This window comes from Danio aesculapii, chromosome 19 (assembly GCF_903798145.1).
Source record: "Danio aesculapii chromosome 19, fDanAes4.1, whole genome shotgun sequence".
Classification (NCBI taxonomy): domain Eukaryota; kingdom Metazoa; phylum Chordata; class Actinopteri; order Cypriniformes; family Danionidae; genus Danio; species Danio aesculapii.
The window spans coordinates 37,207,104-37,351,282 of record NC_079453.1 but is presented as its reverse complement, the minus strand read 5'-3'; the positions used below and the strand labels follow the sequence as shown (position 1 = coordinate 37,351,282).

The 144,179-nt window shown below is 36.7% G+C and overlaps 1 protein-coding gene across 2 annotated transcripts; it reads right to left on the bottom strand.

Moving 5' to 3' along the window:
* Positions 1-61,170: 61,170 nt before the first annotated feature.
* On the bottom strand, positions 61,171-131,562 carry angpt2b (angiopoietin 2b). Of its 2 annotated transcripts, none has more exons than XM_056480448.1 (9): positions 130,850-131,562; positions 109,237-109,383; positions 106,169-106,290; positions 93,892-94,124; positions 91,534-91,658; positions 82,082-82,183; positions 75,523-75,689; positions 65,068-65,198; positions 61,171-61,883 (listed from the first exon to the last, which is right to left on the bottom strand). In XM_056480448.1, the coding sequence occupies exons 1-9, from the start codon at positions 131,129-131,131 to the stop codon at positions 61,723-61,725; spliced, it is 1,470 nt and encodes a 489-aa protein (XP_056336423.1). In that variant the 5' UTR covers positions 131,132-131,562; the 3' UTR covers positions 61,171-61,722. The 2 variants fall into 2 exon arrangements, with proteins under 2 accessions (XP_056336423.1, XP_056336424.1); XM_056480449.1 differs by having other exon boundaries at positions 75,565-75,689.
* Positions 131,563-144,179: the final 12,617 nt, after the last annotated feature.

Genomic DNA, 144,179 nt, shown 5'->3' with positions numbered 1-144,179 from the left:
ATTTTTAAAACTGTGCATATTTTTAACAAAGAAAATACAGTAAAAATCGCTATGTAATTCATAACTGCTAGAATCACCACAACTGCATAGTGTCAGTACAATTATATACCAGAATGTTTCAGACATAGTCTTAATTTGAGGTTGTTAAATCTTGTTTATTTTGTGCATAGTGTATATAGTAGTATATATTAACTTATATCCTGTCACATTTGCCGCAAGTAGACATACAAAAACTGTGTGTGGGCTGCGTAATTACTGTGTAATGGCATTTGTGTGTGACTCGTCATTTTAGAAAGGCTTGAATAAACTCCACCACAAATACATCAAATAACCTTACTTGGTATTTTTGACTAACAAACTGAATCTCTGATTTATAAATGTCTGCCTCTGTCACTGACTGCTGTTTATCTGGTGTAATGTAAGAAAATTAGACACAAATGGTGGGCGGGGAAAATCAGCTTATTTGCATTTAAAGGCACAGGCTACAAAAACTGCTACACTTTCCTCTGACCCCAAAATGGGCACTTCAGCAGGGTATAATAAATGATCTGATGGATATTTTAAGCTGAAACTTTACAGACACATTCTAGAGATACCATAGACGTATATTATATTTTGCAAAAGGGGTAAAACAGGAGCCTAAAGCACGAATGTAATGTTTTAGATTTTTGAGTTATGGCCATTTTGCATACATTCAGTAAACAATGACAACTGCTTTTCAATCTTAGAGAATGAATGATGATTGAAAAAAATCTGTAACGTAGGCTACTTGTGACAGACCTCTGTCAGAAGAAATCTTGCCACCAAACTGGCTGTAAATTGCTGCATTATCAAGAACCCTTTTAGGCATTGCTTTTCCTGTTTACTGCAAAAGGAAACTAATCCTAAAACTCCTGTTGTCTGTTGTTCTGTTTCTCGAGGAGCAGCCCTACATGCAATGTATCAGTAATTCCTTACGCAGCATGGACTCACTATTGCAGACCACCACTTCCCAATTGTTGCTGAAATTTCTTACAGCCGAACAGAAACCAAAGCTGTTTTAGCAGAAGATTTCATCCACAAGCTCGTGAGATGCTCTTTCTGACCGCCTTCCCACATTTTTCACCACTTCAGACGTCAGAAAGACACACAAGGCTGATCAGGCACAATAAAACAGTAGATTGTTTATTTCTGTGGAGTTTTAATCTTGTCAAGACGCTTATATTGAACAGCTGCTGGGTTTACAGCAGTGTTTGTAATGTATGTAGAACAACGAGGTGTATTGCACCTGTATCTGTGGATCTACAGTGACCCCTGATGGTCGGGTGAAGCAGTCTTTGTGCAGGCAGCGCAGTGAAAGCAATCCTTGACCTACTTAGTGCCTCTCTGAGTTTCTTACTAATCTCAAAGAACTGTGTGCAGAACTAATGCAAATAGATCTGCTCAGAGTAAAGCAAAATTACATAGTGGAAAATGGCTACAGTAGAAAAAAACAATCCATAAAGATGCATGTGTACTGTATTTTATTTATTTATATAAAAACACATACACCAATACATACAAATAATCCATAATTATTATATGCACATTGATGGGAAATCTAAATGGGTTTGATGTCTTTATTCAGTGCACATTCTCCAATTTCATTTTAAAGTAGCAGGATTATTTTAGAGAAAACCGGGTGCTGTCGATCATAAGATTAAAAGATAAAGTAAGAGCATGAACGCATCCAAAGATCATTTAGATTTAAACTAATCTCATATTTTGATCCAATTTTAAAGCATCTTATTAAGATTTTAACCTACAGACGTGTGCTCTCCTGCGTAGTGCAAAATTCAGCTGTCTGTGCATCTCTAATGCTGCACCCACTAGATCATGAAGAAAATAATTTCATCCCTTGTAAAGGCTTTTGGTCTTTGCAGGGCTCACTAAAAATGAAAGCCTGTGCTTGTGCAGGCTATTTAATTGTATGCTTGTGTATTGTTTGTCTTTGTAACAATATAAAGTAGTTTTCTTTCTCTGTTGAATTGCTATTTTAGGTCATGGGCAACAAACTCAGCATCTGACAGTGAAATGCAGGTCAAAGCCTGTGGATCTGTTAAATATAAAAAAGATTTGAGGGAGTTTAGGCAACTCTATACACCCCCATATCTAAAGAAAACAAAGAGTGCCCACATAGCAACATTTTTTGGCCCAAATCTGGCCGATACAATTAGCTTTTGCTTGGCCCACATGCCGCAGTGAATTACAGTACATGACTGGACCAAGTCAGGCTTCCATATAAGGGCCAAACATGGACCATATCTGGGCCTAGTCTCAGTCAGGTTAATAACCCATAACTCTGCCTGATCTGGGCCAGCTATGGAACATGTTTGGTCATTGTCATTATTTGGTGCGTCACGACTGCATTGAAGTTGATAAACTCATGAAGCATTGCGCTTTAGGCACGTTAATAATGATAATGATTTGTAATGGTTAATAATAATCAAATTTGTAAAATAATAATTTGGGTAATAAATTATATGTAATGTAGGTTAAATTCGGTTATTTTGCAACATACAGGAAACAATAGAATAATAAATCTTGATTGTTTCCTGGATTAAAATGAAGGCATTAGAAGATGCAAACAGGAAGATGGAAAAGAAAAAATGATTTCTTTTCTCAAAAAATAATTTAAATGTATTTTAAATGTGGGTCAAGATAGGCCAAACTTACGTGACCCACATATCAAATATTAACATCTGAGCCAAATACTACATTTGTCATCTGGCCAAAGTATTGTGTGCCACCTTACAGATGGAGCCACATTTGTCAAACCTGGGCCATGTTTGGCCAGCTTTATGCCAAATCTGGGCCAAAATTCGTTGCTAACTGGGTGGGACACCACAATGAGTGGGAAATAGTCTTCAAGGCAGGATCATTATTTTTAACAGTGTGCTACTTCAAACATTGGTGCTTTTTAACCTTTTTCACTGTAAAGCCATGTTAACAAAAGAGGTTCTTGTAAGAATCAGAGAATCACAGAGTCTTGGGGATCCTGATAATCTGCAAAGAGAGAAACTACTTAAAGGGATAGTTCACCCAAATATATAACGTCTCAACCTATTATTCACCCCTGCCTTGTTTTAAACCTGTACAAGTTTCTTTCCTCTGTTAAACAGAAATGAAGATGTTTTGAAGAAAGTTGGAAACAGGAAGCATCATAGTGGTGCAGTGGGTAGCATGATTGCCTCACAGCAAGAAGCTGGGTCAGTTGGCATTTCTTTGTGGAGTTTGCATGTTCTCCCCGTGTTGGTGTGGGTTTCCTCCAGATGCTCCGGTTTCCCCCACAGTCCAAAGACATGGTATAGGTGAATTGGGTAAGCTAAATTGTCAGTGGTGTATGTGTGAATGAGTGTGTATGGATGTTTCCCAGTGATGAGTTGCAGCTGGAAGGGCATCCGCTGCGTAAAACCTATGCTGGATAAGTTGGTGGTTCATTCCGTTGCGGCAAACCCAGATAAATAAAGGGACTGAGCCGAAAAGAAATAGAATGAATGAATAAATGGAAACCGGAAACCATTAGCTTCCATAGTATTTGTTTTTCCTACTATAGATGTCAATAGTTACAGGTTTTCAAATTTCTTCAAAATACATTATTTTCTGTTTGGCAGAAGAAAGAAACTTGTAAAGGTTTGGGACCACTTAAGGGTGAGTAAATTGTCATTTTTGGTGAACTTTTCCTTTAGTAATGAAGTTTGCACTGCACGTTCAGGGTTTTTTTTATTTATGTTTGTAATATTATTCAGAAAGTCATGATTCACACTCCATAAATAATTACTTTGTATACTTATGTATTATATATAGTATGAGGACAATATATAACTTCAGCAGTAGCAAGACATTTTATAGATTTCGGACATGACGTTAAACAACTAGAATGTATAGGAATTCAGGAAGCATTTGAGTCACATAGAGGAGGAAATCTGAATAAAAGATTATTACAAAGAGAAGCGTTCTGGATTCATAATTAAAATCACTTACACCAAGAGGAATTAATGAGGAGTTGGAGCTTTCTGTTATTCTTTAATGTTTTATTGTTTATCTAATATTTTGAATCATTGATTTTGAGTATGTAATGATATAAACAATGAGATGAAAATGTATTTTGACTGTCGGAATTTCATTGCATTGACGTACACATGAATAAGTGAATGATGGTAGTTGATATGTTATTTTCCTGCACTTTTAAAGATGAAGAAAAATATTTCTTGTGTGAATATTTATAGTATATTGAAATAAAAATAAGATTGTTTTTAGCTATTGATCATTTAACTAATGACGTAGTTTGATTGACTGTGGGATAAAAAGGGTGGAGTGAGAGGATTGTGTCGTCCGCTGAGGAAGGCATTGTGCTGAAATGTTTGTGTTTTGTATCCCGTAAGATTGTAAAATAAAGCTATACAAAGTAAATATTTAATGAGTGCGAATCATGACCTTCTGAATTTTCCCTTTGAAAAATTTATTTTTATATTATTTTTAAACAAACAAAAGACTAAACCATCCCATAATGTAATCATATTGCTCATCTAAAGAATAATAATACAGGGTTTTAATGAATGAACAACTTAATAATAAAGTGAACAGAATTAATAACAATGCTGAATGGTTAAATGTATATTATATGGAAAAAACACTCTAACTTGTCAGTTATTTTTGTGAATTTGCTTAATATATAAATAATCTATGAACTGATGCTTCATATGAGAGAAGTGACCATTTAAAATGAACCAATTTAATAGAATACCTTAGACTTTCCTATTCAACATAGACTATAAAATGGTAGAGAGGACTATTAGGATGAACCGATTCACTAGAATAGCTCCAAATTTCCCATTTTACATGGGCTATGAGAGAGAGGACCGTTCCGGATGAGCTAGTTCACCAAAATGATTGTATTTCCTACTCTTCAAATGAGAGCTTGCGGAGAACTTTTCAAAGACATGACACAAGACTGTTTATGCATGACGACTAACTTAAACTTTTCAAGTAGAGGTCACATTTTTATTTACAGTGTACTTTAGTTTGAGAGTAGACACACTAAGTTTCACCAATTTTAGTTAGGGGAAGCCTATTGGGGGAACCAAATGCAAAGTAGGGTCAAATCCAGGACAATAGGAACAACTATGGGCAATCCGTGCTATTGCATGATCTAAAATAACAGTGCCATTGTGTTGACTTCTCAACCCCAATAATATGTATCATTACAAGTTTTCATAGGTGATTTAGTCCTCCTTTTTGCAATTTCATAACTTGCAATATATGTCTACATTCTATCTCCCTTATCACAACACACACACACTACAGAAACACAGATTCGAGCACACAACCCTCCATTGCCTAATTGATTATTTTATTAAAGGGATAGTATACCCAAACATAAAAACGTATTCACACTCAAGTGGTTCCAAACCTGTTTTGATTTCCTTTCTTGGGTTGAACGAGATGATAGTTTGAAGAATGTAGGAAACCATTACCCATTGACTTCCATAGGAAAAACAAACACTATGGAAATCAATGAATTTAGGTTTATATGATTTTTCAAAATACCTTCTTTTGTATTCAACACAAAAAAAGAACCTCGAATCAAGTTTGTGACAGGTAAACTGTGCCATCAGGCACAGGACATGATGTCAGATTGATGATGAACCCCAACGTAGTAGGGACATTGAATTTTGATTGGAAATGAAAATCTGTTTGATGCCAGAACCCAATTCAAGGCTGACATCAAATGTTCAACATCCAACCTAAAATCAACCAAATATCAAAAGTATAATGATGTTACAGCTTGACGTTGTGTGGAGGTTACCAGACGCTGGCTTTTGGTTGCCATACCTGACGAATAAATGTCAATATTTGACATCAATATGATGCTGGTTTAAGATGTTGGCTCAATGTTTGAGTTTTGTCACTTTCTAACACAACCTTAAATCAACCAAATGTCATTCAAGGTTTTAATATTATTGGATTTTTCATAAGTTTTAGTTTTTATTTCGTTTTGACTTTTTGTTTTTTTTAAATTCAGTTAGTTTGAATTAGTTTTTAGAGGAAGATTTACTAGTTTTTATTAGTTTCTATATTTTGAAATTGCTTAGTTTTAATTTAGGTTTTATTAGTTTCAGTATTAGTTTTAGTTTTTTGTTTTTTTTTTAAATAAGGATATTTGTTAGGTGCAAGATTTAAAAGCATCAGAATAAATATTGTATAATAAAAACTCAACCAAAGATAATTTTGAAACATGTATTCAGAGGACACATGACCACTATCATGTACCACTATCATCTACCCATGCCATCTACCATACCTCAAATTCAAATACAACAGCCCATATGATAGCAGCTTCAAGTAAAATATGTGTGCGTGGCTGCTTCTGAGGTTAGATACAGTAGTAATGGAAAGTAAAGATCTTTAACGCGAACCGGATCTTTTGTGGCAATCCTCCTATTTTAGGACTAAACATACCAAAAATATGTAGTCAGCAATCATATTTTCAGTCAGTTAAAACATCACCATAATTTGAAAGTTTCTTACAATTACGTTTTGCAACCCAACTGAAGCATGATTTACTTATTTAAATTCCATTACCACTTTCTGATATGAAATAAACTTACGTTTTGCCAGAACCTCTCATTTAAGCCAAATAGCACAAATGTGTTTAATTAATAGTTTCAAGTGTCTGTTCGGGTTGTATTTAATGTTGTCACCATGCTGCTGTCATGTCTAGCCATTGCTGTCATGTTATAGCCATTGAGCAACAGCAAGGATGACTGGAGGAGGACCAACTTGATCTGGCCAATAGCAGCAGGATAACAGACTGATGTGCTGTATGGGTCAAACACCAGCAGCGCAAATTAAATACAGTAGATTTACTTCTAAAAGGCTTACAGTAGGTTTATGTATTAAATACATTGACAAAGACAAAAACGAAGGAGGTTTTTGCTGTAACTTTAGTTAGTTTCAGTTAGTTTTGTATGTAAACAATACAGTTTCAGTTCAATTTTTTTTTTAAAGAAAACTCGTTTTATTTTTATTTCAGTTAACGAAAATTATTTAAAATTCTAGTTTTCATTTTTTCATTCGTTTTCGTTAACTATAATCATCTTAATGTCAACGTCATTTGACGTCTTTATTGGATGTCAAAATAACATTGTCCTTAGACACTGGCTAGACATTGAATTTTTTTCACTTGATGTCATGACCTAAATCTAACCTAATATTAACTTCTTATGACATCGCGTGCCTGCTGGGAATGATGAAGGGTGAGTAAACTATGAGAGAATTCTGAGTTTTGGGTGAACTGTCAAAAATAAACTACAAGAGTGGAATTTGTTTCTGATTTTTAGTTATAGTTCCATAACTGAATTCCTAGAACTACTCCAATAAAACCCTAAAAATGACCCTCAAACTCTTAATTTAAGCACTGTTTTGGATACCATAAACAAAATTAAAACTGCACAGCTAGACAATTCAATTATCTTTGAGAACAACTTGCAAACTGCATATGCTGTAGGATGGACAGTTTGCTAAAAAGAAATTTCACACTACGTGACATTTTAGTGAACTGGTTCATTCGAAACAGTCATTTGTGACTCAAACCTTCCATTTTATGGGCTATGAAAGAGAGGACCGTTTCAGATGACCTGCTTCCCTAAAATGACTTAGACTTCCCTACAGTACAATGCATAAGAGAGAGAACCACTGAGTGAGCACATTTGATTATTCCTTCAACTTAGAAATAAAGTAGTTAAAGTATTTTACCGTTAGTCACAATACACCACTACTCACTGACTAGCATGATGAAAAAGCTACACTTTTACTGAACAACTATTACTGACATTACAGTATGTAGTTAAGATTAGTAAATTGCTCCACAACAATGGCTCACGGCAAGATAAAGCCTACGTTTTCTCAACCACGTCACACTACAACAGGCACTTTTCCCATTCAGACTACCCGAGGGCACTGCGTGGGGCTCTGGTTCATTTTCTACACTTATATAATGTAAGGTTTTGTGGGGATGATTTTTCATCCACAAAGCAAGTCTACCGTAACGTCCACCTAAGCTCCATGGTTCCCAGCAATCGAACAGTTCCCCTTAGCCCATATAAAGTCTCAGTCTGTTAATTTCCTCAAGGACCCAGTACCTCAGTCCAGGGTTTAACCTTTCTGAGCGTCCCCTTGCCCTTCTCTTGGCAACAGCACTCTTTTGACTTTAAACTCGGTTGGCCGTGTGCTCTTATAAGAGGATGTGTTACCCAGACTGCACTTCAGCTTCAGTAGAGAGTCCGGTCTGCAATTTTCTTTCCTCTCATACTCACTACATGGTGGATAATCATTTACATTTCTGAGATGAGAAAGTATATATATATTTTTAGATCATTGATATACATACACTGGCCACTTTATTAGGTACACCTGTCCGACTGCTAGAACTGATAGAAAGGCAACAGTTCCACAAATAACCACACAATACAACCGAGATATGCAAAACATATTGAACCTTGAGGCAGATAGAGGCCACTCCTGTCAGCTAAGAACAGGAAACTGAGGCTACAATTCACGCTGGCTAAAATGGACAAAAGAAGATTGGAAAAACGTTGCCTGGTCTGATGAGTCTCGATTCTGCTGCGACATTCGGATAGTAAGGTCAGAATTTAGAGTCAACAACATGAAAGCATGGATCCATCCTGTCTTGTATCAATGGTTCAGGCTGGTGGTGGTGTAATGGTGTCTGGGATATTTTCTTGGCACACTTTGATCCCATTAGTATCAATTCAGCATTGTGTCAATGCCACAGCCTACCTGAGTAGTGTTGCTGACCATGTCCATCCCTTTATGACCACAGTGTACCCATCTTCTGATGGCTACTTCCAGCAGGATAACGCGCAATTTCATGAAGTGCAAATCATGTCAGGCTGGTTTCTTGAACATGACAATGAGTTCACTGTACTCATATGGCCCCCACAGTCACCAGATCTCAATCCAATTGAGCACCTTTGGGATGTGGTGTAACGGGAGATTCGCATCATGGATGTGCAGATAACAAATCTGCAGCAACTGCGTGATGCTATCATGTCAATAAGGACAGGAATCTCTGAAGAATATTTCCAATACCTTGTCGAATTTCTGCCATGAAGGATTAATGCAGTTCTTAATGCAAAAGTGGGTCCAACCCGATATTAGTAAGGTGTGCCTAATAAAGTGGCCGGTGAGTGTAGTTATAGTTTAATTTCAATTAAAGGGATAGTTTACCTCAAAATAAAACTAAGGTCATAATCTACACACCTTTCACTTGGTTAAAAACTATTTGTGTTTTTCTGTTGAACACAAAAGAAGATATTTAGAAAAATGCTAGTAGCTGCCCCCAGTTGACTTTTATGGTCTTTTTTTCCCATTCATAATGGTTTAAAACCACACAAGGGAGAATAAATGAGGTAATTTTATTTTTTAGGTGAACTATCCCTTTAATGCAGCCTATACATTAGCCATATTATTTACATTGGGCAGATATTATAAATCTTTACCATAGCTAAATGGGAAAGTCTTGACAGTTAAAAGACTACAGACAGGTAATGTATTTAAGGGTGCTTTCACACCTAGACTTTTGTTTTGGAACCTGCATGCCCGTTTCCCCAGTTAGCGCAGTTCGTTTGGCATATGTGAATCCAGCGATCGTGCTCTGATCCATGCCAAAACAATCGGTCTTGTTTTAGATATTTTGGTTTGTTTAGAAACTGTGTGAACGCAAACCGCACCAAGAACAAAGAGCAACGTTCTAACAATTTTAATCCCTGTTTCGGAACAAAAAATTCGATCCACAGGAGTGAAACACCCTAAGACTCACTAAGGTTATACCAAAAGTACAGTTAAATGGAGAAATCATTTTAAAATGTTGATATGCTGCTCAAGGAATATGTTGAAAACTGTTACAGTATGTTGTTTCCTTGTTGTTGTGGAAACAGTAATGCGGTACATTACTGGATCGACGTCCAGCGTTCCCCAGCCCCAGGCATCTAGACTGCAGGTCTGCACAAGAAGTCTGGCTAGAGGAGAAATGGTCTTGCCCAACTGAGCCTGGTCTCTCAAGGTTTTTCCCTTCACTTTCGACAATTGATGAAGTTTTGTTCCTCGCCACTGTAGCCGCTGGCTTGCTTGGTTTGGGACTTGTGGAGCTGCGCATCAATGGATTTGCTATTAAGTGTTTGGACTTTCAGCAGTGAAAATTAAACGAAACTGAACTGAACTAAACTGAACTTCAACTATGAAAATTGGACTGACAAAGTTTCAATTGACTAGAACTACTATATTAAGCTGCTTTGACACAATCTGCATTGTAAAAGCGCTATAGAATTAAAAATGAATTCAATTTAATACATTACCAATTAAAAGTACCAATAATTTTTTTTACCTTTTTCCCCAAGCACAAAATTTCACTGAAAATATGTCAGTGAAGATATTTATACTGTAAAAGATTTTATTTTAAATAAATGCTTTTTATTTTGAACTTGATGTTCATCAAATAATGTCAAATGGATTACAGTTGCCACAAAACTATGATAGAAAAAAAAAATCAACATTAGTTATAATAAAAACAGTGATTAACGATTAATTGAACATCAGTAACAACTGATAATAATAAAGCAGCAAATCAGGATTTAAGGATGATTTCTGAAGAATCGTGACACTGAAAACTCAAGTAATTGCTAAGTAATTAGTACTACAGTAAGTAATACTACTTAGTTTATCATATTTTTGACCAAATAACTGCAGCCCCAAAACAAAAAGGGGCTCAAAATATTATAATATTTTTCAGAACTTAATCCTTTGACCTGTAGTATATTTCAAAGTGTAATTTATTTCTGCGAGCAGAATTTCAGCAATATATTCAATACCACACAATGCTTTAGAAATCATTTAAAAGCTGAATTGGTGTTTGAAAAGCATTTATCTTCGCATCTATCAAAAAGAAATAGTTTACAATAAAGTATTTACCTCATCATCGGTGTTGAAAACAGTTTGACGCTTAATTATTTTTAATTCAATGTTCTCTGATGAAAGAAGAGAAATCTTTGTAACACTTTACAATAACAGTGCATGAATAATGATGTATTAATATGCAAACTAAGCATTAATTTATTATGAATTAATGTTGAGTTAGGTACGAGCTAATTATGAAATAACTTTAACTACAACCAACAACATGATTCACAAGAGTTCGTGTGTGAATAACGGCTACCTTAATTACTTGTTATTACATGTTGTTAATTAATATTAATTAACATTTAAGTTTAAGCTAAATGTAACCGACATGAACTCATGAGCTGTTAATGTATACTTATGTTTTGACTAGGCCCACACGGAATCTGCGCACAGAAATACAGATTTCCAGCCCATCATTACGTCTATTCATTTAGTTGTGTGTATATGTGTGTAAATTTATATTTATTCAGTTTTTAAAGTAATTTCAGTAATAGTGTTGACTAATATGAAAATGTTAATATGGTTTATTTACAATACAGTTTAAGTCATATTTTTTGTCTTGATATATGGTAGGTATATTATATGAGAGACTTGCTTTGTTTACCAAATAAAGGGATTTAATAGGATTTACATTGTAAAGATTAAATAAAATTAAAAATGTATTATTTTTATTTAACATACTAAGTTTTTAGTTATGATACTCCCAAAATTATTCCACACAAATCTGCAGATTTTTTACAATAATGTCAGCAGATTCTGTCTGGCTCTAGTCATGACTTTACTTGAAGGAGCACATCATCAACTCATCCTTAACTACTCATGAGCTCCTGTGTTTAAACTTGTTCATGTTAATGTCGACAGAACATTTTTCTATTGTTATTCGGTGTAAAAGCACTAGATGGACGTACATAAGGAGTTCATGAGTAGTTAAGAGTGGGTTAATGATGATGTGCCCCTCCAAGTAAAATCATGATATAATTATACATTTACATGATGGTTAAATAAAGCATAAACTAATGTGATAATTAATACATTAACAAACAATCATGTACTAACAAGTAATTAAGGCAGCCGTTATGGGTCACTCATGTGACTCGTGTTGTAGTTAATGTTACTTCATGATTAAAGCATGTATTAACTTAGTTTACATATTTCCACCTCATTATTCATGTACTGTTATTGTAAAGTGTTACTGAAATTTTTTGTGAATGTCTTACTGTCACTTTTAATCATTTCAATTCATCCATACTAAATAGAATTATTAATTTATTACAAATATAAATAAATAAAAACTGAATGGTAATGTGAGGCCACAAACTAAAAGTGACTTTGCTTCATTTAATAACTTATAAATGCGAGTCAGCACAAACTGGTAATCACAAAGGTTGCACCTCATGGTTGTTATAAAAACATAACCATTTCGTAATTACGGTTACCTTGACATCCCCCTTTTCGAGAGCAGATAAGGGGCAGCGCGTAATCCTATCTTTCACACCAGAGCTGAAACTATCATCAGTCACTTGTGTATTTCTCAGAGTGGATCAGACCTCCGGGGCTCTTAAAGAAGAAAGAGATGCTTTAAGGGTGCAGTCACTCTGCATTGCCTGACACCAGACTGATATATTCCCAGCTGCGCGGGCTCTCTGTCAGCAACAGCTAATGGAATCAACATGGGTGACGGATATACCAAGGAAAATAAGTTGTCAAAGAGACCTGGGCCTTTCATCAATGAGTCTGCTATGGTTGATGCCGCCGTGACCCTCCTGAAGTTTCACAGAAGGTTTATCATCTGTAGCCTGAAATTGCGGTTCAAGTGGTTTTGACGCAAGGGATAGGGCAGGACGGTTTGTGAAGGTCACCAGGATGGATGCTGGAAAACCCCTCCCATGTTTTCAGACCTCGACTTGCTCAATGGATGTATTAATGGTTGGAGTGGAATAATGAATGCCTCTTTATCATACAGACCAAGTAATGATACTGGTGTAGCAGCATTTTCTTGTGAACTGCCTCTTACACATTTGGGAGTTTGTTGATGTTAAAAAATAAGGAAATCATATTTTATTTTATTGTACAGTGGCCAAGAGAGCTATAATTTAAGATAATACATGCAATTACAAAAAAATACCATCAAATTAAGAAAAGGTCTTCATCGGTTTGACAGCAAACATGTTGCAAATTCTCACAATGCAAACACATTAAGAAAACGCATTGTAATTTCTCACAACACAAAAAATATGTTTCAAGGGGACCCAAAAAAGTGACAGACCCAGCTTTTTAGGTTATGGGCTGTTTCTTAATTCCAAGAATGCTCAGAATGGACTTGTGTTTATGTGGAGAGCGGTTTTGCCAAGTTACCTCAGAAAAAGGAACTCGGGAGACCGGAAGAACAGAGAACGCGTCCAGTGAGAAATGAGATGCTGGGTTCTTTTTGATGGTCACATGACCTTAACACGTTTTAAATTGTTACGAACCCCAGTTTATAATACTCGTCCAGGGAGGGGTCAGCAACATAAGGACACGCAACTCAAGAAGTACCATTATCTATTTATTTGGAGAAAAAAAATATGTGTCTTTTGGCTTCTCAGCAGCGGCGGCACAAGACACGCGCAGAATTCTCAAACCTTCATCGGGACAACAAGATACAGTACACAGAGATTCTTAGCAAGATTCATGCTTGCAACAGAGCAAAAAAATAGGAGGATCAGCCAGACACGTGCTGGAAACAAAGAGCCACACAGATGCACACTCAGCTTCTGCTTGTAAAGACGGCAATCTGAATTAGCCGCAGATGCAAGGCGGAGTTAGCCTCAAAGAAAAAAGAAATACCAATTAATATCAAAATCACTCCCAAATGACAACAACAACAACAACAACAACAACAATAATAATAATAATAAATTATAGACCGTAACAAAATAAACACCCTCAATGCGTTTATGCCTTTATTAAGATTTTCATGGTAATGTTCACTTTCACAGTGTCATTTAGGGTAACTTCTGAGACAAGTTTCATCATTGAACTTAAATAATAAATCTATATAAAATACTGCGCTTCCTACCTCTTTTATTCAGCCACAATGACTTCTGGGACTTCTCAAGCGAATATTGGACTTAAGTCTACATCGATGCGTCCAACAGCACATCTGGGAACTTTCACGTGTCCTTCATTCTTGAGTTTTGGAACTGAACTTTGGCAGTTGATAATGACGCTACACAAGAACACGAGAACGCAAGATCACTGAAGAACGCATATAAGGAAACAGCCATGGTTATTTACGCTAATTCTATACAAAAGAATAGTGTAATCAGGATATTAAAATAATAAAATAATAAAATATAAAAAATAAACTTTCAAAGATCATCCACAACTTCACTGAGCAAAAGTCACGGCTTCATAAGCAAATCCCCTTGAAACATTTTGTTGTGTTCTGTGCTACTTGCAAGTGTTGTGAGAAAATGCGTGCAGTTTCTAAATTTGTTTGCATTGTGAGAATTTGTGAAAAATGACCCTTTCTGACGGATGATGTAACACTGAAGACTGCAATAACGATAGTGAAAATGCAAATTCACTGTAATGTTTCAGTATCTGTTTTTATTACATATGATTGGCTAGCAAAATGTCAACTAAAAACATTCTGAACCAGCTTGTTGTTTTACAACTGATGACTACAACTGATTAAAATTGATGACAAGTGTATAAAAAGTAAAAGTTTACAAGTGTATAAAAGCAAAAATCTATGTGACTCATCCCAGAATCGTGTGAACATGTAAAGCATTTACCATTACATTTTCTGGAATGAAATACACCAAATATTTGATTCTGTAACTAATATATGTATATAAAAAAATCATATCTAATTAGCATTTTCTCTACAACTTGCACAAATTTAGCAAATACATTCTTTATAAGCCTCCTATTGAAAAACAACTGACGACAATGGTTGCTTGAGGGTCGTAGCTTTAGACTGATGTATAGTTTGTCAAGGCTACTCGTGTTCTTTTAAATCAATGACAGAGTTGACAATAATAGAGCTGACATTTTCCACCATTTTAAACTTAAAATGCTAATCTCAAACCAGATACCATGTGTCATGTCTAAAACAGAATTGAGTATTTGTTTATTTTTGTTTTTAAAAAGTGAATGAGAAATTCACTTAAATAAATCACAATAATAAAGCTGACAAATAATTCATCGACTATTGGTGTATCCTAAACATTTTGTACAAATGAATGAGAAAAGAATAATGACATGCCTCAATGCCTTTTAAAATTTTCCCACCAGAGGAAATAACATCACTTTGAGCAGGATGCATTTTCCGTCAGTACTTTAAAGATTGTTATGCCTTTTTAATAACCGTTATCGAAAGTATAGGGACAGACAAAATGTTTTTTTTTTTTTTTTATATTATTGAAAATAATAATATAATAATAATTATAATCATCATCATCATTATCATCATCATCATCATCATAAAAATAATAATACAGAAAATGTATGTTCATGCACTTGTTTAATTCTTCAATAGGGACTTCAGAAGCCAGAGAAGGTCAAAATTGGGTATGGTTGGAGTGTTTATTTTCAAGACAAAACATACCTAAATACCCATACAAACATTACTTTTCAGATATAACTTAACAATGTGCTATTAATCAAAACTGCTCCATTAAAGTTTTTGTTTTTTTTAAAAAATAGCTTTGTCTTGGAAATGCAAAAATGTACCCATGATTCAATTGTAGAATCACCAATATATTGCCACTCTCAAACTTGTGTTGTGTACACTAGTCATTAAAAAGCATTTTCAGTTTCTGGATCACAAGACATTCATTTAATACTGCAGTCTGCTTTTTTCATCCCTCAAAATCCCCATTAACATCCTTACTAGGAGATCTTATAAAGCAAGGAAATAGGATATCACAGTGAACATTATAAAATCCATCAATACTTTTAAACATAGAGAAATGATAGACATTCTTCCGTTAAAGTAATCTCTTTTACATTTTGTGTGGGTAGAGACGTATTTTTAAAAAAGGATATGAAATGCATGTTAATGCAGAGTGTATGAGAGTCCTGCTTAAAATGTACTGCATGGAAAATGTGAAGCGTAATACAGTAAGGTCTTATGAAGCAAAATGATCAGTCTGTGCAAGAAATAAATAGCAATATTTTCAACATTACATTATGTCAGTGTTTCCCAACCCGGTTCCTGAAGGCAACACAAACAGTACATATTTTGGATGTCTCCCTTATCTAACCCATTAACTTCAGGTTTTGGAGTTTCTTCTTACAGTATGTTCTGATGAGTGGATTCAGGTGTGTTTGATTGGGAAGAGGTTGAAAATGTGAACTGTTGATGTGCCTTCAGAAACAGGGTTGGAGAAACACTGCATTATGTGACAAGAAGCTTGTGCTCCAGCCAGCAGCTAGCTCTCCGCTAGCTCTCTCTATAAATATAAGGAATTATTAATAATGTCATTATTATTGTAAACATGCTCAGGACAATTTGATGAGGCTGTAGATTAAAAGTAATTTTATAATTACTGTAATGTACATTTTCATGCACAGATAAATCATTTTGCTTCTTAAGTGTCATAAGGAGCCACAAATATTAATTTTGTCTGTATATTTTATTCTGGTAGCCATTGACTTGCATTTAATTAAAATCACAAAAGGACCATGTAGTATTATTTTTTTTTAAAAGTAATAAGTTACAAGGCAACTCGCCGTTAGAAAATACAATCATCTTCACCTACATCATCTTTGTATCAGCACTCCTCAAAAACGTTCTCCTCATCCCTTTGAGCAATCTCTGTCAAACTTTCTTCAGCATAGAAAACTTTTTAGATGATACATTTTCTTTGTTTTCTTTTTGCAAACCAGCAAAAGTTGCCTAGATTGAACCTTTTAGCATATAAAGCTACACTGTAAAACCCAAAAAAGTTAAGAACTTAAATGATTTGTTGCAATCAGTTTCCTCAAATGGTTTAAGTTCAAAAACTAATCCAAATGAGTACTGTGAACTTAATCCATTTGAGTAAACAAAGAAATTTGAGCACATTAAAACCCAATAAATGAAGAGAACTCAAACCAAGAGTACTGTATACTCAATAAGTTAAGGCAACTTAAACCGTTTGAGGAAACCGATTTCTACAAACAGTTTGAGTTCTATATTTGTACTGTGAACTTACTCCATTTAAGTTGAAGTAATGAGGTTTTTAATTAACTCATTACCTTCAACACAGAGTTCAAAACTCTTTTTAAATAAGTAGAATTAACTTTCAGTAAATTGAGTTACCCACACTCTTTTCATTTGATAAAGTTGACTGGTGGGTTTTAGTGTGTCGATCACTAAGGCCCAATCCCGATTCTATTTTTGTACCCCTACCCCTTTCCCTTCCCCTTGGCCCTTACAACCGAGGGTTACGGGGAAGGGCTTTAAAATTTACCCCTAAGAATTGGGACAACACTACAGCACCACTACCCCTTGGCGTGCATGCGCAAAACAAAGGGTAGGAGTAAGGGGAAGGGCTAAGGGGTAGAATTGGGATTGGGCCTTTAATGATTGGCAGAACTGAGCCAGTAAGTGTGTACAAACAGCAATAAAACAACAACTAGTTCCACAGATGAATAAACGTCACCATATATCGAAAGTCGCATGCACCCATTGGCCAAATTCTCCATCAGTTAAACTAGAAACTAAACCACTGGCTAAAAGTGGCTCGTACTGTAGGTAGCATAGGCATAGCGAAATATAACTATAACTATAAAACTGTGTTGCGAAGATGCCATTTTTGCACGCAAGTAACATAGTAAACAATGTAAACAATAGGTCTCCAGAAAAAATGATGATGTAAACGTGAATAACCGTCCGTAAGTCAACTATTTCGTGTCATTGGACTAAATGTGCTTTATGACATGTTGTTCTATTCACCATTACCTTTCAAAATAAAATAAACTGTGATGTACAGCAATGAATGTGTGTGCCTTGTTATTGTTATGATAAATGTATGTACTCCACTGTGAACTCTCGAAGCCGCCTTTTCACTGCACACGACATTCGGACACGACTGTCAGAATACGCCCCCTTGTGGCAGTCGCACATAACTTTCAGTTTTGTCGTGCACCATGAGAGAGACGCTTTTAATATAGACTTTTTTTTCCTGATTAAAAAAAAAAATGAAAAAAAAAACAACCATTTCTCATCTCATGTGCATGGACCTACTTGGACAACACTGAAAAACATCTGGTCGGCCAATTGAATATGGCCGAGTCGCATGAGTTCATATATTTAAAATAATGCACATCTGAAATTTGGTCCGAATTTTCCACAAACAAAGATGATCGGAACTCCACGCAGCTCCCAGACTACTCTCCATTGGAAACGAATGACTTCCAATCTGTCGCTTGTTGTTTGTCGTGTGCAGTGGAAAGGCTGCTTTACACAAATTCAGCAAATACATCCTTTATAAGATTTCCAACTAGCTACAATCGATGCTTGGTGTGCACGATCACATTGCCACCCTTTATTTAGTCATGTGGCATTAAACGTTGATGGAAAACGCAAGCAAAAAGTGGTGTGAACGGGCTTTCATACTGATGTATTGATGTATGATCTTTTTGGTGCAATCTTTTCGTAAACACTGACATGTTCAAAAACAGCACCCCAGTGCGCCCCTCATCCTGTTGCTGGCTAATAGATACAGTATACTGAAGAAAAAAAATTAGTCATCTACCTCCTGAAAAATCTGAAGGTAACCGCAAACTATTTTTGGGGTAAAATATGTCATGTAAAATTGTGTGATGCAGCTGATTCTGCCTTCTCAAGACATCACTGGCAACACAGATACTGAATCTAGTATATAAAAAAAAGCATATCAGGAACTGAAGAGTGGTTTTCAAGCACTATTTGAGGATCTCAGACAATTTATACAATACATTTTGGAGTAAATAGAGGGAAATGCAAACCAGAGACCGCATTTAAGTTTCACAAATTGCACTTGAATTTCAGCCTGTTTGGACTCTTTTTTTCCCCCTCATTTTAGAGACAGCTTGCCAATTGCACAAGTCAAATCAACAACTCTGGCCTGGCTCGATGCGAGTGGGAATCTGTGCCCCTTTTTAGAGTGCAGATTAGAAAAATCAATATTCTCATCCCTCTTGACATTTTTATTAACTTCATATCTTGCAGATTCTCAGATCCCGAGATTATCATGCACAGCAATCATGACCCGAAAATGTAATGGGAACATAAAAATCATACGAGATCTCTAAATTTCAGTCAGGAATGCGGCTAAATGACCTTCCGATTCAAATACATCATGTGCAGCTCATTTTATTTCATTCTGCCTGGGAAGGGAGAGAGAGAGGGATGGAGATTTATTAAAAGCAAAAAGATTTGTGTAAATGCATTTAGTGTTGCCATTTAATAAGGGCTGTTTTGAGTATTGCATTACATAAACATAACACGTTTCTTTGTTTATCATATTAATAAAAGACAATGTATTACATTAAATTTGAACAATGGGAGTGGATCCGAATTCACTTTAAATAAACATCTGCTAGGTGAATAAATGTAAATTAAATCTAGCTTTGTCGCCTCACAGCAAGAAGGTCGCTGGCTTGAGTCCTGGCTGAACCAGTTGGCATTTCTGCATGGAGTTTGCGTGTTCTTCCCGTGTTGGTATGGGTTTTATCCAGGTGCTCCGGGTTTCGCCCATAGTCCAAAGACATGCACGATAGGTGAATTGGATTAACTAAATTTGGCCGTAGTCTATGAGTGTGTGTGAATGTGAGAAAGTATGGGTGTTTCCCAGTAATTAGTTGCGGCTGGAAGGGCATCCGCTGCATAAAACATCAATTGAATTTAGGGGGGCACCCCTAAATTATTAGCCCCCTGGTTCATTTTTTCCCTAATTTGTTTAACAGAGAGAAAAAATTTTTAATACATTTCTAAACATAAGATTTTTAGTAACTCATTTCTTATAACTGATTTATTTTATCTTTGCCATGATGACAGTAAATAATATTTGACTAGATATTTTTCAAGACACTTCTATACAGCTTAAAGTGACATTTAAAGGCTTAACTAGATTAATTAGGTTAATTGGGCAGGTCAGGGTAATTAGGCAAGTTATTGTAAACGATGGTTTGTTCTGTAGACTATCGAACGGGCAAATAGTTTTGACCTTAAAATGGTTTTTAAAAAAATTTAAAACTACTTTTATTCTAGCAAAATAAAAAATAACTAAAATAAAACTTTCTCCAGAAGAACAAATATTACCAGACATACTTTGAAAATGTCCTTGCTCTGTTAAACATCATTTGGGAAACAAAAAAAAAAAAAAAAAAAAAAAAAAAAAAAAAAAAAAAAAAAAAAATCAAAGGGGGCTAATAATTCTGACTCCACCTGTATGCTGGAATAGCTGGCTGTTCATTTCACTGTGTGACCCCTGATAAATAAGGGACTAAGCTGAAGGAAAATTAATGAATGACAACGTATTACCTTAAAATTGAACAATTGGAGTGGCTCCGAAATCACTTTGAATAACCATCTGCCAGGTGAAAAAATGTAAATGAAATCTGCAACCGATTTAAACAAAAAAATAATAATAGTAAATAAATCACAATAAGGCTTATTATTAACTGTTTGTAACCTTTTGATTTTATTTAATTAGTCTTTTTTATGTTGTCCGACTCCTTGGAATCAATCTAAATTGGTTTAAATGGAATACTTTTAATTTAATCAGTTAAAAGAGATGAATATAATATAAATATATCTAGCTGTAGAAAAAGCCTGATTCAATTGGGTAAATGGCAACACTTTATTTTGACGGTCCATTTGAGTATTAGTAGACTGTCTGCTTAATATCTGTTGATACTGCTCCTTCAACAGACATTTAACACACTATAAGAAACATTGCAAGTACATGTCAACTTACCCCAACTTAGTCATGTCAACTTAGTGCCCTAACCCCAACAGTCTACCTATAATCTAATGAGAATTAGTTGGCAATGTAACTTACATTCAACAAACGGACCATCAAATAAAAGTGTGACCGAAGCATTTAAAACACATTGGATTTATTTATATTACTACATACAGTAAATATTGTTTTTATTTATTTATTTATAGAAATATATATATATATATATATATATATATATATATATATATATATATATATATATATATATATATATATATATATATATATATATATATATATATATATATATATATATATATATATTTATTTATAGCTATATCAATCACAAAGTTTATTAGTTCAATTATGTTAAAAGTATGAAATCCAAATAAATGGAAATTTTATATGCAATCAGAATACATTAATCTTATATGTTACTGTAGGCCTAAATATAGATATATTTGCAGAATAGTGCAGAATAGTTCTACCAGAAAGACCAGGAAGATAAAAATGATATTGAATTACATTTATTTGATGAGGATTATTTGACAAAAGTATAATATATCAAAACATAGGATTTCTTTGGCGGAGGCCTCGTCTGTAGCTTGAATTTGAAGCTTTTAGATCCAGCTATGACTGCCGATACATACATACAAAACGTAAATTATACATTTTGTTAACATTATTTAAAACAGCACAATTTATGTTTAAAGCTAGGAATAAACTACTTCCAAAATGCATACAAAAGTTTTTTGAAGACAAGGGGGATATATTCTGAGAGAAGAACAAAATTTTAGGAGGCTGAAAACAAGAACAACTTTAAAAAGTTAGTGTATGTCTGTCTGTGGTGTAATACTATGGAACAGTCTAGATGACTCTCAAACAATGTCAGGATAATAATCAATTTAAAAAGTTGTAAAAATATATGTTATTAAGGGAATATAAGGATGAAGGTGATTGAAAAAGTATAAAAAGAGAAAGGTATAAAGAAATTAATTAATGGCTATTTGCAGTACTATGTTTTTTTTTCCTCTGGGTTTATGTTACAAAATGTAAATGTACAAATGGAATCAAACATATGATTTTCAAAGATGCCAAAAGGATAAAATATGTTTCATGTAAAAAGAAGAGATAAGTAAAAGAAGAAATAAGTTTAAGTAATAGACGAATGATGTATGTGGTACTGGGGTGGGAAAATAATAAGCTTGTGCGTCATCCCACTCCATTTTCGACCATGTTGAAATGTATATTTTGTTAATGATATTTTATGTATGATATTTCTGTTCGAAAATAAATCAAATCAAAATCTAATCAACATACAATCATATTTAGGAAAAAAATAACCCAGTATTTTCAGCCTGATCTGTTGAGAAAACATTTTTCAGTTTTTTTTTATGTTTGGTCAGTTTAGTGGTCAATTTGTCAATTTTCATGTTTCAAAAAGCGTGGCACCCAACCCGCCCTCAAACCCAACCATCATTGGGGGATAAGCAGATCGTAATAAATTGTACAAATGAGATTGTACGAATTTATATGAATTATCCACTAAATCAAAAAGTTATGAATTGCTGTGAGATTGTGTAGGTATTTTTTGTATCAACTACCTTGCATTGCACTAGATTGCATTGTATAAGTTAGGCCCAATCCCAATTTAATTATTTTAACCCTACCCCTTTTAAATTTTAAATTTACCCCTAAGAAATGGGACACCACTACAACACCTGCACATGTCATCGTCATCTCTTGCTTCATATGAGATTGACGACCACGACTGCTGTCGTTACTCCAATTGTTTTTTTTATTGGTGTTCATCTTCAGGAAATCAGTGAAGGCATATATTATGTTATCATAATGATATAATGTGGCAATAAGATCGTAACTGTACTGTGTATTTACACCGTGGCCATATTCATCTAAGTACAAGAAAACATTAACGTTATACCAGACACTGTAAAAAGGGAATTCCCAGCCACTGGACTTCAAGTCGAGGGTATTCAAGTGTTATCGAGTGTCGGATGTGACAGTATGTTGTAGGACTACTATACAGGAGTTATTATTATGGATTATAGATAGCGAAATGTATCTTTTTTTTACGTTTTTTTTTTTTACATGAAGGTAAAACACAAATGTCATCATAAATGTATTAAAACATATGCTCGTTTGTTGTAAAAAATTATAATAATGACAAAAAAAATTATAAATTGGGCATCTCCTGACTTCCTTGTGCAGCAATGTTGCTGTTGTAGCTGGTGTATTCTGAGAAATTTTCTTATCCTTTGGTTTCGAGTGTGGTCCTGAAAAATCTCAGCTTCTCAAAGATCTATAGCAGGCTATATAGCCCTTCCCCTTAGCCCTACGTCTTCAAACTAAAGAGAATTAGGTAAGGGAAAAGGCTAAGGGGAAGAATTGGGATTGGGCTTTAATCATTTGCTCTGAATAATATTCAGACCTGTACTGAAGTAGTCTATATTTCAATATTTTCACTTAATAAAGTAATTATGTATTTTTAGCAGAGTGAAAATGTTTGTTTATTCATTTGAGATCACCTTTATGCATAGTTAGACAATTTGTTAAAAGTGTGACAAGGTCTGAACACAAGTAGTGGTTTAGCCTTAATTGGTAACTTTTACAGAAAAACATAAGTATTAGATTTTGAAAGCTGTAGTAATTAATCGGAACGTGTCTCTAGGTAAACAGGTGTTACAAGATTTACACTGTTATATTTACATTGATTTAATGAGTGCTTGGTCAGGACCTCTAGATGTCACTTTTTAGTGTAATGAATACAAATTTTGCATCATATTTCAGTTTGCAGGCTTCCCCAATACTTTTAATGAGAAACTTTTATCATGAGCACACAGCCGTGAAGAGCATGGAAAAATCTACCATAAGATCTACCATCAATTCTATGTAAGGGTGTAATACTCTCATCGTGACAAGTTGTAGTGTGATTTTCAGTTTTATTGGTAAAATTATTTAATTGAAATATTTATTTAGCTATACATGAGCAAAAATATGCCAAAGTCCTATCTTTGATTTGAGTGAGAAACAAATACAAAAGGCAATGATGTAAAGTTCAAGTCAGACACATTAAAAACAGTTTACTCTATTTTTGTAAATGTTTGTGCTTAGCATAACACTGAATTAGCCACACATTTTTTAACCTCTCTGCTTTAGTTAAAAATACTTAAGTAAAAATACAGTACAATACATTTCATATTATAAACTTTAAGATAACAGAGGTTACTAAACACAGGTTACTTTTCTTTTAGTACATGTCATTTTAAATAGAAAATGATCTCCAGATTTCATAAAACAGCAAGTTGCTACACCTGACAACAAAAACAAAAAATGATAAAACGATGTAAACCAGCCTGATCACATGAGAAAACTTAAGTATTTTACGGTTTGTCAGTTTGTGGCTAATTCGTACAAATTCATACTGTAGTCGTATGAAAATGGACGATTTTTAAAAAGAATTCGTGGCACCCAACCCTGCGCCTAAACCCAACCGTCCTTGGGTGATGAGCAAATCGTACTAAGTTGTATGAATTAGATGGTATGAATTCATACGAATTAGTCACTAAAAAGTTACAAATTGCCGTGAGATTTGTTGTGTAAACACGTATGGAAAAGTGAAAAAAACACAACATGCCACAGTTTTCTGCACACAAGTATCAGCAATTATTTTAAATCATTTTAAATAATTAAATAATTTTTTAAAATCTCATTTTGTTTCTTTACAGTGGCTCGGAGGAAAAAATATAAACAATTCCAAATAAAATCCACTTAATTCAAGACATTTGTTTTTGTTGTTTATCCACAGAATATTGTTTTCAGTGTATTTAGCACCATGCACTTGTGATTGAATCAACAAAAACACTGCACCCAGAGTCAACATGTATACATGGAGTCTCTTTGACCATAACTTAAAACCTCTGATTAGAAAGAAATCTGCAGAAAGTGAGCTCTCTAATATGTTGTAACCAGTTTTTCTCTCTTCGTGCCATGTTTTCACAGGCAGCAAGCATTTACTTTGTGGGTTTGGCAGAACAAGACGTGTGCCTATGTGAGCAGAATATGAAATTTTCATCCAACATGAGTTCCCAAAGGCCTCAGTCTGCATCTGTACTGGTTGAATCACAGTTCAGCAGGTAAACACCACAAGTTGCTATGAAAATTCACAGATCATCATTTAAAACTTGTCAAATTTGTCTTTAATTGGGTGTGAGCAAAAACATCCCATTTTTGTGTGTTTCCATTTTTACCTCAGAAGTTGATGAGACTTATTTCAGCATGAACTTCCAACTGAAACAGAATATTGAGTAGGGGGCGGGGCTTTCTTTTTGCACATCATTCTCATAGCAAAATGATAAAGGGTGTGGTTAAGAATATTGTGGCTGAAGCCGGCAAATAATCAGAAGTTTCACTGAAGATTACCAAAACATTTTTGTTGTTGTTGCTGTTCGTTTTCAGAGAATTGGCTTTCTATACTGCTGAATATTCTATTTCTGTTAGAAGTACATTAACATACTGAAAAGTCTTAGCAAATTCTAGTACACGCTGGCTTTAAATAATTTTTATTCCGACACTGGAAGATAATTTTACTTAAGCAAAATTAATAAGCACTTAATTAGTATGCCTCCTGAAAATAAGACTAAATATCTAATATATCTTCTTGCAGTATGAAAACGTACAATTGTGATTAAAGTTTTTCATATATTTCATTAATAAAAATAAAATACTTAGTAAAGCGTTTTTGCAGTGTGCATGGATTAATTGAAACCTAAATAACTTGTACTTTAAAAAGGGAGAGGAGACCGAAATAAATGACTGATTACTTGACATCAAGACATCAAAATTTGGTTCCTAAACAGTAAAATCATGATTCTTCAGCTTGTTTTTAGGGGTTAATATGCATGCTCACTCCAGGGGTGCAAGATCAGGACCAGTGTTGCCAATTGGGCTACACTGTAAAAAATCCTGGTTGCCTTACATTTTTAAGCTGAATCAACTTTGACTTTAAAAAGTTTGCGTAACTTATAAAATTAAGAACATGATTAACTTAGTTTAATAAGTAACTATGAACTAATAACATATGCTGTCAGGACTAATTGGTCATATAATTTTTTTCAGTGTACTTTCCATCTGTGTCCGCTAGATTTTTTATTCCAAGGCTGTTTTTCTATACCATTCAATTTCTTTTTCCAATATTGAAATTCTCATATGTTTTGTTTAGGGACTGGGCATGTTTTGGGACTTTTGACTTGTTTTTGAATGACCATTGGAATAGTTTTGGGCTATTTTCGATCGGTCATTGGGTTACATTTGTTGTGAAAACCTGGCAACCCCAATCGCAATACCAACTTCCTTTATGGCTGTTTATAAAGGATGGCAAACAATGCTATTACCATAAGAATCAATACCTTTTGTGTTACACATTATCATCCTCTGAATAATGTCGCATCCAATCACACTTTTCTTCTGAAGTAATTTACATCTTATTCCTTACAGCAAATATTCTCTCAAAAATCACAGCAAGCTCTTTGTTTTCAAGTCTGTGGGCATTCAAGTGGTTCTGTCATGTGATTTGCGTTTGAATGGTGGAGGTGGAAATTCAGTCAGGACTGAACCTCATCACATTCGTTTAATACAGATTACAAAACTAGAGAACAATTGTTTTCATGTGTAGTTGGTTCATTTAAGAGTAGAGATCTTTATATAAGGTGGTGGAGCCATGACCTAATGGTTAGAGAGTAAAACTTGGGTTCGAGTCCTGGCACCAGCAGGGATTGTAGTTGGGGAAAGTGAATAAATATCCACCTCAATAAGACAACTGATGTGATTCCCTTGAGCAAGGCATCAAACCCCCAACTGCTCCCTGGGCAGCCCACTGCTGTGTTCATGTAAGTCGCTTTGGATAAAAGCGTCTGCTAAATGCATAAATGTAAATACTGTATACCTCATGTCTGTAAAGCTAGTATTTGCTTGGATTCCAACTCATTTGTCGACACTAAAAAATTTACAACAGAAGCTGCAGGAACTGTTATCTGTACACGGGTCTGCACCAATCCCATCCCTCTGAGATCATCAGTCTATAGCGACCAATGAATGGCTCCTTTATTAGAAGACGTGGCTTCGCTAAAGCAACTATAATGACTGTTACACTTTTACCCATTCAAAACTACAGTAAATGAGTGACAAGTATTGTGTTTTCTATGTTTGGTTGTTCTTTATGTCTTTAACATTTCCTGGGTTGACAGATGCACCGTGGCTCTAATTACAGCACAACAGTCAGATTTCCATGGTGCATCCCCTTTAAGTTTATAACAAGCATCATTAGGAATTCATATTCACTGTATGTACACCTGCGCACTTGTCCCTTTTCGTTTAGGTAAATGGAGACATGATCGTCTCTTGAGAAGTGCACCTCAGCAGAAGTGCCTATGCTTAAGGGGTCTGTCCTACTGTTTAGAGGAGCATTTCAGGAGGCATAACTAATGTCCTTGAACATATTGCTGCTATGGCTGGTTATTCTCATCTCCAGCTAATGAGCTCTGCTGAAATCACAATTACCGTCACAGTGAATGAATTAATAAATGAATGGGTTGCACCCTGCTGGTGAGCTCTTATGTCTGTCATTACATTCCCAGATTTCTCCAAGTCCTCTTCTTCATATCAATCTGACATCTGTTCAGAAGAGGCTAAAATCCACTTAAAAATATAAACATTTAATTTGTTTTGTTTTTTTTTCCATAGCTTGTACATATTATGTAACTATCATAGTTGTTACATTAAAAGGTATGATCCCTAAGCTACTGTCAATAACCCATATAGTTACTTCAATAACACAGCACTGTATGTACAGCAGTGTACAATACACTGTATGTTAATACACATACGGTAAAATAAAGTTACTATTAGCTACTAAAACTATAAAATAAGCAATATCACACTTGTAGCAGCCACATCGCACTGCTATGGGTATGATAATGTATTTATACAACAGTTCGATGGCATAATCCTGTATATAAAAATTTAAATCAAACACGGAGAGTCTCAAAATCCTTTTGTAACAGGAACTACTTTCTTCCGCCATTCTGTAGCTGACGTCAGAACAGCAGAAACCGTTGCTACTTCACCAACATTATTTTAGGGGTAGCAATTAAATGATTCTCTGGCGTACTGCCTAAAGTGATGACAAAACAGGTGATTTTGCTGACATTTTAAGATTATAAGTCTGAACAGGCTGAAATACCATTAGTCTACAGAGATTTTCCAGTATTTCTCTGTTGCAATTGGGAGATCACAATAATTAACCCCGAAAAAAGCCAAAGCAATGCAATCACTACCAGATTACTGTTGTGTTTGTGTTAAGGAAAATGGCTAAACACATTCAGGCATTTCGTCTTTCTTTCCGTTTACTGAACTAGTCCGCAGTAACGAAAACAGGAGACTCATTAGAAACCACAAAGTAACTCAAAGAAAGTCACTCTTTGGTTATACAAAGAGTGGCCAACACAAAATACACACATTCCTAATATGAGAGTCCCATCTCACACTCAACACACTACAACTACTATGGTATAAATACAGCACTACAATATACAAAAGAGAGAGATCGACTTAGAAAGTCACTTACCAGTTTTATAATACAGGGATATGATTAAGAAAATACATAAAGATCACAAGTGCACAAGAGAGAGCAGACAAATGCAATATTTGGCAGCAACTGAACTTGGGATTTTTTTTCAGCTAAAAATCTGTATTTTTTAACAGTACTTGCTGTTTTCATTTGACATCAGAAACAACCTCACAAACGCTGTAATTACTGTGACTTAAAAAATAAAATAAAATAAAACAAAGTAGCAAAGAACTGACTCTTTCTGGCCTGCAGTGATGGACATTTAGCTGTAATTTGAAGGTCAGCTCCCAGCAGGCATTTCACTAGCACACATCCAAGATATGCAATTATACACCTCCCCTAACTCGCACTTGGTTTGTCCAAAAAGTGCCACAACAAGTCAAGCTTTAATAAACTGCCTCCCTAAATTCAGAAGAATTCACTTTGAAATACTGGCTTGTTTGTTACATGACAGACAAACTATAAATTAGCATTTCTTTAGACCGATATCCATCAAAAATCAATTCAGATGACGCTCTTCGGGTCAGAGCCAGACACGCTTTGCTAAACAGATGCACTTTCCGGAGTGTTTGAGTGAAAAACAACCACTTGCAGCTTTCAATCACTGCATTTGACTTTCATGGATTTTAACAGAGATGCAGAAAAGGGTTTGGTGAGAAGCAGGCCCAGAGGTCTGGAGCTATATCTAAACACCCCTGAAGTCCAAACATATTTAAGTTGCATTTTTTTTTCTTCTCACAACATAAATCGTGAGAGTCTTGGCTTCTTTCGTTGGTCCTTAGGGGTCTGGGAGTCTTTATATTGGAACCTTAATAAACAACTTACACCAGGTCTATATATCCTGGCAAGAACTGTTTTACCCTGTATGGCATTATAAACATTTGTTACCATGAATCTGCATTTTTTTTTTCATCCAGTAATGAAATCTAGCAGTTTTTTTCTATGCAGGCAGCACAAGTCATTGAGTCACTTGAAGCCGCAAATACAAGATGAGCCTGCATCTCTTGCTGAAACTCAATCTGACACCAGTCCATTGTGTTGACACATCAGTTTTGGAGAGAGGTAAACATTTTCTAGGGAAAAAAAAGTGTGATGATACAATTCCACATTTTCTCTTTGGTTGATTTTCATGATGATTATGGTGGTTGATTTGAAATCGCACAATTTATAACATGAATTTGTCCTGTATTCATAAGCAAGAAGACAAAGGTGATGAAGTATCCATTTTCAAAACCGAAGATGAAAATCCACAACAAGAAACATGCATCTCAGTGTGCTGGGATTAAAAAAACAACAACAGAAAGACTGAAGATACATTTACATATTTTGGTAACACTTTAGTTTACATCACAATTCATACTATTAACTACTGGCTTATTACCTGCCTATTATTAAGATATTATATGTTGTTTATAGTTAAAAAGCATGATGTTATTCTGCATCTCTAATCCTACCTAAAACCTAAACTTAACTACTACCTTACTAACTATTAATAAACAGTTAATTAGTAGTTTATAAAGCTAGTAGTGTTAGTTAATAGTTTGTTATTACAGTGAATTTTAGTCATATTACAAAACACAAGCGATAGACATTATTAGCACAGTGTACAGTAAGAGTATATTTTGTTTGATTTGATTTATTTCGAACAAAAAAAAAAATCATACACAAAGAAAATCTTTCAACAATATACATTTAATCATGATTGAAATGGAGCAGGATGAACCGCAAGCTTATTAATTTCCCCACCACATTACCACATACATCATTCATCTATTACTTCAAATTATTTCTTCTTTTACTGATCTTATTCCATTGAGACGTACATAAGCTTTACATGATACATATTTCAGCCTTTTGGAATCTTTGACATATTGTATGGTTTATTCACCATTTATAAATTGACATATCATAACATAGACCCAAATTTTTTTTAATAAAATAAATAGTATTGCAAATAGCCATAAACTTAAATCATTGTGTTCTTTTTCAAATCGCCTTTATTCATCAACATATTTCTTCAATAATATATTTGTATATTTCTATACATTTTCCATATTTTTACAATGACCTTTATTAATCATTATATTCCTTTAACAGTATATATTTATACAACTTTTTAAATTGATTAATATCCTGACATTGTTTGAGAATCTGTTCCAGACTGTTCCATAATTTTACACCACATGGACATACACATTTTTTTTTAAATGCTGTCCTTGTTTTCAACATCCTAAGATTTTGTTCTTCTCTCAGATTATATCCCCCTTGTCTTTCTTCAAAAAAAACTTGTATGCATTTTGGAAGTAATTTATTCCTAACTTTAAACATAAATTGTGCCGTTTTAAATTTAACCAAATCAGTAAATCATTAAAAAAAAAAAAAAAAAAAAAAAGTTTCACAGAAGAAAAAGCCATACTGAAAGAACACAAGAGTGAGTAAATGACAGATTTTTCATTTTTAAAATTAGAAATTGTCATGGAAACTAACTAAAATAGTTTGTATGAAGTAACTTCAGTGTTTCAAAAAGTAAACATTATTAAAACTATGTACAGTTAATAAAATGTGTAGAATTCCTGTGAAATTGTAATGCTTTTTCAATATTTTTGACAATAGTACATACAATTTTAAAAGTTATTTAGCAAGATACAAGCATTCAGTTTAAAAGTTCAATTTTCAAGGCTTAATTATAGGCTCACTACACTGTTAAAAAAAAAAAAAAAAAAAAAAAAAAAAAAAAAAAAAAAACTTTTGATTAAACTCAAAAAATGTGAAAGTTTGTTAACTTAAAGTTAAGTCAACTTTGTTTTTTTTTTTTTATTACAGTGTAGGCAAGTCATGGAAAACCATGGTTTGTTCTTTAGCCAATCAAAAAAAATACATTTATAATATTAGGGTTCTCACTCTTTGATGAACAGCAGATTAAAGTACTTTTTAAAGCATCATTAATTTTAAAACACCATTGTAATTTACATCACCAGCATATGTATGGGCATGAAAGTCCTTACTATACTTATCACACTAACATTATAAGGTAAATATTAAGTGTAAGAGTAATGATGATTTGAAGGTGTCATTTAAAAAAAGAATTATAACATTTGAAACAGTCATGTTGAAAAGAACTTTGTTGAATTCAATACTGGGAATATACAAATGTGGTAACACCCGAAGAATGTAAAATAAAAACTGTATGAAGTAATTATTTGATGAGTGCGAATCTTGACCATTTTGCACAGTAGTATTGACAAGATTAACACACCTAAAAAGTTTTTTTTAACTGCAAACGATCACGGCAAACTTCATTACGTTCTAAAATATTGATTAAATGGGAATTTTGTGTCTTAGTTCTTGTATTCAAATTTAAAGATTTTAAATTAAGAATTTATCGGGGTTTTTTTATATCTTTTATTCGGTTTTTGACAGCAGCTCAGTACAGAACACCATAAACAAATTTAATTTCTAAATTTAATTTGAGTACGTTTAAGGACCCATGTTTGTTTTTCCAGGCCTTAACTTCATATGTCTGAAATCGAAGTACTTTGAATTTACTGTTTTATATTTCTTAAAGGGGTGTAGGAATGAAAATTATCATATGCATTTGTTTATATTGCAAAACGTGGTTTCACCAAGAAAGCCTATACAGATTCCAAAGGCAGACACTGACAAGATCAGGGCCTGGTTAAGATGTGTTTGGACTTTGGTGGGTTTTACGATGGGGTCACATGTTGATTGGTCAATTTGTATGTCTCAGTATTTGGTCACATGGTCAAGAAAGATTAAAAAAAAAAGGTGGTAAACTTTGCTCTGGTTTCTTTTCCTGCTCTGCTTCTCTCTTGCTCAGGTGTCTATACTCTCTGGCTCTTCTTTGTCTCTCTCTCCCTCCCTCTCTCTCAGGTAACTTTATTTTACATTTAAGCTGTGTGCAATTAATGTCAAGTTTATATCATATGGTCATAGAATTTTATTGTCATTACAATTTCATTTGTGAATTCCTTTTGATTTAACATCAACACTTAATTGCTCCATATTGTAATACAGCACAATCACATAATAAAACTCTATTAATAAATAATATTATAATAAAACTATTTTTCACCATCATACTGATAATGTTTTTATTCATTCGGCAAAACTACAGTTTGAACCGCTGTAGTTAAAAACCCATTCTTTACAGGGGATAATAATATTGACCTTAGTGCTTTTTTTTCAGCTAAACAAATAGATAATACAGTTATGCAGAAGAAAATAGAAAAGGAAATACTGTGAGAAATTACAAAAAGTATAACAGCTGTAAACTCACTAATAAACTTTGAATATCATGCATGGAGGAAGACACTTGGTTTAAAGCGGGACTCTTGAATGAGAAAGTTCTGCAAATGTGAAACGGCTGAGCGGATCCTGGAGGAGTGTCATTTACTCCCTCTCTCTGCACAGCTGCTGCATGCTAGTGCAAATTAAAAATGCTCATAGGCATATTTTATCATGCTACTCCTCACCTAAAATTAGCCGGGGTCAAATACAGTTCCTCTCGTTTGCCTCTTCAAAGTTAAGGCTCGTCTGACCGTGGAAAAATTCCATCTTCATTCATCCTGAAGTTCTTTAAGCTCATGAGAGACCGTAAGCGTCGCTAAAGGAGCCAGCAGAGCAGATGTGGAGCCCACCTGCTACATAAACACTCTTTCTGTTTCATTTGCTTCTTTCCTTCTTTATCATATTCCTGCTGTTTCTCAGTCTCTATTTGAGGATTTGGACTTGGAGCAGGTAATGCATGCCAGAGGTCTTTACACAGACACACACACACACAGAGACACACACACACACACTTCTAACATGAAGTGAGGCAGTCATGTGGAGGACATTATGACATCTGGTACTTAAGTGAAGAACTGACATGGCAGCAAAAGTCTTTTGATGATGACTAAGCTTGGATACTTAACTCTCCATTAGGAAATCTAGTAGGTCTTTTTTTAAAATCTAAATGTACAGCTTGTACTTTTCTATATGACTTACTGAGCATATACGTCATGTTCATATATACAAATACATGTTTTATGGTTAAACTAAATTTAGACTGACGACACTGTAAAATATATATATATATAAATTTTTTATTTTTTTTTTACAGTGTCGTCAGTCTAAATATATATATATATATATATATATATATATATATATATATATATATATATATATATATATATATATATATATATATATATATATATATATATATATATATTTATATATATATATATATATATTTATATATATATATATAGATGTGTGTGCGTGCGTGTGTGTGCGTGCGTGCGTGTGTGTGTGTGTGTGTGTGTGTGTGTGTGTGTTAATTAACAGTTTCTGATTCACTAGTGTTTATTGTTTATTCATGGTTATAAATTGCATTATGGGATCTTGATCTCTGCTCTGTCGATTTTCGATGTTGAAAATGTTACTCTACAGTTGAACAAATTAGCCCCTTTCACACAGTGATACCGGTAAATTTCGGTAACAACTTTACCGGTAAATAAAATTTTTTTAAAAAGCGCTGTTCACACAGGCACGGTCATTTCGTTTTTTTTCCAGAAAGGACCATTCAAACATCCATTCCAAAATACAGGTAAGTTCTGACATCATTAACCAGAAATGGCCTATAAATGGCTGCGCTTGTATTTGTAAACATTTGACTACATTCCAAACTCTGTAGATGGATAAGCATTGTGAACAACTTCGATAAAAACTTATGAAGGAACACTTTCAAGATGTACATATGTGTGTGTGCTGGCACTCACCGGCTGCTACACGTGCACACAGGTAAACAAACAGCGGTTTTTCACAAGCATTTTTACTTTAATTTTTTACACAGTTGGCATTAAGAGAGAACATAGAAACGTTATCTGACTAACATCTAGCAGCTAAATGTGTCTGCAAAAATATTCAATAGCTTTTTTTTTCATAAACAGTGAATGCATCTGAATGTTCTGATTCGCTGAAGTAGACATCTCACGTCAGCACGTTCTAAGCGTGAACGTGCTCTTTCCATCAGTTTTCCTTCTGCATTCACACAGCGCAGCATTCCAGCAAATAACCGGTAATGTTACAACTTCTTTCCAGAAAATTATTAAAAAGAATTTACCGGTATTTTCAAAAAGGGTCTCTTTTTAATCTCTTTTTCCCTCGGTTGTTTACGCATACATATGACGTATAACATTAGTTAACATATGAAACATCATGTAGGTAATATAATTTCACAAAATATATAAAGCAAATGCTGTATTAAATAACAATAACTATACATCTCAATACAAATAATAAAACATTAAAGAAAAAAATTACAAATCTCTTAGAGCTCTCCTAATGGCTCTCACAGCAAGCAATTTGAGAATGTGAGGTTTCCCCATGCCTGAGAGGTGTTTAAAAAATGGCCACTGAGTAACATGACTTGCCTTAAAGGGACTTTGTTCGCATGCAGTCCTGGGAAAACTTGTATTTTTAAATAAATTAAAAAAATTAAGCTAAAAAATAAATGTAACATTTTAAAATCCATAAAAGGGCCACTTTAAGAATATGGAAATAGTATCTGTATTATAATAGTCGCTTAGGCTCTTAACTCAGTGATTTATTTAACTTTATTAAGTTGGGTCATTTATTACAACCTGACTGGCTGAGTGGAATGTTTCTGGCTTCCTTTTACAAAACTACGTAGTTTATAATGAATCATATCTCCAGCCAAAATTTACTTCTTCCGACCATCTGCTCAGGAATTCTGGAGTTTCACATGACAGAAAAGAAGCACTTTTTTAAGCCCTGGTGAAAAATATCCCTTTATAGCGCTTTGTAGCACAAACAGATTCTTCATCATGTTCCACAATCTTTAAATAAAACATTTTTAAGAAGAAGAATTGGTTGTCATGTTAGTTGCTCTGCTACGAATAATACGTGATAAACAGGCTCTGCTGCTTTTAAATAAACGGTACAAGCTCAAAGATAGGAAATCATTCTTCTGTGAAATGTTGATTAGTTGAAAAGTCATATAAAAAGCTTGAAATAACAGATTGTGTATTGGATTTGTTGCTTATGAGAACACCAGGGCTTTGAAGATGAACGCTGAAATTCAGCATGACTTATGAAATTAGTCGAGATGCATCTGGATGAGAATTAAACATAAGAGGTTTAAATAAAATATAATACTTTGGTTCTTGACTAAGTCTTAAAAGTGTAACGAAAACGGCAACATAACTTGGTTTTGAAGTTTTTCTCAGGAGGGGTGGGGAGGGGGAAATATGCTGCTACAATCTAAAAGTTTTCAACCCTTCACTAAAACAATCAATCTACAAACATAAGATTTTTTGAAGATCATCTAAATCAACCTCTTTTCAATGTTGCAGTTAAGGCATAACTTTACACAATGTTAATTCTGGTGGTTGGAAGATCCGGTGTCAGAAAAGAGTCTAATCAGTATGAATCATAGAATTTCCTTCATATTAAAATTTTGATTTTGAAAAGTTGGCGTGGCCCCAAACTCCTCCCTTCATTGGGTGATGAGAAAATCATACAAGAATGTACAAATGAGATCATACAAAGTAATATGAAATGGCCACTAAATCAAAAAGTTATGAATTTTGTGAGATTGCTTTGGAATATTGTGTAGAATCTGACATTTGTTATAACCTGTGTTCTTTAAATTAAATCAATTTCATATTCTATTGTTTTATTTTTGTTTTCATATTATTTGTTTTGCATTGATAAATTTCAAATGATGGTAACATAATCACTTATAAATCTTAGTTATTCATTTAGCCATTCATTAATTTGATTGATATTTTTAATTCATTCATGTTTAGCATTTTTTATATGAATCATTTATTGATTTGATTTCTTTATTTTATATATTTCTTATTACTTGCTCTGCTTTTAGTGCTTTTTCCATTGTTTAGTTTTATTTTGATGGGGTTTCATGAAATGTTCCTCTCCCCTGATATGAGATATGAGGGTATGTCTCTAATTTAAGGACTTGTGGTCTGGAGACTGTGATCTAACAATTGTATGTCCACACACTCATCATTAGAAAATTTCAGATGCAGTGATAGGGGCAGTTCATATGGACCTTAAAATAATGAATGAATTTGAATTGTGTTATTTGAATTATTAACAATTGCAATTTAATAAAACAGAATATTATGTCAATAAAAAAAATGCTTTGAATTTGAATTTCTTAACTTGATTTTGAATTTCTGGTAACACTTCATAATAACTACACACTGCGAATCATCTATTAAGCATTATGCAAGATGTATTAATTGTCATTTATAAGGAATTTATAAAGCATAAATAGTCCTCACTTTAGATTAGGTTACAAAACTGGATAAAGTTTTGTTATTAAAGCATTTATTAACATATTAACTATTAATATATGCCTAAATAATAAGATATATAAATGTTGATTTGAATAGTTTATTAATCATTGACTATTGCATACTATTTCAATCTCTAAAAGCAGCAGCTTCTCTCAAATAACTGGTTTATAAATAATGCAATGGTTAATTTAGTAATGAAAAACAATAAAGTATGAAAATACAATAATTAAGCATAGTATAGATGCGCTTTAAAGTCAAGAATACAGCATTTATATCTGCCGTTATTAACTGCTAACTAACATATGTTAGAGTAAATGCTTAGGGATTTAATTATTTGCTAATGCCAAAGTGTTAACGAATTTCTTAACTTGAATATTGAACATCTGTATTTTTACAAACCCGATATCTGCAGTCTATGAGTTGAGAACAGAAACTGAAATCTGAAGTTTGAAAATGCGTCTACAAAAGTACTTAAATTCGGACTTACATTTAGTTGTCTTAAAATTTCAGATGTTCAAAATTAAAAGTTAAGAAATTCAAATTCAAAACATTTTAAGGCATATAATATTATGTTATTAAAATACAATTGTTAATAGTTCAAATGAACAATTCAAATTCAGATTGTTTTGGCATATTTTAAGCTCCATACGTTCACATATTGCGTCTTTTGCGTGCACAAGTTTGTTATCTCCAATGGAGGCACATGGCTCGTGCACACACATTGGGAGTGATTTGCTAACATTTTCCAGGGGCACCAAGTTAAAAACATCTCAATTCAGAATGCCGTAAGCACACTGTGAGTCACGTGACAAGAACTAACCAATCAGCTTCATAGTTGTATGGAATATATACATTTTGGTAGACTAATTACTTCAGACAAACACAGAACACCCAAACACTGCGGTGCTTTTTAATTTTCTCTATAAATAAAACTTGTATCAGAGTTACAGCAATGTTTTGTTTGTCGTCCTGAGAGAATGGTTGATAATCACCTAGCAACGACAACAGAGCACGAGCACAAAGTGTGTTGAAAATAGTAAAGGAAGCATTAATCTTGGACTTTCCAAGCACTTTTGGACACAATATCTGAACGACCCATTTTATGACCCTGTGTCACCTCGTGTGTGGATATTGTCAAAGTGAATTGTTACTTTTTCTGCTGTACCATTTCTGACGAGTTTGTCATGCATGATATCATACTTCAAATAGACCTACTGTACATGGCAGCTTGTTTAACCGAACACACCTGACAAAGCCAAGCATCAATATGAGCATCAACAATTACCATGCAAGGTCTCAAATAAGAAAAAGAAAATGTACAAGCTTTTATGACAGCAAAAAACTGCACCTTGTATGCACACATTTAATTAGATACATTTACCTCACGTATATGTTAAAGCGGAGTCAAAACAAGCCTTACAAAGCTACAGGGAACATTGTTTTATTACATTATGAAGTCTATGGTTACAAGAAGACACTAACAGTTTTTAGAGACACAGCTGGCAGCTTTATTCACAAGTGTGAAATGTGTTTTACCAGAAAACCTTTGAGGATGTAGTAGAAAAAGCTAAATATCATAAAGGGGAATGAAATGTTTGCCAAGCATTTGCCCTCAATTTACTGCCAAAGACTTGCAACATGACCTGATCAAAGGAAGAAAGACATTTCAATCCAGCATTGGGAGGAAAAAAACACTAGACAAGCATGGCCTTCATGTTGCTGAACAGTGCTCCTGACCATGAAGGCCAACTTGAGCATGCTAAATTTAAATTGGAAAGACCTGTGAAGCTCTGGGAAAATGTTTTATGAGTTGATGTGACAAAACTGGAGCTTTTCAGACCTGTGGTGGGCCTAAAAAAGGTGAGACTTATGAGCTGAATAACAGCATCTCCAAAGCCAAACGAGAAGGTCTTGTTCTAGACAGGGGCTGACTTAGGGATTTGGGGGCCCTAAGCAATTCTGGTTATGGGGCCCTAGCATTACAACTCAAAACTTTCCCTTTCTCTATAGATCTTTTTTCCCCATGTAGATTTTTTTCTGTTTTTTCTCTTTTTGTAAATAAACTGCATGTGGAAACTTTATCTTCTTAATGTGAAATTAAATGCAATAAATTCACAAATAAAAAAAACAAGTTCACAAACCATGTACAGTAAGTATATTTGTGATCAGATTTTAATGTTTGCATGTGCAGTACGGATGGAATGTTCCTCTATTCATGAGGGCCTCTGGTGTTGAAGTAATAACGTTGAAATCTTAATTGTTACAGACAGATTTTACAACATATAATATAGGCTTCTTGGCATTGATTGGGTCCCTAAGCGGCTGCTTTCTTCGCTTATTGGTCAAGTCCCAACCTGGTTCTAGGGATGCACTGCTGTATCAGGAGATCTGAACTCTATGAAGGTCATCATAGATTTTTTGAAGTATTGGGAAATATTAAAGATTGTGATGCATAGACTAAGAATTGATGATCCATGGACTTCTCAACAAGACAAATCACATAAAAAATAAATAAATAAAAAATTATATATATATATATATATATATATATATATATATATATATATATATATATATATATATATATAGACCGACCGACCGACCGACCGACCGACCGACCGACCGACCGACAGATAGATAGATGGACAGAAAAGACAGACAGATAGATAGACAGACAGACAGACAGACAGACAGACAGACAGACAGACCGACAGACCGACAGACCGACAGACAGACAGACAGACAGACCGACAGACAGACAGACCGACAGACCGACAGACCGACAGACCGACAGACCGACAGACAGACAGACAGACAGACAGACAGACAGACAGACAGACAGACAGACAGACAGACAGACAGACAGACAGACAGACAGACAGACAGACAGACAGACAGACAGACAGACAGACAGACAGACAGACAAGACAGACAGACAGACAGACAGACAGACAGACAGACCGACCGACCGACCGACCGACCGACCGACCGACCGACCGACCGACCGACCGACCGACCGACCCGACCGACCGACCGACCGACCCGACCGACCGACCGACGACAGACAGACAGACAGACAGACAGATATATATATATATATATATATATATATATATATATATATATATATATATATATCCAAATATTCTGTGGCCTGGTTCAGGGATCATTCTGAAACATGTATATTTAAAAAAGCTTGATGGACCTTGAAGTGGAGATGTGAAAATGTGAATACCCAAAATCATCTGAAAGATTTTCAAGTGAGGAATGAGCCAAGCTTGTAAGTGCTAAGAGGCAACATTTATTTGAAATTAGAAAGGAAAAAAGGTTTTGTAAAAGGTTCTCAGAATTTAGCTTTTGGGGGTTGAATCTTTTTTATTTATTTATTTAAAAGACAATCTGAATCTAGTTACTTTTGTTTTAGTTCTTTTTCATCCACTTCATAATCGTGCAAACTTATGACTGGTTTATAATAGTTTTTTGTAAGATATTTTTCATAAAATTTTGTTCGTGGCAACAAATTGTCTTGCAAATCAAGGGGATTGAATAATTTATTTCAATTTTAAAAAGTGTTTTTTTTTTTCTTTTATTAAACAGTGGCTTTTTTGTGAAATGTTGGCTCCATATTTAAATAAATTAATTTATAATTACAAACAAACAAGTAGCCTTTAGCAAGGTACAGTTTCTTACAAAGTGAAGAACAGTGTTACTTAGGAGAGAAAAATGCATCACAAACACACAACCATCCAAATAAATAAAAATAAATAAATAAATAAAATAAATAAAAATGTAAAAAAATTTTTAAAAAAAATCAAATAATTAAATAAAAATAAAAGTTAAATTTTTAAACCTGCCATTTACACACTATTCTCCACTTTGTAAGAAATAAATGTCTTATATTAAAGGTGCAGTAAGTGCATTTCAGAAACATTTCTTGTTGTGCTTAAAGTAATGATTAAAGTAAATGATGTATGCCATTTGTGCATACACGTGCTGCGCGTTTATGAAAGAAAGAGAGAGAGAGAGAGAGAGAGAGAGAGAGAGAGAGAGAGAGAGAGAGAGAGAGGGGTAAAAACATGCTGAATCAAAACTTTTTTAAAATCCTGAATTATTATTGGAGTTAATTTTAATACTATTTTAGTCACACAAAGCTGATGTACATTGTGTTGTTATAAATGGGTTATATGCACAGAAGTGTTGTTCAGCCACTGAAATCTTCCGATGAAAGATTGATGTGACTATTTCAGTTTCCTGAGGGACATTTTACAGCATCGATAATGTAGAATTTTATTAAGTTTAACAACAAAACATCAGTAAAAACGCTGTTCCGCCTAGCCTGCTTTACTGAGGTGAAGTATTTGAGGTGAGGTTTTATATTCACAATAGCTCATTTTTGAACAATGACAACCTGTGACTCGCTCCCTGTATTGTTTCCATGCTACTCTGAATATTCGGTCAGAAATAGCATGCAAGTATGGCTTAGTAATGAGTGTAATTCCAGCAAGCCACCAACCAAGCTTTAGCTTTAGCTCAACACATGAGATAGGGTTCTGCAGTCATCTTTAAGGTGCATGCGCTTATGTTTTTAGGAGGCGTGGCTTTGGACGGCAGAGGAGGGACTGCGCTTCAGAGATTTATGCTAACAGGCTAGCATTGTCGCAGATCACCTAAACTCTGTTGGCTGCCATTTACTTCCTTATATCAGAGGTGTCCGAACTCGGTCCTGGATGGCTGGGGCCTCATGCATCAACGCTGCGTACGCACAAAAACTTTGCGTACACTAGATTTCATGCTCACGTTTGGATTTATTAACGATGAAATTAACGTGAGAATGTGCGTTGGTTCACGCCAACTTCAGGTCTGGCGTACGTGCATTACTTGTGTGTGTTTGTTTTATTTCCATTGGCGACTCCTAGAGGCAATTATGTTAATTTGCACACTACAAAGGATCTTTGAGCCGTGCAATGGCAGCTGTATGGAACGGGATCATCCGCATGTCTAGCAGATTTATAAGGTTTCCATACCATGCAGTTGACCAGCCAAACATTAAAGCACAATTTGCAGCGATCGCCGGTTTTCCTAATGTAATCGGAGCGATCGACTGCATGCACATTTCAATAAAGGCGCCATCTGAAGACGAATTTGGATGAATCAGAAACATTTCCATTCAATAAATGTGCAAATAATATGTGACGCTCAAATGCGCTTAACATAATACACACACACACTTATTAATGATTCCTACTTGTCTTCCTCGTGATGAAGAGTAGGCAAAATCTGATATATAGTGGGGGAAAAAAGAAGAATGAGTCCATCAGACGCTGGGTTCGAACCGAGTCCATGATCGAACGTCTCAAAACATGTTGCCATGCGCTTTACAAGCTACGCCACTCACGCTGCTATAGACACTATACAATTTTACACTGTTACATCAGACCTTTTCTTTTTAAATTCACTCACTCACAGTGCAATGTTCAGACCCAAGGGCGTTAACAGTGTCAGCTAAACTCTCCCACTCTATCTCTTTCTTTTGTTATTAATTCCGGAGGATAAACTTGCAAATAACACAGTTTTTCTCCAGTCTACCTCTGATAGGAGCACCTCCAATTCACATTCTGTTCAAAGTTTCTCTTTTTGCTTGCTTTTGCGTTTGGTTTCCCAAAGTAGAGTCATTAGCATATTCACACAGGGAAGGAGTCAGGGAGGGGTTATGCGCTCAGTTTCACGTTATTCTGGATGTACAAAGAGAATATGCGTGAGATTCCGTGTTTTATACATCTGAATTTTTTACTGCGTACACACATTTACAGCTTTGTGCGTACGCAATGTTTTAGTATGATTTCAACGCAAGTCTTCGTACATGAGGCCCCTGGTGTCTTGCTGACTTTAGCTCCAACTTGCTTCAACACACCTGCCGGGACGTTTCTAATACATCTAGTAAGAGCTTCATTAGCTGGTTCAGGTGTGTTTGATTAGGGTTAGAGCTGAACTCTCCAGGACTGAGTTTGGACACCCCTGTCCTATGTAAAATAGGTAGGTGAAAATAACTAGGTAACAGCACTGCTTAATAAAAATGCGCCTGCTCCAGCCATGGTACGGTAGCAAAGATCCTTGATTATTTTGCCAGAATGAGAGTATAGTTCCCAGCCATATCAGTCTAGAAAATAGCAACTTTACTTTTCCTGTCAGTCTTGGTACACAATGTATTTGCAGAGTGACTAAAGAGTAAAGCTTTAAATAGGAAAATTATCAAAATCTTATTTTATTATTATTATTATTTTAGTTGAGCAAGATGCTAATGGTCTAATCTGATTCAATGATTTTTACTAAATTAAGCTAAAAGTGCTTTAGCCATACCCTGAGATCAGCTGAATGACCTCAAAAATGATAAAAGTCAACTGTTTAAGTCTAGAATAGTTGTGAAATTAGCCTATTTTCTGATTCGCAAAATGAAGTGTGTTTACAGTACATTTCTGGCAACCCCAACTGACTCATTACTATGCATTTCACTGCTTTTCCGGTTGTTTGTAGTGCAGTCATTGCTTCACGGAGGCTTCAAAATGGCAAAGACAAGTACGGGTGATTTACGACCATTACATGCGTTTATTTTCTTATCCAGGCAATGTCCCATATGCTCCCAAAATAAATGTTATATCAGCTCCATCAGGACCCATTCTCATCAAATGCCCTTCTCCTGGCACCTCTTTGCCTGAAGCTTGTGAGTCTCATGCTCATTTCACCTGTTCACCAGATGATTCAGGACAAGAACATGCCAGCTTGGCTGTTTTATTCATGTTTTGCTGCTTTGGATTTACCACTGAATGAACAGAAGAGCATTTGTGTTTGCCAGCCATGGGTATATTGCAAAAACCGAAAATCTCTCCCAGAAACAACAAGCAAAATCAGGGATATGGGCATGTTTCAGCCTTTTTAAATCTTGCTACATCTTGTTTCATTTAGTAGGCTTTGTTTTGGAAAAATGTTAGTAGTTTGGATTGTAAAACTAATTTTCAATCCCTTTAAAGAACAACAATTTTTATGTGGTAATTGTACATTTACTAAATGGAGTCTTCCTTCATTATTGCATAATGATTCTCTCAACGTCATTTAAATCGAATTTGATTGAAGTATTTTTGCATAGCTTACCAGTGAGCTATTACTCCGTGTAGTAAATGCTAATCTGTCTGAATGCACATGCTGGAGGTTTACTAGAACCATTTTACTGGCAAAATGCACATCAAACATTTTTTTCGATCAATCGCCCAGCTCTGTATTTAATTGTTTTCTCTAAATCTTGAATAATAATAATAATAAAAAAAACATTGTCTTCATCTCAATCTCTATTGAATGTTTGCAAATGCAACTGAAACTGTAGAAATAAGCATTGTGCGTGAGATGTCATGGCACATTTGATGGCTGAAACTTGCAAGAAATTCATTCAGTCCAATTGATTCTTTTTAAACCATTCTGATGACATTTTCTGCACACTGCAGCTCATTGCCGAGACTGCTCCTCAGCCACTTTGCTCTCCTGTGCTGTTCTTGACCCTCCAATATATCCCTTCTCAATTCATTCCAATCCTTCAAGTGGAACAAGCACGGGGAGAGGAGAAGGTGCTGATAAACCTGGCAAAAACACCATTACCTTTCTGAGTCAGCTTCCTAGAATGACCTGGAGATGTGTGACAGTGTGAGGATCAGAGGGTCCATTTACTGTACTAGTGAAAGAAGCTGATGCAGTTTCCCTTTGTGTGAGTTTTGGTTTTGAAAGCCTGAGTACAGATCTCACAGCTCATTAAACTTGGCGTCTTAATACAGATTTTGTAGAGGTTAATTCAGAAAATGATACAAAAGTGTTGTTTTAATCACTGCCTGTGCTTAATTTGACACTGACACGCTGCATTGGTTTTTATAGTCCTCCTGATATGAAAATTATATATTTGTATCGCAATTATAATTTTGGCTGTAATTATAATTGTTAGTCTTAAGGTTATCTTTAAGCTATCATGGTCCAAGACAATTCATTGTTGGAAAAAATAAGCAATCAAAACGTGCATGGTCTTATTTTCTGCAAACATGGACCAATGTTGGGAGCGACACAGTGGTTCAGTGGTTAGCACTGTCACATTACAGCAAGAAGGTCACTGATTCGAGTACTGGCTGGGTCAGTTGGCATTTCTGTGTGAAGTTTGCATGTTCTCCCCTTGGGTTTCCTCTGAGTGCTCCAGTTTCCCCCACAGTCCAAAGACATGCGCTATAAGTGCATTTAATAAACTAAAATGTCCAAAGTGTATGCGTGTGAATGAGTGTGCATGGATGTTTCCCAGAACTGGGTTGCAGCTGGAAGGGCATCTGCTGTGTAAAACATATGCTGGATAAGTTGGCGATTCATTCCACTGTGGTGACCCCTGATAAATAAAGGGACTAACCAAAGGAATATGAATGAATGAAGGAATGGATCAATGTTTTTTTTTTTTATGGCATCACTAAACACTAAACACTCAAACGCTCTCTAGTATCTGAAGTTTTCCATCAGTCTATAATTTACATGCATACTGTACTGTATATGTATATACGGCCCAAGCTCTGTCCTGGAGGGCCGGTGACATGTAGATTTTAGCTCCAACTTGCTTCAACACACCTGCAAGGATGTTTCTAGAAAGTCTAGTAAGAGCTTGATTAGCTAGCCCATGTGTGTCTGATCTGAATTGGAACTAAACATTGCAGGACACCGGCCCTCCAGGGCTGAGTTTGGACACCCCTGGTCTAAATGGACAGTGATTTTACTTAAGACAAATAGTAAAAAATTTGCAAACACATTGCTTTAAACTTTCAATAATCCGCATATACAGCATGTGTAGCTCTGGGATCAGGAAGTACTCGGATAACATTATGCTGTTATTTTTTTATTTAATGTGTGTTTTTAAGATAAATTTATGTGTAGGGTATACAGTCCATTGTTAATTGCAGAGCTCCTTTTTAAAAAAAAAGAAAGAAAGAAAAAAAACAAGTTCTGAAGGAGATCAAACCTCAGCCAGGCAGTGGTGGAAAAATCATATAATAGTATAATCATATAATTAAGTTATAGTACCATTACTTACCCAAAAATATAGTGCAAGTAGAGTAAAAGCATCTGTTGTTAATATTACTCAAAGTATGAGTAAAAAGTAGACCTTTTAAAAGTACTCAAGAGTAGTGAGTAGCGAGTATTATGCTGGGAAAGGTTGATACATCAATTTGTGTATGTGAAAACACATTCTATAGTGCATTTATGACTGTTTAAGGTTATTTGGTGATTTCAGTCATCATACAGTAGACATTCACCATATTTTCAGTGGCATGAAGTCTAAACAGTTGCTTAGTTATTGTGTGTAACAATTTGGTGTCTTGAGGTTGTTTCTGTATGAGATTTCTATCTGTGATTTAATTGGATGGGAATCACAAACCTGATTATTCTACTTCTAGTACTCTTCTTCTACTTCTCTACTAGCGAATCACCATAGACAACATAAATAATAAAAGTAGTGCATACAGGTTGAAGGAAAATTTTGGAGTAAAAGTTCCAATACAGCACTAAAAATATGCTGAAGGGAAAGTAAAAGTACATATTTTTAAAACTACTTTGTAAACTACAATTTCTGAGAAAAACTACTCAATTACAGTCATTTGAGTATTTGGGACTTGTTACTTCACACCACTGCAGCCAGGCAATAAAAAGTAATGCAAAAGTAGCTCAAAAGTTACAGATTACCACAAAAATTACTAAGTAACTCAGCTAATTACTTTTTTGGGAAAGTAACTCAATATTTTTTGATCAGATCTTTCCCTAACACTGGTCATTGTGCCTGCTGCCGCCTTGATTATTACACCATAATGAGAGTATAATTCTTAGCCATATCGATAGTAACTTAGCAAATAGCAACTTTTAATTTTCAGGTGCTCTTGGTACACAATGTAAATTCAGAAGAGTCTTATGGAAACTGAAAATTGAGTGAGATGCTGATGTTCTTATACAATTCTGTGACTTATTCTAAGCTAAGCTAAAAGTGCTCTAGCCAGACCCAGAGATCGGCTGAATGAAGAATCAACTGTTTAACTCTAGGGGACTTTTAAAATGAGCCTATTTCCAAACAAGTGGAGTGATCCTTTAACTGAGAAAGAATATTTTTGCTGTTTTTTTTTATTTTATCAAATCTATGTATGTGTATATATATATATATATATATATATTTTTTTTTTTTTTTTTTTTTTTTTTTCTTTAAAAAATGCTAATGAGCTATAGCACCCTGGTCATTTCCAGAAGTGGGCGGAGTCTTCACAGGTTACTAGTATTGCACAATACTGGAATTCGGTACCAACCGATACAGAAGTTTTAAAAATGTCAATTTCCCGCTAACATTTAAACGCTACCGAGCATGTTCTTTAACAGCGATGATTTGCCATCATGTTCACGTGCTCAACAGAAATGACTGTAATTGGCCGTGAAGATCCTCAGTTCACCGAACTCACCTGTGTTTACTGAGTGTAACCCCAGATACAGGACACTGGAGCGTTTTAAAGCCAAGATTCAAGATTCATCATTCGTATGTCCGCTTACAGGCCAAACCAGCTGATCGATGTGACTTTAAAACACTCCAGTGTCCCTGTATCTGTGTTTACACTTAATAACCAGCGGTGAGTCCGGTGAACTGATGACCTTTACGGCCAATCACAGTCATTTCTGTGAACACATGTCAAATCAGCGCTATTTAAGAACGTGCTCAGTAGCATTCAAATGTTCACAGAAAATGAACGTTTTTAAAACTTCAGTATCCAGAATTCCAGTCAACCCTAGATTATACCCTGGTTATTTTGGGAACAAACAAATTGCAAAAACTTTTTCACAGTCTGCAAGCATGAGCACTGATATTATACAAAGGTCAATAGAGCAGAAACCGCATGACCCTGAGGACAATGTGCCTTTTGCGTGTCAGTACAACTGTTTCGGTCCATTTGAGAGAATTTTAAAAGGCCACAGCAAAACTTTGGAGAAAGAGCCTGAAATAGAATGATATCTCTGCTTTCATTTCTCCTCATTAAACACCCAAGGTCACTGAAAAGCACTGCTCGAGCCCCAAATGGTTGCATCAGTCAGGAAAACACACCGAGTGGCAAGAGAGCACCACAAGAGGCAGTGGTGGCTAGTGGACGTATTATAGTGTGTCGTTTCATTGTTGCGTTTGCACGTCCGATATCTGACTAGCTTTTTAAAATGTCAGGCCTGAAGGTGTTTGAATAAAACATCAGTCTGGCCGCTTGAGCTCATCTTCAGCTCAGCTTTCAGGGCCGTGGGCCATTTCCTAGCGGTGACCTCTATTCACATTAAGAGTCACTTAAAACACACCAACTCTTCAATGGCCCTCCCGAAGATCCATTTCACATTCTGATAAACAAGAAGACCTTGACCTGTGCCATACGTACCTACAAATGTGTTTATTCCAACAAGTTTATCCTCATATGCATCTGGTTAATGATAAACAGACTGCGTGCCTCTAAATATAGGATATTTTCTGTAATGATGAGTAATGATGGACAACATGGCGAATGTAGCCAAAGCTCATTACCTCTAAGGCAACTGTGCATGTTAGCGCAGCAGGAGCTCGCTGCTAATCACTGGCCGCGGTCTAACCCCTCTTTAGTGTTATGACAGTAATGGACGCATCTGATGGCATCTGTGCAGAGGTGAAGCGCATGCAATGTGGGATGATTCTTCAATGCTAAAGAGAATTTGAAGCTTATCGCTGGTCCTCAGCAGGCTTCATCATTAGATGCACCCGTCCAAAGCTTGTTAAAGTCAGCATGAAATGCAAGTTAAGATTGTCCTTTTTCCCTTATAGTGCTTTATTTTGTCCTTTGGGAATTGATTGTATTGTTGGAAGATGGACGATGCAAACAAAGTGGAAGAAGATTTGAATGACAGTTTGCACTCAGTTGTGAAGGATTACTGTCCACCAGAACTTCATAAGCAGGGGGGAGGGAATGTTATGGTATTTGTATAAAGCAGTGTTTCCCAACCCTGTTCCTAAAAGCACACCAACAGTACACATATCAAACACACCTGAATCAACTCATCCCAATATTAGAAATGACTGCAAAATCTGAAATGAATGGGTCAGATAAGGGAAACATCCACTATATGTACTGTTGGTGTGTCTTCAGGAACATGGTTGGGAAACACTGGTTTAAAGACTGAGGGCAAATAAATTTTTACAAAATAATTAAAAAAGCAGCAGTACATTGTTTATAACAAGAACTATATGCATATAAAATAAAGATTTTGATTTCATGCCGACTATTATGCAAAAATTCAATCAGCAAATCACATAGCAGTAACTGGGTGTTTCTAAATGTGGTCAAGACGATCTGCTGAAGTTCAAACCAATCATCAGAATTGGGAAGAAAGGAACAATAATTCAAGTGAAGTTGAGCCTGATCTGAGTATTTCAGAAACATACGGTATGTCCAGCCAGGAGTGCCGCTAGGGGGGTGGGGAAGCAAGGACAATTCAAAGCTGGGACGATTCAAAGAGTCCACTGCGTTTAGGCCCCCCTCCAAAGAAATTATTAGGGGCCCACCAGTAAGCCCCGTGCTTCAATTTCGTCCGTGAAATCGACGCAAATGCTTTCTTAGGACAAAGTCATACCAAAATTGGAAAACAGACATTTTTGTTTCCTACTAGTACCACTTGAGTATTGTTCAAAAACTACAGCCAATCTCCATCCATTTATTACCAATTCAATTCATCTTTTTCTCTAGTGCTTTTAAAATGTAGATTGTGTCAAAACTAATGACAAAAAGTCAAGATGACAAATATATTAGTTGCTTTAACTTATTTTAATAAGTTAATTGGTTTTCAACAAAGATTTCCAAGTTATACAAAGTTTAACTTCATATTTTTAGTCTGTTTGATTGATGCAAGTTGAGCTGACTAAAAAGGTTAATTTCATTCATTCATTCATTTTCTTTTCGGCTTAGTCCCTTTATTAATCTAGGGTTGCCACAACAGAATGAAGCACCAACGTATCCAGCATATATTTTACGCAGCGGATGCCCATTCAGCTGTAACCCATCACTGGGAAACATCCATACACAGATATACACTACGGCCAATTTAGCTTACTTAATTCTCCTATACCACATGTGTTTGGGCTGTGGGGAAACCAGAGCACCCGGAGGAAACCCACGCCAACACGGGGAGAACATTCAAACTCCACACAGAAATGAAAGGTTAATTTGATCCAACTTTTAAGAAAAAAAAGGCAGCAAGAATTTCTTTACAGTGAACATGGTCCAAAAACAGGGTCTAATCCAGTAATAGCAAAGTGTACCTAATAAAGTGGCCAGCAAGTTTAAACATGCTCTTTTCTAGAGTTGTCTAATGTTTTCTCTGCTTAAAATATTCTCATTAATGGGAACAATGTCACTCTGAAACCTTACATTAAGTGTATGCAGTGCAGAAAAGATCTGTCAAATATAAATCTCCAAATTCATGAGCTGGTTTCTCACAGTCACTTCTATTTCTGGCAACAAGCTTGGGTGGGTCGAATGAGCAATATATTTCTGAATCCGAAGTAAAACTTTGGAAATCTTCAACTTTTCATTTTAACATCAAAATGTGCATTTGTTCATTTACGCATGCGCTTGATCGCCAGCATCTTCACCAAAAAGACGAAATTCTCTTATTTTGCAGATGCCCAACTTTCTCTCTCCTGAAATTAAAACTTATAAATGTCAAGGTAATTAGCTCTAATAGAGCCTTCTGGATGAATACGTGCCGAGAGTCATGAGGAGAGCAAATACAGACATGGCTATTTGCAGTGCTTAAGGAAATAAAGGTTATTAAAAGCATTTCAAAATGAATTGTGATCATTGCTTTCCTGCACTGAAATTATAAATGGCAGCTCTGATGTGAAGCATTGTGTGCAAAACATCTGCTTTGGGACTTACTGTACTGTGCATTTCAATTACTGTGGTCTACAGGACCGCCTTATATTCCCCTCGCTCTACTACGCTCCTCGCAAAGTGCCTTATTTTTCAACTAAAACTTGAATCTAAATGCAATGTTCCCTTTTTCCTGACATTTTGATTGACAGTTGGTGATGTAGTGAATTTGAAGTTGACAAGCCCAAGGCTCTATGTACCCATTGAGTCGACAGTGCTACTTTCTTTTTCTCGTCTCTCAGCACACCGCAATGGAGACAATGAAGAATGTTAGAAGAAAACTAACTTTTAGTCCATAACACAGTTTCCTCTGCTTCTTTGCGTCTGCTTTTCTCTCTCTCTCTCTCTTCCTGCCTCTTCCTCACACACAGGAGGGAGCCAGTCAACAAGTAGCCAGAGGTCATACCAACAATTTTATTTGCTCTTCATGTTTGCTCCAAATACATATGCTACTGGAAGACGGGTGTTTAAAAAAAAAAAAAAAAAAAGAGCTTAATAAATAATTAAAGCTATTAACTCATGGCCTGCATTTCCCGCTGGAATCAAATATTTATTTTGTGCCCTGGGTCAAAACTGTGCCTTGCTTTAATAGATTCTGTCATGATTTTTTATGCTTTTGCCTAAGCTCTCTGTGAGGTGGAAGAAGAAAGAGGCACCTCAGCTGTCAGGGTTGAGCTGGAGAAGGTCTAATTAGAATAAAGTTTAAGGAAAGTGGGTTATTAAACACACTCTCACAGTGCTGCAATATTTACTTACATTACCAAATTTACAATACACACATTCGACTGCTAAGAAATTAGCAAAGCATGTATTATTCAAAAGTTTATTTTGCAGATTTGTGTGTAGTCAAATTAAAGACAAACACAACTTCTAATAGACTTTTCACATAATTTCATATTTTTTTTAAAGCACCAGGATTAATATTCTGCCTAATACTGAATGCAACATATTACTTTTATGCTATGGTAATCAGCAAATGGCAGATATAGCACCAGAATGGCAAATTAGTAGTTCTGACCACACTCCCATACGGGTCACGGCACCAACGAAATCCCTTTGTTCTGTTCAACACTCCTCCAATATTCACTCCCATCCAGAACATGGCACTTCTACTTAGGGGTGTGTAGATTAGTGTTCTGCAATTTCTAAACCTCACTCCCATCTGGGTCACGGCACCAACAAAATATCTTTGCTTTGTTCAACGCTCTTCCAATCTTCGCTTCCATCCGGAACATGGCACTTCTACTTAGAGATGTGTAGATAAGCATTCTGCACTTTCTAAACCTCATTCCCATCCGGGTCACGGCACCAATTAAATACCATTGTTCTGTTCAACCCTCTTCTAATCTTCACTCCCATCCAGAATATGGCACTTCTACTTAATAATGTGCACATGAGCATTCTGCACTTTCTAAACCTCACTCTCATCTGGATCACGACACCAATGAAATCCCTTTGTTCTGTTCATCGCTCCTCCAATCTTCACTTCTATCCAGAACATGGCACTTCTACTTAGGGATGTGCAAATTTGTGTTGCCACAATATTAGAATTCGATACCAATCAGTACTGAAATTTTAAAAATGTAAATTTTCCTGCCAACAACACTCCAGTGTTCCTGTATCTGTAGTTACACTCAGTAAACAGCAGTGAGTTTGGTGAACTGATGACATTCATGGCCACTCACAGTCATTTCTGTTGAGCATGTGAACACAACAGCAAATCAGCGGTTTAAGAATGTGCTCAAATGTTAGCAGAGAAATGGACATTTTTAAAATTTCAGTACTGAATTCCAGTATCATAACAACATTAGTGCAGAGCCAACAACAGTATAAGTATTATCTCTGTTTGCAAACAGTATCATCTATCATACATACTGCCTTTAATTCCCCAATTGGGTATTGGCCAGACAAGACCAATCCAAATATGTGCATACTTTTCAATGTCATTAAGCCACACAAAAAACAGCTAGGAAAATAAAGCATCACGGTGTTTCTGTGCATTATATTCCAATAGCTTAATGTTCCATAGCTAGATACAATCATTCAACTGTAGTGACCTCAAAATTTAAATAACATTAACAAAGTAAAAATCACAGTTCTGCTCTTTGAAGAAAGCAGGTCCAAGATAGCACAAACAAAAGTCATCACAGAATTTCAGGATAAGAGAAAATAGATATAAGTGTCATTTATAGCAAGGGTTAAAAGACAAAAACAATTGAGCTCAGTCCAAACAACCAACCAAGTAAATAACTGAACTTTATAACATCTGATGCAAAATATACTCAAAAATTCCCAAGCACTTTTAGTTTTCAGCCAAAAAATAAATCAATACAATTAAATAATACTGCAGTTTACAATAAGAGCATTTAGTGAGAAGCAACGCATAAACAACTTACATTAAGCTGAAGAACAAAGGATGTTTTGTTTCTCTTCTTCTTTTTCTTTTAATGGCTGTTCAATCCTTGGGAGTATTAAAGATGTTTCTCAAAACAGGGTTTGTGTCAAAAGCTGCATTGAGCACATGGTCAAGCCATACAAACACAACTACCAAACAGGCTTACTTCTGGCCTTGAAAAATAAGCCTTACTGAAGAGCAGCTCCCCCTGAAGGTCAGGAGTGAAATTACAGTCACAATGAAAAAAAAGGATTTGAAGGAAATTGAAGGAAACATTTCTCTTAGCTGCTGTTGATCAATATCTGGATTGGATATATTATGGAAAAAAGGTATGTACATCCGTAGTTCTAGTCATCCCACAACAAGCTAAATTTGAACTAGTGTGTCTGTCATGGGAGGTGAGCACGCTAACAATGATGCTGAAGACTACAGCCTCTAGTGTCAATTTGGCAGTACACCTTTGTGGGCCAAAGGATCCAAGTTCACTTGCACAGCTCCATTTAGCTGGCCTCCATTACACTCATTCCCCTAAACTCCCATCCAGGTCACGACACCAACGTAACCCATCTAGTTCTCATTGAGATTCAAAGCAGCGAGGGAGGTGGATACACTAACAAGGGCGCTAAGGACTATAGCCTAAGATAAAAAAAATGATTAAAAAAATATTTCACAATAATATTTGTGAGTGTCTTTAATCAAAGAAAAGCACTGTTGATAAGCAACAGAGATTTATTTCATGAATATTAGAAAGTTATCAGTGCCAAACAGAACGGATAATCTGTGATTCCTATTTTATATGTGAACAGATGCCTGATGATATCTGATGCTATCATAGTTTAGATGGTGATTTTATGTGCATCAGTAAATAATCTTGTCAATATGCACATTACAAACAGATTGTTTTGTTAGTTCTCTGTTTGAATGACACATCAAAATGCTGTTAAAGGGCACCTGTTATGCAAAATTCACTTTTTGTTGTTTGGGCATAAATGTGTTGGCAATGTGTATACACAGCCAACTTACAAAGATAAAGTACCACTACTTTTTGAAATGCCCATAAATAATAATTAGTGTCTCCTTATGAGCTGATTCGAGAATGTGCAATGTGTGATGTCACACTTGTACAGGCCACGCCGATGGCTGCTGACAAACACTGGCGTTTTGGTTTATACTGAACGAACTGAACGAGATGTACAAGTCCACACAGCTCTGTCCTGTTTGTGTGTGGTTAATTTATTGTTGCAAAAAGGCTGAATAAACTCTACAAAAACTAAATGTAGTTATCAAATAAGTCCAAATGGTCTGTTATTGTGCTTATCCTAACATGTTTAAACAACACTCAACTTTAAATAATGGAGGGTTAGAGGGGGAATAGCTAATTTGCATTTCAAGGTAAATACATTTACATTAAGTCATTTAGCAGACGCTTTTGTCCGAAGCGACTTATAATTGAGGCGCATCCATAGAAACAGCTGGTTTTTGCTCTGTCGCAAAAATTTATATTTTCAACAGGGTATAATAAATGATCTGTAGGGAATTTTGAGCTGAAACTTCTTATACACATTCTGGAGACACAGCAGACTTAAACTAATAAATTTAAAAATGGGCATAATAGGAGCCTATTAATGGTCCATTCCACTGAGTGGTATGGTACGGTGCGGGTCACCTTTATCAGGCTTGCGTTTCCACTGCCAAACGGGTACCAATGCTTCAGATATCATATGAGAAGCACTTCTCACAAAACAGAGGCCTTATACACATAAATACTTGTGTATAAATGTTCATTACTAACCTGTCTATGAACATGATTTGATTATAACTGCAGATCAATGATGCAATAATGCAAAATAGACGAATGTAACATCTGCAATTATATAAAATATACAAATAAATACAACATATTTGAACACATACAGAAAAACTATAAATTTAGTCCTTATTTTGCTTCGAAAACAACATGCAACATATAGCCCACAGTCAGTGTAAACCTCTCATCTGTATCTTTAATCTTCGCCAGCACATGTAACCTCTTGTTAGAAAGTAACTCCATCATTCAGAGTTCATAATAGTCTAAAAGGTGAGCTCAGGTCAATCACGACTTATTATTATATGTATATATGGCAGTGTTTCCTCAAGGATTTTTTTCCAGCTGTGGTGGCAAACTCTGTTGGGCCTTTTACACAGATCTACCAACTACCAAATGTTGTGAGCGCAGTATTAGAAGTCGAGAGGGGATTCGTGTAATACAAGCATGCAAATCTCTTTGCTTGCGCGCCAATTTCCTTTGTTCTGCACAAAACTTCTCGCACGCCCTCAAATATACGCTACTCAAGTGCAGATTATCTTGTGCGCTCTCAAATAAAGGCTGCTGAAGTGTGATTTAGTGCATTTATGTAGGTCTCCAACATTCATTAGATTTTCTAGGAATATTTATGAATTTCTCCAATAGACCTACAGAGCTGCAATAATGCATCCTGAAGTGAAACGAAAACCGTGTTCATCTTAACTGAAAGCTTCACCGTGTTTGCTAGCGTCACACATCACGCACCTGTCAATCAGTCAGTCAGTCAGTCACCATGTCACCTTAAAGGGTAAACAAATGTTGCACAACACTACTATGATTATAGAAAAGGTCACGCTGTTATAATTCACTTCCCTTTAACATGTTTTGGTGAGATTATATCCCGCTATTAAAAAAAAACAACAACAACTGAATGTTTTGAATGAGAAGTAATGTAGCAGTGGCGGTGTGAATTTTGGTGTGGCGCCCCACCATGGAAGAATGAATGTAGCGGAAACCATGTATGAAATGTATATAAAAATGTATATATATGCTTTCTTTGTTTTCATTGTCCTGGCTTGTACACAAGCTAGTGACGTATCTCTGTAAACCAATAGCTGTGCGTCTAGCTCTGTCTTTTGGTACTCTTTTGTTGTGGAAAGGGTACCCAAAATGTGGTACGGTACAGTTCGCGTTTAGATACCTTTTGACAGTAGAAATGACCATAAATGCGTACCAACCAGTACCGTACTACTTAGTGGAAACGGGCCATAAGAATCCCCCTGTTTAACAGATCTCGACCCCCCTAATTCGAACACTATGTGAAGGCATAACTCCTCCGCTTGCACCCTTACAGAAAGACCCGTCTTTTGAAATGACAACAGCAGAGTGCATTTGAGTTGGTACTCTTTTATATGTAAATATGCTGTTAGGAATAATAAGCACAAGTAAAATAAAACAGAATCAAGGTTGAACAAATGGAGTGGAAGATTTAACATTCAGATCATTAGGTGTTCTACTGAATAACTCAACAAATTAACATCAGAATCTAAAAGTCGAGATGAAAAACAGCCGAGAGAAATAAATAAATACCACATATTCTTCTTTTCTTTTTTTTTGCATATGCAGCATAAGACACCCCCGAAGCGGAGAAGGAAAGACCCTAGACTTTGAAGTGCTAATAGGTTAGATCATTACCCAGCCGCCGCTGACAGATGACTGGCTTCGCAGATGCATTTGCAACAGTATGTTCTCTGTGTTCCAGCAGCATTAACAAGTTCATTCTGGTGGTCTTCCAGCCTTTTTTGACACTCACTTGTTAGTGCACATATCATTAACAGATTTGAGATGCCTTATGAGCAAGTATCACACAAGTCCTTCATCAGCCTCCTTTTTTTCAGCCCTGCATTCAGCCATCTGTTTGAGACAACAGATTAAAAAAAGAGTCGCAATAGTTCTGACTGACATGCATAAGAAGTTGCGACAAAAACAGCATGATAAGAGAGAAAAAGGAGAGCCGAGTGGAGACAAACTCCCTATCAGCTCTGTAATTCAAATGCACAGCTTCTATTTGCTTCTAGAAACATGGGACGAGGTTGCTGTGTCTAGAGTGCCCCCTGCTGGCAGTAAGAAACAATTCATCTGCATCCTGGTTAGAGGGATGTAGCAACACACATGCTACATGCAAACAAAACCAAATGAAAGAGCCCAAAAGTCTTCGCTCTGCTGAAGCATCAGGATCACATCGTTCCCCAGATTCATTATGGCTCGTCCCTGACTTCACCTGTCTTCACATCCCGTCCTACCATGTGGAACCGAGGCTGGACAGAGATTTATGTGTGGAAAGTATGCACACCCTCCCTGCTGAGATTTTTTTTTTCTTCTCTTTCTCAAAGAGATGATAAATTCTTGAAGGTGCTCAAAGGCTCCACTGGTGCAGAACCCTCTGTCAATGTAGGGCATCTCATTTGCAAGCTGAACCAAGCCCATGTTATGATGGCATCAACAAATAATACACACTCCAGCTTCGTGCCTGTCCTCAAACGGGAGGAGCGAGCTGTCCAGATCTCTGCATAAAACCCAAATACGACGGAAACCCCCTGAAGATTAACCCTCATTTCACCAACTGCAATCTATCACTGCTACTACTCATGCTGCTGCTGCCGGACATACTGTATAATAAAGTTGTGCAGGTTGTTATGGCGCATTGGGAAACGTCTTCATCTACACATCCCTCACAGTATATTTCTGGCAAATCAATGCAGAATCTCCAACGGCAGGTACGTTTTCTGACTGGCTGGCCACGGATGAATGGGGTTGTAGACCAGAGCGTTAAATCACGACAGTAGTAGCATAGCTAAGTGCTGAGTGTGAACACAGGTCAGCAGGCCAGGAGAGCGAGCCTCTGAGAAGTGTTTTATAGTAACAGCAGGAAGGGACTTTATTGAATGATTCATCAAGCGATTGGCATAGAAGCGGGGCTAATATAGACTCTTAACACGCTGCATGGATGGTCAGCCGTCCATGGCAGCTTTAAACCAAACCTGCTGCTTTTGCAATTATGAAAATGGCAGAGTGCAAGCATAGACAGCTCACCGTTAATTACCTCATGGCGGATTCAGCGCTGTGTGTCCTGCTCCGGTTTACAGCACACACTGCTGAACCTTCAGAACGTCCCCGAAAACGAAGCATATTTTAGCTTGATTTGCGGCTGTTGGTTTGCAGTTTTGAATGCGATGTATAAGCAGGATGCTGAAAATCAATGGCAAGAAACATAATTTGTTAATAAAAACATTAAGATGTGAAAACAAACACAGAACATGTATTGTTAAGTAGTTTTTTTAAAATATGTCACTCTGGACTGTAAAACCAATCTTGTGCACTGTTGAGGTAACGCATTAGGTAACGCACATTATGGAATAATATTACTTTTCCAAAGTAACGAGTAAAATAACGCATTGCTTTTAAAACTAAGTAATATTATTTGAGTTACTTTTTAAAAAATGTAACGCAGGTGACTCTTTACTTTGCTTGATTGGCTTTTACAAAATATATTGTGGAATAAAAATGACTTTAGGTTGAATCCAACACAATCTCACTGCAATTCGTAACTTTTTAATTTAGTGGCTAATTCATATGAATTCATACGATCTAATTTGTACATTTTCGTGCGATTTGCTCATCCCCCTGTGACGGTTAGGTTTAGGGGTGGGGTTAGGTGCCACGCCTCCTTTTTAAAATCGTACAATTTCGTACGATTGAACTCGTACGAATTCATACGAATTAGCCACGAAACAGACAAAACGTAAAATACTTACGTTTTCTCGTGAGATCAGGCTGGTTGAATCACACACTCAATGAGAGAGCATGCTGCGAGGGAACAGACGGTCAGGTGGAGATAGACCAATTCAAGATTTTTAAACCAGTAAGTAGGTAAGGAAAAAGACTAATAATGGTACGAAAGTAGCATTTAATATTAATATCAGTCTTGGACATTATAAATAGGATAATAAAAGGATTATGAGTAGGCCTAAAATGAGTAACCAATGGGCCCTATCATACACTCAGCGCAAGACGTGTTTTCGCGACGTGTTGCTAATTTTCCCGTTTTCCACCACGTTGTTTAAATAGCAAATCCATTTGCGCCACTTTGTAGCCTCATGGGTGTTCTGGTCTGGTAAAGAGGTGTGTTAATCTGCATTATTGGCGCATTGCTATTTTGAGGAACTAAAATAGACTGCTCATAAGACCAGCTGAGAGCAGGTCTAAAGTCCAGCGCAGAGCGCAGAATGTACAGCAATTCAGAAATATTTTTCCAAATGAAAAAGAATTAAAGGAATAAAATATTACAAAAAAAAGTATTTTCTATTAATATAAAAACACTGCCTCCATGCCTTCTTCAACTCTGGGGCATTTTTCAGTTTATTCCTGACAACTTGCTTTTGTACAGTATAATGTTATTGTTATCATTAGTATTATTTATTATATGCATATTTATATTTGTTTTATTAAAAACAAGCTTAGATTTGTCCACCTGTCAGGGTTTGGACCATATGGGGCATGAGAATAGGACGTGTGTTTGGATAAAACTCAGTTTTTTGACCACACTTCATTACAACTGTTCATTTATTCGTTTGCTGGCAATTAGAACTGGGACACAACTGACTCTGAAAGGGAATGGGAGATGAGACTCTGACTGGTTTATTCTCGAAACACACCTATAACTCATTAACAGAATAAGCTCAACCCTGTTAGACCATGTGCCGTGGTGCAGAGCATATTTTCCAGTCCTTAAAATAGCAAAAGTGGATTCGGACACGTCCTTAATGCTTTTGCGCCTTACGCTTCAGACTTTGCGCCTATATCTTTAAAATAGAGCCTAACCTTTTGGCCATTTATATTTGCCTATTCACCTCCTCGTTGTGCGTCTCCCATTCCAGTATCGCTGGTTCGCCCCTGCTTGGATCGGTGGGGTTACAAGAGTCCAAGACAATCTGCAATCTATCGAATCTGCTATCTGCATTCTGTTGCATTTCCTGCAGCTCCCGGATGTAATGTCAAATTTTAACAGCCGAATTTGAGCTAAAAATTGCCTTTTGAATATTCTACTTTGTATTTTTCTAAACAGAACTGAATATTTTGGGGCGACGCAGTGCAGTAGGTAGTACAGTTCGATCCTCTGCTGGGTCAGTTGGCGTTTCTGTGTGGAGATTGCATGTTCTCCCCGCGTTTGTGTGGGTTTCCTCTGGGTGCTCCAGTTTCCCCCACAGTCCAATGACATGCGGTACAGGTGAATTGGATAGGCTAAATTGTCCGTAGTGTATGAGTGCGAATGAGAGTAAATGGATGTTTCCCAGAGATGGGTTTCAGATGGAAGGCTGCGTAAAACATGTGCTAGATAAGTTGGCGGTTCATTCCGCTGTGGCGACCCCCGATTAATAAAGGGACTAAGCCGAAAAGAAAATGAATGAATATTTTGGAAGTGAAATCTGGAAGTTGAATAGGAAGTATTGAATTTAAATATGAATTTGTGTTTTGGATTGAAATATTCACAGCTTTAACAAAAAGCCCCGGCAATTCAAGTCATTAAAATGCAAGCAGTTGTTAATTCAATGTATAATTCTTTTCAGTTAGTGCTGTTCGACAAGCTTTTTATTTCAATACTTTTGGCATTAATTTTGTTCCCTATCTTAATAACCATCATCTAGTCTAACACCCCAATCAATGACTCCTATGAACCAGTTCCTAATAGTGAATTAAAAACCTTCAACATATCTTGTGGAATCTCATTATAATGAAATTGGTATTGTATACTGTACTTACATTTTTCATATATATTGAAGTATTCTAGAAATTCCAAATTCAGCCACATACAGTCTGACTCTTGAATGAACTACTTAATGAATCACTTAAAAAATGACCTACCCAACTGAATCAGTCAATGAAACCATCAATGAATTGAATCGCTCAGTCAAATTTCTTTCTGTTCAACATATATTCTTTCAATTAAACACAAACATTTAATGATATTGATGAATATTTACAACACAGTTTGTAAAAAAAAAATAATGAAAATTATATATACAAACACATACTGAATACTAAAGGGTGAACAGAATGATGTGGGAAAGCCTGATTAGATGTCTCTTGTTTTATTACAAAATATATATTTTAGAAAGAAAGTTCTGCTTATAAAACACACATCTGTTTCAGTGTCTTGAGCACTTTTATAAGGGTTTTCTCTCATTATTTTTTTTCTAGTACTACAATACGAGAAGAAATCTCAGGAGATCCTACTGTAGGTTTCACTGCATGGAGAAGGGTTAGGGTTTCACCGCACACACACACACACACATCGAGCCCAAAACATCAAGTACAAATGTGAACACTGATCAGCCATTCCAGTTCATTGCATTTTACATTGGAAGAGCTTCGCTATAAGGGGAAATAAAACATTTATGGTGCAATTTGTGCCTGTTTCGCCAGACTAAACAAACAAAATGGAGACAGATTGAACGGCTACAATGGCATGGACACAAGCTGTCTGGTGCTCAAGTTGTCCATAATTTTCATTGATGGCACCGGCTTGTTTGGATGATCTGGCTGTCAGTAAAAGTCAAATGATACAGTTGTGAGAGTCTCTTCCTGCTTTTAGAAGTCCACAGGCCGGACCATCATAGTGGTCTTGGTTGCCATCCAACTTGGCCCTTTCCAGTAGTACCATTTTATACTGTTATAGCGTATCACGTTGGAGTTTCCAGAGTAATATATCCCGTTGAGATTGGACGGCCCGCAAGCTTCAAACCACCAGCCTACAGAAACAAGGAGCAAGCTATTTTATTTATTTGTTCATTTAATTAATTTTTTTTATTATTAAAGGGATAGCTTATCCAAAAATGTACATTCTGCCATCTTTTACTCACCATCCAATTTGTTCCAATCCAGTTTGAGATTCATTCTTCTGTTGAACACAAAAGTAGATATTTTAAAGAATGTTGAAATCCGGTAACCATTGATGTCCATAGTATTTGTTTTTCCTTCTGTGGATATCAATGGTTACAGGTTTCCAACATTCTTCAAAATATCTTCTTTTGTGTTTAACAGGAGAAAGAAACTCAAAGTGGTTTGCAACAAGTAGAGGGTAAGTAAACGATGACAGAATTTTCATTTTGGGGTGAAGTATTACTTTAATACCACAAAATGTCAAATAACAAAATTAACTTCCTTCGACAACAAAATAAAATAAAATAAAATAAAATAAAATAAAATAAATAAATAAAATAAAAATAAAATAAAATAAAATAAAATAAAATAAAATTAAATTAAATTAAATTAAATTAAATTAAATTAAATTGCAATGTTTAAAATAAATCACTCTTATTATCTTTTCAGATAATCAATTACACGAGCAACCAGATATTGCTGAACAAATGACTCCTTTAAATCGGTTCTTATTAGTAAATCAAAAGCATACTCTCTCATGAATCTAAAATGAATCTCATGTGATTCCTGAATGAATGACTTTTATGAACTGAAACTTTTTCATTAAACTAAAACAACATAAATCACATTGCCCTATTCTTAGAAATATGGCCCTTATGAATCAATTCCTCACAGTGAATCAAAAACACAGCACAAGCAATCTAGTCTGACTAGAATCAGGATCAGAATAATTGAATGGTTCATTTTAGTGAATCAAAAACAAACTAACAAAGTGACCAGTGATTTCTGCATACAGCAAACAACTTTTGCCAATAATTAAAAACATACAGCACAAGCATTGTAGCCTGATTCTCAAATGATTATTTATAAACTGGTTCTATTTAGTAAATCAAAAACTTGCAGAGCTACCAGTGTAATATGATGCACTTTTTAATCTAAGTTTAATTTATTTTATTTTATTTAATTTTATAAATATAATTTTTTTTATAGAAGTTTAATTTAAATGTACTCCTTTTAGAACTTCAAAAATGACATTTACTGTTTGTTCAAACTACTTATTTAAAATGAGCTGAAACAACACAATTCTTGAGGGTTTTTTAGGAAGAACTTAATTGTTTATGTCCAATCCACTTAAATTAGTTCAAACTAATACGTTAACTTAATTCCTTCATGTTTCGCCAACACAAATCGATTGTGTGGAATCCAGCATTTTTTTACAGTGTAAAGGCCCGTTCACACCAGAACGCTCTTTGCTCGCATTTTTCGTTGTCGTTTAATGCCTTGTGACTAAAAAAAGGGCGCCAATGTGATCGTGCACAACAACCCGCAAAACGCCAGGCATAAAAGCGTCATTTTTTCACCACTTGGAGGTGCTCAAGCACAAAATTGTCAATTAAAGAAGATGCTCAGAGGCGATTTAACCATGGAGCATGCTATCCATGCTTGTTCGAAGCGCCAGTAACTTTAACAAGCATGTCAACTTTCTCTCTTCTTCTTCTGTGTTACAAGTAGTGGTGGGCAAAGCGAGGCTTCATCTAACACTGAAACAGTCGAAGCAAATGTGTCGAAGCTTCGAAACCCGTCTCTACAGTGACACCTAGTGGTCATTTTTTATGTAACGCTCTGGAAGCTTCAGCAAAGATACAATTAAGCAAATTGAGGTATCAAACCCCATGTTGTAGAGTTAAGGCTTCAAGCGATTTAGTGAAGCGGAGAGTTCCAGACTAGCATGCCGAGATAATGGGTTCGAATCCAGAGTGATGAAGCTATATATATTAGTTTTTAAATGCTTTGTTTTTTTATCGTGTTTTGATTTAACATTGGTCTGACAGCCCATTGAACACTTTGTGAATAAATTTGTCTTGTTTTTGGTCATAAAAAAAATAACATTAATAAAATACATCAAGTCATAATTTTAAAGTATTTGTGCAGGACGGGATACGAACTTTGGCCATTTGCAGCACAAGCACAGTCCACTAGGCTATAAGATAGAGATTTTTTACTGTCAGTCAAAGCAGATTCACCAGGTCTCGAAACGCTTCTGAAATGACCTATGCTTTGAATCGCTTTTGTCACGTGACCTGGTGTTTCGAAACACTTTAGTCACGTGACCTGGGTGTTTTGGATCATGCTTTGGTGCAGTTTTTCGAAACACTTGCCGAGTGATTTTGCATACTCTTCTGCTCGACGCCAGTGAAAATCGCTTGGGCTTGAATGCGGAAAACCGTCTCTAAAAACACTGACGATAAACGCAAACGAAATGCATCCCGGTGTGTAAGAGCCCTAAAGTATTTTTTTTTCTTCCATTTACTCTCATCATCTGTTCTTTGCATAGTTTGATCTTTAGTTTCATAACAATTACAACACTGCACATAGGATTTGCATGCACATGCCCTGACTGCATGCATTACACCAGCTTTGAGACTTGATCATATGTTTTTACACAAGCTTCTACTGTTTTTTTTTTTTTGGTAAGCAGCACACAAGGGATGGATTCTGGGTTGTTTGTAAGGAACCTTTACCTGTTGGCGGTAAGGAGGGAGCTTGGTTCCAGCTCCTCTGATCTGTGGCTCTGCTTCACTTTAGTAAAGAGTGTCTAAAGTTTATTTTTAACAAGGTCCCTGATCAGGCCAACCTTATCCATCCGCCCAACACATTTCAGTTTGGCTTGTTTTGAGTTTCTGTCACAGTTTAATGCAGACTTTAGGTTACTATCAAAGGATAACTATATTGAACCCAACAAAAAACTTACTTGTGATCTCTAAGGGCAAAACAACAAAATGCTAAAAAAAGTATAATCCGACCCCTTCGAAACCTGTACTGAAACAGATTTTGGTTATATTTTGTTTGGATCAATGCCATTATTTAAGCCAAGTGAAGTCGAACTACTGTTTTATTTAAAAGGCAACAATACCTAGACTTGTTCAGTTGGCATGGAAATACTTAACATTATAATCCTATTGTAGTTTGTGTCTTGAGTGATGCTGGAAAATAGCTTGCAGTCAGATTATTAGAGAAAATGAGTAATGGATAATAGCAGATGAGATACGATACCTCCGGTGGCCATCTGAGCACACTTGCAGCTGCACTGGTCATTGTCTTGATCTTTAGTGCTGAATTGGGTCCCCGAGTGGGTAAGACTGCTAGTGCGTCCAGCTGTACCACTGAAACCCCTGGCATGGAGACTGGAGAGAGACAGACAAATACTGAATATTTCAACAAATGGATGGATACAGAATATATGATATACTGCAGGTGTTTTTTAACCCCCTAAATATGGCGATCCTCTTGTGACCCACTTAGTGTACATACAACCCCAAATCAGAAAAAGTTGGGGAGTATGGAAAATGCAAATAAAAAAAGAAAGTAGTGATTTCTAAATTTACTTTGACTTGCATTTCATTGCAGACAATACAACAAACATTATTTATGTGTTCCTCATGATTTTTATTGTTTATTTCAATTTTGGTTCATGCACATTTCAAAAAAAGTTGGGACAGGAGCAATTTAGAACTAGTAATCAGGTAAATGTCAGGAGATGTCAACAGGTGATTGTAATTATGATTTGTTATAAAAGCAGCATCTAAGAACAGATCAGGGTGTCCATGGGGTCATAAAAAGTATTAAAAGTTGATAAACCAATTATGAGAAAATGAAGGTCCTTAAAAGGTCTTAATGACGTTTTTACGAGGTCTTAAATTTTATTCAAGTGTTGGCCAAAGTTTTGAATCTAAAAAAGCTTAAATGTATTTATTTTCCTCCTAAAATTAACAACGGCGTGCTCGATCCGCGTGAGTGGTTTGGGCCGGGGCGCGTCCGGCCAAGCTTCTCCGTCCAGGTGATGTCACATAATTTGAGACAAACGCGGGAAGGTGATGTGTCGATCTCTACATGTAGCAAAACCATAGTGTATTGAAAGCATAAGAGCGAAACAGACAGCAAAAGGGGAAAATGTAAATTTTTGCGTACTTCTGGTTGGAGAAAGACGAGTTTAAACAGTGGCTGAAGCCGGTTGCTGAAAACAACCGCGTAATTTATTCTTTCAGGCTTTGTTTCTTCCGAGCGTATCTGAGTTCTGTTGCATGGTTGTGCTCCATTGATTTATTTAACTACAACTGTTAATTAACAACTGTTTATTAAGTTAAAGGTTTGATACTGATTAGAACTTGAAGTGGCGATGAGTTCTTAAAATATCTTTAAAGTCTTAAAAAGGTCAATTTCAGTTACCTTTAGGATTCCTGCAAATACCTTGGGTCTAGTCCTCGAAGAGCAAGATGGGCTGAGGATCGCTAGTTTGCTGACAAATACGTGAGAAAATGATTGAAATGTTCAAAAACAATGAAAGATAGGAAGACATTTGGATATTTTTTATTTGTGTTTTCCATACTCTGCCAACTTTTTCTGATTTGGGGTTGTAGATATAAAGGCAAGTATCTGTGCTATCATTAGAGTACGGGGAAAAAGTAAAAACTGATAAGTTTCTTGTGAACAAAATCAGCATATTTGAATGATTCCTAAAGGATCCCGTGACAGGGAAGACTTATTCACTGGAATAAATTACATTTTAAAATATGGTAAAGAAGAAAACAGCCATTTTAAATGGCAAGAAAGTTTCTTAATGTTCTTTTACAGAATTTTTTTTTTTTTTTTTGCCATAAAAAACCTTACTGAGCTCAGACTTAATAGATTTTATGCAAAATGCTTTTAAATGTGGAGGGATTATGAGAAAAGATTTCAGACAACTGACAAGTGTAGAATGAAACTTTTATAGTTTCGATTAATAATAATTATTATTATTGCACAAAACCTTTACCAGGTCCATTTTGAACCTCGCTATTCATACGCTGAAAAACAATCCACATTATAATTCACACTTTTTTGTCACATGACTGATGTGAAGTCCTGGAGGTCAAATTCTATAAAAATTCAAGAGACCTGTCAATCTTTCATTTGTTTTAATACATTGATATGTAAAATCTGGCCCCTACTAGCCATTATGAACACCTGCTGCAGGATTTCAGTTAATAAAACCTCATTGGATATGTACACATAGACAACACCTATATACACTTTGCCTTCAGAGCTGCCTTCATCCTTCGAGGCATAGATTCCACAAGGTACTGGAAATATTCCTCAGAGATTTTGGTCAATATTGACATGATAGCATCACACAGTTGCTGCTCTTTTGCTCTATTGGATTGAGTTCTGGTGACTGTGAAGGCCATTTGAGTACAATAAACTCATTGTCATGTTCAAGAAACCAGTCTGAGATGATTCAAGCTTTATGACATGGCGCGTAATCCTGCTGGGAGTAGCCATCAGAAGATGGGTAGACTGTGGTCATAAAGGGATGGACATGGTCAGCAACAATACTCAGGTAGGCTGTGGTGTTGACACAATGCTCAATTGGTACTAATGGGCCCAAAGTGTGACAAGAAAATATCCCCCACACCATTACACCACCACCAGCCTAAAAACATTGATACAAGGCAGGATGGATCCACGCTTTCATGTTTTTAATGCCAAATTTTGTCCCTACCATCCGAATGTCACAGCAGAAATTGAGACTCATCAGACCAGATAACGTTTTCCCAATCTTCTATTGTTCAATTTTGCTGAGCCTGTGCGAATTGTAGCCTCAAATTTGTGTTCTTAGCTGACAGAAGTGGCTTCCAGTGTGGTCTCAAGGTTAGACGTGTTGTGCGTTCAGAGATGCTCTTTGTGCATACCTCGGTTGTAACGAGTGGTTATTTGAGTTGCTTTTCTGTCAGCTCAAACTAGTCTAGTCATTCTCCTCTAACCTCTGGCATCAACAAGGCATTTGCACCCACAGAACTGCCACTCACTGGGTATTTTCTCTTTTTCAGCCCATTCTCTGTAAACCCTAGAGATGGTTGTGCATGAAAAACCCAGTAGATCAGCAGTTTCTGAAATACTCAGACCAGCCCATCTGGCACCAACAACAATGCCGCATTCAAAATCACTTAAATCCCTTTTCTTCCCCATTCTGATGCTCAGTTTGAACTGCAGCAGATCGTCTTGAACATGTCTACACGCCTAAATGCATTGAGTTGCTGCCATGTTATTGGCTGATTAGAAATTTGCATTAACGAGCCATTGGCAAGTGGCCGGTGAGTGTATTATATTATATTTTAACTGCATGTTAACTATGTTTACATATAATAACTTTTACTGATAAAGTTATTAGTAATTCTTAAGTTAAATACAATTATTTGTAACTAATAAAGTTATAGTAACTAATAACCTTTTTTGATTTTGACTGTAATGTTAAAATGTGCATATTTTGTAAAGCTGCTTTGAAACAATAATTTGAAAAGCGCTATACAAGTAAACTTGAATTGAATTCAACTGAATAAAAACAGCAGGACAAATGAAAACACTTATTGTGTCTTCTTATATTCTGTCACTGTATTAAAACAATGATATAAAAAGTGATTGTGATTATACAGAATACTGTATGCATGGCATGTCAGAAGTCTCATCTCAAACTAATTTCTTGTACAATACAATATCCTCACCATACTCCAATAACCAACAGTCACAAGATTTCAATCCAGCAGAGCACCTTTGGGATGTATGCGGTGGTCAATTGCAAAAAATGGTCAAACATTATTTTGATGGTCCATTTGTTGAATTTAAGTTACATTGCATCTACATGCCAACTAATTATCATTAGATTATAAGTAGACTATTAGGTTGGGGTTAGGGTTGGAGTTAGAGTATGTTGACATGTACTTGCAAAGTTACTTATAGTCAGTTAAATGTCTGTTATAGGAGCAGTAACAACAGATATTAAGCAGACAGTCTCCAAAAGTTGTGCCAAGAAATGTTCCACATTGTTTTGTTTTTTTGGCACTTCTTGAGTTTCAGCATTAGCTTTTTTGATCATCTCAGACACATATCCAGTTTTAAATAAATTAGCTTAAATACAATACACAAAGGAGTGCTTTAACTTAGATTGTTTTTTTTTCTTCTTACATAATCTGATGAAAGCGTCTACATCTATTACATCCACCGTTAACCCCAGTAATTGGACCGGCTGCGAGCCCGTATGAGATACTCCTAAGTGATTTATCTTTTCCTCTTTCTTATTTCAGAACGCTCTAAGACTCATTAATACGCATTCCAAAGATATCCAGCCTCCATTATCCACAATCCATTGTTGACGATGTCTCACCAGGACGGATTGCGCGCACATGGTGCCAGATAGAGGACCACACACAGCTAGAGACTGCAGGAGATTGCGTTGGCAAGAAAACACCCCTGCGCCATAGGTTGCTTGGCTGCTTAATCCCAAACGGGCCCAACACCCTCGAGACCATGCCAGGATTCTCAGCATGCTAATAAAATGCACACTTACCATATGAGGTAAACTAGAAAACAAACATGGTGGGATTTGGCAAGTGTTTGTTCTGCTATTTCCCCTACCTGCTTACACGCACACAAACACACACTGGAGTCTCCATCTGATAGCGGTGCTGCAATACTCAAGCCGTTCTAGAGTTGTATTCCAAATCATTTATTTTGAGTTCAATTTAATATTTCTGGTTCTGGTTCATTCGCTGTATAAGTATGCCCAAAAGCGATGCTTGGTGTTTAATTGCATCCCTTAAGAGAGGTGTGAGATTTGTTTAACTCGGCAGTTTTCTGGCAAAGCCTAACGCTTGAAATTGTTTGCCCTGTTTCTCTCTGGTAGGCAAATCTTCTCTTGGGATTGGCAGACCAGACGAAAGAGTGTTGCTGTGAGAAATTGTGGTTTACCCTAAATGTAGCCTCGAGGCCATTGCCATGAAAATTAAAATTACCCATTTTTGGAAGTATGGGGAGATGATTTATGCTAAATTTTCAATTGGGAACACAGAAATTTAACAAAAAAAAAGTCCAGTCATTTAAATGGCAGGATGTTAATGTTGGTCATTTCCATTGTAGACCATCTGTCAGATATTAAATATTTAGCTACTTTCATATTATCCCACACACTTCAACCATTAAAACTGAAGGTTTGTATTGAAATTCCAGTTTGGAATCAAGCAAAGCTCTGCCTTCATGTTTTATGATAATAATGAGCCCCTCAAAAAGACTAACATAAACATTTAAGGCCCAGGACACACCAACTGTGTTACCTGCACTGTAAAATAAAAAGCATAAAATAACAGCTGTTAAATTACAGCCATTTACCTTAAAATAACAGAGTAAATTACATAAATTTACCGGAAATTTACATTTAAGTAAATTTCTGTAATTTACTGTCTGTTATTTTATGGTAAATGTCTGTAACTTATTGGCCGGTATTTTAAGATTTTTTTCCGGCACCCCAGCTGCCGGGAAAAAAAAACGTAAAATAACGGATTTTTTTTTTAACAGTGTAGCATCAGCTGCATCTGAACCAAATATCTACACATAAACACACCGCCAACCTGGTTTTACCAAATAAGACACGTTCCTGTATTAACATCTTGCCTAGAACAACATTCCAGTCAGCCAATCAGTATTAAGGGATATGTTTAACGTTAAGTTTAGGCTTACAGTTAGGTTTATGCACTTATACATGATTGTTATCCCACTATTATTCCCCTCTGATTTGGGGAATAATTTACAGTTATGGTTGGGTTCAGGGGTGTGGAATAGGTATGGATTACATTTTCAAACAAAAACGATGTTCCAGGATTACCATTACCATAGATGTTAATCCAGAATCACATCGTACTTGGCAAGTCATGATGTGCTAAACACCCCAAGACATTCGACTATATCTTTCCATTTCTGCAAATATGTATTGTAATTTCACAAAGAGAAAGTGAAACTAGTGCTGCACACATACAAACCGTAAAGAAAGCAGCATTTATGTACCATTTTCAAAGTAGTTACTGGTCATCACAGAGGGATTTGCTTGTGTAAATGTCTAAAAATCTGACAATATTTAAGAAATGTAAAGAATTTGCATTCCCTCCTGACTTTTTTCTTGTTTTGCTTACTTTCGTAACTTCGATTTTTGTTCTTGCGATCTGATTCACAGCTGAACAGCCACTCAGAGATCTTCCTTTACTGATGGCCGATGCGGATTCTACAAGCTGAAGCAAGCAAACTCCCTTCCACATGAGGTGATAGGTGAAACACGCAAAACCAGCTAGCGGCCCGACGCTGCTGTGTTGAAGCCTTAAAATGAACATTCTGTCAAGTTAAAAAAATAAACAGTGCAGCATCAATTGACCCTTCACTAAGCCCCGCCCTCCTTAGTCACTGTTGTTACGCCTGTCAAGCTTTCGTACCTGGCACGTCTATTACAATATGTATGCGCCGGTGTCAGACATTGCCAGGGACATAATTAGTCATTTTTGGAGAACAGGTGATATATCCGAGAAAGCAAGACAAAAAAGGACTGCAGTATGCATTACAGGGGTGTATTCACCACATAATATGCAACCGATTAGAAAATAATTTAATCAAAATTGAAGCTAGGTTAGCCTAGCCGCCTCATACGCTGACCATTCAACAGCTTAGTTCATGCACAGCAGGACAGGTGAAATTTAAAAATAATCTAATAATAACAAATTAAACCTTGATTTCTCTTTTTTTTGCCAAAAAGCCTGATAGATTAATTGCTGTGGAATGAAATATAGCATTACTAACCGACGAGGAAACACGCATGGAAAGTGCTTCAACATAATTCAATCATAGAAAGAAAAGCCAAAAAGGGGATTATATTAATATTAATCCAACACCAAATATAAAAGCAGACACTAGCCTTCTATAACGCCGTCACCAATGACTAAATCACAAAAAGACTGACGAAAACAAAAGTGAACTGTAGCTCTGACATGGACATGAGTGTTATAAATGACTGAAAAACAGCTGTGGGTGAAGTATATTGATTGCAAGTACTCAGTTTGTGATCACATCTCAGTTTTGTTCTGTTGATATGTAGTTTCAAATATTTGTAGCTTGAAACAGATGACTTGAAATATGACTGGATTGTGCTTGCTCTAAAAGCTATTGCGAGAGCTTAAACGGAGCAGTGCTCATACTATCGAGCGAAAGAAGAAAAAGACAGCTGTGAAATATAACCTGCTTTGTATTTTTGTAGGAAACACAGTTTAGATCTGTTTAGGGTAAGAGGTGTGTGAGTTATTGCCGTGTATCACTGAATGTGTCATGAATACTGAAAATAAAACAAACTTAACCCTGCTCTTTTTTAGTGGCCCTCAAACAGCTTGATCCGCGCTGGATCAAGGGAAAAAAATTCCATCATCCCATCCAAACTTTTAGGATACCAGTATCAGATTTGCATAATCCATATGCACAACAATTTAGCTCGTTTCCCTCACTCGAAAGCTTGACAGACCTCCTGCGTGTAGCTACGGTTGCTAAGCCACGATTGGTGTGTGATGGTTTTCGGGTGTGGCTTAGCGAAGGGTCAATTGAATAAATTGGGGGAGGTTACTCTCAATGTTAAACTACAACAGAAATCAAAACTAACCATCTGATTTTGTTAGCTCACATTGCTAGTTTTGTAGTGAGCAATTCATCTGTTCATGTCATTAAGAAAAAAAAAATGGTTTCCCTTGTAATCTTTAATTGAAATCTAAAAATGCACTTCCTGTTTGTTTGTTTTTTTTCAGTAAAACTGTCAGATTACGTATGCTTTAAGTATTGAGTGTGGTTTACATACTTAACCATGCCTCTCCAACTATCAGTTTTGAAAACAAACAGAAATGGTGAGGAGAAGGAGTCTGTTAGTTTGTAATAACTCTTCTAAAATTAATTTCCCAATCATTCCTATATGAACTTTATTAAAATCCTTCAGTTCGCAGTAGAAAATATAAGCCACGCCTACTGTTTTCTCCAACCCAGGCTCATTCTGAAAACATACCCCTATATACATTTCTGGAGAGCGCCAAGTATGTCCCAGGAGGTAATTTTGTGCATTTTTTGTTTTTCGCGAATCCACCAGAGGGCAGTGTATGCTTTTTGAGATCTCAAATTTCTCTCGCAAGTGCCATTCGCACCTGCTATTCTCACGTAAATCCACCAGAGACCACTGTCAACTGACTGACTGAACGATCGACTGACCCACCCTCCTCCTTCCCTAAACCCAACCAAAAGTGTTTTCAAAAGCACTGAAACTCTTCTCTGCGTCTTAAGTACGTCAACATACATAGCAAGCTATCTGGAAAAACTGGTAACAGTGGTAATGCAGTCAATACGGAGGTAAGCGGTCAGCTGGTAAGCACGAAAAGGAACGGCGTCATACCGCCCCGTAGCTTTCGTACCATACGTACTTTCACGATCTCCAGAAATGTATATAAGGGTACGTTTTCAGAACGACCCTGTGTTGGTTTTTTATTTAATATGTCGTTTCTCTAGGAACTGCGTCACAATATGAAAAAAAAAAAAAACACAGTCGCAGCTTCCAGTTCATGTGGACTTTCAATGTTAATAACAAAAGACGAGCCAAATAAAAGAGCCAAAAAAGAAACAAAATGCACCAGTAATGGTTTAAAATAAGATGAATATGTCATTCCCACTGCATATCTAAATACAAATTAAGTTTTAATCTAAGTCTGAATACCACAAGTTGACAATGCTTATGTGTATTTGAAACTAAACATAATAAATGACTTAAATGACAAGTGGTATTCATAAATAAACACCATCACTTCCACCAGTTCAGCTCAGGCCTGCTTTGACTAAATCACAGAATGAAGCCGAGCTATGATGAAAAAGATTTTATCTCATTCTATTTCATTTCTTCCCCCAATTCAATTCAATCCACATATATTTAGCTGGTAGTATGTGAGTTACTGCCACGGTCGATTTTATCCCCAGCGCTCTATGTAATAGCTCACGTCTGGGATGCTAACACATAAGAAGCTTCTTCAAATGTTGAGCAGGAGTTTTCAATTTAGCGACTGAGTATTATAATGAGCCTGCTGCTGGAATTCATCATTTTTTTATGTTTTGTTATGTGATTGTTGCAGTTGCGATCAGTGGTGGAAAGTGTTTGGCGGGAATGTTCTCTACCGCACGCAGCTCTGCCACCTCCCTTTCACTTTTCCACAGCTTGTTATCCGTTCCTGTTAAATCACAAAACAAAACGCAACCAAATGTGTTCCTGCTGCTGATAAACATCTACTGATGTACAGCTGCAATTCTGATTTAGTCAAATAAAAGGTTGTGCTGGAAAAGCCCTCGCACTTAAATCAAAAACATTGCCACTAGACCAATCATATCTGACCATATCTGACCCCATGTTATCTGAAATGAACAGAAATGGGCAGAAAAATCATCAAAAAAGAAAAGCAACTGCTGTGCTATTGAAAGTAGTTTAACTCATCTGTACACTTTTGTGGCATTCTAGGCTTTACAGTAGCTTACAATATTTATACCATGGGTATTATTATTTAAATATAATTTGTGGGTTCATTTCCAAATGTGGCATCAATTGAGTGCATCACAACAGTTAGGGACAACCCAGGCTCATTCTGATTACGTACCCCTATAAAGCGCCAAAATACATCCCAGGAGCTATGTTTTTTGCCGCTTTTATTTTTGCGAATCCACCAGAGGCTGCTGTGTACGTTTTTTGAGATCTTAAATTTCACTCGCGAGTGCCATTCGTCCCCGCTCGAAGCGTAAATCCACCAGAGGCCGCTGTCGACTGACTGTCGACTTACTGACTGGCTGACCAATCGACTGACCCACCCTCCTCCTTCCCTAAAACCAACCAATAGTTATTTCAAAAGCACAGATTGAGCTGCCTACCCACTTCCCTAAACCCAACTGACAGTTTTCAAAAGCAATCCAAAAAAAAAAACACGCTCTTGCCTGATTTGTATTACATTTTCAGATTTTACCACATTTTCACCCTGTTATTTACTTGTTTACTTAATTTTTTTGGCTTCTATTTTTGTCTTACCTGCTATTGATCGACTAACCCACCCTCCTCCTTTCCTAAAGCCAACCAATAGTTTTTTTAAAAGCACAGATTCACCAGCGCCCACCCACTTCCCTAAATCCAACCGACAGTGTTTTCAAAAGCACTCCAGAAAAATAAAAGGCCTCACGGCAGCCTGATTTTTACGTTTTCCGATTTTACCACATTCTCACCCTGTTATTTACTAGTTTATTTTAATTTTTGTCTTTTGTTTTACCTGCTTTCTGGAACTGTTCTTAACTGGACTTGAACCCTGTCCTCGTGATCAACTCCTCTCTGCATCTCAAGTCCGCCGACATATGCAGCGAGCCACTGGACAAACTAGTAACAGCGAAAAAGCCGTTTATACGGAGGTAATCGGTCAGCTGGTAAGCGTGAAAAGGAACAGCATCATTCAGCCCAATAGCGTTCATTTTAAAGATGAAATGCAGCCTTACGTAGCTCTGGCTACATAATTCGCATTCTCCAGAAATGTATATAGGGGTATATTTTCAGAATGAGCCTGTGTTGGTTAGTTAACATCTAAAGTCAAGAGAACGTGATGATATCGGTACCTATACTTCTTATCTTCTCCTTCAATGTAGAAAGTGTCGTACTGAGAATAAGCCTGGTGTTCCTCTGCATCTTTGAGGTGAACCTGAAGAGTGTAGTCTTTTGTTGTGGTGAGCAGGTGGATGGCATCATTTCCTAACCAGTGCTCTCCTGATGGATCTCCAAATCCCTGATGAAAAACAATTACAAACAAAAAGTTAAAGATGCTTTATTTGTTTGACAAACATGATCTCATCTCCTACAAATATCAGACCAGAAGTCACTCATTTTGGTCCCACCTTCAAGGTTCATACACATTTTTACTACTAAAATGACTTTTCCATGATTTTTCCAAGACTTTCAAGTAAATTTTCATGACCTAATGTTTCATGCAATGTCTACATATGTGTGATAAAAGAAAAACAATGCATGTTCAAATTTATTACAGCATATCGTAAAACACGCAACAATCTATTCAGTTTAAATTTATATCTATGTCAAATTTATTTAGATAATGCTTACACCACACTAATAATGTGAGAGTATGTGATTGGCCAAGTACAGAAAAGTAGTAAAGACAACAAACCTATATTCAAGTATACAGATATCTGTTTTTCCTAAACTTTTCCATGCCTGAAAAATGGCATGTCAAAATTCCATGGCTTGTCCAGGTTTTCCATGACCGTATGAACCCTGCACCTTATAAGTGGCCATAAAAATAGGTATTTACACAAGTACAACATACTTATTGTGTTCATACTGACCCTATTCTTCCCATACAGTATGAGTGGCCAAAGCCATTGCATTCTTTTTGGCTTAAGACTTCCCAGTTTCATTCACTTCCATTGATTTTTAGATGTTAAAAACTACACATAATGCTGCTTAATGTTTAAAGCTTATATTTTCATATTATATTATTCTACTTTTATATTTATGAACACACTTATGTGTAGAGCATGTAGTTTGACCATTTTCTGCTGTTTATCATTTCTAGTCATTTTTTCCCATGAGCAAATGAATCAGAAGTTCTAAAACAATCACAAAAAAATGAATGCACTTCCACATTGCAGAATAAAATCATTCAGATTGCACAACATTCTGCTATTAAGGTGGGATACTGTCACAGTTTGTCTCTCACAAGAAGCACAGGAATTATCAAAAACACACTATTTATTTAAAATATTTATTTGCAGACCACTCACATGAACACAAGAAGACCAGCATGAAGACAATACAATATCAGACAATGAGCTACTTAAACTCATGGGTATAAATAGACAAGACATAATTAAACTGAATCCATACAGGGGTGCGACACAGGTGGAACTAATCAAACTAATATATGGTGGGAAAACTTAAAGGAATCACATGACATAAACAGTAAGCACATGGACCACATGACAGCTAAACAACAGCATTGTGACACATATGAGTAAGGTTAGAGACAGGGGTTTGGTTGTATAGGTAGAATTTAAGATGGGTTAAGGTGTATGGGTCAGTAAACAGATATAAATGTAATTACAGAAATTAATTACAGATGAACAATTTAAATTAAATAAAATGGGACCCTAATCTCTATTTGAGAGCTGCATGGAGTTTCAACCTGAGCTTTGTGTGCTTTAAAATAGTATTTTTGCTTGAACATATGTGGTCTGGTGGATGCATGAGTTCTATTAGAATCAAAAGTAATAGCACACACTGTAAATTACTAATATTTTTATATTAAAAAGTTCATTTTTGAACACTGTGGGGTCAGATTTTCTATCAGGGAAAATTAGCTTGAGACCAAAATCTTGTAAAAGCACCAATAGGAAGTTCAGCGGGTGTAAATAAGTGCAAATTTAAGAACCCAGCAGCAGCTCATTTACATGATTACCAACACAAAGAGAAAACAATACATAACACAGGCACAAAGTGGGTTGAGATAAGCTTTTTTGGTTGTTAAATAGTGACACAAATAACAGTAAAGCGAGTCCCCCCCTAAAATAAATGAGCATAAATGTCATCAATAAAATAACTATCCCATTTCATTACAAATTTTGTCTGTTTTTAGTAAACCTTAATAATTGCTGTTAAAGGGATAGTTCACCCCAAAAATTAAAATGTACTCACTATTTACTCACCATCAAGTGGTTACAAACATTAATGAGTTTCTTTATCCTGTTGAACACAAAATAGGATATTTTGAAGAATGTTAAAAAACTGGTAACCATTGACACCCATTGTAGGAAAAACAAACACTATGGAAGTCAATGGTTACCGGTTTCCTGGATTTAAATATTTTTTTTGTATTCAACAGAAAAAAATGAAACCTAAATAGGTTTTTAACCTGTTTAATTTAGTACATCAACATACTGAATTAAAAGTCAACTTCCGACTCACGCTGACCTTTATTTTATTGACCTTCTTCTTTACATACAAGCAATTCTATTTCTAAAAAAACAAGTTCTTAAATAATCACAAAAAGGAGCACACTTCCGCATTGCGGAATAAGTTATAATAATAAATAAAATGCTTGCTTTAAAACAATATACTGTATGAAGTATGAAGCTCATGTATGAAGTATGAAGCTCATGTAAACATCAGATGCTATGATAGCTTTTGTAATTTTAGTAGTATGTTTAATCTAATGTTTAATATTATGTACTGGTATATTTCGTTAATTTAATGTGATTGAGAGGAGATCGTGCTGTGCATTGTTGCATGTAAGCATGGGCTGTTATAAGATTCTGACGATATGATAACCTTGGATAAAAATATCACGGTTTCGCAATATCACAGTATTATGATTACTGCTCTAAAATATGTTCTCTTTAAAGGGCCATGAAAACCCTCTTTCAGTTCAAGTCTACGTCAGAATTTTTTGCTCTGTGAGCAGAGGGAGCAGTGGGTGTGGCCAGCAGAGCAGGGGAAAAACTGGGAACGATCATCTGTTGTCAGTTGGCTCACAAAATGAGACATAAACCGTGAGGAGACGCGTGATTTTATAGTTTACAACGTTTAAATGCAAAGAAATACACAATAATTTAATGCCCTGCTACATTTGTTATTCGTAATTTCATATAAACATAACCACAATTTGTTATAGCATTATAAAAATAACTATGTAAACACTTATGAGGTAGGACCTCCTGAATCCCCAGGTCTGAATGCCGACACAATGGATAGAGGTGCAGCAGGTCTCTTGTTCTATCTATTCCAACCACTAACCCTGCCGGCAATCTGGAGATTTTAAACATAGGCAAACATAGGCAAACACAGCAACACGGATGTAAGCGATGTGTCTAATTTGTAACAAACTCATCTGATAAAAGACAGTCCGCCATTGTCCAATTCTAATACAGCTCTCTCAACAAAAATGCTTGCTGCAAAGCAACATCTTTGCTGTATCGGGCCTAACAGCATCGCAGGGAAACACATGCAACAAACCCTGTGAATCATGGAAACAAACACATAACGTTACGACCCTTCATGAATGGCTAAATACTGCTTGCCGTATGCAGACACGGTCTCACCCAGTCATTGGGTCTCACAGCTTGGCAGGTCTGCTTTGCCTTCGGAAAGTATGTACTCTCATGAATAATTAAGAAGCAGGGTCTTCTCATAGGATAAGAAAACTCCGCTATGATTGATAATAAGAAACGTCATCCCTCTACTAACAAATTTGTTATACATCACCAATTTTGATCTCGCCCCAAAAATTATTTTAAACCGAAAGATGAAATTAGCTTACAAAAGCTCCAAATTATCCAGTTTTCCCCACAATTAAAGCTAACAGGTGCTAAAGTCTTAACTGATACTCAACACACACAAATCTGTTCATTTTTTTTTTTTAGTACTCGAGGGTGTGTTGAACCATTAAGTGTCTGGGTAAAAAACAACAACTTTATATTGTAATTATAACAACAGTATATTTTATTTTAACATTTAAAATATTTTGAAAGAGTAAACATGTTGGGTTAGATAATTAAAATAATCATTGACATCATTGACCTTTAAAAACACAAATTTCTTTACAACTTGAAAAGGCATCTTTGGATATCATCCCATGCCTAGTTACATGACTAAAAGCTGCAATAATAATAATAATAATAATAATAATAATAATAATAATAATAATAATAATAATAATAATAATAATAATAATAATAATAATTCCTTACATTTATATAGTGCACTTATTGAGTGCTGGGCAGTCAAAGCATTTTACACATTTGTGGAGGGAATCTTCTCATCTGCCTCCAGTGTGCAGCATCCACCTGGAAGAAGCAACAACAGCTATATTGTGCCAGTCCACACACTACACACCAGGTGATTGACGGAGAGGAGACAGAGTAATGAAGCCAATTATGAGGAGGCCATGCAAGGGCGTAGAATTGGCATGGACGAAGGGGACGTGTCCCCATCAATATCCACCAATTACAGAAATGTCCCTACCAATAATTTAATTGACTTCAAAATAAAGTAATGCTCTGTCAACTCATAACCTAAACGTGCAAAAAGTCAAGTTCGCTACTAGTTCACCATAATACTTTTAACCAAGGCAGTGCAATTAATTAAAATTCAATTTTGATTTTGACCTCCATGATTATGAAAAACAATAATCGGGATAAAACAGTTAAATTGCGTCACACACCTCTCTAAATTTCTCTACATTCATACCTCCTCAAAGCCTAACTGCAGTAAAATCATGTAAAATGACTTTTGCAGCATGGGGCAGGATTGTTATTAATATTATTAAGTGTTTATTTTATATAATTAAGTCCTTTAATCATGTTTTTAAAAGCACAAAACAGAATTTGTGCTGTTCAATGCATGCACTCTAGGGATGTAAGTCCCCAGCAATGTCAAGAGCAAATCTACGTCCTTGAGGCCATGATGGACAGGGGGTAAATTTGGCCAGGATACCAAGGTAAACCCCTGCTTAACGTCTCATCCGAAAAATGGTGCTCACTGAGCAGTATAGAGTCCCCTTCTGGGGCGTTAGGACCCACACAGACTGCAGGTTGGGCGCTCCCTGCTGGTCTCACAAACAACACTTCCGGCAGCAAGCTAGCTTTTCCATGTGGTCTCCAATCCAGGTACTGACCAGGCACAGCCCTGCTTTGCTTGAGTGGGCGACCATGTGAGAGATGCAGAGAGCTAGCTGCCAGTTAAGAATAAAAGAGAAAATAACTTCTCTATGAGTATATAAGGGTCTTAAAAGGTGGAATGTGTCAATCATTTACACATTTGTTGAGAAAATAAAAGGACATGGCTTCTGAAGGACACTACCGAGGTCCTTTATCACACACTGGTAAACATTTCACAAGACCCACTCTATAACCATAGCAAAATGCCGCATTTCCATCTGCTTGGGCCAGCAAATGAGATGGCACTTTGTGAACACTGTGAGATGTGGTAATGCAGCTGGGCATTCAAATGCTTCGATGCACACGTTATCAGCAATCTACAGGGGCTCCCGACTCCCACGCTCCATCTGGGGCCAAATATTTATCATTCACTTGTAAAAACATTTTTCTTGGAAAACAAGGGGAAGAGAAAACAAAACTTGTGCCATTCTAAAAGCACTCCCAGAGCAGCCATAGCAATTTGTCTGCTGAAGTAGCCCAGGTGAGATGAATTACCACCATTTTTTTTTTTTGCATTTAAAACTCAATAACGGTATTTTCCAAACAACTCAGCTCTTTAGGGAATATAATATGCTAATGTTAAAGCAGCCATCTCTAACAGCATTCTCCTCTCCTTGTATTTTGTAACTTGCTTTAAATGATGGACACAAAGTGTGAATAATGACGTCCAATTCAAATTCAAGTCTTATCTTTTCTCTTCTCGAGACTTCAAATGACCCTGTGACCGAATTAATATATACTCTTCCTCCCATACCGGGAGGGAATGCAGGTGTAACAACAGAGGGAGACGTGGGAATTCAGAAACGGCCAATCAGAACTCTCTTTCTAAAGGAAAAGGTCAACGGGGGTCACCGAAGCATTGGTAATCTGCATTTATACTCATCAGATGCCACAAATGAGGGGTAGACGCTCTCCATCAGCGCAGGTTAAATGTGTGCTTAAAATGTTAGGCGCTTCAGATTAATGGTAGCAGGCGTTTGCATAAGTCAAGAAATCTCAATAAGGGATAGACAGGCTCACATGGAAATTATACAGTGCGTCTTCATTAAAAGAAATGATCATACTTCATTGTCTGAGGCAAAATCGAGAGAAATGATTCAGAGGAAACTTTAACGATGGCACAAAATCTAATTCCTGTTATATATTTGTCAGATGAGAGTAAAAACATGAAATATGTGCTATTTTACTAAAACATGACTGATATCGTAGAATTTATCAGAAGGTTTTTATTGTATTTAAAAAGATATTCGGTGCACAAAGATCTTATTAATATTGATGCCTGCAATAAAATAAATGATCTGAGACAAAGAAAACGGGGGTTTTTAAGGTAATTTAAAGCAAAAATGCAGAAAGATAACCACACTGCTTCCTAAAGCTATCCTCTTGTTATATGGTTAAACAAATTAAATGGGGAAAAGGCTCTAATTGGTTTTGGACAAGATGTTCTTACCAGTTTGTAATCATTCCAGTCACGGTTGAAATCAACTGATCCATCATAGCGATGCTGAAAGACAGTCCAGCCTCCTCCTTTAGTTTTCATATCACAGAATACCTGGTCAGAAAAAACACATTCATGACGTTAATATTCAATTCAATTCAATTCACCTTTATTTGTATAGCGCTTATACAATGTAGATTGTGTCAAAGCAGCTTCACATAAAAGGTCATAGTAAAGAGTAAATAGGAACAGTGTAATTCACATATACACATATTCTTAGCCATCTTACACTTTTAGCAAAAGACAGATAATACTAGTGTGACATCGCTGTCAGATGGAAATCTTGAAACTCAAAACCTGCATTTTATATAATTTAACATTGTCAGAAGTATGTGAGATTTTTGCATATCTGGATTTTTTCTAGATGGGTTTTTAAAAATCTGGAATAAACACACACACACACACACACACACACACACACACACACAAAGTATGTGATTTGAGATAACATAGCCTTACATCAGATTCTAATCTGATATAACTGAGGTGACAGCATGTAAAATAAGTACAACAGATTACATTTTTATCATTTTTCAGGTGACTTTATCATTAGTTTTTTTTTTCATCAGGTAATATATTTTTGGCAATAGGTGCTTATTTTATGCTGTTCTTGAATACATCTAACCAAAATGTTGTGCCATAAAGCAAGAAGCATACTTACTGACTTCAAAATTCAAAGTTGATATTTAGCCGCACCATGTTGGTGTTTCGTAACATCTCAGTTCAATTCAATTAGATTCACCTTTATTGGTATAGCGCTTTTACAATGTAGATTGTGTCAAAGCAGCTTCGCATAGAAGATAATAGTAAATTGAAACAGTGTAGTTCAGTTTTCAGAGTTTAAGTTCAGTTCAGTTTAGCTCAGTTCAGTGTGGTTTAATAATCACTACTGAGAGTCCAAACACTGAAGAGCAAATCCATCGATGCACAGCTCTACAGATCCCAAACCATGCAAGCCAGTGGCGACAGCGTCGAGAAAAAAACTTCACCAATTGGCGAAAGTTACGAATTAAAAAACCTCAAAAGAAACCAGACTCAGTTGGGCACGACCTTTTCTCCTCTGACCAAACGTCTTGTGCAGAGCTGCAGTCAAGGCGCCAGAGGCTGGAAACTGGACCTCAGCGAAGACTCTTCTGTCCCTGGAGCATCACAGGACTTGTCTGTCCCTGGAGGGACAGGGACTCGTCTGTCCCTGGAGCGTCACATCTCATTTTTACGAGGTGGGATGTTAGCCTAACACTCAACCCCCAACCTGGAGGACCAGGACATACACACCTACAATATGAACAATTTAGCTTACCCAATTCACCTATAGCGCATGTCTTTGGACTTGTGGGGGAAACCGGAGCACCCAGAGGTAACCCACACGAACACGGAGAGAACATGCAAATTCTACTTTGATATGCCAACTGACCCAACTGGGGCGCGAACCAGCAACCTTCTTGCTACGAGGCGACAGTGGCCAAACAAGACGCATGCAAAGCATTGTTCAAGAGTTCACACTTAGCTGATGATAACAAGGTGTGTTTGGCATGTTGTCCAGCGAGAGAGCCCTGAGCGCAGACGATCCTAAAGGCCGGGAGTCCCTCCTGTTTCATAGGGCGAGAGGGGAGTCTGAGCTCAGGTAGGTCTTGAGAGCTCCCCTGAATTACTGCTTTCAGCCTATTAATTAATTATAGAAAATGTCACGGCATGATAGACAGCTAACTGTATGGCATATGTTTGTGTAAATGCTTATATACTGTGCCAATTTGTTTTATTTGATTCACTTTTACCTCATGTCTTTGGACTGTGGGAGGAAATCAGGGATTCCAGGGGAAACCCACACAAACACAGGGAGAACATGCAAACTCTGCACAGAAATGCCAACTAGCCTGGCCGTGACTCAAACCATTGACCTTCTGGCTATGAGGCGACAGTGCTAACCACTGAGCTGCTGTGCCACCCTATCCTGGATTAATCTAAGAAGTGGATGGGAGATTCTTTAAAACGAAGACAACTAAGGTAAGAAAATCTGGAAATTTATTGTGTTTGGACTCTTCTTATTGGTAAATCATGTGATAGCTAATACGGGACCAGTCGTGATCAATCACAATCATGTGATCCTCTTGAAATTAGTTCACTTTGAGCATATGCACTAAAAAAATATATTTCTGCAAAACCGTTACAAACAATTAATAGTTTTTTGCAAACAAAGACCCTCTCGTTCACCGGGAAAAACTCCAACACATGGTGGCTAAATTGGGGAGCTATATGCAAGCTCACACCAGCCCACCGCCTCTCACAGTGGGGAACTCCAGAGTAGAGGAAAGTCCAGCCCTTCTCAAGAAGTTGAGTTCCAGAGCTCCAGTTGTGCATGAAGGGGAGTCCAACTATAGTCTGTACCGTTCCATCTCCAGCACAAGTTGAGGCTCCTTACCTCCCAGTGAGGTGACATTCCATGTCCCAAGAGCCTGTTTCTGTGCCAGACGATCGTGGTCCTAACCTTCGAACACCACCAGTTCCGCAATGCACTGGCCCCTTATGTCTACCCCTGCAAGTGGTGGGCCTGCAGGAGGATGGTCCCACGTCGCTCCTTCGGGCTAAGCCTGGACAGGTTCCGTGGGATAAAACCCCACGACCAGGTGCTCGCATACAAGCCCCAACCCCAGGCCTGGCTCCAGGGTGGGGCTCTGGCTGCACCATACCGGGCGACGTCACAGTCCTCACTGTTTTTGCACTCATAAAGGGTTTTTGAACTGCACTTAATCTGACCTGTCCCCTAAGACCTTTTTGCCTGGGAGACCCTACCAGGGGCATTAGCCCCTGACAACATAGCTCTTGGGGTCACTCAGGCACTCAAACCCCTCCACCATGATAAGGTGGTGGTTCATGCAGGATAAATTTAGTAACTTAAATTGTTGTTTAAATTCAACCCAGATAAATTGATTACAACCACTTAATTTAAAAAAATGTAATCCAAGGAATCATCTTTGAATTTTTTTTCAGTGTGCTTAGGCTTAGTTTGAACATTACATAAAACAAATAAAGTCATAAAAATCTTGAAATAAATCAATAGCACAAATTACAAGCATTATAGCATAATAATGCCCAAAAACACTCTGGGAGTCTGAATATACTATTGTTTAAACATATACATACAGTATATTTTATTTCTTATCTTTCTTAAGTAATCTAAACATACAAAAAACATGGGATTAAATTTTATGAGCCAAAAAACAATGAACTACTTCAGCTTAACACTGTTTAAGGCAATGGTTGCCGATTTGTTTTAATAAAAAAAAGCTAATCTGAGCAGTGGTACAGCTTTAATTTTCCTAAAATATGCAAAAAAGCACACATCGATTCATCAAAAGATGCCTCCTGGTTAATAATGAGCTCTTTACACCTCTGTAGGCTGTCAGCACTGACAAAATAAACTAAATGAAAACTTAAAAGGCAAAATATCATATGAACTTTATGAGTTATTACAGTTTTTAATGAAAAATGGTACCCTTCCTGAACCCACAATCTTTTCTGAGAGCAAGAACTGGATCACAAAGCACCAAATTTAGCTTTTTGATTCAGGACATTCTGTTCTTATCCTTGTTCACAGTGAGATATCAGTCCTCTGTTGGGTTTGTATTTAGTTTAAACTGAGCAATAAAGTAGCCATACAAATGATGAATTGTCACATTTTTAACCCCAAGTCCCAAAGAGACATGTTGAGCTATAAACACACTGATCTAGATGCAGTCTAAGCACTCGATTGTACACTTAGTGCTTTTCAGTGATTCCCTTAAAACTTTTTCTAACCATTGATTAGCTATTGAACACCAAAAGGATTAATAATTTATCGCTTTGTGGAGAAAACAAGGAGTCGGTTTGAGCTGTGAGCAATATCACATAATAAAAATTGAATTCCATCATCCAAATCCATCAAAACTAATTAAAGCCAATCCCGTAAAGGATTTTCTCCTCAAATATTAAACATTTTGAGCCTGTGGGTGTCAAGCGAAAAACATTCCAAGTAAATATCATCTATATGATTTTTGTCCAATTTTCCCAGCTGTTTCTGAGAAGAAATAAGCTTACGGAGAAGGCCGAAAGCAATAAGTTCTTCTTGGCGAAAACATAAAATGGGATAACATACATTTCCATCCCTTTGGCGGGACCAGCTCATTTAGCAACACAATAACACTGGTCTTGAGACCTTCCGTGGTCAAAACTTTAAACAGCTAATCAGGCTTTAAAGACAAAGCAGTCTCGCATTAATGACATCTGTAGAGAGGTCTCTTTTGGGAAGAATGAATGGATTTCATTGTTATTCAGCAGAGCCTATCCTTCTGTTTGCATAACAGATGTGAGATGTTCTTTGTTTTCTGCTTCTTGGCTATACACATCACAATGAACGTCCTTAAACTGAGCCAAATATTTCAGTATTATTTTTACCTTATGAGACTGTCTATTTATTACCATATGCACATTTACACAAATCTAATTTATACAAATATGCAGCACAACTCTATCGTATGAATTCTGCGATGTGTCAGGGCTGGTCAAAATGGAAGCACACCATAGAAAAAAAGGATAATAAAAGTAAATGTAACTTTCTTTTTGCACTGAATAGTAAAAAAATGTAAAACTCTGAATGGTAAGTAAGTAACTTAGAGATAAAGTTACTTAATCTTTCACAGTTTTAAATTACTTGCAATTTAATGGGAAAAGAAAGAATTTAAATGAATTAAATTCTAACTCCGACATATATTCCGACATGAAATATCATATTTAAAACTTATTTCAAACAACTGCAGTATATTCAAAACTAAGCAGCTCGCATTCTCACACACACTCCACCATGCCAGCACATCACTGGTGTGCTTTATAGCTTACACTGGCTCCCAGTTCAGCCCCGTATTATTTTTTTAAAACATTCACACTTGCATATAAAGCTCTACATGATACATGTCCTTCCTATATCTGTGACATTGTTTCAGTACACACCTTCTCATTCCCTGCGGTCTGCTGATACTCTCACCCTTCAACAGCCACCCTGTTGATTACAATTACTGGGGGAGAGAGCCTTCTTTGTGGCTGCACCCAGGTTATGAAATACTCTCCTTTATTCTGTAAGAAATGCTTCCACACTAGCTAGTTTAAAGAAGATGTTAAAAACTTGCATTTTAAGTTCTTAGTTACTCTAATGTGTTTATATTTTAGAACTTTTCTATGCATCCTTGTGTTTTATTGCATGTTTGAATTCTCTGTTGTTGTAGCGCTTTGGGTTTTAGAAAAGTGCATTATAAATAAAATGTTTTTTTTTTTAATTAATAGTAATTATATTATATTTAATTATATTATATTATTATTATTTTATATTATTATATTAATTATATTATATTATAAAAATAATTAGTTTACGAATGAAGTTATGTGTAATAAAATGAAATAACACAGGGAAAAAGTATTGAACACATGAAGAAAGGGAGCAGTGAAAGCCTAGACTGCAGCTGAAATCTCTCAGTAGTTCTTCAGCAACTCTCTGCCCATCGTCAGTGTAATTAATATTAGCTGCTTCAGTCCAACATCTGCATTATCAGGATTACCTGACTTGAATTCAATGGAAAATACTAAATAAAGATCAGTTTTGAAAGACGAGACCCATAAAACCATCAATTTTACACTCTGTTGAAGTCTGTGGATGCATGTGACTTCATTCTGCATATGAGAGGCTTCCTTAAGCTGCCATCAACAAAAAAGCCTTTTATTTAAAGTACTAAATACATTTCAGTAGTTCAGTTCTTTATCCTTGTGTCATTTCATTATTATTATTTGTTTTGTTTTATTTTTATGTTTGTATTGTTTGGGTTTTTACCAAAATCTGGTTCAATTCCATGTCAGCAGCTCCTTTTTAAATTATTATTCCCAGGAAAAAACATGACAGGTTCCATACTTATCTCCCCCGCTGTGTATGTGTGTGTGTATATATATATATATGGATACTGGGGAAACAAAGGTAGACTGTTTTCAATAAATATATTTAGGCATGGGCCAGTGTAAGATTCTTACAGTATAATAACCTTGGATAAAAACATCACGGTTTCACAGTATTGTGATTACTGCTCTAAAATATATTCTTTTTAAATATCTGGGTAAAAAAACAAGAACTTTTTACCTCTTTGAACACAATGGCTGTGTCAGAAATTACATACTTCCATACTATATAGTGTGTTAAAACAGTATGCGAGCCCAGTAGTATATCCAAATTCATAGAAATCGAAAAAAAAAGTAGGCTAGAAGAATGACCTACTACTTCCGGTGAGATTCCGAAGTGTGCATCTGATGAACGCTATGCTATTCCATGATGAACCCCAAGAGAATTCATGAATGAGTGTAAAGCGGGTGTGTCACAGGATCATGATAAAACGGCGTATGTAGTACGTCTGAACTCCATTCATACTACTAACATGCAAGATTAAGATTACTCACTGCAAGATTAATCGTGATAAATTGCATCTAAAATAAAAGTTTGTTTTGACATAATAAATGTGTGTGTGCTGTGTATGTTTATTATTTTCATTAATTCATTCATTTATTCATTTTCTTTTTGGCTTAGTCCCTTTAAGAATCTGGGGTCGCCACAGTGGAATGAACCGCCAATTTATCCAGCATATGTTTTACGCAGTGGATGCCCTTCCAGCTGCAACCCATCACTGGGAAATGTTTATTATATTATATATTATTATTATAAAAGAATTTGAGCAAAAAAATATTTATTTTTAACAGTATTTTTATGTATATGATACAAGTTATATAAAAATATGTCTGTAACAAAATAGTTCTGAATAGTTTTGCTTTTATGTATGTGTGTGTGTGATCACATTAACATAGTAAATCTAAATAATACACAAATGTAATTATTCGTGAATAATCTACAGTGATGTGTATGATAAATCAAACAAAGTGAGGTTTAAAATAAAACTAGTTTGAACTTTCCAAATGAAAGGAGCCACCCAGCATGAGGTACTGAGGGGTGGCACGTTTTAAAAGGGTGGTGAAACTACATACTGTATACCAGCTCACTCTCGCTCACTGCATTAAACCCTGTGCTGGCAGGAAGCTCCCGAATCAATGCCAAACACCTGGTGCCGATGCCCACAGGAAATAGAGTGGAAGACGAATGAGTGCAAAGGAAAATAATGAATAACAAAAACAATTTTAGCCACATTTTTTCAAATGTTCATCACCCCAAGAGCCTCCCAGAAATTATATTTGACTCTGGAAGTCAAAAGGCATTACACAAATCGTGGGAGGTTTGCTTGTGGTTCAGTAGGGCAAGATTTTGAAATAAATACGGTGCAAACTCACAGTGAGATGCACTGAGATTTAGCCTGAAGGTAATGTTTCTCTGGCTTCCTGATTTGGTTTTATGATTGACATGACATTTTTCATCTTAGCTTTTTTTTTTTTTTGGAAAGACGTACTGAAATTGCATTATAGTGAAACATTCTGTCCTTCCAGATTATAATGTAGTCCTCAAAAACAAAACACTAAATGTCAGCGGAGCTCAGTTTCTTAATCAAGATACATGCCAGAATTCATGCTTTACAAGCCGTCTTGGTTTGCATGTAATATGCAATCTATTTTTCTTTTTTTGTTGTTAAAAAAACTACAATTTGCAGATAATACCTTACCTGCTTTTTGCAGATAATACTTTACCTGCTTTTTTCAGATAATACTGTACCTTTTATAAAAAAATTAAGGTGCCAGGAATAACCAAAAAGCGGTTTTCACATTGATCCCATAGAAGAAAAGATGCCAAAAGAACCTCATGTGAACGTTTCTTCTAGAACAGCTTAGTGTAAACAAAAGTTTAATGATCACTGTAAAAATTGCTAGGTTCCACACAATCCCTTTATGTGGTCCCAACACAAATCAGTTAAGTTAACGTAATTTATTTAACAAATTTAAGTTGTTTGAGCATGAAAGAATTAAGTTAAAAATAAAATCTCATTTTAAATAAGTACTTTGAACAAACAACAAAAATATATCGAACCTTCTTTCAAATGTAAAGAACATTTTGTTGAATGAAAAGGTTCCATGGACGTTAAAGGTACTTTCTCCATGTTGTCTGTACATACACTATATAAAAACTGCAGACAGTGATGCGGACAATTAAGCTAGTATATAAATATTAGTACTTATTTATCAGATACTACTTTTTATTAATTAGAAATGTGTACTTATTAGACACATGCTTGTTCTTTTGATACTAGTACAAGTTCATTACACAGTATTTAGACACTAGTGGCTGTTATTAATCAAATACTAGTACTTATTGACTATTATATTGTTAGTATTAAAAAAAGTAAATTGCCATTGACTTCTATGGGTATCTGTCATTGAGATATCAACTATTTAGTTTTAATTAGCACATAATTTTTATGCACTGGCAGTTATTCATTAGGTATATATAAATTATTTTGCGCTATTTTAAGGTCAAAATTATTAGCCCCTTTGAGCAATTTTTTTTTCGACTGTCTGCAGAACAAACCATCGTTATTCAATAACTTGCCTAATTACTCTAACCTGCTTAGTTAACCTATAGTTAAGCATTTAAATGTCACTTTAAGCTGTATAGAAGTGTGTTGAAAAATATCTAGTCCAATATTATTTACTGTCATCATGGCAAAGATAAAATAAATCAGTTATTAGAAATGAGTTATTAAAACTATTATGTTTAGAAATGTGTTGAAAAAATCTTCTCTCTGTTAAACAGAAATTGGGGAAAAAATAAACAGGGGGTCTAATAATTCAGGGGTGCTAATAATTATTTGCGTGATAGATTTAAGTCACAGCTGTCAAACTCAGTTGCTGGAGAGCGCAGTTCTGCAAAGATTAGTTCCAACCCTAATTAAATACTCGATCAAACTAATTAAGTCTTTCAGTTTTGTTTGAAACCTACAGGTAAAGCTGTGGTCACACTAGAGTTTGTGCATGCAAAATTCTGTCGTACGGCGCTAAACAAGATGATTAGACATTTAAAAAGCGAGGGATTGCTTTATGTTCTAAATTTCTGTTCAGAGTGGTCATGTTTTCATCTTCGATTGGTCTCACACAATCATGTGATGCGATTTCCAGTCTGACGCATTCGCGTGCATATGAATGGAAGTCTATGGGAAGCAAGTGTAGTGTAAAAGCGGCTTAAGTCTGTTGAAGCAGGGTTGGAACTAAACTGTGCAGCGCTGCAGCCCTCCAGGAACTGGATTTGACCCCTCTGATTTAAGTACTAGTATCTAATGTAAATAAACTACTGTCTAATGCACAGTACCAGTGTCTATTTAATATGTACTACTGGTCTCTAACAAATACGTACTGGTATCTAATATTAAGAAACAATAGAGTAAATTGCTCAATGTACTAACCTTAGTTTTCTGGGTGGAATTAGGGAGATGAATGCTGTATATGCCACTTTCTGTCACTCCAGATTTGAATATCTCAGCACAGTCTCGAAACTTCAACATCCCCTTATCAACTGGAGTGGAAATATCTGGAAATAGATGAGATATTTATTTTAGGCTAGTTAAAAAAGGGGGAAAAAAGTATACTTTGACACATCAATTTTCTACACATTGATTTACTTCAGTCTTCCTGGAAAACTCATTGATGGTTTGATAGAAGAAGAAGAAGAAGAAGAAGAAGAAGAAGAAGAAGAAGAAGAAGAAATACTGTGATTCATAAAACTTTTAAATGTAAAAAAACATACAGGTAAAACAAAATGCTAGGTGACTGTAAATGCGTTCAGGACGATTTGCCAAGGTTGTAGATTTTTTTAATAATATTGCAAAGACTGTTCAGTTTCTTGCACAGAACTAAGGTTTCACTTCATAAGATCTCGATGTATTATGCCATGTGTATTCATTTTATTTTGCTGTATCATTTTTTATGACCCTCAATGTGCCTGTAGATGTCAGCGGTTTCAACAAAAAACATATTTAATGTTCTTCTGAAAAACAAAAGTCATCTACTGCACATCCTTGTAAAGGTACACTGAAGTCATGGTTCGATACACACCATGGTTTTGGGGTCACAGTTCGGTACGGGTAGGTACAACAGGAATAATAACAAATCTCCAGTACTTGCTTTTTCTGTTTATTTTGAACAGGCAGAAGTGTTTTGTCACAATCAGCTACAAAACTGAAGAGCTTCTTGTGATGCAAAAGTACAAAATTTATTCATTAATTTTCTTTTCAGCTTATCCAGCATGTTTTACGCAGTGGATGCCCTTCCAGCCGCAACCCATCTCTGGGAAACATCCACACACACTCATTCACACACATACACTACAGACAATTTAGCCTACCCAATTCACCTATACCGCATGTCTTTGGACTGTGGGGGAAACCGGAGCACCCGGAGGGAAACCTACACGAATGCAGGGAGAACATGCAAACTTCACACAGAAACGCCAACTGACTCAGCCGAGGCTCGAACCAGCGACCTTCTTGCTGTGAGGCGACAGCACTACCTACTGTGCCACTGCGTTGCCCCAAAATAAAAATTAGGAAACTGTGCATTAAACTTTCAAAGATTAAGCTCAGAAGAACAATAATTCTGTTTTAAATTTAAGATTCAGAAAGCTTCAAACCTGAAATTTTGTTTAATGAAAATGCATAACAGTGTCCGGACAACAACTGTTCAATATTATGTGTGTGTGTGTGTGTGTGTGTGTGTGTGTGTGTGTGTGTGTGTGTGTGTGTGTGTGTGTGTGTGTGTGTGTGTGTGTGTGTGTGTGTGTGTGTGTGCACTTATTTACTCACTGATTGAGTTTCGGGCTCACAAGATGAGACAATATCATATATTTCCATTGTTTGACAGATGTGTATGACTGTTATACACTTGTGTCTTTTGCAGCAACACACATTTAGATTCCGCGTGAAGATAAAACCATTTTAACTTTCACCCACAACAGCATTCATTTCTCATACTATCAGTTCCAGAGCAGTGGACCAATCAGCAATTTGGGGTAGCAATTTGGCCAACATGGGCTGATTCTGAAAACGTAGCCCTATATACATTTCTGGAGATCGTGAATTATGTAGCCTTAGCTACGTATGGCTACATTTCATCTTTAAAAGAATGCTACGGGGCAGTATAATGCTGTTCCTTTTCGCGCTTACCAGTTGACCGCTTACTTCTGTATCAACGGCTTACCCGATGTTAACACTTCGTACGGTGGCTCGACATGTATGTCGGCGGACTTGAGATGCAGAGCGGAGTTCACCACGACAATGGGGTTCGAGTTCGGTGAAGAACAGTTCCAGAAAGCGGGTAAGACAAAAACAAAAGCTAAAAAATAAAATAAACTAGTAAATAACAGGGTGAGAATGTGGTAAAATCTGAAAACGTGGTTAAAATCAGGCGAGGGCTTTTCTTTTTTCTGGATTGCTTTTTAAAACACTGTCGGTTGGGTTTAGGGAAGTGGGTGGGCGGGTCAATCAATGCTTTTAAAAACACTATTAGTTGGGTTTAGGTAAGGGTGGGGGTGGGGGGATTGATTGGTTGGTCAGTCAGTCAGTAAATCAGTCAGTCGACAGCAGCCTCTGATGGATTTACATGAGAACTGAGGCACGAATGGCATTCACGAGAGAAATCAGAGTTCTGAAAAAGCGTATATCAAAAAATGCTTTTGAGAGAAACTGCCCTGGTTAGAAAGACCCCTTTGTTTCCTCTAGGCAGGTAACATCCAACTTAGTCTTTGATAATGTGATATTAGCACTGACCGTTACAGTGAGTGACCATAGCCAGCAGCTGCTGCACGGTGTCAGTGAGCGAAGCCTGCTGCCGCTGGATCAGTGTGCTGTTACGAGTGGAGCTGGCCAGTTCTCCTTCCAGCAGACTGACCAACTCGTTCTGTCTGTCCAGAAGCTCCAGCAGCTGCTGCTTCTCCTGCTGGATGGTCTGAAGCTCTCGGCTGTGCTTGGCCTCTATGTCTGCAAAGCGCTGTTCCATGTAGCTGAGAACAAACAAACAGACTGGTTTACTGGTTTTTTTTTTGGCCATTGTTACATTTGTTGTTTTAATGATGATTTGATGACACAGTTGAAGTTAGAATTGTTAGCCCACCTTTGAATTTTTTTTTAATATTTCCCAAATGATGTTTAATAGAGCAAGGAAATTTTCACAGTATGTCTGATAATATTTTTTATCTCCTGGAGAAAGTCTTATTTGTTTTATTTTGGCTAGAATAAAAGCAGTTTTTAATTTTTTTAAAAACTATTTTAAGGTCAAAATTATTAGCCCCTTTTAAATATAATTTTTTTTTACGATAGTCTACAGAACAAACAATCGTAATACAATATAAACAATAAACAGATGGGCTAATAATTAAGGGGGGCTAATAAGTCTGACTTTAACTGTATTGGGCGATAACTGAGGTTTGCAAAAATCTAAAATTTTCTGTTATACCGTTCCTTCGGTATATGTAAGTGGGTTTTTTGTGTGGTTTTTTTTACAACTATTTTTTAGGGCAACAGTATTTTCAGTAGAAAACAAGCCTCCACATCAAAAGCTACAGGTCTACCCAAGATTCAGGAAACATTTGAAAAACAAATATAGCATATAAAGCAACATCCAAGCCTGCTATAGACCAGAACAGTGCAGTGCCTTACTTCATATCCAAAGAAAATAAAGATATCCAAAGATGCTTTTTTAAAACCAATGAAGACAGCAAAGTCAGTGATTTCTTTTAATAATTTTGCCTGATGTGTTTTTCTGTTTCAAAATATTCTAAACATTTCTTAAAATAAAATATATTGTGTTCAGTGGCGAAAAATATGTTTTTTTTACTCAAACATTTTTGTTCCTAACAGGTCCTTAAAGGTACATATTAATACCTAAAAAGTGCAAATATATACCTCACAGTACCTTAAAGGTACAAAAGGGAACCTTAAAGATATAAAAGTGTGCCCAAAAGGTACTAATGTCTACCTGATAAAAAAGTGTATCTTTTGAAAAGGTACAGTACCACCCCGATAACAGATTTTGTACCTTTATTTCAGAGAGTGTATTTTCTATACAAAGAAAACATAATTAGAGTTGGAACGTTTTGATCAAATTGTTTAATATACCGCTATTATGTATTTTTTAAAATGACCTTTCATGCAGTGTGTAACACTTCTCTAAGTGAATGAAAACATCCTGTAAAGTTTGAAAGTGCACAGAGTATAAAGTTATTGTCTCTCATAAGAAAGAGTCGACTCCGAGTCATTTAAACAAGTGGATTTCAAAACTGATTCCAAGCTGTTTCAGGTTGATTTCAACATTAAATATTAGCAAAGAAAGCTTTCCCATTTTATTGTGCAAGCAGTCCTTGGTTAACATCATGTTGAAAAGAAGGGAAATTATTATCCCCATTATTTTACTGATGAGTGCTACAGTACGGTAAACTTAATGTGTTAAGAATGGGATTCAAAGGAATGCTTGTTATTTCATGGTTTTGTATATTTTCCTGAAGAATGCTGCCTTGTCAGACTGGTAAAAATTTAAGTTATGTTGTCAGTATAAAATCTTCAACACTTGATAAGCCATAATAATGGAAATGGGTGTTCCTTTTTAATGGGCTGTATACAGTAGACTAATCACAACTAGCTGGGTCATCACAGAGAGCAAAGGAGGACCATGTAAATGTAAAAAATGGTAATAAACACATATTATAAAACAATGAAAGTGCTGTTTGATTTTGCGTGCATGTCAACCTTTTCCAGAGGACTCCCAAACCAAAATATGAACTTTATAATCTATAATAGGCGCAATCTAGGACAGAAAATATGACAGAATTAGATGGGAAAATGAGAAATAGAGTTGGGGCTGTTATTCTGCCAGTAGTTTTGGCAATATTATGTAAATTAATGGGATTGTGAATGGTGAATTCTGAAAAGTACAGACAAGTTTTAATCCATTATCCCATTCCTTATGAAAAACCCAGCATTGTTGATGATTATTTTTCAGTATGATAATAATACACACTGCTAAATCATATCTTGAGGGGAAACAACAGCTAATGAAAGACTGCCAGTCATGAAATGGCCTCCATAGAGTCAAGAACTGAAAATTATAGAGGCAACATATTATTGCTACTTTTATGAGCTCAACATTTTAGATAACCTGATTGCTAATGTCATAGATACACAGCACTTGGATTTCTTTTTACTGTTCGTGTCACTCACTTGTCTGTACTTGCATGTTCCAGAAAGACTGTTAAGTCAGGCTAAGCATTAGTTATGAGGATTTTGTCTAAAGGTTACATCAATTATAATTGATGTAACCTTCAGACAAAATCCTCATTCTGTAACTTTAGTAATAATGTGTGGGTCGCTTAATGCTGTAAAGCCTGACAAAAATGTTATGGTGTTTAGCTCCAATAACCAGAACTTTAGGTCCAAATATTAATTATAATGTCCAGTAGTCAAGTAGTTACAAACATGTACATTTTATGCCATTTTACATGATATTTAACTTGATGTTTTGGGTCAGTCTGATTGATTTTTGATTCAATTTACTGAACACATTCAATTACAGCAAGATTCTCATTTATCAGAAAACAGAGAAATCATATTAATGGCAAATGTATTTAAAACAGAAGTCCAGGTTATATTACTAGTACTAGTGATTTTACTGTTTGTATTAATACAAAATGATGAAGCAAAGCAGTAAAGTGGAATTCTTCAGAAATGTTACAATGTAAATAATATCCATTTATTAACAGTTTTCAAATTGCGTGTGTCATTAATGCTCTCTGTTTATTTACAGTTATGGATTGCATTATGGGACCTTGATCTCTGCTCTGTCTAATTTTGATGTTGACCTTTATTGACCTTTTAGTAGCTTGAAACAATCATTTGTATAGGAAATAATATCGAATTAAAGGTGCTGTATGTAAGTTTTTGACTCTTCTGAAACATAAAAATAGCATAATATGTTTGCAGATATTTAAGAAACATGCTAAGTGAACATTCTTGTTTATCTGAAAAACAGTGCTGAAGCCAGTTATTCTGCTTTGAAAATGTGTGTTACGTGCTGGAACGCTGTCTTTGTTTTGGTTACTTTAACCCGCCATGAGCCAGTTTAGCTAATTATATTTCAGCACCTTGAGTTGCCTTGATTGAAAACCGCGTATTTCATTCATTCATTCATTCAGAAAGGCTCTCTAAGCATGCGCCAGTGACTGAAATGAGACCTCCGGTGGACAGTAGCAGACTCTGACTGAGACACAGATTCAGAGTTCCATATGAGGTTATTAATTAGCAAATAATATAAATATTATGAACGAAAACATTAGGTGAGCAGGTTATATTGTAACGCGTATCCTAACAACAAGCTACGTGATAAGATTTGCTGTGATAAGAAATTTGGCTGTTTGCACCAGCTGAAACACGACAGAAATGTAAATGCAGCCATTCAGAAGCACAGAATATGCACTCACTCACGAAATGGTAAAGTTCATAATCTAATCAATACATATTAAATAGTAGTATGGCAATACATGTCATGGCATTCAAACTCACACTGTTAGCATTGAATAAAGCACATGAGGTGTACCTGAGGTGATCATTGTCAGTTTATCCTTTTGTTCAGCTACAAGAAATAGAAGCGGTTTCTAATACATTAATTTCAAGTGTTGGTCAGAACAAAAACTCCTTTTATATGGAGAATATTCTTTCTATTGCATGCCGTTGCTTTTATTGAGAACATGAGTTAAATCAGCCTTTAGGCTCGATCATCAGACTTGCTCCTGTTGGCCCTCAATCTGGCAACCTGCGCTTGTGTTTGTTTTGATCCAGAAATGCAATACCTAGTTCAACCACTGGGTGTCAAATTCACATACTGCACCTTTAAGTAACAGATTAAAAGTACCAGCAGATTATTACCTGGTTTTTGTATAACTTAATATATAATACCAACACCGACAACAAATCCCTTCAAACTAATAAAAATGTCATTAAGTCACTTTTCCAACATCAAAACTTATCAAAGGTCCCATGATGAAATTCAAAAGCATAAATAAATGCAAAAAAAAAACATGAATCACAAAATACATTAATTCATTCATTTTCTTTTTGACTTTATCCCTTTAATAATCTGGGGTCGCCAAAGCTGAATGAACTGCCAACTTATCCAGCATATGTTTTACACAGCGGATGCCCTTCCAGTTGCAACCCATGACTGGGAATCACCCATACACTCTCATTCACACACATACACTGCGGCCAATTAGCTTATTCAATTCACCTTTAGCACATGTCTTTGGACTGTGAGGGGAACCGAAGCACCTGGAGGATACCCACGCCAACACGGGGAGTACATGCAAACTCCACACAGACATGCCAACTGACCCAGCCGAGGCTCGAACCAGCGACCTTCTTGCTGTGAGACGGCAGCAATACCCATTGCGCCACCACGCCGCCCACAAAATACATAAAACTGTTAATTTATGGAATTTATTTACAGTGTAGTTTTAAATGTACATAAAAATACTTTGTCTTCCTTAACTGTCATATCAAATCCTGCTTTTTCACTTCGCTCTGTCATTAAACAGCTCTTTGTTGGTTCACGTGGCTCTCAGCACAGATGAACCCTTGAACAGGCCTCTCATATTCCACATCACAACACTTCTGAGAGGCTGGTAAACCTGTAAACACCTGGATCCCAGTGCCATTCGCAGATGGTGTTGTTGCCTGGGCTTCTCCATCAAAATCAAAATCAACAACACTCTGACAGGCTGTGTGAGCTGGCATCTTACCAAGCTCCAAATAAAGACAATAAATCCCACAGGCCTGATCTTTATGAGTCCAACTAATGACTTTGCAGCAGTTTTTTTTATTGAAACAATTCACCCACACAGATTGAACAAGCTACTTTCAGCGAGTTGAGAGAAGCATGCGCTAAATCTCTTTTCTAGTATGCATGCTTTCAAAGATATCTGCACTTGAGTATGCAACCCAGGCACATTCTGAAATGTACCTCTATATACATTTTTGGAGATCACCAAATAAGTCCCAGCAGCTACAATTTTTTTGTAGTTTTTGTTTTCCCCAAATTACCAGAGGCTGCTGTGTATGCTTTTTGAGATCTTATATTTCTCTCACCAGTGCCATTTTGCCTTCTGTTCTTGCGTAAATCCACTAGAGGCTGCTGTCAACTGACTGACTGACTGACTGACTGACCGATCGACTGACCCACCCTCCTCCTTCCCTAAACCCAGCCAATAGTGTTTTCAAAAGCACCAACTGACCCGCCCGCCCACTTCCCTAAACTCAACCTAGTTTTAAAAAGCAATCCAGAAAAAGAAAAGCCCTCGCCTGATTTTTACCACGTTTTCAGATTTTACCCCATTTTCGCCCTGTTATTTAATTGTTTATTTTAGTTTTTGACTTTTGTTTTTGTCTTAACCACTTTCTGGAACTGTTTTAAACGTGGTAAACCCCTCTCTGCGTCTCAAGTCCACTGACATATATGATGAGCTAACTGGACAAACTGGTCAGCTCACAATATCTACCCCACAAACTAGATTATATGTAAATTTGGTAATCCTAATTCAAATTGTGTCTTGTATAACTCTTGTGTAACTTGTGGTACTGAATCGATTGATCGTCTTTTTGTCAAATGCCCACATGTTAAAGTGTTTTGGTCTGTACGTGCTCCATACATAGTTCTGGCTACATATTTCGTGATCTTCAGAAATGTATATAGGGGAACGTTTTCAGAATGTTGCTTTCAACGGTTATAGATTTCCAACATTTTTCAAAATAGCTTTTTTTGTGCACAACAGAATAAAGAAACTTAAACAGGTTTGTAACAATTGAAGGGGGAGTAAATTATAACAGTTTTTCAGTTTTGAGTGAACTATCCCTTCAAGCTACGAATTTATCACAAAAAAACTTCAACAGTATTTCAGTCCTGAACAGGTTATACTGTCCCATTTTCAGATAGGAAGTTTACGTTTCCACAAAAGCTTTCATATTTTAATTTGGCTTTCCAGAAAGATGCATAATTACTTGAGTTTTACTTCCCCGAAGACCAAGAGGAATAAAAATGCATTTTCTTTATTACTGGTGCTTGACAGTCAATTTAACAAAATCATTTTTTTTCTGTGTCAAAGGTGCTTGCATCATTGTTTATTTCAATGCAATTATAAAGTCATAAAAGAGACATGAAACATGGTTTATTGCATATTTTTCAGTATATGAAATCTGCAATACACATGGAAAATGAGATGACTTTCGGGCTTGTTTATGCCTGATATTAAAAGGAGAGTTTACCTCTAAATGAAAATATTATCAGTTTCTCAACCTGTATTCCAAACTAGAATGAAAAAAGCAGGTACTTGTAGAATGTTAGTAGTTAAAAATTTCTGGTTTCCAGTTAAGGCAACATGGTGGCTCAGTGGTTAGCATTGTCACCTTACAGCAAGAAGGTCGCTGGTTCGAGTCCTAGCTGGAGCAGTTGGTTTTTCTGGGTGGAGTTTGCATGTTCTCCCCGTGTTGGCGTAGGTTTCCTCCAGGGTGCTTCGGTTTCTCCCACAGTCCAAAGACATGGCCACAGTGTATGTGTGTAAATGAGTGTGTATGGATGTTTCCCAGTCATGGATTGCACCTGGAAGGGCATCCGCTGTTTAAAACATATGCTGGATAAGATGGCAGTTCATTTCGCTGTGGTGATCCCTGATGAATAAAGGGACTAAGCTGAAGGAAAATGAATGAATGAATGAATGAATGAATGGTTCCCAGTTACTTCTGTTGTATGGACAAATATACAATAGAAGTCAATGGGAACTGTTTAGTTACCAACAGTTTGTTTACTGACATTCTTCTCTTGTCATCTGCAGAAGAAAGACATTCATCTACTTTTGAAAAAACACAAGAGTGAGAAAATTATGACAGAATTAATTTTTTTTTTTGTCGTTTGCTTAGAATTTCTTACTTATTCATTAATTTTCCTTCGTTGTAGTCTCATATGTATCAGGGGTCGCCACAGCGGAATAAACCACCAACTATTCCAGCATATGTTTTACGCAGCGGATGCCCTTCCAGCTGCAACCCAGTACTAGGAAACACCCATACACACTTGCATTCAGACACACACACTCATACACAACGCCAATTTAAGTCATTTAAATCACCTTTCAAGAGTTCACACTTGGATATTGCTTGATAATATTAGCAGGTTTGGCATGCTGTCCTGGGAGAGAACCCTGAGCTTGGGTTCTAATTGAGCCTAGGGCTCCCGCCTGGTCAATAAACATGTGAGGGGGTACAAGATCAGGATGTTCTCGAGAGCTCCCCCTGAAAAAGTGAAAAAGGAGGAAAGGAGGAGATGGGGTGAATGAGGGGATTCTTCAAAACGAAGATAAGGGAGTAATGCTAGTCAGGCTATTATGGTGAGTTTGGAATGATCTGATTGACTCACTAATGATTACAGATGGGAGACCAACTGCGATCAATCATATGACATGCTCCTCTCGAAATTAGTTTGTGAAACTTCACATAGCGCAAGCGTTTGGAATGTGGGGAAAACCACATCAACACAGGGAGAACATGCAAACTCCATACAGAAATGCCAACTGGCCCAGTCAGGACTTGAACCAGCGACCTCCTTGCCGTGAGGCGACATTGCTAACCACTGAGACACTGTCCAATCTCATGAACACTTGATGATAGTAATTGTGAAACAAACGTCACTACTTTTTATAAACATATACACTTATTTATTTAACAAAATACTTTACATGCCAATTTGCACACACTGTAAAATATAAACATTACTTTACAGGTAATTGTCTGTATTTTTTTACAGAATATTCCAGTTTTTCTATAATACAGTGAAGGAGCTGTTGTTTTACTGATAGTTTCTGTAATAAAAAATTCTAACATTAAATTTACAGTTATTGCTTATATTTTGGTATTATTTTTCTGTTTTTTTAAGTTAATGTTCTGTATTTTCAGGGAGTAACACACAATTTTACATGAATATTTACAGATTATTCGTGTAAAAATAGGGAAACAAAAATTCTGTTTAATTGTTTTAGTGCAGATAGTAATCATATGAAGATTAACGTGAGGTAAATAATGTCAAATAATAGCTGCATACACTGTAAACTATAAAATGTTTATTTACTACTATATTATATATATTTTTTATTATATTTTCCCTACTAAGGGTTGTACTTGAGCTGCACAGAGATTGACACCCTTGTTTTAATGTTTTATTTTATTTAGAGTTTAGTTTAGTTTTTTGTAATGCATGGTGTATAAATGGTTCTATATAGCAGTTATACCAACTCTAAAATCTGTTTATGGAAAAACGGCTCATTGTTAAAAAATTAATCAGTGTGTAGTTACGATCACTACACACATGCTAAGTTAACGAACTACAACTCCCAGCATGCACCTCGCACACCCAGGTTTCTAATTCTCACTGATTACACACACGCAGCCGGAAGATCATTATGGACTAATTTCAAGGACTATAAACTCAACACACACAAACACATCGTTGCTGAGTCTTGTTTAACTGTTTAGTGAGCATTGCAATGTGTTTTCTCTTGCCGTGGTTGACCCTTTGCTTTGTTACTTTGTTTGATGCCTTTACGTTTGGGATCAGGGCTTGACATTAACTTTTTTGATCACTAGCCACTGTGGCTAGTAGATTTTTTTGTGTGTCTTGTATGAGCTTCCTCAATGAGCATGAGAAAATGGGTCATGGTTTCATAGTGTCGTATAACAATTAGTTTTTATTTCACAAGACTTTTCAGAGCACAAAATTAGGGATTTACCAAATTTGTCTCTTCAAACATAAAATAAATAATTATTTCTTAGCCTCAACATTTCAATGTGTCAAAACAAGCAAAATATAGCTATATACTATACTTTTTATTTAACAAAACATTTCTTTAAAAAAATAATAAATGAATAAATTGACCTTTAAAAATGATTATTATCATGTATCTAAAATATGCACAGTAATCTGTCTTGGCTAAAGGTTCCGGATCACCAGTTAACTACACATAAATGGGGAGTTATTCCCATTAAAGCAATGTTATTGTAAAAAATTATAATTAAAGCATATTAACAAAAATAACTGTAAGCAAAAGAAAGCAGGTGAAAAACATACCGTGTGTGATAATGAAAGGATGATCACACCCACACGGTTAACGTTAGGCCCATTAATAATCTGTTCAAAGAATAGTCAAAGCGAAAGCAACCAGTGCTGCTTACAAATACACAAATCTGGAGCTCTTGAAAGCTGCAAGACTGTGGGTGCATGAGCAAAACATTTTGTCTAGTCTTTTTGATGGATATTTCTAGGCGCAGTTGCTTCACGCAAGGAAACGGGAGCGCGCACGCTTTTTAAACAGTTGCGCATCACATCAGCTGTTAGCGCAAGTGATCATCCTCTTATTTGGCATTCACCTGCTTTCTTTTAACACTATTAGTTTTGTCAGTCACGCTGCTTTCTCGATTCTAAGATTGCATTTGCTCGCATATTGGGTCATCCTTATTATCGAACCCTGCTTTTAAGAAAACTACAACTTAAAAATTGTTTTCAAACAGCCAAAGTGGCTAGTGGAGGTGTCTTTCTAACCCTCCAGAGCTGACATCTACCTGCATTTGCCGGGTGTTAATGTCAATCCCTGCTTGGGATTATCTGTATGCACCTGTTTGTTCCTGTTTAACCTTTAATTGCAAGACGGTTCTCTTAATAAACTGCTTTTTGATCCTCAACTTTGTTGTGCAGGCATCCTCACATGACACTAAACTTATTTTTGTTGTTAAATGACGAGTAAATGTATTTTTTAATTAATAAATAAATAGATATATAACAGTTTTGTATTTCAAGCAAATTGTTTTGAGTTTAACCTACATATTCTAAAAATATTTGTTAAACTATATTATTGTTTATAGTTATATTTATAGTGTTTTATGACAACAGCAATTATTTGTACTTAAGCTTTTTTAATAATTCTTCAAAAGCTTTTTTCAGTTTAAACATTTTATGGAATATTTAGAGATTTCATGCATAATTAAATAAATTAATCTGTATAATCACATAAATTAAACTGCAAAATTACAGTAATAATCATTAATAAATTTGTATAATTACATTAATAACCTGTATGATTACAGTAATAATCTTTAAAATCACATTAATTCATCTGTATAATTACAATTATAAAATATATATTTACAGTAATAATTTGTAAAATTACAGTAAAAATCTGTATAATTGCAGTAATAATTAGTCAAATGGAAATAATTTCCTGTATCATTACAGTTATAATCTGTAAAATGACAGTAATAGCTTGTAATTATGGAGCAAGAAATTACAGTTTTTCACAGATTATCTACATTTTTTTATTTGTTTTCTGTTTTTTCACAGTTTAAATGCAAATTATCAATAATAATAATACTAATAATAATAATAATAGACTGTAATTTAATGAACTTTTACCGTAAAGTCTGTTCTGTATTTTTACATTTTTTGCATGTAATTTTGTTAAATGGTTATTTTCTGTAATTTAACATAATATCTCCGAAAGCCCTGCTGCCAGTCTTTTGACCATTTTTTTACAGATTTTTTTTCAGTGCATAACAGCTGCACATATAGCACTGTAATATAGTAATATAGTAATATAGTATATAGTATATAGTAATATACCCGTACATACACTTGTCAATTTGTATATTTGCATTCACTACTTACTTGTATTTCAAAAATATATTTATTATCTGTTTTTTTTGTCCTGTCTCTGTAATTCTGTGGCACTGTAGAAGCTGTCACGAAAACAGATTCCTCATATACGTAAACATGCCTGGCAATAAAGCTCTTTCTGATTCTGATCTGATTCTGATTATGACTGTTTTTGTGTTCCAGGGTCATAAATGGTGCCGAAGAAAAATAGTCACACTATGGGCCCTATCATACACCCGGTGCAATGCTGCGCAAGGTGCGACGCAAATGTTATTTGCTATTTTCAGCTTGACATAAGTGTCATTTTGACGTTTTGCACCATGCTGTTTAAATAGCAAATACATTTGCGCTGATATGTGCGCCCATAGGTGTTCTGGTCTAAAAAAGGAGGTGTGTTAAGGTGCATTGCTGGAAACAAAATAAAATAGACTGCACAACAGACCAGCTGAGAGCAGGTCTAAAGTCCAGCACAGGCATAGCATGTGTGTTTGGATATAACTCCGTTTTTTGACCACACTTCGTTATTATTCATTTATTCGTTTGCTGGAAATTAAAACTGAATTTAGAAACAGCTTTGAAACAAATATTTGCGCTTAACAAACTAAATTAATTATGTAGGATAATGGATGCCTGTGCATACAACACGTTTCCTTATCCACGAAAGAGAGTGAAAGTGAAAGTGAAAGTAAAGAATAAGGAGGTTAATTCTCTCAATCTCGCGCTGCAGATGCTCTGTTAAACTGTTTTCTCGCTGGTGAAGCATTCAGTTTTTCCACTTACAAAGTCCGCCATGTAAATAGCAAATGTGTTTGGCGCGACACAACTGACTTAAAGGGAATGGGAGATGAGACACTGATTGGTTTATGCTCAAAACACACCCATAACTTATTAAGAGAATAAGCTCAACCCTGTTAGACCATGTGCCGTGGCGCAAAGCGATTTTTCCGTCCTTAAAATAGCAAAAGTGGATTCTGACACGCCCTTAATGTTTTTGCACCATGCTCTTTGGACTTTGTGCCAAGATCGTCAAAATAGAGCCCTAAGTAATTAGTATTCATAGCAGTTATTACATAAAGTGTGGATCTAGCACATAAACATTTTCTCATATTTGAACAGACCGTTTTATGCATGAGCAACTTTAGGGGTATAACAGCACAGGTCATTTGCATGTTGAAAGCAATTTTCCCTTTGTATCCTGTAAAAATATGCCAAAAACATGCATGAATGCGCTTTTGCATTTGTAATAGCTTCAGAGAGCGCTCATGTTCACGGGGGTGTGACTGAGAAGCTGCACATTTCCAGGAGACTCACCTGTTTTTATCATTGAGACGGGAGACCTCCTGAGTTTGCTCTAAGAGCTGCTTCTCCAGCCGGTTTGTGCTCAGAGAGTACTCCAGCAGCTGGATCTCCAGACGACTGGTTTGGTTCAGCACCTGCAAACAGGCCCATATGGCAGACAAGCGGAAACAGAGATCGTCTTTAAAAAAAAATTAAAGACATGGGAGAATTATAGTGTGTTTCTCATCCAACTACTATGGTTTTCATCTTTGCCAGAATGCAAATGTAAAGACTTAGGTTTGAAGACAAGATTCTGACGATGAACATAATGCCAGATGTTTTCATGCTTTATTATGTTTGCCAACTTTATCCTGAAGTGGCACTGTTGGAAAAGAATACAGACTGTAAATGAGTTTTAATCAAGGTTCGCACAAGAATGGAAATTCTGCCGATACCTTCATGTTCTTCCAAATCCAAATTTCTTTCTTTCGCAGAACACAAAAAGGAATAATCCAATGACTGGTCTTTTGCATACGGTTACTTTGGACTGAAGCTCTCAAGCTTTAAAGTGCCTTGATAATGTTTTTAAGACTCATGAACTATAGTCCAAGTCAAATAATTTTGTGCGAGGGACATGAAAAGGGATCTACAAGCATCAAAACAATAAAAGTGTTTATTAAATACTTTTTTTTCTTTGCAATAAAAATCTATCACAAGTTTTTATTTTATGACTTATAGAATATCCCAACTACAATATAAGTAAATAGAACAATAGTTGATTTACCAAATATTTAAAACAGTAATAATTTGTCTATATATTAAAAGACTAATTTTGGACATTATTACATACTGAAAATAAATATATTAATAATTAATTGCCATTTTATAACTTTATAACTTATTACATAATTTATTTATTCATTAATTTATTCATTTTCTTTTTGGCTTATTCCCTTTATTAATCTGGGGTCGCCACAGTGGAATGAACCGCCAATTTATCCAGCATGTTTTACGCAGCGGACGCCCTTCCAGCTGCAACCCATCACTGGGAATCATCCATACACACTCATTCACACACATAGACTACTGACTTATCCAATTCACCTGGACATACCACATACCACATGCCTTTCATCGTCTTTCATACGATTTCATACGATCACATATTATTTTATATATCTGCTCAAGTACAGATCAGAATTTTGTTTCATACAGTTATTTAAAACAGTAGACACTTCACTTGCATTTTATATGCTTACATAAAACCACTCTGTAAGACTAATTTACCATATCGCATCCCATAAATAAATGAATTAATAATTAATTGTCATTTTATAACTTTATTTTTATTTTAATAATTAAATGTATCATTTGAAAACTTCTGATCACTAGGTTTATCCATTTATCATAGAAATTCAAAAGATCAAAAATTATTTTATATACCTGAACAAGTACTGGTCAGATGTGAAACATTAGACACTTCACTAGCATTTAATATGCTTACATAAAAACACTTTGAGAGACAAATTTAGGATGATATCACATCCCATAAATACATTAATTAATAATTAATTGGAATTTATATATATTGTTTTATAATAAAATGTTTTACTTTAAAAATTCTGGTTTATCCACTTGTTGTTTTTTATTTTTTAAAAATGTATTGCAATTTCATAAGGTCAATTATTATTTTATTTATCTGAACAAGGTTATAAGGTACAAGTTACAAGGTATATTTCTGGTACAGGTCAGAATAATTGTTGCATTTTTCACAGTTATTTGAAACATTAGACACTTCATTTGCATTTATTATGCTTACATTAAACCACTTTGTAAGTTCAGTTTGTAAGTTCATGTATTGATTTAAAGATAATCTTGCCTTTTTTCAAAGCTGCAAACTGTGCCAAACAAATCATTTGATCCATTGAAAAGACTCAACTTAAAAAAAAATGTGCACAGATTTACCCAAACTTCCAAATTGCTCCAACAGCACCTTAAAATCTCAGAAATCTATCATTCTGAGTTCAAAATACACAATATATTTGTCTGGCAGTCAGTGTCATTTTTCTTTCTGTTTTTTTAAAACATGCTAGTCTTCCTATGGGGACGTTGTGAAGCATCCCAGATGTGCCATTGGCTGTTGTCCATTATGACATACAATATAAAATAAAAAATCAGTTCTTGCATCCAAACCCCCATAGACATTTTTTTGAATCACCACAACACCTAATGTCAGAAAAACCATGCCAACAATTCAGCTCTAAAAAAATGTTCACAAATCGGACAGTTTCCATTTTTTGTAACTGAATGGAAAAAACTCTTCACAAAATTCTCCTTTTGTGCTCCATGGAAGAAAGTTATGGATTTGAAACAACTCAAGGGGGGTTGAACACAATAACAGAAGAATCTTTTCAGAGTGAACAGTTTTTTATGTTTTAAAAGCCATAATCAAAAGATCAAAACTCTCCAAAAAATGTCACACACCAGGAGTGATTATCCCATCATGCCCATTCCTTCAAACACCTACAGCACATGTTTTTCCAAGCAGCTCAAACACAGCACACATACTGTATAATAAGCCTAATATTTTTTCAGGCGGCACTATGATGTTCAATGAACTGCTGACTGCACTGAAACGAAGGCAAAAACACAGCGGTGTGAAACAATCACTCTTTGAGAGGATAAACACTATGGCTGTTTTAGTTGGGCTATTTTCAGTCTCTCTGATTCTTTTCCAACACTACACTTGTCTGCATGGCCACTTAACCCTGCTTCTGTTGGCCAGGAATTCAGATGAGAGAAAACACTCTATTCAAAATCCTTTGAGGGATGCATCGAAGCCCAATTTTATAAAGGTTGAAAATTCTCATCCATTGACCGTCAGTAATTAAATTTGATTATGAGTCACCAATTCAAAATATTAAGCATTTCACATCTTATAATAGAGAATTTTGGATGAATAATAACCTGTGAGATGCACACTTTTCATGCCGGCTTGTCTTCAAAATGTGATTTAAGCAATTAGAGAAAAAAAGGCACTGAAGCCTGAAGCTCGGGTGGCGTTTGTCTGAATGCTGCCAGTCTCATTTGATCAGCCTCACCTGTGTCTCCACATCTGTCAGTTTGCGCGTGTTTTCCGCTGATTGGCTCAGAAGATTGGTTCCGATCTCCAGCATAGTGGCTGTCTGAGTGTGAATGACATTACGCTCCATCTCTGATCGAACGTTCTCCTGAATGTAGCTCTCCAGCTGTAAACATGACATGAGACACGTCAATAAACATACAGCAGGCCATTTAATATACTTTTAATCCTCACAAGACGTAAACATAAAAAGCTCTCAGCTTTATTTAGGTTATATATGGGAGTTTGACAGAACTAGTATGAACAATATCAGACTTGTGCACAAGTGTGTGAATAATTATTAAAAAAAAACAGTTTCTTCAACATATTTCCTTCCACAAAATCAAGCTGAGCAAGACTCCATTGCTAATTCAAAAATGGCAGAAAGATGGGGGTGGATAGAATAACCAAAATTCTATTTCATGGTATGATTAATTTTATTTAATTCAATTCATATATATTTCTCTAGTGCTTTTAAAATGTAGATTGAGTCAAAGCACTTTAACGTATAAGTTCTAGTAAATTGAAACTGTGTCAGTCCAGTTTTCAGAGTTGAAGTTCAGTGTAGTTCAGTGTGGTTTCATTTTCACTGATGAAAGTCCAAACACTGAAGAGCAAATCCTTCGATGCACAGCTCCACAAATCCCAAACCATAATGTTAGATATAAGATTAAATATAAGACTAAATATTTTTCTATATATAGTCATTTACATAGGAAATAGGTAGCTAATCCAGTTATAATAAATATACTGGTAACACTTTACAAATGTATTAATTAATGCCTTTACTAACATGAACAAACAATGAACAATACATTTATTAAGGTTTCTGTTCATAGTTAGATAACTACAGTTGACTATAATACAGTTGTTCATTGTTAGATCATGTTGACTAGCATGCATTTGAATGTTAATAATTCATTGGTAAATTCTGAACTGTGATTAATAAATGCTATTCAATTATTATTCATTATTATTTCATGTTAGTAAATACATTAACTAATAAAACCTTATTGTAAAGTGTGACCAATATACCTAAATACTTCAGAAATGAAAAATAGGCTACTTATTTTTGGAGTTTGTTAAATAAAGTATTAGGGATACATTATGTTGGACTTTTGTTGATATTTTCAAACTCCTTTTGTCTGAGCTTATGCTGATATCTTTACTGTTGGTGTTTATTTACAGGTTAATTTATAGGTTTGAGATATGTATTCCTCCATGTGTTAGCTTCTCACAATAAATACAAAAATCAGACTAGATGCTTTGTTCCTACGAAGAACTAACATTTATTTTCTTTATTAGTTTTTTATTTTATTAGTGTAACACAGCAGCCCCTCAATACATTTCATGTGGCAGGCACTAGACAGATTTTTCTAGAAGCGCTCCAGTAAAAAACTTCCCTCATGAGCGCCATCTTGCTAACACGCTGCGTGAGTTAGCCACGCCTACTTATTTGCATGAAATAAAAAAAATCTTATGGTTGACAGTATAAGTAAAATATAAGTGTTTGTTGTAAGAAAATTACTCAAAGTACTATAATTTTTGTATGTGAAGAATAGATAGGCCTAATATTCATTCCCTCGACTCAATGCTAAACAGTACTGATAAATAATTAAAAAGTAATTATGTTTATCACAGTGATAAATCCTTAATGATTAAAAAACAATAAATTACTGAAAATATTTAAGAAACTGAACAAAATCTATAGTAACATAATCTAGTATGTTTAACATTTTATATGATAATGTATTCAGTCATAGCGTAATATTTTATAGTAGAAAAATAATGTAAGTTACAATTTATTAGCAGTTGAATTCAGGTTAGGCGATCTTTCAAACAGCAGGTGGCACTGTCTGAGAAAACGATAGGTCTGCAGGTCTGAGCTACATAATGTTGGGGTTTACTCCGCGGTATCGAAATATACCATCACCACCTGCCCAACCTTAGCAGACAACTAAAAACTTATAAAAGCATACCAAAAATTTGTCACAAATTGGTACATGATTGTTTCCATTGGTTGGCAGTGTGAACTAACTTTTGTGAAAAAAATTATGTTACTTTATTTTACACTCACCGGCCACTTTATCAAGTACAACTTACTAGTACCGGTTTGGACCACTTTAGCCTTCAGAACTACCTTAATCCCTTGTGGCATAAATTCAACAAGGTACTGGAAAAAAGAGAGATTTTGGTCCATATTGACATGATAGCATCATGCAGTTGCTGCAGATTTGTCGGCTGCACATCCATGATGGTATTCTCTCATTACTCCACACCCCAAAGGTGCTCTATTGGATTAAGTTCTGATGACTGTGGGGGCAATTTGGGGGCCAACCAGTCTGAGATGATTCACAATTTATGACATGGCATGGTATCCTGCTGGAAGTAGCCATCAGAAGATACACTGTAGTCATAAAGGAATGGACATGGTAAGCAACAATACTCAGGTAGGCTGTGGCGTTGACACAATGCTCAATTGGTACTAATGGGCCTAAAGTGTGCCAAGAAAATATCCCCCACACCATTACACCACCACCACCAGCCAGTAACTGTGGTTACAAGGCAGGATGGATCCATGCTTATAACTTGTTGCAGCAGATTGTGTTGACCATGTCTACATGCCTAAATGCATTAAGTTGCTGCCATGTGATTGGCTGATTAGACATTTGCATTAACTAGCAGTTGTCAACTTTTATTAACTTTATTGGTTGGCACTAATAAAGTGGCCGGTGAGAATATATGATCATAAAAAGTGCTTGAGATGTTTGCAAACAAGTCAAAGCAGCCTAAAAGCAATCCATATGAAAAGCACGGTGGAAAACCAACACAAAAACGAATACTGTATAATCTGTCTTACTGACAGTGCTTGACTCCCTTCGGAAAAAGGAATTTGAGCGTGAACTGTACAATTCTAATGAGGCGACACAAATATGTCCTAATCATTAATCTCCAATGCCACCATCCACAACCAGAGGACATCTACCCACAGAAGCCATGACATGGTGTGCTTGAAATCATATACACAATACATGCCATCTTTCAGCCACGGCTGTTGAAACGTGAGCGCCCTTGGGTAAACTATGTTTTGTTCTCTCAGTTTAATTCATCGCAGGCTGTGATATGAAAGGAGGAGAAAATAAATAAATAAAGATCATGACCATTTATGCGAACTATAAAATCGAGGCACCAAGCATCTGAGAGTAATAAACGGATCGCAGATTGATGTGGCCTTTTCAAAGAGTGACAAAAGGGAAGAGAAATCCCGTCATATCTTCTCTGCACCGTGTAATTTCGGCATTTTTTTTTCCAAGGGGGATTTTTTTGCCAGTCACTAAGTAGGTGAGCTTCGCAGCAAACTAAAGTGGCATTGATTAAACCACCTTTAATCTTGCTGCTCCACCACTTTAGGTAATGAACATTCAAAGGGTTTTAATTGAGTTAAATAACGAGCCATAAAAATGGAACTGAATTAAAAAGTGGCCAAGTCCATTTGTATTTTCCCAATTGCTGGAAAATGAGATTTATTATTAAAACGGGACCAAACATGAAAACTTCAGGCTCTCTGTGAAGATTTACTGAAAACAATAGATGGGGCTACTCAAGGACAGTTGAGCAAGAATGATTTTATTGAGCAATCTTTAACTTCTTTAAAGGAATTGTTCATCCGAAAATAATGTTTTTATTATCTACTCAACCTCGTGACGTTCAAAGCCAGTCACATCTCGCTTTCAACCTTCAGAAATGTATTATAAGAGCAGTGCATTACATTACTGGATTATGAGATGTATATGATTGAAAATAAATTTGATTTTAAAAACCAACCAGTTTCAGCTGCCATATTCAGCATGGATGTCATATAGACTGCTTTTATGCTATATCTTTTTGTCCTTTATTGAACTTGGCAGCTCATAGATATTACGAATAATGTTTTATAGGATAAAATTAAGCATTTAAGAACAGAGTTGGGTGTAACGTGTTCCACAGTAATTTGTTACTGTATTTTAATTACTTATTTTTGAGAAACGCAGAAATGTAACATATTACATTTTAAATTAGTGTCATTTGATTACAGTTACTAAAGTCAGTATAATTTCGTTACTTACGTTACAAATATAGTTTTTGGAAGAAAAAAATGCTTCTTTTAAATCACATTTTCTGCTGCAGCATCAGTAAATAATCATGCGCTTTTAAATTGCTGAAAAACGCCAGCTGAAATGGCTGCTTCTTCAAGTGGAAATACAGACATTACTTTGATTTTATTTAGTGTAAAAACTAAAATGTTGTGAAATGCAGTCTATGTCCAGTGTCTAAAGAACTTTCGAGTGCTTTTAACTCGACCAGCAACTTGTTTAAGCACTCAAATATAAAGCATTTGGACCATACTCGTCAACAAGGAGGACATCAGTGCACAAAAACACAGCGGCCACACTCAGCCTAAATTGGATTTTCTAAATTAGATTTTCATGCAGGATGGGGTGAAGGTATCTTCTGAATGTGAAGAAAAGCATAGCTAATCATTTTTTTCTGCTTTATTTATTATCTGAGTGTGAACAATCTTTTATTTTGAAAAGTCTTTTATTTTGAAAAATTACTGTATGTTCTTGGTTACATCTTGGTCACTTGAGCGCCCAAATTTAACCCACAAGTAGCAAAATGAGCAAGAAACAGACGTCTTTGGAAAGTTTCTGCGTGGAAAGTATAGCGTGACGCGCTCGTGCCTTCCAGACCAGACGCACCCAGTTGAATGAATCCCGCGAGCGCCTCAGCTTCAGCTTGTATGGAAAATACACTAAGACAAATTATCTCAGACAAACACAGAACACCCAAACACTGCAGTGCTTTGTAATGTTTTCCATAAATAAAACTTGTATCAGAGTTACAGCAATGTTTTGTCAGTTTGTCTTACTCTGAGAAAACGATTATTGGTCGCCTAGCAACCTACGAAACACCAAACCCCCAGTCCACAATAAAACTGTCAAGCATTGAATAGTCTGCGGTGATAAAAAGGTTGTGGACCACTGGCTTATGGGACCATGCACATATTGTGTCTTTTCCGCGTGCTAGTTCGTTATTTCCAATGGAGGCGCATGCTTGCATGCATATTCGGAGCACATATTGTGCGTGCTCACATTTTCCAGACGCACCAGTAGAAAATTGTGAGTCACGCGACAAGAACTGACCAATAAGCTTCATACTTTGTATGGATCTTACACATTTCGGTTGACAAATTACCTTAGACAAACAGAACACCCAAACACTGCAGTGCTTTTACAATCTATGGATGTCAATGGTTACAGGTTTTCTTCTAAATGTCTTTTTTATGTTAAAAAAAAGTCAAATAGGTTTGGAACAAGTGAATGATGAGAGAATTTTACGTTTTTAAGTCTTTTAAATATTTCAAGTTGCTGTAATCAACCCATTGTAATATTTTTCAGTGAATTTTAAAATACCAAAAGAGCTGCAGTCTATTTTGTATTTATTATTTTTATTTTTTATATTTTGTGTTTTAAAAGTGACTTCAAAGTAAAGTAATTAGTAATCTGAGTACTTTTTACATGAAGTAATTAGTAATGTAATCAGATTAAAATTTTCCAGCATTTGTAATCTACCGCTTTTTTTAAAGTAATTTACCCAAAACTGTTCAAGAATGATATGAGGGTTAGTAAATTATAACACACTTTCATGTTTCTTTCAAGTGTACATTTAATTCACGACTTCCTACTTGGTTCTCCATGTCTGTCTTTGCTCTTTCTTTTCTTTCTTATTTCAGGACGTGTCAGTGCATCTTGGCAGTTTTAAACTGGAAGACAGAGGCTGCATAAGCAAGTAGAAGATCTGTCGAAGGAGATTATTTTGGATTAGAACAGCGTTAAGATAGGATGTTGCGAAGCCAAGAAACTGCAACAGCTACTGTCTGTGTGTATTTCACATTGAGACGTGTTCTTGCCTGAAAGAAAGGTGATTTATTCACCTCTAAAACAATAAATACAAAGACTTTTTTGGTTTGTTGTGCCAATACTATGACACAGTAAGCTTGTTGTGATTTCTCATGTTTGCTTTCTCTCCATTTTCTGAATAGAGCCTGGATAAACATTTCGGAGGAAGAGGATTTGTGTTAATTGCTATGTGCATACAGATTTGTTTAGTTTTACACACAAGTATGAATCACCCTCTATACTCTTGTACTTAATAAATGTGTGTATAGTCTGTTTGGGGGTTAAAAATATGTGTATAGTCCATTTTATTTAAGTTTCTACTTTCTGAAGCAATATATTTAGTTAAATGCTGCTACTGCTTTTGATACATTTTAGTGTTTTGTTGTTGTTGGTTTTTTTTGTTTGTTTGTTTGTTTGTTTTTTGTTTATTCAGATTTTGTAACTAGTGCTTAATATGACTCTATCAGTTCAACTTAATGTGATCACCCTACTCAAGATTTTTAGTTTTTACAGAAAAAGTACAAGTACTGTATGATAAACATATTGAATGTGGAAAACACATAAAAAGTGTCATTTTTAAATGTTTATATGGGATCCTGAAATCATGTATTTGATGTGTTTTACATTTGATTTTAAATATGCCATAGAATGAAAATCTGGATAAACAGGCATAGCTGAATAACGAGTTAAGTACATTAAAATGACACACTGTGAGCCTCAAACACCAATGTTTCTGCATTCTTATGTAAATATTGTGTGTAAAATTCCACGGAAGATCATTAATATGCATACCCCAGGCAGCATTTGATTGGCCACAACAATTCCTAGTGATACAATGATAATTTTTCCATTTTTAGTTTAGTTTATGTACGCATGTATTACCTTTACAATATAAGGGAGACTTAAACTGATGACTCTCATCTGTTCACAGCATGACAGAATGAGAGATATAAGGAACAATAATATAAGGAAATCTATTCAGCTCCAAGCCGAAGATGCATAAGGTCTGTTTCAATGTAACTTTTGTTAGTTTAACATGTATATTGTGAAATTTGTTGCATATGTTTGTAGAAACTGTGAGTTCTCACCGAAGGCGTTGAGAGCGTTGCAGCATATCAGCAAATCACTTACATTCCTGCTTTCTACACTCTCAGAAATAAAGGTACGCGAGCTGTCACTGGGGTGGTACCTTTTCTATATATATATAAATATATATATATATATATATATATATATATATATATATATATATATATATATATATATATATATATATATATATATATATATATATATACTTTTAAATGACCAATATTGACCCTTTAAGTACAAATGTGTACCTTTTGAAAAGTTACCACCCAGTGACAGCTCGCTTACATTTATTTCTGAGAGTGTAGTGTGAAAATTTTGCACGCCTTTTATCAAATTATTTTAACTACGGAAGATCCAGCTGTTACGTGTGGTGTGGCTTTGCTCCACTTATCCAATATGTGTCCATATGTCTGAAATATTCTGAGGCAGCAATACTGTTTTGTACATACCCTTAACTCGGCAGTAACTTTTTTTATTTAAGTGCCTGTAAGAAAACATAGTAAATAACTGGAAATCCGGGCAACTGCAATACTAAAACCCCTGGTCAGAACCACAGTTTACAGGACTGTGTTATCTGGACTTTTTTCAAGCGTTGGACTTCTACATTCTGATTGCCTGCCGGCGAACCATGTGATAGCTCATTACCATAAAGTTGATTTGATTTCGACTCTCTTCGACGCCCACACCGGCGAAGACATGCCGCGCTGCTCCTCGTCGCTTAATGCCGCCATCTCCCATTGAAAATGAATGACTTACGACTACTTTGCCGCTATCGCCGCCTTCGGTGTGAATGCACAGTAAGGCAACAAACACATGTAGACTGCTGAGATTTGTTCAATTTGTGTTTAATTTAATCATATAATTCTCGTCCACAACACAACTCAGGAGCAAACTAAATTATTTTGGTGGGACAAAGATATTTCACTCACTCCTTCTAGCTAAAACAAACCTCCTTTCTAGTTTCAACTTCAGAAATCTACCCAATTTGTTAAAATATTTTTTTTTAAGTTCACTGTAAAAAATGATGGGTTCCACACATTAGATTTGTTTTGAGATAGTATGAAGAAATTAAGTTAGCTTATTAGTTTTTACAAAAAAAATGGATTGAACATAAAACAATTAAGTTATCCTGAAAAAAAAAACAGGAATTGTGTTGTTTCAGCTCATTTTAAATATGTAGTTTGATCAAACAGCAAACATTATTTTTTTGAGTGTATGATTATTTTGTGCATCTGTATTTCACAGTACATCATGCTGTGTGTGTATGTGTGAGCATCAGGCACTGGCATAAGCAGCTGAGTTATGACCCTTCCAAATATGGTCAAAAGCAGACATATCATGTTAGGGCGAATTCTTAGGGTTGGAAACAGACCTGTAAAACTGAAGAATTTTTGCACTTACTGTCACGGGCAATGAAGAGGTGAACTCAAATGCAGAAGAAATAATGTCTTTATTTAAGGAGCGAGTCTCAAGGAAAGTACAAAACCAAATTAACCCAGTTGGGTGAACGCTGAGGGTGCATCAGGAACAAAACCCAGAACAACGGGATGCTCGCTCAATGGCAGTCCTGGACACAAACACAAGGTGAGTAACGGAGTGCTTCGCACAGACACACAAATGACAACATACTGACAAACATGAAGGGAAATGACGTGCTATAAATAGGGGGAAAAGGGAATAACAGGCAGGTGGAAAGAATTAGCAGAAATGACTGGTGCTCCTGTGACTGCAAATAAAAACAGGTAGAAAGAGGTAGTCTGTAAAGCATGGTAGGAGAAGAGAGCAAGAACGCAAGGTACGGTGACAGTACCCCTCCACTCAAGAACGCCCCCTGGCGTTCCCTGAAGACTCACCATGGACCTGATGAAACTGGTTAATGAGAGAGCGGTCCAGAATATCCCGAGCTGGGATCCAACATCTTTCCTCCGGACCATACCCCTTCCAGTCTACCAGATACTGATAGCCTCTACCTCTCCTCCTCACATCCAGGAGACGGCGCACAGTGTATGTAAGTGCACCCTCAACCAGTCTGGGAGGCGGAGGAGCAGAGGTTAAGGGCTGCAGGGGGGAGCGAAGAACAGGTTTGATCTTAGATACATGAAAGACCGGGTGAATGTTTCTAAACTGAGGGCTTAATTTGAGTCGAACCGACACTGGACTGAGCACCTTAATAATGGGAAAAGGTCCGATGAATTTGGGTCCCAATTTACGTGAGGGAAGTCTAAGGGGAATGTCTTTGGCTGACAACCAAACCTTCTGGCCACGCACGTAAAGAGGGGGCACGGAACGGTGGCGGTCCGCAGAAGCCTTGTTCCTCTCGCCAGTGCGGATGAGGGCCTTTCTGGCGATTCTCCATGTCTGGAGGCATCTTTTAATGAACGAATGCACGGAGGGAACAACGGCATCAGGTTCTTGGGAAGGGAATAGAGGGGGCTGGTAGCCTAGGCAGCACTGGAAGGGAGACAACCCCGTAGATGAAACGGGGAGGGAGTTATATGCGTATTCGACCATGGTTAACCTGGAACTCCAAGATGACGGTTCCCCTGACGCCACACAACGCAGGACCCTTTCCAGGTCCTGATTAGTTCGTTCGGCCTGGCCGTTGGTCTGTGGGTGGTACCCAGAAGAAAGGCTAGCAGTCGCCCCCAGCTGTCGGCAGAATTCTGCCCAAAACCTGGACACAAATTGGGGACCCCTGTCTGAAACCACGTCAACCGGGAGGCCATGAATACGGAAGACGTGGTCTACAACAATGGCAGCTGTCTCCCTCGCTGAAGGTAATTTGGGGAGGGGAATAAAGTGTGCCGCCTTCGAGAATCTGTCCACCACAGTGAGGACTACAGTGTTGCCACTGGATGGGGGTAATCCCGTGACAAAGTCCATCGCTATGTGTGACCAGGGTCGCGAAGGGACAGGCAGTGGCCGGAGAAGCCCTGCTGGGGGTCGATTAGAACTCTTAGCCACCGCACAGACCGGACAAGCCAACACAAACTCACGAGTGTCCCGTACTAACGAGGGCCACCAGAACCGTTGCTTAATTAACCCAATGGTGCGATCTACTCCTGGGTGGCAGGCTAGCTCGGATGAGTGACCCCATTGTAACACCTTGGTCCGGACCGACTCAGGCACGTATAGCAAGTTACTAGGGCACTTAGTGGGCGTAACGATGGTGCGGAGTGCTCTAAGAACCACAGACTCCACCCCCCAGGCTACCCCTGCCACCACACGTTCGGGTGGCAGAACAGCAGCCGGAGAGGTGGGTTTGGGCTCAACCTCACTAAGACGTGACAGGGCGTCTGCTTTACCGTTCTTGGACCCCGGGCGATAGGAGATGTGGAAATCAAACCGGCCAAAGAATAATGCCCAACGAGCCTGACGAGAATTAAGTCGTTTGGCAGATCTGATGTATTCTAAATTCTTATGGTCGGTCCAGACTACGAAAGGAACCCCCGATCCTTCAAGCCAGTGACGCCACTCACCCAACGCCAACCTGACAGCCAGTAACTCCCTGTTCCCGATGTCATAGTTTCGTTCCGAAGGGGTTAGTCGGTGGGAAAAGAAGGCACAAGGGTGTATTCTGTCGTCAGATGGTGACCGTTGGGACAAAATGGCCCCTACCCCCACCTCTGATGCATCAACCTCCACCACAAACTGACGGGACGGGTCTGGATTGACCAAAATAGGTGCGGAAATAAAGCGCCTCTTTAATTCAGAGAAGGCAGTTTGGGCCTGAGGGGACCACTCAAATCGTTTGTGGATGGAGGTGAGATTTATCAGAGGTAGAGCAGCCTGGCTAAAATTGCGTATGAATCGCCTGTAAAAATTGGCAAACCCCAGAAACCGCTGGACCGCCTTGCGACTGTCTGGGGTGGGCCAATCCGCAACTGCTTTTACCTTGGCAGGATCCATTTGCAATCCGTCAGGCGACAGAACAAACCCCAGGAACGAAACCGACTGTGTATGGAAGTCACACTTCTCCACCTTGGCGAATAAACGATTCTCCAGCAGCCGCTGAAGCACCCGCCTGACGTGCTGGACATGCTCCTGTTCATTCTTGGAAAAAATCAGAATGTCATCAAGATAGACGAACACAAAATTATTGACCATGTCCCGGAGCACGTCATTGACGAGTGCCTGGAAGACCGCCGGTGAGTTGGAGAGCCCAAAAGGCATAACAAGATACTCGAAATGACCAGTGGGGGTGTTAAAGGCGGTCTTCCATTCGTCCCCCTGCCTAATCCGAACTAGGTGATAGGCGTTGCGGAGATCTAATTTGGTAAAGATGGTTGCCCCCTGCAGGAGATCGAAGGCTGATGACATCAGTGGCAATGGATAACGGTTCTTTACCGTGATGTCATTCAACCCCCGATAATCAATGCAGGGGCGCAGAGATCCATCCTTTTTCTCCACAAAAAAGAACCCGGCCCCAGCTGGAGAGGAAGAAGGACGTATAATACCTGCTGCTAGAGAATCGTGGATGTACTTCTCCATGGCCTCCCTCTCGGGTCTAGTCAGAGAGTATAGACGCCCCCTAGGTGGAGAAGTGCCAGGTAATAGGTCGATAGCACAGTCGTACGGGCGGTGCGGAGGAAGCGATGAAGCCCGGGACTTACTAAATACCGCTCTCAAATCATGGTAAACGACAGGTACGCCAGTCACGCTCACCTCCTCCTGTAACATAGAACGAGAAGAAAGGGGAGAACATGCAGAGCCAAGACATTGAGACAAACAATAGGGACTCCAAGAAGATACAGAACTGAGAGCCCAATCAATATGAGGGTTGTGCTTGACTAGCCAGGTGTGACCCAACACTAAGGGGGCCGTGGGAGAGTGAATGAGGAGAAACTGTAACTGCTCCACGTGATTGCCTGACAGTGTGAGTGTGAGGGGAATAGTGCAGTGGGTTATCACAGCTAGGTGAGAGCCACAAAGAGTTTTGGCTGAAATGGGGTTATCCAGAGCGACCATAGCAATCCCCAGTCGTTTAGCCAAGTCTAAGTCCATAAAGTCCCCTTCAGCACCGGAATCAATAAGGGCAGACACCTGCTTAACAAACCCCTTAATATTTAACCAGGCCTGGAGTGACGCCCGACCCCCAGGCAGTGCACGTGTGTTCGCGGTGCTCACCGTTAATCCGCCCTTAGATGGCTTACGCCGCTCTCTGATAGGGCACGAGGTCACCTGATGCCCCGCCTCCCCGCAGTAAAGGCAGAGACGGTTAGAAATGCGGAAGCGTCGCTCCGTCGCCGACAAACGAGCTCTTCCGACTTGCATCGGCTCCTCCTCCGAAAACTCGGGGTGTTGTGCCACGAGAACATCCAGCGCGCCGGTGTTCCTAGCTGAACACTCGTTGACTCCGCCTCTGCGATGACGCGCCCTGAGCGCGAGCCGGTTGTCGACCCGGATGGCGAGATCGACGAGTCCATCGAGACTGGACGGCAGCTCGAGCGAGAAGATCTCGTCCTTAACGTACTCCGCCAAGCCGTGAAGGAAGTGGTCCCATTGAGCCTTGGCATTCCAGCCGCTGTTCTCCGCCAGGGTGCGGAACTCAATGGAATAATCCGCCACTGATCGGTCCGCCTGTTGAAGTGCCGCTAGTGCTCTCGCATTCTCAGTCTGCAGCGGGGAACGGTCGAACACTTTCTTGAGTTCGTCGGAGAAAGCTTTAAAAGATGTACAGCATTCGTTCTTGTTGTCCCACATCGCCGTGCCCCATTCTCTGGCCCGGCCAATCAAGAGAGTTATAGTAAAGGCAACCTTGGAAGTCTCTGTGGGGAAGCAAGATGGCTGGAGCGAGAAGGTGAGGGAACACTGGGACAAAAAAGATCGACAAGTGTCGGGGCTCACCAGAGTAAGCGGCGGGTGGGTTGAGTCGAGGTTCTGCCTGTCGTGAAGAGGTTATCGCCTGTTCCGACGATGCAGCCGCTGGAGGATCCGGAAGAGCCGCTGGAGGATTAGGGAGAGCTGCTGGAGGATTCGAGAGGGCAAGCTGCAGCTGATTAAGGCGCTCGGCGAGCGCAGCCAGTTGTTGGGACACCTCTGCGAATGCCTGGTGGGAGGCCGCGATTTCCTCCTGTTGTCGCCCCAGCAAAGCGCCTTGTTGGGCGAGCGCTCGGCGAATATCAGCGTCTTCTGCTGAGTCCATGTTGGTCAGTATGTTCCTGTCACGGGCAATGAAGAGGTGAACTCAAATGCAGAAGAAATAATGTCTTTATTTAAGGAGCGAGTCTCAAGGAAAGTACAAAACCAAATTAACCCAGTTGGGTGAACGCTGAGGGTGCGTCAGGAACAAAACCCAGAACAACGGGATGCTCGCTCAATGGCAGTCCTGGACACAAACACAAGGTGAGTAACGGAGTGCTTCGCACAGACACACAAATGACAACATACTGACAAACATGAAGGGAAATGACGTGCTATAAATAGGGGGAAAAGGGAATAACAGGCAGGTGGAAAGAATTAGCAGAAATGACTGGTGCTCCTGTGACTGCAAATAAAAACAGGTAGAAAGAGGTAGTCTGTAAAGCATGGTAGGAGAAGAGAGCAAGAACGCAAGGTACGGTGACACTTACCTAAGCCACAAACCTACTATTTAGAATTCAATTAACAATTTAACATATTGTATCTATGCATTCTATGGCAAATATACCATCTGATTGGACATGCAAAGCTCACGTGACACTTGTGGTATTCCTGAGGCCAGATATTTAAATCAGTCATTCATTCATTCATTTTCTTTTCGGCTTAGTCCCTTTATTAGTCTGTGGTCGCCACAGTGGAATGAACCGCCAACTTATCCAGCATATGATTTATGCAGCGGATGCCTTTCCAGCCGCAACCCATCACTGGGAAACATCCATACACACTCATTCACAGTCATACACTACGGTCAATTTTAGCATACCCAATTCACCTGTACCACATGTTTTTGGACTTGTGGGGGAAACCGGAGTACCCGAAGGAAACCCACACAAACATGGGAAGAACATGCAAACTCCACACAGAAATGCCAACTGACTCAGCCGAGGCTCGAACCAGCGACCGTCTGTGAGGCGAACGTGCTACCCACTGCGCCACCGCATCACCATATTTAAATCATTCATTCATTCATTTTCGGCTTAGTCCCTTTATTAATCTAGGGTCGCCACAGTGGAATGAACCGCCAACTTATCCAGCATATGTTTTACGCAGCGGATGCCCTTCCAACCGCAATCCGTCTCTGGGAAAAATCTATACACATTCACACACTCATTCACACTCATACATTACAGACAATTTAGCCTACCCAATTCACCTGTACCACATACTTTTGGACTGTGGGGGAAACCAGAGCACCCGGAGGAAACCCACGCGAACGCAGGGAGAACATGCACACTCCACACAGAAACGCCAACTGACCCAGCCGAGGCTCGAACCAGCAACCTTTTTGCTGTGAGACTACCTACTGCGCCACTGGGTCACCCCATATTTAAATCATTATATATAAAAATTATTTTTAAAAGTCTTTCTCAACACTTGAGGAAATCTAACCTTATTTCTAAGCACATTTGCCAAGCAGACTTCTCTGCATTGTATAAATCTAATACGAATTGCAAAAAAATCAAGAAATTTAAGTTATAGCAAAGTATATCATGTAAATTCTGAAAACCTTTGAGAGTAAACATGGTTTCGAGTTAAATTTCCCACATATTAAACCTAAAACAGCATAAACACCCTCATATTGACCACCCACAGAATGAATGTAATTCGACAGAAGTCAGGAGGCTAAGCAGAATAAGCTCCTCAAAAATCCATGACATGTAATTCACCATGTTTGTTCTCTCATCGGAATTTCATTGAAGAACATACAGGATTAGCTCATGTTTTCTTTAGGGGGGTTCAAGGAGACCCCAAGGGTCAGATAACCATGTGGGAGGATGGTGTGTGATACAAATACACCATCTCATGTGTGGCCTCTGGCCGGAAAGTCTAGTGATGCATATGCAAAGCAGATCGTCAGTGGTGTTGAAAAGCCAGTACAATCCACTCAGCAGCGGGCCAGAGGTCAACGTTCTCCAATGCTCAGGAAGCTGCTGCTCCTTCCACTCACTGCACTCAATGACCGGAGAGGGAGTGAAATAATAATTTATACAACATTTGGCCTGCTGGTGAAAGCGTGCATATAGGCATGTCAAGTGGGTCTGTCTGGACCACAATTTCTGAGATATAGTAGCCGCTTTACCATTTTTTTCCTCCATACCTCCTACTGTCAGTTAAATGCATCTTGTACCAGATGTACGGCCTGTAAAATGGAAAAGCGAGCCGACACATGAGCGCTTTTGACCCTTTTTGTAATTCTCTGGCATGCAGGAGGCTTTTTTGTGTGCACGTATAATACTAAGCCCCCTCTGTTTCCATATTTTTATAGAACGATCCAATGGGAGGCCTGAAGAAGGAGACAGATTTCCAGACAGCCTATAGTTTGGGTGACAGGCAGAGAAGGACAAAGTCTGGCAGGACATGTAAAATGATGTTTTAGCATATTTTACAGGTATGGAGTGTGATTTTTTTTTTTATTGTCTACGATAATAATGATAAGAATCATTAGAACAAATTGTTTTTAATGATGTGAAAGCTGGCATTGTCCAGTATGTCACTCATTAGGCAAATAAACAAAAGACGTCTTGACAGTCCAAAAGCATTCACTGCATGATATGCTGTAGCCCAGTGTTTCCCAACCCTGTTCCTGGAGGCACACCAACAGTACATATTTTGGATGTCTCCCTTTTCTGACCCATTAACTTCAGGTGTTGGAGTCTCTTCTGATGTTATGATAAGTTGATTCAGGTGGGTTTGATTAGGGAGAGGTTGAAAATGTATACTGTTGGTGTGGCTTCAGGAACAGGGTTGGGAAACACTGCTGTAGCCTATTAGAAAGGCAGCTGGAATGACTCATAAGTCAAATGATGAAAGTTTATGATGGGTTTATGTTAGGCACGTTGTAAAAACTTACAATTGTAATTTTTTTCTTGCAACTGCATCATAAAACTCACAATTCTCAGAATGTTTTCCCATAATTTTAAGATCTAAACTCAGAAGTTTAGTGGACTAATTATGAGAGGTTACATCTAAATTATGATTAGAAGCTTCAATACAACCCCAAACCAGAAAAAAGTTGGGGCAGTATGGAAAATGCTAATAAAAAATGAAGCAGTGATTTCCAAATTAACATATTCCAAAAAAAAAAAAAAAGTTGGGTCAGTAAGGAAAATGCTAATCAAAAAGGAAGTAGGGATCTCCAAATTAACATATTCCAAAAAAAAAGTTGGGTCAGGAGAAATTTAGGGCTAAATTGTTTATATAATTATGTGATTTGATACAGGTGATATCAACAGGTGATTGTAGTTATGATTTGGTACAAAACCAGCATCACAGAAAGGTCTAGTCCTTTAGGAGCAAAGATGGGCTAAGGATCGCCAGTTTGCCAACAAATATATGAGTAAATTATTAGAATGTTTTAAAACTATTTTCCTTAAAGAAAGATAGGAATACATTTGGATATTCCACCTGCATAACATAATTAAAAGATTCAAGGAATCTGAAGGAATTTTATTGTGAAAAAAGGACAAGGGCGGAAGCCATAGCTGAACAACCTTCATCTACAATCCCTCAGGAGGCACTGCATCAAGAATCCTCATTCATCTGTAAGATGAATCATTATTTCAGGTATTGTTTTGGGGAAAATAGACACTGTGTGCTCCAAACCAAATAAGAAAAGTCCAAAAGCTTCACAACATTTTTGAAAATTAGAATGTTTTGTTTTAAAAAACAAACAATAAAATTCATGAGGAACCCATTAAATAATGTGCTGTTGTATTGTCTGCAATGAAAAACAAGTCAAAGTAAATTTAGAAATATCTTTCATTTTTTTATTTCTGTTTTCTATACTTCGCCAATGTTTTCTGATTTGGGGTTGTACTTGCAAAGTTACTAGTAAAACATGATTTGGGGGTATTGTAGTAAGGTATCGTTGAAAATTTATTCAAAACATGGAATGATAACCAGCATTATGGCAAGATTTATCTATCTGTGTTGTCAAAATTGTAAGAAAGAGACTTTATAACTAACAATTGCTCGTTTATAGCACACAATTCTGAAAACAATAAGGATTATGAGTAAAAAGCCAAAACAACTAACTTACAAATCCAAGTTTAAGTTTGATTAGAACTCCAGCAATCAATTCACATCTCAACACTGAAATGATGTATCAAATCCAAATGACGACGTAAACTATGATCAACTAGTCACAGCAAGATAAGAGATACTTCAAACTTTCACTATTAGTGATTAGCGCTGTAGAATCTAATAGCTTAATTTTGCACATTTGATTCTTTGTGTTCATGTGAATGTGAGGAATGCGAGTTGCCTGGAAAGGCATCCACTGCATAAAACATATGCCGGAATAGTTGGTGGCGACACATAGTTGATGGTGAATGAATGAATGATTATTGTATCACATTCTTCCATGATTACACATATTAAGAGAGTCAAGGATTTATAAAGAATTACTTTGTTTCTAGATCAATCAGCCATTTTGAATTAATCATTGAATCACTTGTTAAGTCAGTCTGCCATCTACTGGCATTTTTAAAGCAATCAAAAATACAAGAAATCATTATTTTGTCACTATTGCACACCCCTAGCACTATGTTCTTGCTTTTCAAAGCTCTCAAATAGCCAAATCTGCTGTGATGTGACAAGTAATGACCTTCTCATTGAAAACATTGTGCAAATGGCACAGAGATAAACTGACTCAAAACACACAATTTATTTGAATCACTGTAGGAAATGACTGTGCCATAATGTTATCAGGCTTTAAATGACCTTCACTGCAAAAACAACATTATCTCAACCATCCACACAATAATCTGCAGGTTTTAACTGTTGGTATCTTTAAAAAGAGCAATATCCTTTGCAAACAGAATGTTTTGGAGATAAGGCTGAATTTTGTTTGTCAGAAAGGCACTGTAACAATTGGCAGGGAATCTAAAACATGGTGACATCTAAGCTAAATGGATTTATCAAAGTCAAAATATTATTTAATGAGGCAGAATATTTTATGTCCAAACTTTGGATAAAAGAGCCTGCTAAATGAATAAATGTAAATGCAGCATCAGCCTGACTGCGTTTGATTACATCAGCGAAGAGTTATTTTTAAAGGGTTAGATGAGGTAGAAATAGACACTTTGCACAAGGCAGGCTCGAAGCTCCTGTTTTATGTTAGAGATTTTGCTCTAAAAATATGACAGAGAGAAATGAATCTGGCCCTTAATGGAGTCCAAATCCTTGTCTTTCCACTTTTAGATGCTGACAAACTGTCCACCAGTCTTACAAAATCTTCACAACACCGGAAATCTTGCTTAAACTATGAAAAAAAATGTTCAGGATTTACTTCTCTCTCTGTCTCCTTCCCAAATTCAGTAACCTTGTGAGGATAATGCATAATGCAGATTGGGACTCATCTATAGTGCACAAGCATAAATAATGCACGTAAACTTGCTCTCAAGTGGTTTTACTTCAGGATCCAGAATTTACATTAGATATCAAGTGGCGATCCAAATAAGTATCAAAATTATTTATTGTTCCAAATTCCCATCCAATCAAAGCCTAAAAGTGTTCACATTTCTGTGAACTCCAAAATTATCTATTTCATAGCATGGACAGGACAGATATTTGCATAAATTAGCTTTTTAAATGTCTAAATGTTTATGCTTTTCACGTTTGTGGGCTGTAATTCACTAGTATAACTATAATTCATGCTTTGTGAGCTGATATCATTCAAACGACAACTAAAAACCCATCTCTAATTTTAACCATAACCCTGTCATCAAGGATTCAAAACCAGGACCCCTTCTTCACTCCCTCACCTTACAAAAACCCCAAGCAAAATGTGCCTCACACAGGTGAGTGGGCTTGACAAATCACCCATAGAAAGCACACTCTTTCATCTCTTTGACACTTTGACAGAAACAAGTTGTATATTTCACAACCTTGAAGGTCAGATAAATGGATAGAAAAATGGATGGATAGATGAACAGACAGACAGATAGACAGACAGACAGACAGACAGACAGACAGATGGATGGATGGATGGATGGATGGATGGATGGATGGATGGATGGATGGATGGATGGATGGATGGATGGATGGATGGATGGACGGACGGACGGATGGACAGACGAATGGAGATAGATAGATAGATAGATAGACAGACAGACAGACAGACAGACAGACAGACACAGACAGACAGACAGACAGACAGACAGACAGACAGACAGACAGACAGACAGACAGATAGATAGATAGATAGATAGATAGATAGATAGATAGATAGATAGATAGATAGATAGATAGATAGATAGATAGATAGATAGATAGATAGATAGATAGATAGATAGATAGATAGATAAGACAGACAGACAGACAGACAGACAGCTTGTGGTGCTGATCCTTCCAGGAGCCAGGAAAAGTCTACAGATGGTCTTTGTTGACTGCAAATAATGAGTAATTTCTATTTAGTAAGTGTTTAATAAGTAAATTAAGTGTTCTATTTAATGTCACATTTTGCAAACTTAGAAAACTTTAATATGACCCATGCACTTCCAGGCAAATGTTGCCCTCTAGTCACAAAGCTTTGAATATTGCGAGTTAATGTTGGTAAATAACAGTGTACACGCTGTAAAAAAACAATTCCTCATTTTTGTTTTTTCAACATAAAGATTTCACTACCTCAACTAGAATGTAATATAGTGTGTCCACTCAAATTACAAACATGCTTTTAACACAGCATCCTTTAGTTGCTCACCATACTTCCAATCCAGCAGGTGGTGGAATATGCACAATTAAGTCAGTTGGCCAACTGCCAGTTAAATACTAAAAGAAGTCAGACACATGGGATATTTTTCACCAGAATTTTTAAATGTTCATTCGTCACATTTAGTGAGTAATGCCTCTTCAAATTTGTGCTATAATGTAAAATTACATACATGAACTGATTGGCAATGTATTGTTCCCAGTATAAATGTTTCTAGAATAGATTAGACCTTTGCTAATACGTGGAGCTTGGCCACATTTATAAAGCTTAGTAAAGTTTGTTTTAGGTTTGAATTTGCAATATTTAAGCAACAGTAGACAAATAAATTTGAAAGATTTCAATAAATTTGTTTCAAATATTTACTGATTACTCTGATTTTGACTGTGTACACTATTTATTAAATATGTTTTTATTATTTTATTATATGTTTATATATATATATATATATATATATATATATATATATATATATATATATATATATATATATATATATATATATATATATATATATATATATATATAATTTATTTTTATTTAATTTTTTTTAAGAATTACTTCAAGCAGTGTGGGGCATTTGGTGTTGATAAATTAAGTGGAACTGCAAGTTTCTCTACAACTAATCAACAAATTGTCATAAGACACTAAAAGCTGAAGCACTGCCATCATGCAAGTAATGATTTGTAGGTAAATAAGATTTGGTGTACATGTTGTGTTTGTCTTTCAGCTTTAGTGTTTTAAATTTTGTAATGTAAAGAAAAAAATGAAAAGATTTTTTATCGTTTGGCATGTTTTTATACAGCACACAGATTCTGAAGAAGAGCTGAGCAGAGGAATGACTCCTGGAAATCAGAAACTGTTGATGAACACTGGAGCAGATATCTACACTCACTTAAAATTACATTGAAATAATGATGTTGAGATCATATTTCATAATCTTCCAAGTTCTGGTGTCATTTTTTTTCCCAGAGCCTGTATTAGTTGTGTATTTTAGAGTTTCACAGTTATTATTTTTTCTTTCTCCTTTTGAGATTACTTTTACTTTACAATTATTTTGTACAAAAATACTTTGTAAAGACAATTATACTGCAGGTACATTGTGTTTAATTGCTAAATTAGGAGTAAAAAACTTTAATAAAATGTGTAATGTCTGTTCTGCTTCTAATTGAAAAAAGCTGCTAGATTAAGTTCAGTAAACTTGAAAATGTAAGTTAATATATTTAAACTAAACTTGGCAATTCTGCTAACTTGATAATGTTAGTTAACCTATTAAAACTACACTTTGCAAGTCCAGTTAAGTTGAAATAAGATGTAGGGTCAATTATTTAACTCTGTCAACTAAACATTTTAAATTAAGAAAACTTATAAAATTAAGTCAATACAACTTAACTGTGGCAATGCAACAAGATGACTTAACTAAGTTAAGTTGAGTGAACAAAAATAGATAGTCTACCAGCAGATATTTTACTTGTGTTTTTGCACATATGCAAGCTTCTAATCCCGATTTACTTTTACCCTATCATAATCTATCAGTCCACTAAAAATCTAATGCTGAAATGTAGTTTAAGAATTAAAAACACCATGACTATTTTCCCTGTGATACATGACCAGGACGAACCTGTGACCCATTTTATGATCCCCTGGTTCCACAAAAAGAAGAGCTGGAATCAGACAGAATGAGGTTCAGGAGTACAAAGCTAATTCACTACCTTCTGCAGCCACTGCGTATTGTTCTCGGTGGCGCTCTCTAGGGTCTCCAGCTTCCTTTCCTGCCAGCTGGGTTCAGCATGGGGCGACTCGGGGGCTGAGGGTGAGTCCCGCTGGAGGGAGTTGGTCACCTGGAAGTCTCCCGCAGGCCGGCACTGCTCCACCTCTGGCAGGATAAAAGTGTAGCGGCAGGGGCCATGCTGCACCTGGTGTTGCCGTCGCTCCGAGCCAATCGCCACCGCCACTGCTGCTGCCAGGTAGCACAGACACGGCAGGCTGCCCATCCCAGGAAAACGCAGACACTGGGGAAAGTTATAATCCAAGGATGGATGAAATACTGCGGTCACTCCTCTGGAAAGCAGGTTTGAAGAGAGCGTTTCTCTCGGATTAGCACTTTTGACTTTTCTGAAGTTCGGAGTTCAAGTTCTGCTTCTTTTTCTTTTCTTGATGGGTCGCTCCAGGGAGTCGTTTTTTTCACTTGTAGTGCTGTTTGCCAAAAAAAGAAAAATGCAGTAAATTTAAAAGCAACGATATCCAGACAGCAGCCTGAAAGAGCGAGATTGTTTGCTATTCCTCGCTCACTTTACACTCAGGACAGCTCAGCAACAGAAACATCCTCTCTGTTTATTTACCCTCTCAATAGTTTTTCAGTCTCGTTCGAATGACAATCCTGCCTTGGATGCTTTGAGTTTGAGAACTTCTGAACTCAGTGCCAGAGCTTTTTAAAGACTGAGTCTAACATCCCTTCTTTTGACACATAATCACTCACCCCCCCACCCTCTCTTTCTCTAACTCTCTCTGTCTCTCCGTCTGTTACACACTCCCCCATTCCCTTTCTCAGCATTTTGAGAATGGAAGCCTAAAAATGCCCAAAGCAACCAGCGGCAGCACCACCAACACACACAAAACAAGCCAAACAGTGAACATTCCCTTTTCATTAACCCCCTTTCCTCACGTTCGACCCCCTGTCGGCTCTGCCTCTCAGTGATGGCTTGTGGCTCCACACCTGCACTGCTACAAAGGCAAATAAGCGGGACATGATGATGTAAGGCATTAGCAGGGGTTAAACTGGGATTTTTGAGCTTTGGAGGCAATGATCTGATGAGTCTCTCCCTATGGGGTGCCGCTGCAGTGGTATGCTGTGAACTTTATGCATATGAAATCTGAGAAAATATGCATTTATTATTATCATTATTATTATTATTATTCATTTATTCATTCATTCATTCATTTTCTTTCAGCTTAGTCCCTTTATTAGTCAGGGGTCGCCACAGCGGAATGAGCCGCCAACTTATCCAGTATATTTTTTACATTGCCCTTCCAGTTACAACCCAGTACTGGGAAACAACCCATACACACTCATCCACACACATACACTACGGCCAATTTAGATTAGTCAATTCACCTATAGTGCACGTCTTTGGATTGTGGGGGAAACCGGAGCACCCGGAAGAACCCAAGCAAACACAGGGAGAACATGATAACTCCACACAGAAACATCAACTGACCGAGCCGTGACTCTATCCAGCAACCGGTAGCACGATCGGCGATCGTGCTACCCACTGCGCCACCGTGACACCCATTATTATTATTATTACGTGCTCTACCAACGGCAATGGCTTCCAAATTTGAAATGTTGTAATTTAGAGTATTTTTGCATTAAATAACAAATAAGGTGCCATGTTCTTAATTGTCATTTAAATTCATTTTTAGACGACACAATACCAGTGTTTAAAAAGGAATCATAATTGATTGTATGTATTAATTGTTTATTAGCTGTGTGTGTGTGGTCATAGTATTCAAGTTCATCACAGACCAAATTTATAACATTTTTGATCTTGTTGAAACTTTTTTGGTCCCCATTATGAAACTGCATTATAAATCATACATGAATGTAGTAATATGACATTGTAAAACCTTATAATACTGTGTGTGTGTGTGTGTGTGTGTGTGTGTGTGTGTGGACAGAATATACAGTTTGTACAGTATAAACATCCTATGGGAAGTCCCCATAAAACATGAAAATTCGATGTGTGTGTCCATGTGTGTGGTCTTGGTTTGTAATTAAGTTCATCACGAAACAAATTTGAAATGTTTTTGACCAATTTTTTTTGGTTCCCATTATGAAAATGGCAACCCAGGCTCATTCTGATTACGTACCCCTATATACATTTCTAGAGAGAGCAAAATACGTCCCAGGAGCTACGTTTTTTTGCAGTTTTTTTTTTCACGAATCCAACAGAGGCCGCTGTGTACGTATTTTCAGATCTCAAAATTCTCAAGTGAGTGCCATTCGCACCTGCTGTTCTCACGTAAATCCACCAGAGGCCATTGACAACTGACTGACTTACTGACTGACCAACCGCCCAATCACCCCCACCCTCCCTAAACCCAACCAATAGTGTTTTAAAATGCACTGATTGACCTTGTTTATTTGATTTATAGCTTTTGTTTTTTGAAACTTCTTCGCCAGACTTGAAACACATTGTCATGGTCAACTCACTCACTCTGCGTCTCAATTCCGTCAACATACATGGTGAGCTACTGGACAAACTGGTAACAGCGGAAAATTCATCCATACCGAGGCAATCTGTCAGCTGTTCATCACGGATTAAATTTGTAAAATTTTTGATCTTGTGGAAACTTTTTTGGTTCCCATTATGAAACTGCATTATAAATCATCCATAAATGTAGCAATATGACATTGTAAAACTTTATAATAGTTTTTTGTGAGGTTGGGTTTAAAGTTAGGGTTGAGATAAAGGACAGAGTATAAAGCTTGTACGGTATAAACTTCCTAAACGCTAAGGGAAGTCCCCATAAAACATTAAACCTACCGTGTACATGTGTGTGTGTGCGTATTTTTGACCTTATTGAAATTTAGTTGGTCCTCATTATGCAAAACTTTATAAAAACATTTGTGAGGTTGGGTCAGTGTGCGAATTATACATTGACGATCGGGGGGTCTCAACTATTTTAGTAGTAGTTTGGTAATACATGCTTCATTGATTTATTTATTCATTCACATTCTTTTCAGCTTAGTTCCTTCATTAATCTGGGGTCAACACAGCGGAATGAACCGCCAACTTATCCAGCACATGTTTTACGCTGCGGATGCCCTTCCAGCATGGCCCAGCTGGGACTCGAACCAGCGAGAAAAAAAAAGAATTTACTTTGCTTTACTTTTAAACGACACATTTTTCTACCATACTGTATATGCTGCAGTATTTTAACAAGAAAATTGATTAATTTGTACTTTTCAGCTTTTTTTAACAGTGTAGTGATCTCAGACTGGGTCTCGCAATAAAAAGCAAGCATCTGGTTGACTGAACCACATCTGCTCTGCAAATGAATGCAACTGATTGTTGAAGAATCTGCTACTTATTTCTTCTTCTTTGAATCAGACCTACTGGGATACTGCTCTGGATTGCTCTGACCGCTGGGCATCATTCTCATAGTTTACAATGCAGACTTTGTGTGCCTATAAAAGTCATCCTTCCATTACTAGTTCTTACTGACTAACACAGCCTGACGTTTTACACTGCGTACCATCAAGCGAATCGCACAAGCTCTCAGGAACATCGTTCTCATAGTTTACAATGCAGACTTTGTGTGTGCATAAAAGTCATCCTTCCATTACTTCAGTGTCTGCCACTAATATCAGCACCCTTGGTTAATATGAAGGCAAAAATATATTTAGCTTAAAGTATTAACAAAAACTCTCAAAGGCCAAACTCACTCAATGATTTATCACAAATTGAAAGAAGTTAGAAGACACTAGCAAAAACACTTAAAATGACTATTTCAACCATCAGGGATATAATTAAGAAATCCCAATTCAATTGGAAGTGTTATGAACCCCATAGAAAGGGATGTGCGTCCAACTTGGGATGTGTGTCCAAATGCACTGTTCAAAGATGACATGACTGCCCAAAGTAGAATAGTGATCTAGAATCACAGAAGATTTGCAGAAGTTAGTTGCGTCCAGAAAGTCTTCAAAAGTGCAATCAAACATTGTTTAAAGGGGACCTGTTAGGCAAAAAACTGTTTTTATAAGGGGTTTAAACACAGTTGTGTGGCAACAGTGTGTGAATATAGCCTGCCTCTAATGGTAAAAATTAATTAATTCTATTTTTAATAATCACACCTGCTAAAAACAGTTTGTAGAAACACTTTGATTGACATTCTCCCTTTGTACATATCAAAGGGGGAAAGCCCCACTCACTAGTGACGATCATAAACATAGACAGCCATGAGTGAGAAGCAGCCGTCCACCATTAGAGTTTTCCCCATACCTGCTAAACATAATGTCAGTGAATAAGGCTGCATTTACACTGCAGATCTTGATGGTCAATTCGGATTTTGTGACTGTATCCAATTTTTTGCTGACCTGCTTACCTCATCTTTTAAAAGCGACTCGCATCCCATTGTCTGCATTTACACTGCACACAGTAAAAGGTACAATGACATGGAAAAAAAAAAGAGCAGGCGCTGACTGACAGCTGATAATAAAAGAGCACTCTCATGTCAGGGTTTCTGCTTTGCAGGTTTAAGTTTTTATTTTCTTTTTGACAAGTTGTTTTGCTATAGTTTATGACGAACTTAAAAATTCTCATTTAAGCTAGGCTTTTTGTTAGCCATTAGCTATTTTAATGTCATGTTCATGACGTGATTTATGCAATAGTTTTTTTTTTTTGTTTATATTTGTCATGCTGGTAGACAAGGAAGACTGAGGTTATCTTTTCACAAGTTTTATTCAAAACAAAATTACCAATTACAAAGGGAATGCAACGGGTAGATGTATATGCTGTTGTGATCTTCATACACAGCAATATGAGTGTCAATAGTTGTAGCCGTCTATCTCACTAGTGTTCGCTCTGTTGACATAGTGGGAGAGTATACAGACACACAGTTCATCTGGTAGGTCGTGGATCTGGTAAACACAACATAAGTGTAAGCTTTCCACTAGATCGGTGAGAAGGATCAATAAGCAGACAATGATCATCAGTTGGTGAGTATACAAGCACACAGTTCAGAGTGATAGCAGATCTTCTAGTAAACATCAGAGAAGAATAATCACTTCCCTTGGTCAGTATGAAGGACTCGAAGACTCATAAGGAACATCCATGGAAAAAGGTGAGAAGACGAAAGAGCAAAGGTGAAGACAACCATCAGACTTCAATACCAGCTGATGACTGCGAGTGTAACTCAGCGGTTCCTACTCCATCCAACCCGCTCCGAGCTGGGATCGAACCAGCGACTTTCCGCATGGGAGTCAGTTGCTCTAACAAGGAGGTTAAAGACCATGGCCTCTAGCGTCTGTCACTAGAGCACCTTCAGAGGTCAGAGGAGTGAGGTTTACCTGCACAGCACTTCACTAGCTGGCTTCCATTACACAAGGAGAAGGTAGGCTTTTATTGTGTCCTTTGATCAGGGAAAACAGATGCAGGTACTTAGAATGCCGGTGAGGGTTCACGGGATTGGATAGAGATGTTTTGTGAAGGTGAGCGCTGATTGGGTGAGCAGAAATTAGTCGGGGTGTGACAATATTTTTTACGTGGCGGATGTTGCACTTTCTCTCATTCTCTCTCTCGAAAACAATGCTTAAATACTTGTGCTACATGACAATTTAAAAGCTTTTTTAGTCCTTGTGTATGAGATTTAAGGTTTGGGTCTGTTGAAGTCCGTTTTAATATGAAAGCGTCAGAGTTGACGTCATTCGCTACAGTTATTATTGACCTGCGACTCACATTGAGAGGTGAAAATCCTATCTAACTGCTGACACTACAGACACTATGACACTGATCCGATTCATATCGGATAAATTTCCACATATGAACAAGGCCTGAATATGATTTAAGTAAATCGGAATCCATGTGATTTGTTCCTGCTTACACGTACATGGCAGATATCCGATCTGTGCCACATGGGAGAAAAAAAATCTGAATTGGGTCACTTGAACCATGCAGTGTAAATACAGCCTATAAGTATTATAAATGTGTTGATTTAGGATGCACAAATGAACACTGCAGTCTCCATAGATTTGCTTCTTGAGACAGTTCTTTTGACTTTTTCAGTTTTTCACAAAACTAAACATTAGTTATACTGATGCATAAGTACTTGAAGCCCCACCCCCTTTTGAAAATAATCCTGGGAGCACAATCTCATTTGAATTTAAAGCAACAGTCACCAAATTTGATCAAAGTCTAAATGGTGCATTTTCAAAGAGTTATAAAACATTACTTGTGTGGTATTTTGAGCTGAAACTCACACACTCTAGGGACATCAGATACTTATTTTACTTGTAAGAAGGGGCATAATGCAGTAGGTCCCGTTTAAAAGGGTTTCAAGAAAAAAAGCATCTCCTTTCATCCAAAAAAAATAAATCAAGTATCTTCACTCTTTATTCTTTTCTTTTTCTTTTTTTGAGCAAAAAAACAAAAGGTTAAACAATAAAGACATGTGTAGTACATATTAGTACTGTACAGTGCCTGTAATTCCTACTAACAAGTCCTGGCATTTCAGACTGTATACCATCGACTGATATACGAATAGCACAAGCTCTCAGGAACATCTGAGAACTTAAATCTTCCTCGCAGTCAATCCCATTCACTTAAACTGTTTCCTTTTACACTTTTCCACGCCGTAATTCATAAATGGTTTACACAAAATGAAAAGTTAGTAGCTATAAAAATCCTGTGGGTATATAATGGGATTAAGTTGCCAACACAAACCGAAATTAATTGTCCATACGTGTCTTTCCTCTGACAGAAGCTTGTCTCCTCCTCTTCATATCTTCTATCACACGTCTGGAGCAAAGCAACCAGGTTCATTTGTCTTGCAAAATTCTTGAGCGCAGCACTTAAATAAAAACAGTCTGCTGGTAATGATGTGATGCCTCACGGATCAGGCAGTGTGGGTGATTGCTTTTTTAACTCTCAGAACGCCTTTATTGTCACAATGTCCATCAGGAAAGCTAATCAAAGCATGCAGAACCAGACCCATTTAAACCTTGGCACTTTCTTTCAGGTTCCAACAGATTTTTTTTTTTTACAAATTAATTTAAATCAAGTTTAAGTCATGCTGCTTTTCATTTCAATATGTTGCCAGATCTTAAAAGTGTTGCGTTATTTGACATTAATTAGCAATTACACGTTTTGCTGCTTGTTCAAACTACTTATTTAAAAATGAGTTGAAACAACACAATTCTTAAGGTTTTTTGGGGGGACAACTTAATTTTTTTATGATCAATTTTAAATTTGCATTGGGACAACATGAAGGAATTGTGTGGAACCGAACATTTTTTACAGTGTAGGGTCTTACAGTGGGAATTTTCACAAAGTACAAAATTTGTAATTATTTTGGTAAATTTTTTGGGACTTTTGGGACATTGGGACTTTCTGTATTTTTCATACATTAATACATAATGTAACAGCAGTAGCACAGTAATTACTGTGTTATTAAAATGTCACAAAGTGTCACCTTTTTTGAGGGGATTTGCTTTTGTTTGCTTTTCATAGCAATATCTGGCAACACTTCACATAAAGTGACTAGCAGCAATTAAAATAGGAGCATGCAGAAATTTTTAAGAGAAAATCAACCCAAAATAATTCTGATAATTCAACGCAATCTCACGACAATTTGTAACTTTTTGATTTAGTGGTTAATTCGTATGAATTCGTCATCTCATTCATACAATTTAGTACGATTTGCTCATCACCCAATAACGGTTGGGTTTAGGGGTGGAGTTGGGTCCTTTTTAAAATCATACAATTTTGTACAACTGAACTCGTATGAATTAGCTACTAAACTGACAAAACGTGAAATACTAACGTTTTCTTGTGAGATCAGGCTGAATATTTGGATAAAAACCATTGACAAGTTTAGTTTAGTTTAGCTTAGCTTAGCTTAGCTTAGCTTAGCTTAGCTTAGCTTAGCTTAGCTTAGCTTAGCTTAGCTTGGCTTGGCTTGGCTTGGTTTGGCTTGGTTTGGTTTGGTTTGGTTTGGTTTGGTTTAGTTTAGTTTAGTTTAGTTTAGTTTAGTTTATTTGGGTCAATGCACATTAATAAACATTACTGTTAAATGTGCCAGAATTAGCCAAAATGGCTATTTTTCATCTGTAGACCCCTTACAGAATGTCAAAAAGTCACACCTAAAATAGAAGCACAGAATAATAACATAAAATACACTTTCATATATAAAATACAATTAAAAAGTAAAAAACAAAAACAGACTGATGGCAGCAGAAGAGGACAAAAAGTGTCAAGAATACAGTACTAATGCTGACAATGCTGATTTGTCACTAACCAATTTTTAACATGAGACTGAAAAGAATGAAAAGTAAATGATCTTCTAATTGTTGGTGGGATGGAGTTCCATTCTCTAGCAGCTTTCACTGAAAATACTGACTGACTAAATTAACTTTTTTTGAGAGGAATAATACAATCCCCTCTTTCACCACCTCTAGTAGATTGGTGAGCAGTCGTTCTAATATTCACAAACTGATTTAGTGGTGAAGTCGGGTTGTGTAAAGTCTTAAACATAAAACAGACATGTACATATTTAATTAAACTGTATTAAATATTCATTCATTCATTAGTTTTCTTTTTGCCTTAGTCCCTTTATTATTAAACAGGGGTCACCACAGCGGAATGAACCACCAACTTCTCAAACATATGTTTTATGCAGCGGCTGCCCTTTCAGCTGCAACCCATCACTGGGAAACATCCATACACTCTCATTCATACACTACAGACAATTTAGCTTACCCAATTCACCTATAGAGCATGTGTTTGGACTGTGAGGGAAACTGGAGCACCCGGAGGAAACCCACATGAACACGGGCAGCACATGCAAACTCCACAGAAATGCCCAGCTGAGGCTCAAACCCGCGACCTTCTTGTTGTGAGGCAACAGCGCTACCCACTGCGCCACCACATTGCCTATTCTATTCATTCAAGTGTGAATTTGTGAAGTTCTGTAATAGACATTGCAAAAATAAAGGCATTCAGAGAGTTACACATTTGAAGCAAATTCTAGGCCATTGGCATAGCAATGAGAGGAGGGTAGACAAGGTCACAGCCAATGCTAAGAGCTTTGATCAATTGTGCAGATGTGAGCGGAGAGATTTAAGTATATGATATGGTTTGTTTAGGTTCAATAGTTCATCGTAACAGAACATACCACTCATTTTCCATCTGGCTGGTGGAATAGTGTTGTTTCATCTTACTTTCCTACTGCGAGCCATGTGTTGATATTTTTGCTTGGGTAAAAATGATTATCATGAACACAATAGCATTTCGATATTAAAAAAGAGAACAAAGACTGCTGCCTCTTGATATTAAAAAATGAAATAAATGAATAATGAATTTTGTTTTTATTGTAAGCCCCGAAATGAAGACATTGCAGTATTGTGGCAGGCAGCAGCAATGAGCTGACTTTATAAAGCTTGCAAAGGAGGAAAAGAGCGTATTATGAATCTCGAATAGAGGTCAGGGGAATGTTTTGGGGTTTTTTTAATTACTGAAAAGGTTTTTGGTCACAACATTATTAAATATTGTGAGTTCAAAGATTCATTTCTAGTGCTCCTATAGAACAGCAATGATACTAGTGCAGTACATGTTTGAAAATCAATATGACAGGCTTTTATAGGAATAATTTACACCAAAAACATGTACAGCATATATTATTTTTATGTTCACATAACTAAGCAAGTTAGTAAGTAAGTAATATTATTTATATAGCACATTTATCGTGTATGGCCATACACCCAAAGTGCTTCACAATCATGAGGGGGGGTCTCTCCACACAATCACCAATGTGCAGCATCCACTTGGATGATGCGACGGCAGCCACAGGACAACGGTGCCACCACACACTAGCTCTTGGTGGAGGGGAGAGAAAGTGATAGAGCCAATTCAGTGGATGGGGATGATTGGGAGGCCATGATGGGTACGTGGCAATGGAGGGAATTTGGCCAGGGCACCGGGGTAACACTCTTTACAAGAAATGCATGGGATTTTTAACAGTGACAGTATAGTGTCCCCTTCATTATACTGGGGCATTAGGACTCACACAGACTGCAGGATGAGCACCTCCTGCTGGCCTCTCTAACACAACTTCCAACAGCAACCTGATTTTCCCATGTTGTCTCCCATCCAGGTACAGACCAGGCTCAGCCCTGCTTAGCTCAGTGAGTAATTGGTCCTGGGCTGCAGGGTGATATGGCTGTGGCATAATGCAAAATATGCATTTAGAGCTGTCAGTTGATTACACCTTTTTTTTTATTTAATGAAAGGGATAGGTCACCCAAAAATGAAAATGCTGCCATTATTTACTCACTCAACACCTCGGAAAAGATATTTTAAAGAATGTTGAAAACCTGTAACAACTGACATCAATAGTGTTTGTTTATCCTATATGAAAGTCAATGGTTACAGGTTTCCAATATTCTTCAAAATAGCTTCTTTTGTGTTCAGCAGAACCTTAAAACTCAAATTGGTTTGGAACAAGTCAAGGGTGAGTTAATAATGGCTATTTCCATTTTTTGTGTGAATTATCTCTTTAATAGAACATATAACTATTTTTATCTTAAATGTTTACTGTTATACGTCACATTGGCCCAGTAGGTAGCATAATAGCCTCACAGCAAGAAGGTCGCTGGTTTGAGACTCGGCTGGGTCAGTTGGCGTTTCTGTGTGGAGTTTGCATGTTCTCCCCGTTTTCGCGTGGGTTTCCTCTGGGTGCTCCAGTTTCCCCCACAGTCCAAAGACATGCAGTACAGGTGAATTGGGTAAGCTAAATTGTCTGTAGTGTATGTGTGTGAATGAGAGTGTTTGGGTGTTTCCCAGTAATGGGTTGCCGCTGGAAGGGCATCAGCTGCGTAAAACAAATGCTGGATATGTTGGCAGTTCATTTCGCTGTGGTAACCCCTGATTGATAAAGAGACTAAGCCGAAAATAAAAAAAATGAAGGAATGAATTTACTGTTATATATGAATGTATTCTATATATTTTACACCGTAAAAATATCTGTTAATTAACAGTTTCTATTTGTGATTCACAAGTGTTTTCTGTTTATGTTTACACTTGTGAATTGCATTGTGGGAACTTGATCTCTGCTCTGTCGACTTTTGATGTTGAAATTTCAAATCCGCAGTTTAACAAAGAGACTTTTATTAAAATTTTAATAGTTTTAAATAATACAAAGGATAAGACAACACAGGCTCATTGTGAATACGTAGCCCAATTTCTGGAAAATGCAAATGATGTAGCCAGAGGTACGTATGGCTGCATTTCAGCTTTAAAATGAATGCTACGTGGTGGTATGACGACATCGACGGCTTCTGTTTCTTTTTGCACTACCAGCTGGGGGTATTGGTCAGTCAGTCAGTCGACAGTGATCAAAGAGCAGGTGCGAATGGCACTCGCAGGAGAAATTTAAGATCTGAAAAAGCGTCCACAGGAGTAATGGATTTACAAAAACAAGAACTGCAAAAAAACATACCTCCTTGGATTTATTTTTGTGCTGTCCAGAAATGTATGCAGGGGTACATATCCATAATAAGCCTGGGTTGGATAAGAAATACTATTAAAATAACAAAAAATGTACTGGCAGTTTATTACAGTGCTTTTGTACCGTAATATACAACACCAAACCAGACAATTTATCACTTTAACAATTAAAAAAATCTTAATAAAAGTCACTTTTTCAAACTTTTCAGAGTTAAAAGTTGTTGGACATAAGATCAAGGTCCCGCATTGCAATAAATTAATCAAAAGCATAAATTAATAGGGAAAAATAAAAACATCAAACACAAAATATGGAAAACTGCTAATTTACGGATATTTTTACAGTGCGGGGAGAGAGAGAGAGAGAGAGAGAGAGAGAGAGAGAGAGAGAGAGAGAGAGAGATGAAAATAATTATTATGTGATTTTAATTAAGATACAATACGAAATACTGTTAGTCAAAATGATGGTCTATGAGCCTAAAATCTTTTACATCACAAGAAACGGAGCAGAGTGTCTTAATGAGCAGGGGCAAGAGGGAAATGAAAGTACTTGCACAACCAACCCAGTTAGTGCATTGGGTTTGTACTCTGTCAGTGCGCTGAAATTTGATTAACCTCCCCAGAGGTTCTACATCAGACAAACTAGTTGTTTCGCGGAGTGACACAGTCCGGTCTCTCTAACAGGGTAGAAAAACAACCTTGCCTTCATTCTTGGGTCTGCCATAAAGCAAAAGAGTGAGAACAGCTTTGTTTTTTCAGCATGAAGAAAAGGAACAAGCCTTCAGGGCAATATCAATCGCCATATAATTTCTCTTTCAGCGGACGCTTGACTCTACGAACAGCAAACCAAACCAGCTCTCACAGCATGGAAAGATGACAGAAAACAGTCCCTTTAACAAGAGCAAATCATTACTGGCCACTGCTCCTATTGTCTGAAATCTGTGCAGCACTTCAAAACCTGCATGACTTTCTTTCTTCTGTAGAACATACTGTAAAAGGATTTTGAAAGAAAGAAATTAGGGGCAAATTAAAAAGAAATGGTGACCAGGAATCACCACGCTTCAAAAAAAAGGACAAAAAGCACCATAAAGCTTTGAAAATATTAAAGATACAGTATATGAATTTTGCATCAAGATATTCTAAAATCATAAGCATGCTACATACAGTATGTTGGTGACTTGTGTCTAGAATTGATTATTGTTTGGGCATTTTATAATATTAGTGCCAATCAATACCTTTAAAACTTACAATACTTTTAAAGATTATAATGGTAACAGGTTTTTTAAAGGGACAGTTAACCCAAAACTGACCATTCTCATCATTTACTCACCCATCACTTGTCACAAACCTTTTTGAGTTTAAAAAAAGTTATTTTGAAAAATGTTAGAAAAAACCTGTAGCCACTGACTTCCATATTTGCTTTTCCTACTGTGGAACTCAATGGTCACAGGTTTCTAACATTTTTGACGGTTTTTGAAGATAACGAAGGTTTGTTTAAGCTTTGATTGTATGTGGACAATCAAAAAATATATTGCCTACGGCGACTAATAAAACTGACCTTAAATTGTTTATTCATTATAGCTGAATTAAAACAAATAAGACTTTCTCCAGAAGAAAAAATGATTATAGGAAATACTGTGAAAAAAAATTCCTTGCTCTGTTAAACATCATTTGGGAAAATTTTGAAAAAGAAAACAAAAATCACAGGAGGGCTAATAATTTTGAATTTTTCCAATAAAAGCCAGTCATATGATGGCACTGCAATAATTCATCGCACTTCTATCAGTGCTGCTATGGAAATGTTTCGGACCTGATAAATCAC

Bases quoted from the DNA above. Each gene is read 5' to 3' on its own strand.
- angpt2b (XM_056480448.1), bottom strand. From the start codon at position 131,131: ATGGGCAGCCTGCCGTGTCTGTGCTACCTGGCAGCAGCAGTGGCGGTG. The intron at 94,125-106,168 runs GTGAGTCTCCTG...GTTTGTTCTCAG, and splicing joins CGTCTCAATGATAAAAACAG to CTACATGGAACAGCGCTTTG. The intron at 82,184-91,533 runs GTTAGTACATTG...TTTTCTGACCAG, and splicing joins ATTCCACCCAGAAAACTAAG to GTATTCTGTGATATGAAAAC.